General features: G+C 41.1%; 4 protein-coding genes across 7 annotated transcripts; 2 read left to right on the top strand and 2 right to left on the bottom strand.

The window, feature by feature from the left end:
- The first annotated feature begins 9729 nt into the window (after positions 1–9729).
- Positions 9730–18922, top strand: LOC309388005 (GTP cyclohydrolase 1-like). Its single transcript, XM_081944972.1, has 6 exons — positions 9730–10345; positions 13569–13678; positions 14045–14100; positions 15137–15168; positions 15800–15884; positions 17733–18922. Exons 1-6 carry the CDS (start codon positions 10033–10035, stop codon positions 17857–17859), a joined length of 723 nt encoding a protein of 240 aa, XP_081801098.1. The 5' UTR covers positions 9730–10032; the 3' UTR covers positions 17860–18922.
- Positions 18923–24226: 5304 nt separating this feature from the next.
- On the bottom strand, positions 24227–31334 carry CRIPT (CXXC repeat containing interactor of PDZ3 domain). Its single transcript, XM_081940782.1, has 5 exons — positions 31197–31334; positions 28527–28592; positions 27309–27363; positions 26533–26636; positions 24227–26418 (listed from the first exon to the last, which is right to left on the bottom strand). The coding sequence occupies exons 1-5, from the start codon at positions 31210–31212 to the stop codon at positions 26354–26356; spliced, it is 306 nt and encodes a 101-aa protein (XP_081796908.1). The 5' UTR covers positions 31213–31334; the 3' UTR covers positions 24227–26353.
- Positions 31311–74439, top strand: PIGF (phosphatidylinositol glycan anchor biosynthesis class F). 2 transcript variants are annotated; one of them, XM_081940774.1, is made up of 6 exons: positions 31311–31440; positions 33678–33928; positions 35413–35504; positions 43820–43936; positions 52466–52574; positions 74301–74439. In XM_081940774.1, the coding sequence occupies exons 2-6, from the start codon at positions 33701–33703 to the stop codon at positions 74412–74414; spliced, it is 660 nt and encodes a 219-aa protein (XP_081796900.1). In that variant the 5' UTR covers positions 31311–31440; positions 33678–33700; the 3' UTR covers positions 74415–74439. The 2 variants fall into 2 exon arrangements, with proteins under 2 accessions (XP_081796900.1, XP_081796899.1); XM_081940773.1 differs by having other exon boundaries at positions 31432–31584.
- On the bottom strand, positions 69735–120048 carry RHOQ (ras homolog family member Q). 3 transcript variants are annotated; one of them, XM_081940777.1, is made up of 5 exons: positions 119388–120047; positions 118319–118377; positions 79882–80046; positions 76934–77029; positions 69735–75003 (listed from the first exon to the last, which is right to left on the bottom strand). In XM_081940777.1, exons 1-5 carry the CDS (start codon positions 119536–119538, stop codon positions 74971–74973), a joined length of 504 nt encoding a protein of 167 aa, XP_081796903.1. In that variant the 5' UTR covers positions 119539–120047; the 3' UTR covers positions 69735–74970. The 3 variants fall into 3 exon arrangements, with proteins under 3 accessions (XP_081796903.1, XP_081796901.1, XP_081796902.1); XM_081940775.1 differs by having other exon boundaries at positions 69735–75007; positions 119388–120040; XM_081940776.1 differs by lacking the exon at positions 69735–75003 and adding an exon at positions 75629–76832 and having other exon boundaries at positions 119388–120048.
- Between the last annotated feature and the right edge of the window lie 4091 nt (positions 120049–124139).

Genomic DNA, 124139 nt, shown 5'->3' with positions numbered 1-124139 from the left:
TTTGGAGAAAAAATAAGACTTTTTGTCTCTTTTGGAGCACATTACTGTTATGTGTTGTTTGATTAAAGTTGGTAGTCATATAAATATTTTTAAATTAAATAAATAAACAATTTGCTTCATTTATTGAGCTTAAACAGATTGACATAAAAATATGGAAGAAAAAAAAGTACAGATTTGACTTTGCTTTATGTAATTCCAAGTACAGAATCCTTCAACTTCTCAATCCTGTCAGGTGACTTTATGCTTAAAATTCTGGCATTCTTTTCTGTTTTCTCAGATGTGTGACATTAATTAAAATTTCATTTATTTCTGTAGTGCTGTATTTACTTTAACAGTTGAAAAAATAAAACTCACCCACAAGACAGACAGGTAGAAAGACAGACCTGCAGGCATCTATAAAAAATAGGAAAAATGGAATGTTTTTATTGGTAGAACAACCTGTAAGGGAATTCTGGGAATAGAACTTCCTTCCTTCCCTGTTGCTAATGGGAGAGTAATGATTGAAGTATATTTCAAGACTAGTGTAGTTATGTCATTCTGAAGGCTTGTAATATAAGATTATAGACTTTCTTCTGGAATGCTCAGAAGGAAAATAAATACCTTGTCCTAATCCAGAAAACTTCTCCCTGTTTATTTATTTGCTTATTTATTTATTTTATTTTATTTTGTTTAGGAACATTTATATGATTACCAACCTTAATCTAATAACTCTGGGCAGCTAACTAAGTATAAAACCAAAATTACATGTTTTTTTTTAAAAAAAACCTTAATAAATGGAAATTTGGGGAGTTGTACTCCAACCACATGGGGAAGGCATCAAATTGGGTGAAGCTGCTATAAGCAATGATGGTTTCTCAGGGTTAATATCATGGGAAGACCTTGTGATTCCTACTCCTCCTGCGATTTCAGAAATATGAAAGGAAATAGCTATAATCCATTCTGTCTGGCCTTGGCCATCTTAAACTGGCTTGGTTTATTTTCCATTAACTGAATAAGGTCAAGTCTGTAAAAAAAAGTGTTTTTTAAATTCATAAGAATCGGTCATATGTAAAAGCATTACATATCTGTGCTTCTCATCCTTGAAATTACAAGAAATAGTATTACATTACTAGAAATAAAGACAAATATTCCCAAAAGATTCATCTGCTATTGTGACTGGTAGGCAATACTATCCTTTATACAATTAAAGCACTTAGACTTAAAAGAACTATCTTGTCCCCCAGATCACCATAAAAACGTGAAAGAATCCTAGCCTTCTCTCACTGTATTTTTCTTGCACATTATACCATCGTATTTGCAATACATGCATTTCTCAACATACGATCACGATTAAGCCCAAAATTTCTGTTGCAAAGCGAGACAGCTGTTAATTGAGCTTTGCCCCATTTTGCAACCTTTCTTTTGCCACAGTGGTTAAGTGAATCACGGCAGTTGTTAAGTTAGTAACACAGTTTTAAATGAACCGGGCTTCCGCATTGACTTTGCTTGTCAGAAGGTTGCCAAAGTTGATCACATAACCCTGGCACACTGCCACCGTCACAAATATGAACCAGTTGTCAAGCCTCTGAATTTTGATCACTTTTTTCAGTGCCGTTATAACTTCAAACAAATGAACAAATTGAGCAAATTGAGGGCTACCTTTATTATGCTTCTGTAATTTGGATGGCATTGATCAGCATGAATTTTCTGTGTTGTTCTTACATCAAGGGTAGGATTAATGGTATTGTTATACTCTTTCAACATCCCCAATGATGAAGCTTCCAGTGGGAAGGTGCCCAAGAACATTGCATCCTTCTGGTGAAGACTCTTTGAAGACACGTTGTCTAAATCTTTGCTGTATTTACAACTTACATACAAGAGTCCAAGTGAGTGGATCTGCTCAAAATGCAGAGATTCCAATAAGATGCAAGTTCCAGCTGGCTTGCAAACAGGCAGGTGGGTAAGTAATACAATAGCAGAGTTGGAAGGGACCTTGGAAGTCTTCTAGTCCAACCTCCTGCCTAGGCAGGAAACCCTATACCGTTTCAGACAAATGGCTATCCAACAGCTTCTTAAAGACTTCCAGTGTTGGGGCATTCACAACTTCTGGTGGCCTTAAGTGGCCATAAGTGAGTTGTGGTGGCACAGTAGTTAGAGTGCAGTACTGCAGGCTACTTCAGCTGACTGCTGGCTGACTGCAATTTGGCAGTTCAAATCCCACCAGGCTCAAGGTTGACTCAGTCTTCCATCTTTCTGAGGTGGGTAAAATGAGGACCCAGTTTATTGGGGGACAATATGCTGACTCTGTGAAACCACTTAGAGAGGGCTATAAAGCACTGTAAAGCGGTATATAAGTCTAAGTGATATTGCTAAGTGCTATTGCTACTGCCAGGCAAAGGAGGATGGTGGGTTGCTGGTATGGTGAACCTGGGGGGTGGCTGCCTGGCAAAGGAAAAATGCAGTTGGCCCACAAGTTATGGTAAGGTGCAGAGAGTCCAGAGGTGGCTGTTGTTGTGTCGGGGAAAGTGCATGGTGGCCTCTAAGGCATGGTGTGAGGCCAGAGGTGGCTTCTGTTGGGTGGGAGAGGGCACATCCGTAGCTGGTCTGGCATGAGCGTAGTGGGGCTGGGGCAACTGTTGCCAGGAGGGAGAAAGTGTGAGCATCTTACCAGAGCAACTTGCAATTTTCTCTGCCAGTTTTGCTGTGTTGAAAGTTAGCAGGAAAGATTGCAAATGGTGATCCCCTGGCCACAAGATACTGCAATCATCGTAAGTGCGAGCTGGCTTCCAAAGGATCATGTAACTGGGGGAGTGCTGGGACAACTGAGACTTCTAACACTAGTTGTAAGTACCACTCGTTCAGTAACAACATATCTTTGAATGGGTGTTGAACGGTGATTAAATGAGAGCTTTCTGTATATTCTCCTTTCTTTGTTATTTGGAATACATGAAAGTGAAAAAGGCCCATATTATGTGCCATTCTATAATTAAACTTTAAATTATTTTGGGAAAAAAATCACAATTTCACAGCCTTTGATTCAATCAATAGGAGTCTTTATAAGTAAGAACATTTATTGACTTGTGATTTGGAGTGTGGGAATTGTATGGAAAGTATGGAATTGTATGGAATGTTTTTAATATGTATGCAGAAGACAAAACATGCTGAACCTGGGGGGAAAAGTCTGGCCCATTTAAAGAAATGCTTAATGTGTTCTGGATGACTCTTTGCACATAAATCAATTTGCTTATTTGCACCATTGCCAGAACCAGTGCATTTGAAGAATAAAGTGAAATCTGGCACACAGAGCTGACTTACATTAGTGTACGCTGCCACAACTTGTGACCTATCAAATAAAATTTTAACTAAGGAATTGTGACTTACCAAATGTTTGGGAAACTCTTTTGTCTTCTCAATAATATTTTTTTTAAAAAAACATCATAATTGGCAAGAAAGAATGGGACAGAGAAAAGAGCTGCTCTGTAAAGTTCCCAAACATTTACCTCTTCCCAAACATTTACCTCTTCCCTCCTGTGTGAAAAGTTCTTTTATCTGTGAGATTCTCCGCAGGTAAATTCATGTCATTACAGCCTTTTTGAGAAAGTAAATAGAAAAACAAGTCTCTTTGCTCTCTGGATAGAGCCCCAGTGGGTATCAGTCATTGCCATGGGTGGCACACCCAATGATTGAGGGCAGATGCATAAGCCACATGAAGACGCATGTGGGGGATTGATGTAGGGTTTTCTGAAAACATAAGTTACTTACTTTACACACATGTACCACATGCTAAAAGGCAGATTCAATATAAAACATTTTCAGACCACATAAATTTATGGAAATATGAACTTACTCTTTTGATCAGTGTGCTACCTATATTATATAATCTTGTAAACACTGTAGTTTGCAGCTCACATTTTGTGTTCAAAGGTGACACAAATCAAAGCATATCCGTTTTGAATGAGAGATACATCAAGTTGGGCCACCTTTAATCTCTCCTTTGTTAAACCATACAGTGATAGTCAGGGGCCCATTATTTAAATGACAAGAGTACTTTAGGATGTAGCAAATCGGAGCCCAGCAGTTCCTTTGCTTAGTCCAAGTCCCACAGTTCTCCATTCTATAACAAAGATAATAATTGGTGCTAAAGCTACGGTAAATAATTTTAAACCCTGAATTGAATAGTGTTTATCCATACCAGTGGTGGGATTCAATTTTTTTTTTACTACCGGTTCTATGGGCGTGGCTTGGTGGGCATGGCAGGGGAAGAATACTGTAAAATCTCCATTCCCACCGCACTCCAGGGGAAGGCTACTGCAAAATCTCCATTTCCTCCCAATCAGCTGGGACTCCGGAAGTAGAGAATAGATGAGGGCGGGGCCAGTCAGAGGTGGTATTTACTGGTTCTCTGAACTACTCAAAATTTCCACTACTGGTTCTCCAGAACTGGTCAGAACCTGCTGAATGCCACTTCTGATCCATACCCTATTTTAGACAGGCACATGCATTGTTTCAGATATGAAACACACTATTACTTTTCTGTTGTCCAACCTACCCTACAATATGAATTCACAGTTAACAGTTGCATTTGAATAACACACACAAACACAGTCACCCACACACTCATCAAAATAACTTAAAGAAGAAACAGAGTACCATTGAGGACAATAGGAAATGAAATGGATAATCTGAAAGAAGACATATTTGTTAAAACTCAGAAGGAGAATGTTGTTCCACATTCTATTTTTTGCAAATAATTATACATTATCTTAATGGAGAGCAGAATATGTTATAAGAGACATTGACTTCTAAGTGGACAGTATTCTTAACCTAACATTTATGTGGATTTGCAATCAAACGTCAAATAAAATAGGGAACATTTTCTTTTTTCGTCTCTTGATGCAAAATGTGTAGCCCGATGGATATTAAATTAATTCAACTGGAAACAATGTTACATGGAAACAATGTAGGCCAGGCAGGACAAAGGACTTCCCAACATATTATAGGAAACTCCAGATCTACCGTCTACCATTTGCTTAAAGAAATTGTAGCCAATTAAATGCATTCCACTCAGGCATTTGCTTAACCAGACTTTATTTCTATATTTCATTGGAAAAACAACACAGTTGGCCATCAGCTAGAAAGCGGGAGATTGTGAGTTCAAGTCCTGCCTTAGTCATGGAAGCCAGCTGGTTGACTCTGGGCCAATCATCCTCTCAGCTCCCAGAGTTGTTGTTGTGAGGAAAAGAGGAGGTGGAAGGTGTGTTGGATACATTCACTGTTTGAGTTATTTGTAAAAATAATAAAGGAGGAACGCAAGCAAGCAAACATATTGAAATGTGGAGCCTTAACAAACAGATAAATGATCTGAACACAAATCTTCCACATGTTTACTAATCTTTGAGCATATCCATCTAAAACAGCCTTTCTGGCCGGGACCATCATTTTCCAAGAGTCTGTCCAACTTGATCTAAAACAGGACTGTCAAACTCCTGGCCCACAGGCTGGATGCGTCATGTCCTGGCCACGCCCATGCCCAGTTTAGCAAAGGGGAAAAATCCTGATACATCACGTGACGCCACCATGACGACGTGAGTTTGACACCCCTGATCTAAGAGATAGGGCATGTTGCAGGTCCTGTTTGCCAAAGAGTGTCGAATGGTGAGAACTAGAAGATGGGCCTTCCCTGATGTACAATAGAATACAATAGCAGAGTTGGAAGGGACCTTGGAGGTCTTCTAGTCCAACCCCCTGCCTAGGCAGGAAACACTATACCATTTCAGACAAATGGTTATCCAACATCTTCTTAAAGACTTCTAGTGTTGGAGCATTCACAACTTCTGGAGCCAACTTCTGTTCCACTGATTAATTGTTCTAATTGTCAGGAAATTTCCTCTCAGTTCTAAGTTGCTTCTCTCGTTGATTAGTTTCCACCCATTGCATCTTGTTCTGCCCTCAGGTGCTTTGGATAATAGTTTGACTTCCTCTTCTTTGTGGCAACCCCTGAGATATTGGAACACTGCTATCATGTCTCCCTTAGTCCTTCTTTGCATTAAACTAGACATACCCAGTTCCTGCAACTGTTCTTCATATGTTTTAGTCTCCAGCCCCCTAATCATCTTTGTTGCTCTTCTCTGCACTCTTTCTAGAGTCTCCACATCTTTTCTACATCATGGTGACCAAAACTGAATGCAGTATTCCAAGTGTGGCCTTACCAAGGCATTATAAAATGGTATTAACACGACGTGATCTTGATTCTATCCCTATGTTTATGCAGCCTTGAACTGTGTTGGCTTTTTTGGCAGCTGCTGCACACTGCTGGCTCATATTTAAATGGTTGTCCACTAGGACTCCAAGATCCCTCTCACAGTTACTACTTATTGAGCAAGGTACCATCTATACTGTACCTGTGCATTTTGGTTTTTCTTGCCTAAATGTAGAACCTTACTCTCTTCACCATTGAATTTCATTTTGTTAGATAGTGTCCAATGTTCAAGTTTGTCAAGATCCGTCTGTATCTTAAACCTATCTTCTGGAGCAGTGGTGGGCAACCCTTTTTTTCAACTGAGCCAAATCTCGCCAAAACCACGATTGAAATTTATTTTGAGAGCCACATTTTTAAAACCGAAAATACATAGGATGGTACACTGTTTTTAGTTTCAATAAGTTTTTATTGAGAATATTCTGCATGCAAGTATCCACATAGGTCGGGAGGATACAAATAACACAACTAATAAAACAAAAACTTTAGAACGATATTATTTATCGATAACGTTAAATTCCGTAAAATTTGCCTTACAATGTAGAGAAAATTACATCCTGACATTGACTGACAAAGTCACAACCACTAATGTGAACATTGGCCTTGCATTTCCTTGGATAGTTTGAGTAAGTCAGGTTTGTATGTTGTTGTTTTTAATTTCATCTCTCTCTCCCACTTTCTTTCTTTTTTTCTTTTTCTTTCTCTCTCTCTCTCTGGCTCTTTGTCTCTCTCTCCCTCCCTCCCCCATCTCTGTCACTCTGTGTGTGTGTGTGTCTGTCTGTCTCTCACTCACTCTGTGTGTGTGTGTGTCTGTCTCTGTCTCTCCCTCTGTCTCTCTCCCCTCCCTTCCTCTCTCTCTGTCACTGTGTATGTGGGTGTGTCTGTCTCTCACTCATTCACTTAATCACTCACTCTGTGTGTGTCTCTCTGTCTGTCTATCTTTCTCTCCCTCCCTCCCCCTCTCTGTCTCTCTCTGTCTGTGTGTGTGTGTCTGTCTGTCTGTCAGTCTCTCTCTGATTCCCTCCCTCACTCCCTCTCTCTGTCTGTCTGTCTCACTCACACACACACACACACACACACACACACACACACACACACACTGTGGTCACCTTATTGAGTGTTCCAATCACATTTGAAACACTCAACAACTGGCCTGCATTTATGGTATTTTGCAGCATTCTGCAGTCATAGGACCAAAATTGGTTGTCACTCGCCCGGGCTTTTGCAGAAGCTTCCCTCCGAAGCCCGAGAGGAGGGAGGGGAGCGGGCACCCGGCACACAGAAGAGCCGCATTAAAGGGTGTAAAGAACCGCATGTGGCTCGCGAGCCGCGGGTTACCCACCACTTTTCTGGAGTGTTGGCTATTCCTGCTATCTTGGTGTCATCTGAGTTCCCCATTTATCCCCTCATCCAGATCATTGATGAAGATGTTGAAGAGTACTGGGCCCAAAACAGTGTAGCCCCTGCCTTGTGGAATATTTTTCTCTTGGAGATTAGAATGATCCTAGCCTTTAGTCTTTCAGAAGGCTCCAAAAATGTGGTTATGTACACAGGCCTGGGGTTTGAAATGTGTTAAGGTTTCCTGTTTCTTGACTTCATTATAAGTTGGTTAACTATCTTGGTTGCGGAATCTATTTATTTTTTTGAATGTTTTAATTGTTTGTCTAACTTTTATACTTTTAGGATTATAAATCACACTGAGTCACTTGGTTGAAATGATAAGTTTGACATTGAATATTTTTTTAAAGGGAATTGTAACACCAATGCTCTTAGGGAACTTTGGGTTGGAAAAGTCACCAATGCCCTTAGAGAACTTTGGGTTGGAAAAGTTGCTCAAAAACACAAACTGAGTTTCCAAAATTACTTTTATAATAACTGTGACTTTTCTAGACAACAGCTCTATTAAAATGGTTATACAAAGTTTAGGAAATAGATGTTCAACCAGAATAACCTCAAGGGACTTTACACTTTAAATGCTGTAGCGGCACATGCTTCGAAATGAATGCAAAAACTGATAAAGGAATGGGTCGTTGGAGAACGCCAGTGATGAAAGCAGAAATATTTATACATAAAAAGACATTGTGATTAAGATGTAGCCATCAGTAACTATTTGAAGGGGGCACAATGGCTCAGCAGTTAAAGATGCTAAGAATGTCAACGTAGCAAGATGACAGTCAGGGTTTGAGACCCGAGCTCTGTGCAATGTATGAGTTCCTGTTATGTGCTTCAGCTCCTGCCAACCTAGCAGTTCAAAGCATGCAAATGCGAGTAGATAAATAGATACCATTTCGGTGGGAAAAGTGTGCTCCTTGGCATATAGTCATGCTGGCCACATGACCACGGAAGTGTATTTGAAAAACGCTGGCTCCCTCAGCTAAAAACAGAGATGAGCACTTCCCCCTAGAGTCAGATCTCACTGCATAGGTGAAACCTTTACCTTTACCTAAGTACTATTCATAAAATGATTAGCTTGGAAATACCTTGATGGTATCTCATCCATACTGAATGCAGAATCCAAGTTACTATAGCATTTCTGATAGCATCTAAACATCTGGCAAATGACTTTTTGTCCTCCACCAAGATATCCAAACAGCTCTTCACTTTAGAAAGATCTCCTAAGCCCTACCTACTTTCTTATAAACTCAATCAGTTAGTTCTAGTCCTTTCCTGTGAAACAATAAACAAGCATAACTTCTACCTTACAGTCCTTCAGATATTTAACTCTAAGTGGACAGAGAAAGAACGGTTTAACACATCAAAAGGCTGACTATTCCCTATGCATTAAACTAAGCCATAATTTCAGTCGGGAGAGAACTGGGAAAAAAACTTCAAAAGAAATCTTGTTGTCGGTGTTTAATTATGTCCATTAAAGATTTCAATTAATATTTTAAAAGTTTGCTTTAGCCCATTCATTTTCAGAATGCAGGCCTGAAGGGCCAAGGCAGCCCCCACCCCAGCTATAGGACTGGACCTAAAACGCTTGTGCGCCACACATTTGTGGTTCAGAGGTCTTTTGCAGTGGACAGCGCCCAAAGCCGAAAACAGGGACCTGAAATTACACCCACGAGCCTCTTCTATCCGCCAAGTAGGTAATGCATGCATCGGACGCGGGCTTCATCCCAGCTTCAAGCACCTTCGATGCGAAGCCTACGACAGGAATTGCTCCTCTGCAAGCCAACGCCATTGCAGGCCGAGCAAGTCAGCACGTTGGAGCTCAGCACTGGAGATAAAAATCTCGAGAGGGAAGGATGGAAGAGCTGTTGTGACGACGGAGGGAAGGAGGGGGAGTGGGGAGACTGCTGGCCGGTAAGGGGCGAAAGATTGCATGGGTCATCCGCGTGCACGGCGTGACTAATATTCGTGACCCAGGCTCGTTTCCTCCGATTAGAGCAAGAAGGATTAGGGGTGACAATGGGCGCCTTAGTCCATCTCGCCCAGCTGACAGTCCCAAGATGATCTCCTCTGACGGAGAAGAGCCGATCAACATGATCGAGGGGCGCAATAAATAGTAGAAGCCTCGGGCTCAGTCACCCCCGTCTGCGAGGAGAGCAGAGAGACAGACAGACAGACAGACAGAGAGACACACACACGCAGCCTTCTCTTCACAAAGCTCACTCCAAACCCCATTGCAACCCTTCTGAATCTCTTCACCTGTCCTAGACGCACGCACGCCACCTCCGACCGGCGCCCGCGGTGGCAAACCCCGAGGCAGCGCCAAACCACGGGTGTCGCTGCCTCCGCCGCTCTTCCCGCCTCGCTCCCGGTCCCTGCCGCAAGTCCGCCGCCAGCGCCGGGCTATGGAACCGCTCAATCTGAACCTGCAGCAGGGCTACCAAAACGGGGACTGGCATCCCAGCTGCCTCTTCGACGTGCCGAGCAGTGGCCAGATGAAGAACGTCTCGAAGTTCCAGCGTCCGGCGCTGGATGAGAAGGGCCACCGGGCTCGAGAAGCGGAAGAACTGGAGCGACTCCCGGTGCTGGAGGCCGCCTACGCCACCATCCTCCAGGGTTTGGGCGAAAACCCCGGGAGGCAAGGGCTGTTGCTGACGCCACGGAGGGCGGCCAAAGCCATGCAGTTTCTCACCAAGGGCTACTATGAAACCGCCGAAGGTGAGTCGCTCCTTTCAGTCCATTCTAGGACAGAGGGCTTCCTTCCAAGGGACGTCGAACAAGTCCCATCTCTCCTCAATACAGGGTCTTGAGAGGGAGTTTTGAAGTGCCCTTTTCAGGCAGGATGAAGGCAAAGTGCTTTTAGCAGGATGGCTTCTAGAAATAGTCTTGGAAAAAGTTCAGGTAGAAATTGATTCTAGATCCTAGTCCCCCCAAATCTTTCGACAGAAATGTGGATTATATGAAGTAGTAAAATGAAAAACCCACTATCCCATGATTTGAAATTGCATTTAAATAAACAACAGCCCAGTTAAGATTGATGCTTTGCTAATCCTACCTATCAAAAAATAAATGTATGTAGTATAAATCAAATGGGTGCATCTCATTTAAGAGAGTGTGCATAAGGTTCCAGCCAATTTTCTACTGAAACACAAAAATTACTTCACATGCCTTGAGGGATAGGTCTCTTCTTATTCAGAAGCCATACTATCATCAAAAGGTTTTTGTTCCTAGAAAAATGGCTAAGTTTGTGCTTCTTTCTAAATCATAATTTGCTTGAGCATGGTTTGCTGAATTGATTATATTTGCCTGGATTCATTCAAGTCACAGACAAATGAGCTGCATTATAACTTTGCACAATTTGTGAATCCAATCAGTGTATTTAAGCTGTAACCTCAGTCTTTCTTGGTAAATGACTGTCTCACCATAATGCTGGGAAAGTGATTGGAGACTTGAGTAATTTTAGTTGTACCTGAAATTTATCTGAGCATTTATATGGGCCAATTTGCACTTCCTGTTTGCCCCTGCATGAAAACCGGCCATCAGTCTTTTGAGAAGGTAGAATGGGCAACATCGTCAGCCAACCCATAGGATGCTGGAGAAATCATCTCCCCTGAATTATCTTGCTTTCCATCAAAAAATAGTTTTTTCCTCCTCCTGCTGTTGTTGGAAAGAAGAGAATCAAGGATCGGGAGAGGAATATAGGAAAAAGAAAGATAATAAAGATGATATTTAATTACCACAAAGCAGCAGTGAGTATGGCCCAGATGTTATTTCATGAAGTAGCTAGTTAGCAACTATGAGACAAACTTTGTCCAGTCCTTGAGAAAAAGTTACATCTTCTGATCAGTTCTAACTCTACTGCTTGGTGCTGAAATTATGACTCTATTTCTCATTAATTTTTGCTTTGAGATCAGCAGCAAATTCTCAGAGGGTGAGAATTGCAGCAATCACATTGATTTTTGAATATTGCCATTCTTGATGACATATTGCATTCAATTTGTGTAGAAATTGGGTAATTTGTCCAGTCAATAGGAGTAAGTTATTACTTATAGATGATGACATATATACCATGTTGAAGGATGGACACGTAAATGTGCCTCTGATGCCAGGGATAAAGTTAATAATGGCAGTAATATTATCAGAATATGGAGGAGGCAGAGCTGAAATCTGGATTCACCACAGCATTTGGTTCCTACATCTTTGTCAGGGTGTAATAGTCAATTGCTGCTGGTTAATAACTCTTTTAGATCAGGCAGCTGCCTGCAAGCAAATATATGGATCATAACAGGAATAGCTGAAGATTGTTTATGATGTACTTGAATGACTTTTATTGGGATAGCAAACTGTGTCCTGCAGTTTTCTATTCTAGGTCTGGCTTTTAGTATATTACTACTTCAGAATCAGTGTGGACCTGATGATTTGTCATTTATACTTAACCAGCTGGATACCCGTTTTTTGCGACGAAACTATGTGATCGCCAATGCAGGAGAAATCCAGTTCATTCCGGTTCAATCCGTTGGCTCAGTGGTGGTTAGTGATTGAAACACATAAGGGAATATTGTTCCCGCTACCTTGAGTCCAGAAGCACCATAGTTGGAAGGCGTAGACCTGTTGGTGAGGTACCGATGTTTAGTACTATAAGGAGCCCAGACTGCTCCTGAGTGAAGGAGGGGAACGTCTGCCAGTTTGAACTGAGGTAATGGAATGTGAGGCAACTGGCATTTGGAACAGAGTTCTTTTCAGGTGGGGAGGGGGAGTAGAACTCCTTAGCATCAGTGGGTGTTAATTACTGTATAAGAAATAATAGTGATCTGATGGTCATTTTGAAAAATCCTTTCTTAGCAAACATGTAGAAGCCAAGAGAAACATACGTGCCAAATTTCAAGTTTTTAGGCTTTATGGTTCTGGAGATTTTGGGATGAGTGAGTGGTATTTGGCTTTTATATAGAGAGATAAGGTAGATATCATAGTTTAAGAAATTATTAATTTTGTTAGATACAACTGAATATAAATCTCCTGATGATTATATACCGTATATGCATAGTCTTCTTATAGGTTTTTTTTGACAATAATTCAAAAGTCCAGGTTCAGCTTGATGATGGGTAAAAGTCAGCAAACTTTGCCATTGCCTCTTTTCCTTTATTTGTTGAACTTTTTTATTACTTCATTTTAATTACTTCTACCTAGTTTACAGTCAAAATACTGGCATACAATATATATATATATAACCTTTATTTTATCAGCATAAATACAACACAAATATAAAAAGGCAACATTAAAAATAAAAATATGGGTTTCTGCCTGGATGGTTTTCTGTGATGAGCCGAAAGGACAGAAAGAGGGAGGAGTGAGCTCCCTCCCATATTTAGGCATACCAGGGGTTGTAACACAAACATATATATATATATATATATATATATATATATATATATATATATATATATATATATATATATATATATATATATATATATATATATATATATATATATATATATATATATATATATATATATAAATAAATAATATTAAGTTGCTGCATCTTCCTTACAACAAAATCTTATATGTACAAAGGCCTTCTGAATTAATCATGTTTTAACAAGTTTTTGGAAGGCTGTAAGAGAAGGACCATTTGCTTTCAGGTGCAAACTATTCCATAAGAGAGGGTCACCCAAATAGAGTCCCACTTGCATTCTTCCTTTTACCAAACATGTTAGTAAATGGGTTACCCTCAGTCATCTTTTCATGCATATTGGGTTCTACCCAGAACAGCCATACTCTGTCTTGAAGTGCCCAAATAAAGTGTTGATAGGAACACGAAAAAATAGTTTGTAAAGAATCTAGCAAGTTGCTATAGAGCAGTTTATTTGCTTAGTTATTCTACAGTAAAGGATAAAATTTAGACTGAGAAATCATGTTCTTCCATTTCTCTCTTTTCCAGAGATACTCAATGATGCTGTTTTTGATGAAGACCATGATGAGATGGTTATCGTAAAGGGCATTGATATGTTTTCTCTTTGTGAACATCACTTGGTTCCTTTCTTTGGCAAGGTAATGACAGTGGAAAGATTGATTCATGTTGAATTCTAGGTCCATAATCTTGAACCATATAATCAGTGGAACAAATTTGTTGCTTGCAGAATAACTGAGTAATAATCCATTTTACTAATTTTCTACAGCAGTATCAGCAACATTTTTCTCTGGATGAAATTAATAGGCTTCAGTTACATATTCAGCTTCTTCTTCACTGTAATGCTGAGAAATTGATTCTAGAGTGCAACAGTAACTGTGGGTAGAAAACTGATCTCAGTTCAACTGAAAAAATATTCATAGCATGAAATAGAGGCAGTCATGGATTGAATATTAATACATTAATGCATATATTAATAATTTTTCATCTTCCTTTAATATCTGCAGGTGCACATTGGGTATTTACCAAGAAAAAAAGTTGTTGGATTAAGCAAACTTGCAAGGTATTTATTACTTTTCTTCTGAGTAATAAATCACTATTCAACAGTAACAGACAGTTTAGATTACGGTATGTGACTGATTTTCTTTATAAGGAATAGCTATTAGATATGACATTTGTTTGAAATATCCATAAAGGTAAATGGGTGTAGATACTGGGGAGGAATAATGTACATCACACAATATTTCGTCACACGCAACTATTTCATAGATGAGCTATGAAATGCACTGTTACCGATGATAGAAGACAGCCATACAATTGCAGGAAAAAAATGTAGCTATTTGAAGGAATAATTGTCAGTTGATATTTGAGCACCCATGTTCTCAGAAGTTCCATTTCTCCTTTGAATTTGAAGAACTTGCACAGCCCAACTGTGCACAGCTTTATTGTTTACGCATTTTCAAGCACTTATTCATTCAGGCAAATGAGCTATAGTGTCATTGTAGGGAATTTAAGGCATTGAAACCGCAGCTATCAGCTGGCAGGAGCCAGGAGAAATATTGATGAGTTTTAACGCTGCACTCAGAAAACATGATTGGGTATATATTTCACACTGAGATATCACCAAGGTAAAAATAATTGATGACTATCATCTGAGATGATAGAAATTTCCTGACAGTTAGAACAATTAATCAGCGGAACAACCTGCCTCCAGAAGTTGTGAAGTTTTTAAGATGTTGGATAACCATTTGTCTGAAGTGGTGTAGGGCTTTCTGCTTAGGCAGGGGGTTGGACTAGAAGACATCCAAGGTCCCTTCCAACTCTATTCTAGTCTTATTCTTAAACTGCTCTGTCATCTACTTGATTTCTTTGTTATGATCATGTTTAGTCAGAATGTTTTCAAAATATAACTTAACTTCCACTTTAAATGACTACATTTACATAGTAGCCTAAAAATCATAATGATGCTGGAGTAACAAATTTCCTTTCCATTGACTGATAGAGATCAAGTATAAACAAACGTAATCACTTTCTGATTTGCATTTCCATCAATGCCATCTCCCTCTCTCATTAATGCATCTTTTTTCTCCTTTTTCCAGAATTGTTGAAATGTTTAGCAGAAGGCTCCAAGGTTAGTACTTTTTCTGGCACTGTGCTCGGCTTAATACACTCTTCAATTCATAAATCAGGATGGGCTAGAGGCAGACCAGGACCCAGGGGAGGTTCTCTGGAAAAGATCATCAACTTTATCTGACCAGGAGAAATTCTCCAATTAGCCTGTTTGTAGGAAAATCCAGAAGTGGATCTGTGTGCAAAGAAACTGAAAACATTCCAAAAACAAATAACTTAGGCAGGACATAAACTTGTGTTAACCCATGGCAGAGGTTCCAGGGATATTTAATTTTTGTATTGATTTCATTGCTTGTGTTTTATTATTGTTAGCCATACAGATATGTATGCCACAGGCTGGGAGATCCATATAAATTGTTTAAATAAATACTTACTTTTATTGAAAAACTCAAAATTTGTGATAGCAACTGAAATAGTTGAACTTTGTTTCCACCGACAAAATGTGCAAGAAGGGAAGTCTCTCCCTTCCCTCACAGTTTTCTCTTTTATTGGATTAAAAGTTCTTTTTGAAGAATTTTTGACCCGACTTAGTTCAGTGTGAACTGTATGCCTTATCCTTAATGAACAATTTCGTGTTTACTTTTTCAATTCATTCTAACATAATTTTTCATAAAGCACTAATTGATTTTTAGTCCAGGAGCGACTTACGAAACAGATTGCTTTAGCAATTACTGAGGTTCTGAAACCTGTTGGAGTGGCTGTGGTGATAGAAGCCTCGTAAGTTCATCATTACTTATTTGGTTTTGTTGAATTTGTAATTCTTTCCCTCTGCTGTCAATTATTTATTCTCCTTTCCATTTCCTTTTCAGTACTATTGAAAAGTAACGCAATAGCACTTTAAAAGCATAGAAGTACAGGAATAGAAATATATTTACAGTTAACACTGTGTGTATTCAGTGAGTTCAGTTTTGTGTCAAAGTTTGTAGCCTGGTATTAGCATGCAATCTAGATGTTCCTGAACTGCAAATCTCAACATTTTCACAATTGATCCTCCTTCATCTGGTGTTCCTTCACTGAAGCAATAGCAATAGCACTTATATACCACATCCCAGTATTTTTACAGCCCTCTGTAAGCGGTTTAAAGAATCAGCATATTGCCCCCAACAATCTGGATCCTCATTTTACCCACCTCAGAAGGTTGGAAGGCTGAGTCAACCTTGAGCAGGTGAGATTTGAACTGCTGAGTCAGCTAGCAGTCAGCTGAAGTAACCTGCAGTACTGCACTCTAATCACTGGGCCACCTCGGCTCCTCCTGAAGGAAAACACTTTAATCCAGAATAGGCTTCTGTTGTGGTCCAGCAGGATCGGGTTGAGCTGCTGATGGACTCGGTTAGCGAGGAACCATATGAGCCTGCCCTGGACGATGTGGAGGACCCTGTGCAGGGTTCAGACTCAAGAGCAGGGACCAGAGAGGCTGGTTGGCCACCAGGAGGCGCCTGAGGCATGGAGCAGTGGGGAGGATCAAAGGCAGTTTGTCCCTGATGCTAGATTGAGAAGGGCTGAGAAATGGAAGCAGCAACTCCGTAGGGAGACTCACAGAAGATGATTAAGCACAGGTGGTTGTGGATTGGCCCCTCCCAAGAGAGATTATAGGTGAGGCATTGGGAAGGGACATTTGCAGGAAACAACCATTCGAATTAGTAGTTAAGAAAATCTGTGTATTCTAGCTGTGTCTGCTCGTTTGGACTATCTGCATTGCTTTATTTGAATTATCTGGGTTGCTCTATTGAACGTGAGTTGTCTGGGCCCTCAGCCAAAGGATTCGTTATCTCAGTAATTAAACAGTGGCAAACAGCCAAGCCTGTGTTCTGGTTTATTCACAGGCATGGAGAGGGGCGTCAGAACAGGCTTCTATCATGGAAACAAGAGTATTGGGGCAATTATCCATTCTTTATTATTATATCTGATAATAAGAAAATATGTCATCTGACAATGACTTCCATTGAACTCTGTCAAACTCACTTTTGTTTTTAAGTAGTCCTACATATGAACTGTAGCATCACCAAGATAATGGCGATTTCCTAGGATACATGGATTTTTTAAAAATGAGGGATCATTGATGCGCTCTAAGCTTGTTTGTTTTCCTGCAGATGTTTCATTACCAAAACTAGGTAACATCATTGGTGTTAGTCAGTGCTAGTTTGAATAATGCAGGGATGTCCAAACTTGGCAACTTTAAGACTTGTGGACTCCAACTCCCAGAATTCTGGGAGTTGAAGTCCCCAAGTCTTAAAGTTGCCAAGTTTGGACACCCCTGGAGTAATGAAAAGTCTGCAAGAAAACAAGCAAGCTCAGAGAGCATCAAGGACCCTTCATGTCAACCCTGAGCTACAAATATTTTCCTTTACTTTTTTTTTTTTTGAAGTGTTTTATATTAGGAAGACAATTAAAATAAATGCATGCTTCTACATTCTGGGATAATGTAGTCCTAGAATTTATATTTAAGTTTGCTCTTGGTTTTATTATTGTTTTGAAATCAGACTTGTATCAAGGGCTTGAGGCTTGAATGCTGTTTTGAGTGTTTGCTAATGTTCTAAAAATGCTTCTTTTAATGTTTTTTGACAGACACATGTGCATGATCATGAGGGGGGTTCAGAAAATGAACAGCACAACAATCACCAGCACTATGTTCGGCATCCTCCAGGAAGATTCAAAAGCAAGGGAGGAATTTCTTGCCTTGATCAAGAATTAAACAGCAGCAGCAGCAGCTTGTGGTTATATTAATGGTTTGCAGCATACACAATTGATGATTATAATTGCCTGGGTAATTAAAAAAAGAGAGACAACAGAGTTCATACTTATATCACAGTTTTGTTCCCATTTTTGCATAACACCCTTAATAGCCTTCTGCAATTGGCTCCCTTGGGAATGGCAGTCCTAGCACTTCTGAGGAGTGTAAGTCTGAGGAAAGACGCTCAAGAATGTGTGTTGAAATATTACTCAAGCAATACAGATACCAATAAATTGGTTTTATTCATATGGCAGCATATATGATGTGGTCACACAGATCTCCTTGCATCTTTTGATATATGCAAATGAGAATAAATTACGAGACCTAACTCGCTCCCCAAATGAAAATTATATAAGATCTGCTTTCCAAACCTGAAGCCCATCAGAGATACTAGACTTTAAATCCCATATTGTTTTAGGATTAAGAGAGTTAATCCAAGCATCTGGAGGATACTAGGTTGGGGAAGGCTGGTTTTGGTACTCTCAGTTTGAAAGTTTGGATGGTGAGGTTAGGGGAGACTTATGGCTGCAGTGGTGTCATTCTGAAAACAAAGCCATGGAGAGAAAAATAAATGATGATTGCAACATAGTAAAACTAAAAAACATAAATCTCATGCAGGGCATTTCTCTGCTGTTATAATTCCTTAAGTTTCACAGAGCTACCTCTAGCTTGCAGTTATGGCTACTTCTCTTTTTTAGAGAAAACCACAAGAATGTTGGTGTCTTAACAAGTTCCACTTTCTTAGGGGATGAAGGGCAAGATGTTTATTCTTGGCAATTATAATCTAGAAAGAGGTATTGTATAGTAAAGCCAATTTATTTCGAAGCCATCTAGTTAAAAAAGAAAAGCTATTATTTAACATTTCGTGCAAAGAATGAAACTGAGTAGGCAGGATCCAGTATTTCTCTGGCTAAACAGAACCATATGCTAATATGATGCCTTTGTTATTAAAACAAAACAAAAGCAGTCAAATACCTACTAAAGTGGGAAGAAAAAAAACCTAGAACCTAAAATCTAGAATACTGATTTAAGTGTGGTTTGATTTTTTTCCTGAATAAAAAGATTAATCATGCCAAGTCTCCAAAAAAAGGGGGTATTTGGATTGCTGAGATATCTATGACTGATAAAACGTTTATATATATATATATATATATATATATATATATATATATATATATATATATATATATATATATATATATATATATATATATATATATATATATATATATATATATATATATATATATATATATAAATTAATTAGATGATCAGTCCATTTCCTCACTATGATAGGACTGATTTTAAAAAGGCCTTTAAGACCTTAATATAATGACTTCAAATATGAAAAAGAGAGTGGGACAATACATTTCTTTTGTAAGTAAATCATCCCAAGTGGAACATGTTCAGTGTAAACATCAGATCCTGGTTTCTGGGTGTTATGTGAATTTCATTGTATGTGTAAACTGTGTATATATGTACAATGATAATAAAATAAAGATATTAGGCTGGAAGCATTTTCTCTGTTTGAGACTGGAAAGGTGTTATAATACATAGTATTTGACTAGATGGATAATAATCTGCCTTGAGTAAGGAAACTTCCCAGATACCAGCCTTCCTCATCTTGGTGACTTCCAGACATACTGATTATTATACCTATTATCAGCCTTATTGGTCTGATGGGTGTTAGGGTCCAAGTTGTTATATACGTTCTTCCAATACTAAGGTGTTTCTATACTGATGGACAAGCAGATCTTTGGTCTAATTCAAGGCAGCTGTTTTACATTGTGGTTTCTTTTATTCACAGTTCCACATATTTTGACCGACCTCTGCAATTAGTTATTATTTATAGTCTTCTCTGTATGAAGATTTTAAGGGTAGGTTTGTTCTGGAACTTCAGACCATGCATTGGTTCTAGGTTTGATGTTCCAGTTTAAAGGCCTGGCTTGTGGCAAAGGAGTGTATGGGAATCTAAATAAATGTATACTTTGTAAAATGAGAGATTGGCCATATATAGTGGCATACATACTACCCTTATTGATGTCAAAAGAATACATCTGCCTTTCACTGATTTTTTTTATTAGCAGCTTAAACTACTGATTTAGGATTAAGAAACCTTGGGAATGATAGGAGGAGAAAGATATTAAGAATTGTAGAAAGAGTGAATGACGTCAGCACATTTTAAAAAATTCTTTTGAATCTACCAATATATATTTTGAGTTATGCTGCATTGTCAGTTCAAATCTAGGTCACTCTAAGTCACCCAGTGACACCCACTACAGTGTTTATGTTAGGAATGTAAGAATCAGATTGAATCAGATTTTAAAAAAACAGTTGTGTCCAGCTTTTCTTTCCCACAATAGCCATCCAAATATATCTGTAGAGGTCATCAGCGGAACATGAATGCAATAGCATCCTCTCACGTTATTGAACAAGTATTGGGAAGGATGTTCCTTCATGGTTGAAACTAAGATATGTGCTATGCTGCTGTGCTAATCCAGAATGACTAATGGTTAGCAGTCCTGAGCACTTTTAATCTAAGGCCGTGATGGCGAACCTATGGCATGCTGCCACAGGTGGCACTCAAAGCCCTTTCTGTGGGCAAGCCAGCTGTTGCCCCAACCCAGATCCACTGTGCATGTGTGCATGCCTCTCGCTGGCTAGCTGGTCTTCGGGTCTCTGCTGTGCATGCGTGGGAAAGTGGGGCATGCGCATTGCATTATGGGTGATGTGCGTGTGCGTGCTGGCATGCATGCACGCGCTTTCAGCACACAAATACAAAAAAGTTAGCTATCACTGATCTAGGGGATAAATTTGGGAAGCAGATTGTGCTAGTTAATATATAGTCTTATGCTGAGAACAGGCAGAAGGAAACCTATCAGACTGTGTCTCTTAGAGGACACAGATGTTCTCTAAGACCTATTGGAGGGTGCTGAATATCGATTCTTGGTTTGAAAAGTTTTCAATTGCAGTTACTTTTTGCATAATGGCATTTAAAAACAACAACAGTAGGAACAAAAAAGAGTAAGGATTTTTGCTACCCCCATTTTCACCTTTGGATCTTTGTGCTATAAATTGCTGTAAACATTACTGTATTATCCTCAGAAAAACTGTCATACAACTTGAAATGTGCCTTAATAATGTGCCTCCAATAACTTGAAGATGCAAAAAATGTTGACATTTCTTAAATGCAAAACTGTATTGTCTGTGGGAAGGGGAGGGTTCTCAATATATAATTATATATTTACAATATACTCACTAGAGGGAAAAAGGGCCAGTTATGATTTTTTAAGAGTGTCTGCCTGCATAGCTACACACCGGGAACTGCGTATGTTAGCAGCAGAAACATTTGTCCTATTCATAAATGTGAGGCCCTCTTTTTTTCCTGTTAGCTACCAAGTTCTTTAAAGTAGTTTTATTAATATGATTGCGTCAAAGTGATGCTAAAATACAGTTTTAGATCATCATATTCTGCATGTATAAAATGTTTGTAACACAAAACCTATTTTACATTTCTGCTTGATTTATCATCTTTAAAACTATAGTTTATTAAGCAGTGTCACTGTATTCAAATGATTTAAAAAATCTCATTGCATATTGCTGTTTCCTTGATTATTTTTAACTGTATTAATTATTACATTAAATCAGCATAAGATCAATCAGTTAAGTGCAATTTTATTGCAGGATGTTTCTGTACAATTTGTTCAGACTAAACAAATTAGTCTGCAAAGATCACTAGACCATGGCATATGGCAGATAGAACCTTGGTGCCATCTTGCACCTGTAATATTTCCTTTCTCAATGGCTTTTTATATATACAATACAATACAATACAATTCAATAGTAGAGTTGAAAGGGACCTTGGAGGTCTTCTAGTCCAACCCCCTGCCTAGGCAGGAAACCCTATACCATTTCAGACAAATAGCTATCCAACAACTTCTTAAAGACTTCCAGTGTTGGGGCATTCACAACTTCTGGAGGCAAGCTGTTCCACTGATTAATTGTTCTAACTGTCAGGAAATTTCTCCTCAGTTCTAAGTTGCTTCTCTCCTTGATTAGTTTCCACCCATTGCTTCTTGTTCTACCCTCAAGTGCCTTGGAGAATAGTTTGACTCCCTCTTCTTTGTGGCAACCCCTGAGATATTGGAACACTGCTATCATGTCTCCCCTAATCCTTCTTTCTCTTAAGCTAAACATACCTAGTTCCTGCAACTGTTCTTCATATGTTTTAGTCTCCAGTCCCCTAATCATCTTTGTTGCTCTTCTCTGCACTCTTTCTAGAGTCTCCACATCTTTTCTACATCGTGGCGACCAGAACTGAATGCAGTATTCCAAGTGTGGCCTTACCACATCTTAATGTCTTAAGATTTATTTTTTTGCCAACCTGAAAAGCAGGTCCAAGACTTTCTAAATCTTAAATGAATAACTTAATTATTTTATTAGGTGTTTTTAAATGTTATTTTATTTTATCCAGCAGAATGTGTATTATTTCCTTCTCCCTTTCAATCTCAGAACAACCTGAGGTAGATTAGTTTGCAAAATGGCTGAGTTATATCTGAATGAGGACATAACTCTGCCCATTACCAAACCACCTCTCCACTCTGACCATTAGATTGCGCTCTTGTTATTTCTCTCTTCCCAATTCATATTAAAATTGCTTCAAGCAAGCAATGCAAATATTAAAAACTGAACATGTCCTGTTGTTACAGTAAACATTATTTGCAGTGAATCTAAAATTGTATTACACAAACTGGAATATAGTTTTGAAATGTAATATATCCTGGACTAAGGTTGTTTTGACTGAATGTTTACTAACGAGGAAACTAAGATATTTTAAAAATATAAATGTTGTAAGAAAAATAGTGAGCAGTATGTGATCTGTTGTGAGAAATGTTTGTCTAAAGCAGTGGTTCTCAACCTGTGGTCCGAAAACCCCTGGGGGCCTGTGATGTCACAGACGGTCCACAAAGGCTGGTTGAAATGTTATGATTTAAACCTTGAGTTAAGTCTTGGGGGCTCATGCCCACAAAAGGCATTTAAAGAGGAGTCTGTGGTGAAGAAAAGGTTGAGAACCACTGGTCTAAAGAAATAAACACAATAATAGCATTTGGACACCCTTTCATTCCTTTTTATACGGAAGCAAAACCTGGATATGTCATATTAACATCAAATAAATTGAATAGAATGGGAAAAGAATAGGTTAGAGGGATATGTTGCAAAACAAGGAGAGAGAGAATGTGGACTGAATATGAAAGATGTATTGGTATGTTGAGATGCTTTCCTTATAAGGGGATTGAATAAGGATTAAATTACAAAACAAATTAATAAAACTGCATAGGTCAAGAGGAAAGGGAAATAAGACAATTTTGGTTGGATGAAGTTGATAAGATCATGTAAAGGAGGTGAGAAGTTCAAAGGCAATATGATATGAAATTGAAAAATTAATATTGTAGAAGCAAGAATTGTTTCCAAGAACAGAAGAGCCCGGGATAGTATAAGGTAGAGCTTCAAACTTTTTCAGGCTATAAAACCTGTAACTTAATTTTTAAAATCCCAGGATTCCTGATCAAAGAGCAGCACTTTGTGATAGAAAATTGGCTGTATTCAACTGAAATGTATTTGGCTCTTAATGTCCCACAGAACCTCATTAAGATCTTGCAGAATCCCAGAATTCTGCAGAACACATTTTCAAAAAAACCCTGATACCTGGAATTGATGTGAACTAGATCTGACTCATGTTCCTTTAGCTTTTTAAATTATTACTTCTTTTCTATGATTTGCATAATATTGCTTACGTCAAAGGAATAAAACAATGGTTATATGTGGCTAAAATAATAAGCCTGCATATCATACCTGGAAAAGCAACCTGTTTTTCCCAAAACAAATTTTTCCTTTTTGGTTGCTGAATTCTACATTAGAAGATGCTGCTCCTTAAGTCTCAAAGTAAGCTATTTGTTCAAAGTGAGTGCACAACAGAGCCTCTGATTTTAAAATACAAGGAAAATGCATACATGACACACGTTCAAAACGAAAAGATGACTACCAACCATACAGGTGTAAGATAGCCATTTTAATTAAATTAGTTAAGCTGAGCAGATCATGTCTTAAATATAACTGTACTGAACGTTATGTTTCATTAAAGTTCAAATTCATGAGGGCCCAGGTTGTTGGGGGCAATATGCCGACTCTGTAAACCGCTTAGAGAGGGCTGAAAAGCACTATGAAGCGGTATATAAGTCTAAGTGCTATTGCTATGTTAACCCTAATAAATACATATGTATAGGTGCTGTTGCCAAAACCAGGCTCACTTAAAGTAACCAAATCATACTGAAGATACAATATAAATTTATTAGCATAAAAACAGTAAAATAATATACATTGGACTCATGTCCCAGTTGGGCAGTCTTGAGCAAAAGCAGAACCATAGCCTATATCTGTGATGCCAAACCTATAGCACGCATGCCACAGGTAGTACGCAGAGCTATCTCTGGGCACGTGTGCTGTGCCCCAGCTCAGCTTTCCGTGGCATTTCTTTTGTGAGCTGCTGTTTCCCTGCAAATGATGAAACAGAAGCTCACAAAAGAAAAAGATCTCACCTCTGGTAGAGCTTCCAGTGTTGGGATGCCTCGCCTTACACCAGCCAGCTGCTCTTAGGGTCTCTGCTAGGCATGCATGGATGTGTGCGCATGTTTGCGAGTGCATGTTCGCACGAGAGTGAATTTTTGCAAGCGCATGTTCACACATGCATGCAGTTAGGGCACTCGGTGCCTAAAAGATTCACCATCACTGGCCTATGTGCTTTTGGCTTCTTACATTTCAAAGACAAGAAAAACTGAAAAAGGCACAGGATAAATTGGGTAGGTGACTTTGGGCCAGGCATGTTTTCTCAACCAACAAACCTCACAGAGTGGCTGCTGTGGGGAAAATAGGAGAAGGGAGGTGTGTTGGATATGTTCTCCACCTTGAGTTATTTCTAAAATAAATAATAAAGGCAGGATACAAATAAATAAATAAAATGATCCTGGAATGTTTTTGATGAACCCATCTTTGTAACATTTATCACTTCTTACTAAGTTGGTATGCTGGTTATACTATTTTTGAAATATGGTCTGTAAAAATAAACAATTTGGTTTACTGTCTGATTCTTCCCCCTATTGCTATTCAGAGTCAATTCTGCTTGCTGTAAATATTTTCTTACAATGTATTGATTGGGGATGAGGCAATCCCATAGATTTGGTATTAAATGCAGCTCATGTGAGTGTGCGGACGGACATATTTTATCACCACATTACGATTAATCAACAATTATATCCCATCATTCAGTTATTGGGATCAAAGTTAAATACAGTATTCATGTGGCTTATCCATTTTTAAGATACTCAACTAAAGTAGCATTTTGTTGGCCTCAGAGCCATTGCTGTTTGTGAAAATTAAAAGCCAATGATATGGGCACTAGGATAGAGCCTCCAAACAATCAAACTGAATACTAGCACAATAAATTTTTAAACTTCATAAAAGTTATTAATTAAACATGATTGGAATTATGTTGATTTCCCCTTTCTAATCATTTCTTTAAAATTCTGGCATTACACCTACAATTTGGCAGAATCAAACCAATACAACTGTATCCAGTTCAGTCATGTAGTCCAATATAATTCCCTTTCCAATTAAAAACTGTTGCCTTTTTTTGCAACACAGATAAAAATGCACAAACAACATATTAACCATCAAATATTGTAGAAATGCATATAAGAGACTCTAATAAAATAAAATCCAAAATATGAGTGCAACTAATTAGGAACTCTGCATTCTTTCTCTTTAACAATACCTCTATAGTAATTGTACAATCAAGCTAAATATTTATTTTAAAAATATTAATGCTATCTTAAATTTAAGCCACAAGTTTAACATTAAAAATGACGTCCATTTAAGTAAAAACAGTTATCAACCAAGATACAGTATTTATGTGCAACCAATTCAACAGAATGACATTCAATGCTCATGTACTGTTATTTGCCAGATGCTTTGAAAGCCTTTGTTGCAAGCAATTCTAAGTATATAACACAAATAAATTGAATAACTGCCTATTGCTGTAGTTGGATTGCCAAAATTACATAGTATTATATTTAAATGTTCAATTATCCTATAAATCATCATATGCCAATTTGATTGTGAGTTTGCTGGTATGTTCAGCAATCCTTATTCTTGAATGTAAGAGTAGCTTAGTTGTTGGGAAAGCTAAATTATATGCTACACTTTTAAGTTTTTCTAAAATAATTATGGTGAACAAATATTTCTTACTCCAAATAAACATAGCCATTAATGCAGATTAAAGCTTAGATCTAAGATAGCACAATTATGCAAGTTCTCTAGAAGTCTGTCATTGTATTATCAGTAATGATGTTTAGCAATTGCTTCAAAGTTCAAAGTGGGTCAATTAAAAAAATCACAATAATTAAACTGATGTTTGCTTGTAGTTTTTTGTATCCAAGACTTTCTTTCCACACATTGCACAGATACCTGTTAATAAAAAGCACAGGAATACTGAAATTACTTTTGATCATCCAGCATCCAACTTATTTCTCAGTAACCAAATACACAGAGAAGAAACTGGGTTTACGGCAAATATCTCACCTTTTTTGTATGCACATCCCTGGCAGTAATGAGAGCCTGGCTGATGAACTGAACTTTTACAAATCCGGCATATTGCAAATTTGTTTTTGCCGTAAGGATCAAATCTAAGAAGATAAAAACGAGTGAATTTACAGTTTATCAAAATAACTTTTGTTTACTTTCATATATTTGCAGTAAATGGGGGCAGAGGAAGGTGGACACAAATCCCCCAAGAAAGCTAATAAATGACCCAAGAGCATTTATGTGTTGCAGTTGCATGAAATGATCAAAATGTAATTTGCCATTTTGAACTATGACTATATATATATATAAATTATTCATGTGTCCCATGTTTTTTCCTCATGCCTTTTCTCTTCTACCTAGGCTAAATCAGAGCACATGACATGTGCATGATAATTTCCCAATCTTTTATTTACTTGTCCAGTGCCTTACAAAATTACCATGATCTACTCCACTGTTTTTAAATTTGGCAATTTTAAGATGGGCTTCAGGGAATTCTGAGAGTTGAAGTCCACACATCTGAAAGTTGCCAAGTTTGAAAAACACTGTTTTAGCCATTGCTCTTCAGGATGCAGTGATATTGGTAAAGAGTTACAGGTGCTAATAGTACAGTGCAGTGGGAAAAAAAAACTTCTATGCCAATTCTAGGCTGGAGAAAGTAGGCATGACTATATATGAAAATATGAAAGAGGCTAAAATTCAGAAGAATGAATAAGCAAGTTAATAATTTTTCCAGCATTTGACTCATTTGGTAAGTGAATTAAGATTTTAATTACCTTGCTTTTTTTGATGTCAATGCCTTGTTTTCATTTAATTTTCTCCCACCACTTTCTAAAAAATAAAAAGATATAATTTTGAAACATCTTCAAATTAAAATTGAAGCCATTAAAAAGAAAAATGAATGCCCAGAATACCCAGAAATAAACATGAAAATGAGCAGTTTAACAAGACATTCTGAGAATACTGAATACTTTTTTCCCAACCACAACTTTATCATGTCCCTTTCATTTTTTTACTACCATCTACTGTAACTACTTGTGAGACCCATCTAACAACAGTTAAGTAGACTTCTACACATACAATGGGATTTTGCCTTTCTTCTGCATCCACATTAGTCCACAAATCTTCTCTCCTAAGTTTTAAGAATGCATATGGACTGAAGGAATTTGGTTTTGATTCCACTTTGTGACATATCACTGGATACATTTTGCATTTGTCTTCCTTCCACAATTTAATAATTTCTGTGATTGATTTTTCTCTGCTAATCTCAGTAGATCCCATTCTCTTTAGCAATCTGAACAGCCAAAACAGAAAGTGTACATTGCTAAAGATCAAAACAGAACTGTAGGAGGAGTCACATTCCTTTAAAAACTACTTCAAAACAGGAGAATACTTAACTAAAATTAGGACATTGTGTATCTGTTGGATAGATATTCAAAAGGTTTCCCTAATCCAAGATGATTAAGAATGTCTGCATAATAGGACATGTAATATTGCTATCAATACTTAAGTATTTGTACAACCACTTAAATCGATGATCCAATTAGAAACGCTGAGTCTTTTAAACTATATAAAGTTCAGTCATGTTGCAAGTTCAGTTCAACCATATAAAGTTCAGTCATGTTGAAATTGTCAAGTTATAAAGGTTTTTAGCATCGGTACTTATTTTCAAGGAAGATTGATTTACAAAGGTGCCGTAATATTCACATGCTAGAAAGAAAACCAGCTTATTTATTACACATGGCAGTTCCAGGTTTAGATTGCTTACTGCTCAATAATAATTGGACTATCAAGTTATTTCAGAATTTTAGTTTTATGAACAAAGGTAAGAGAAATGTGATTATTGAGGTGTAGGATTATAGACATTAAGGAACATATGGCTTGACATGAAAATCTGCAGGTCTTTTTCTACTCGCATTTCCTACCCACTTTCTTGCTCAAGAAATGAGAAATAATCAAAAATAAATAGCAGTTTTTGTGATATCTAAGAATACCTGTTGTGTTTCTTGCACCATCTTTCCAGGTATCAGGTGTAATTACTGTACCAAGTTTTCTTTCACCTATGGAGTAGCATTGAAAAGACAGAATAAAAATTATGATAATATAATAGATTACAATAGCACAGTACATTCAGGTCATATCATTTCAAAGAACTGATAATAATAAAAAATAATAATACGAAGTGCCGCATTCCATGTAGCTTATAACTATGACCTAGGAAAATTGGAAACCATTGAAGATACATGGAATCTATAAAATCTATCCTCTGACTCTAGAAATTGCCCTTTGGGATTTAGTGAGTTTTAATGCCAATGCATTTTTTTAAAGTTGTGAGGTATTGATCTTCTAAACACAGTAGGGATTACATATCAATAACTATAAACAGCTGTCTGGCACATGTTGCAACTACAAGAAAGTATGATTAAGAGAAAGCAGGACATAAATATAAAAATAACAAATATAAATGCAAACAAATAGTAGTTTGCAGATTTTGAGGCATACTTGTATATAGCAAATTGATTGAGATAGCAGATAAACTCCACAAGTCTAGGAAAGATTAGGATTGCTCTCATGAATGAAACCTCTATCATAATACAATAGGCCAGTCCTAGATTTTGGGCAATTTACCAGTTGATAATTTTGGAAAGTGAACATTTTAAAAAAAAATAACCTTGTTTCTGGTTTCATACATAGCTATGTTGTCAGTGTAGCACCTTTTGCAGAGAAATCCATGTAAGGCTGTAATCTTATAATCACTGAAATTATTACTGCTTTCTAAATTGACATTCATGTGATTATGCTAATTTTATTTCCAGTACTTTGCTTTATTGAAAGTGTGCAAGTGATATGTATATCACTGAACTATATCAAATTAACAGTAATTATCTATTTACTACTAAAACTTTCATGTTTGCATCAAAGGATGTCAATTTTTGAAGCAAGATACCACAAAGCAGCTACAGTAACTTACAAAATGGATCCAAAATCTAGAACCCATGACTCTCATGGAATTGAAATTTGGTAAATTTTATTAAACATTTTTAATGGGGTCAACTTCTAATGCTTGGCTGTGTTATATAATTCGACATAGGCTATTTTCAAGGCAACTACATCTCTGAATAGTCTCTGAATTTGTAAGTATTTTTCCTGTGAAGGTAGGACATTAGAAGCTCTCCCATTGTTGTAAGGCACCGAGGATTCTAGAAAGGCAATATTTCTGAAAAGATGACTCAACAGGTTGTGGCTTATCTAGTGTATATGCAAACAACAACTGTTTGGGATCTAGATCTTTTTATGCAAATCTTATTATATTAATAACATTAATATTTAAAAAATTGAGAAAACAATCTTATAGTCACTACAGTATAATTATTTAGCTACCATAACCTTTGTGTAATCAAGTTGTAAGGATGGTAAAACTGTAAACCCTATACACCACTACACAATCTGACAAAAAACTATGGCATAACAAACCTCTCCTACTGTTGTACCGGATCAATACATTCTAGGCATTTTCTTACCATGATTTTCAGAGCAAACAGGCATCATTGCTAGGATTTACTGAAAATTTTACAGTAGTCACTATTTGGGGGATCAAAGCATCAAATAAACAGCGACCTCTAGATACTTCCTCCTTTAAATCACTTTTAAATGCTCTGAACTCTTATTCAGTGTATTCATAATAATACCGGTATAACACCCAATTCAATACCTCCAAACACAATGATCTGAGGCCCATGTACTCTCAGATCCAAATTCCATTAAATGCACTCAGGACAGCATCCTAAAGCAGCAGTCCCCAAATTTCTGTTTTACACCTTTATCACATAAAGAAATAAACCCTTGGCTTTTAGAGCAGGCAGCCCTCCGATTTTGCTTGTGGCACTAATCTGAGTCTCTGTGTTAGATAAGTGTCATCGACGCCATGAACCTGAATTTGGGCAAACCCCGGGAGAAAGTGGAGGACTCCCCCCCCCCATCTGTGTGTTGCTTTGGTCCATAGGATCGCGAAGAGTCAGATACAACTTAAAGCAGAGGTTCCCAAACTTGGCAACTTTAACACTTGTGGACTTCAACTCCCAGAATTCTCCAGCCAGCTCTTAAAGTTGCCAAGTTTGAAGACCTCTGACTTAGATACTGAACAACAACAACTTATCTGAGAACGCTAGGTCCCGACTTCTTCAGACATACAACTAGACTTCCCTACCGGGGGAGGGGGGAGAGTAACCGTTCCTTGGAGGACAATCCCGGGACCAAAAATACTCTCTCAGGAACCGACCTTCGCTCCTTCCGTATGAAGCTGAAAACCTACCTGTTTCGCCTAGCTGACCTGGCATAATTCTACAACCTCTCCAGCCCAGGGCATTTTTAATTGGTAATTTTAGTTTTTAAGGGTTAATTTCACTGGGGTTTTAACTTTTTTAAGTATTGTAACTTATTTATTTATTCTTACCTCCTCTGTACGCTATATAATACTTTTGTACGTCGCCCCGAGTCCCTGTGGGGAGAGGGGGCGACTAATAAGTTCAAGTAATAAATAAATAAATAATAAATAGGAAGAGCCTGCCCCCCCCAGCCCATCCCCCAAACCCCGCTGAACTTCAGTTGAGCCTTCTCACTTTACACCGCGCGTTCTCCCACCCTCACCCATCCCTTCCACTTACATTTCTCGCACACCATGGCGAAGGGCTAAAACCCCCAACCGAAACCGGCGGGGGGGAGGGGAAAAAAACCGTCAGCCAGCCGAGAGAGGCTCGAGCCTCCCCACCAACACCACAACACCAACAGCGTTCCACGGCCGAACCTCCGTGAGAATCCACATTTCCGCTTCCGGTTTCCTCGTGACGTCTAGGGCGTGAGAGCCTTCGCGAACCGGCCGATGGATTGCTGTACGGAAATAGTCGTGACGTAAGAGCACGCCGGGGGCAGGGAGGGGGCGGAGTGGATTGAGTGCGGGCCGGTCGCGCTATAGAAGCGCGGGGGTCGTTTCTAAGGGTGTTTGTGTGTGACGTATTTGCGAAGCTTCCCCTGATAGCATCTGGGAAACGGCAGGTAAGCTGGATCGGCGCTGTTGCCTCGGAAGCCTTATCTCCCTGCCTGTCCTATAGGGGCCACCCAGCCACCACCTGCCTCGATGTTTTCCCGGATAGCAGCCTCCTAAAAAGCCTGCACGCAGGTGGTGAATGAAGGGAAACCGGGAAAGCCTTTATGCCCTTAGTGGTCTTCTGTTGATTACGAGTCCCTTGCACATTTTGTATTTGTATTTATTAGTTTGCCTAACACAGGGCTGTCCAAACTTGGCAACTTTAAGACTTGTGGACTTCAACTCCCAGAAGCAGAGCTGGCTGGGGAATTCTGGGAGTTGAAGTCCACAAGTCTTAAAGTTGCCAAGTTTGGACACCCCTGGGTAACATGTACAAGATAGCAGGTATAAATATAAACATGGATATGAACGAAAGAAATGAATACAAATAAATGGGGTTGTTAGGACAGGGACATGCACACCCCCTTTATGAACCTGAGGTCCATGGTAGACAGTTTAAGGAGGCGGTGTGAGAATGTGACAATGGAGTCAGGCAATGGTGGGTTCGGGATCCTGTTGCAACCTTTATGGTTGCAATGGGGCCCGGCGTCCTCCACATGAACGCATGTGCGTGCATGCATCTTACCATCTAGTGACGCCTCCGCAAGCTTCCACAATGCTCCAGCTTCTCGATGGAGCGTTGCGCAGGCGCTGTATGCACCGTGCGTGTGTGCGGAAGCCCCGAAGAGTTTAAATACAGGTAAGGAGGGCAGGTGGGCCCTCCAGAGCACTGTACCGGAACGGTACTCGGAGCTCCGGGAAGGCTCTGATAATGCCCGTACCGGGGTATACCGCCTGCAACCCACCATTGGAGTCAGGTAGAGCATTCCAGGCGTTGACCACTCTGTTGCTGAAGTCCTATTTTCTGCAATCAAGTTTGGAGGGTTTTATTTTATTTATTTAGCTTGTCACTCATGTACAAGATAACAGGAATAAGAATAAACATGAATAAGAACACTGGAACAAATAAGTGGGGACAGTTAGGCACGCTGGTGTGCTTATGCATGCCCCTAACTATATATTTCACCCTATTCTATCGATGGTAGGAAAAATAGCTTATTTAAACTTGGTTTGTTTAAACAACTTAAACAAACCTTGCAAAGCCTGACCTGAAGGGTGCTTCATTGTGAATAAAAACCTGCACAGGTAGTTCTCAACGTTACAACCACAGTTGAGCTCAAAGTTTATGTTGCTAAATGAGAAATTTCTTAAGTGAGCTCTGCCCCGTTTTATGACTTCCTATGCCACATTTGATAAGTGAATCACTGAAGTTGTTAAATTAGTTGTTAAGTGAATCTGATGCCCCCATGGGCTTTGCTTATCAGAGGGTTGCCAAAGGTGATCATGGGTCTACGGGACACTGCAACCGTTGTAAATGTGAATCAATTGTCAAGCATCCAAATGTAAATCATGTGGCAACGGAGATGTTGCGACTGTCATAAGTGTGAAAAATGGTCATCAGTCACTTTTTTCAGGTCACTAAGTGAACTGTTATAACTGTTGCCGAGGTCTACATGTATCTATGGGTGTATCTGTTAGGCTCCATTCTTCACTGATGCAGGTTGCTTGGAAAGAGATCAGATCTGAACAGTGATTCAGACAGAGAGAGATACATTCTTTTTCTGAAGGTAAACCCTAACCGTTACTTCCAGTTCTCTTCATTTGGAATTGAGGTGTTTGCAACTAAACCAACCTAGTGCATAGGAGAAATTGGAAAGCCCCGGAGTCATTACTTTGGAATAGTTTCTTAATAAATGGAAGTATGTTGAAGGTGTTAAAAGCCATTTTTATCAACTATTTTGAATATTTTTATTTTCTTTCATACAACAAATTATCACTTTGGAGATTGCTTGTTTTTTCATGTCCCTAAAAGTTACTGTAGGAACATTTTATTTATTTATTTAGTTAGTTTGTCAAACATGTAAAATGTTTGTAAACATGTAAAAACATTGTTTTGTTCTAAATCCATTTCATTTCTGTAGGAATGCATTATCTTTTGTACAAAGGAGAATTGTCTTCACTACCAATATTGATATAAATGCCTTAATTTGCTTCTCCACAGGTGGAAATTAAAAATAAGACACCATGAAAGATACAGAAATAAAGAGGCTGCTGACTGCTAATGTCATCTGTATCTTTTCTGTTATTGTAACTACTATTGTTCCTTCTTTGTTCTTGAAGAATTTCTCAATCCTGGACACACACTTGACATGGCTATGCATCTGTTCAGCTAGTGTTGGTATTATAAATATAATTGCACATATGATTTTTAAGCCATATTTATCTACAAGAAGATATTCTCTTGTTCACAAGGTATGTCATGTTTGATAAAATTTAACTGATGGTATGAGGCATGAATATCTTTTTTATTTGACATTTTTTGATTCTCAATAATGTTCTATTTGTTCCAATGCTACATGGAAGATCATGTGAAAGAGTAAAATTGAATGAATGATTGCATGCTTTTAGCTCTTTAGGAACTTTATGGTTGCAATCACAATAAAACTCAAAGCTCCAAGTCTTCAGCATTATTCCATACCATTTCTCTCTCAACTAAAACTCTAAAATATTCTGTAAGTAATTAAATACTCTCTTAATATTTCTGCTATAAGGAAGCTGATTTTCCCCCTCTGAATAAAGAGATATAACTTGCTATTATTTAAATATATATTTCAGTATTTTGACTATAGGACAAAATAACTTTATTTTATGAAAGTCCATGTTAGATTGCATTTAAATTTTTAAAAGAATCCAATCATATCAAGCAAAATTGCATGTCAAATGAAATTGCATTTTTAGTGTTAAAACAGCTCCAGTCATATCTCCCAAAGAATGGCAACAAATCAAGAGAGAAGTGGTGGCCCTTTATAAATAGGTTAGGTAGTTTTCCTGGCATTGTGTCTTTTTCTGGGAGCTGTTATAGTGCACTCTTGTGGAAAAATTTCCAAGCCCACATGTGTAACCTTGTCCATTGTATAGCTTGTTTGTAGATGTATCTTGCAAAAGTATAGTAATCAGAATATTGTTGTGGAGCTTACAAAAACCAAAACTAAACATAAGAGCTTTTTAGAAGTTATGATTAACAACTGTCATAAAACTGATTAGGACACTGACTGATTTTGTGAAATATGCTTGCACAAGTATTCTTTGCTTGTAAGTCTTATTCAGACATATTAAATCAGCTGTGAAAGTGCAATACAATAGCTCCTACAGGAGCATCTTCCTAACTTTGAGAGTATCAAAATATTCAATATGGTATAAAACTAATTCAGATTATAGCATTTAAATTTTACCAGTTTCAACAAGAGATTGAAACACATTATCAAACCTCTGCCATGAAAATAAATGTGACTTAAAAAGGTTTCAATCTGGGCATTTCATTTCAGCTGAACATGTTTAAACAAGCATTTTACTTTAATATTAAAACTTGATTTTAAAACAATTTATAGCCCAACAATGAGCAACCACTTGCGCTTTGCAACTCAGCCTTGTTTTAAAAGCCTTGCTAGAAATCAGATTGGATTTGTCGCAATAGATACATTTTCCTGCAGGATGAGGATGGGAGGATTGAGCAGAAAGGGCGAAGAGGATATAATAGTCATTGTCAATTTTGGTTCTTTTATCGAGATTGTAAGAACCTAAAAATTAGTTCAGTGTTAATGATCTAGAAAAGGTTTACAAGGGTTTTAATTTAATCTAAGTATAACTAATCATGTACTTTATGGTACAAGAGATTATCTTTTATAAAATATGATGCATATTGATGGCATTATATATATTTTCATTCTCTTTAAAAGGCAACAAGATTTGTAAAATGCTGTGTATACTTCTTCATATCTTGTATCCTCTTCCATGGAATTATTGTTCTTTATGGAGCACCATTACTAGAGTAAGTATGTCTCTTACAATTCCACCTGGTATACCATAAAGTTAAATTTTAGAAATTTGCATTATGGATCAATCTGGATTTACAGTGTCCCACATGATCCTCTAATGGAAAAAGAAGAAGCTAGGAGAATGGAAGAAAAGAAGAAAATTAATAAGAAGTGGAATCTTTGAGAGACCAAGAGAAAATGGTTAGAGGAGGAGGAAGGGAAAGAAGGGATATATTATTGGATTAAAGGGAATTGTATTAACATTGTTAATGGTATGTAGTCAATTAAGATATAAGGGAATTAAAGTAACATTGTTAATTGTGGATAATTAAGTTAAAGGTTCTCTGTGTAAAAACTGAATTTGAGGATGTATGTTGCTTACAATAAAATAGACCAATAGATGAAATATGAAATGATAATTTGGTTTAACTTTGAAGGGGCAATTAGTGATATTGTTTATGTACTAAGAAGAAAATAAGTTTAAGATGAAAAATATGGAAAGAGAATAATATGGCTGAATTTGGAAACAGAACTATGATGTAAAATGGATTATGTACAGGAGAGAATGTAAAAGAAAAGACCTGGACAACACTTCATTTATAAAGTATGTCAAAATTTGTAATAAAAAATAAAAACATTGGAAAAAAAAGACCCTCTAGTGGGAAAAGGTAATGTGGGTTTGCTTTTAGATATGCAGTTCCGGGATAATATTAAATATTAATAATGAAGTCAAATATGATATGACCAATCTGCTTAGTGAACTTAGAGTTGATGATAAAAAAAAAGTCAGTGACAATTTTGTTTTCCTAGCCTCAAGAATAAATAAAGATGATAGTGAACTAGTTTACTGCTGAAGTAAAGAGGGCAGTAATTCTAAGAAAGAATGTGCAGTCGAAGTTAGACAAGATAATGAGAAAGAGGATAAATTATGGATCAGATGACATTTAGTAAGATTACCATGGATCGCAAATAGCAGCAGCCAATCAATTCTGGCCCAAATAGGTTGACCATACAGGCATGTCGGATAAGGAACTGATGGGCTACAAAAAAGTATATTTAGCGAAGTTGAGAGAAATCAGAGAAGTAGAAACAAATAACCTGGATAGATGTGATCAAAAAGATGTGGCAATGGTGAAATGAAATAAATTATAACAGTGGTACTGGAGAAACACCTACTCATTGGTTCTATGTGTCCAGAGTCACAGGGCCATTGTCTCTCTGAGTAGGAAATCTTCCTACATTGGCCTTTTAAGGACAGCTGAGGGGAATGTCCTCCGGTGGTTAGGTACTTTGAGTAACACATAATTATTATTCATTATATTTACATCTCACAATGCCATAGGAATTCAAAATAATTTATACTGGAGTCTCCCCTAATTTTATTTCCAACAATAGCCACCCTGTAAGTCGGCTTACACTATGAGTGAGTACTTGGCTCTGAGTTGAATTGAATTTGACTTTGACTCCTTTGATCAAAATGACATATTGGTAAAAATATTATTTTTTTTATGAACCTGGCTTATTTTAATATATTATTGTCAAGTTCTTAATGGTGTACTAAATTGTAATTCAGTTGTAGGTAGGTCATTCCATCACAGGTTCTACATTTTACTGCTATAAATCCACCATAATCCATTGTAGCATAAAGTTTAATTGGCAAAATATACAAAGAACCCAGAGACTGTTGGCCTTAGCAAATCAAACAAAAGTTTTAGATTGTTTTTACCCCATCTTTATTATTTTTATAAACAACTCAGGGTTGCGAACATATGCATATACTACTTGAAAGATAAGCAAGTGAAAACGGTTTAAGCTCATGATGCAACAGGATACATACGTATTAAATTATAAAATATGTAAAGTGTACATATGCAGCTGAACAATTATGTGTCATTTTAATCTCATTTTAGAGAATATTTTAAAAGTTGATGCAAAAAGCAAACAAAAGTGTTATTGAGACCTGATCATAATGAAAACTAGGTAGGCTTAAGGTGAATTTAATCATCCCAAATTCCACTTCTGAAGGTTGCTCTGTCTCAAAATAAGTAAATACACACTAGCATTGCAAGAAAGACTGATACGACAGGGGAAACACTAGACATGAATTCCCCCCTCCCTTCCCCTAAGTTTCAAGTTGTCTTTGTAGAATATGTATTTATTTGTTTATTTGATTACTTATTTTGTCTAGAGGAGCATTAAATGTTTCTTTCAGCATGCGGTCTGCAAAGCAGAACTAGCCAAAACTAGAAATTTGTTTCTGAGTAAATGTGGGATGTTTTTAGATTTTTTAAAATCCCATCTTTTATTATTTTCATAAAATAACTCAAGGTTGCAAAGATACCTAATATTCCTTCCTCCTCCTATTTTCTCCAGCAACAGCAACTCTGTGAGGTGAGTTGGGCTGAGAGAGAGTGATTGGCTCAAAGTCACCCAATTGTTTTTCATGTCTAAGATGAAACTAAACTCAGTTTCCTTATTTCTAGCCTAGTCCTTAATCACTGAAAACTATGTATTGCAGTAAAAATAACAACAACATTAAACTATTTTAAATAAGAAAAAAATCAGGGTTGTGGGGTAATTTTTTTCATACATGATCATCCAAATGTCAGTATTACATCAAAGATCTTAATTTTTGATGGGTTCTGAGGCAAAGTATTCCAAAGGTCTTCCTTCTTCAAATCGCTACTGATAATCACAGTATTATAGCAAACTAATAAAATCAGAAAAGCGCTTCTGAGATGTGTGACAATCACTATGTGGAAGTTTTGAGTTTCAGAATTGCAAAAACTCAGTTTTTATATAAGAGGTATAAACTGCTTCAAAATCAGACACTCTCTGTGTTTGGATGTCACATTAAACATTAATCACACATGCCCCAGATTATGAATTCAGAAGAAGATCAGAGGCATTTGCTCTTATTTTGAATTCATTATATCCTTCTATGGTATTCAAATTTGGTAAACATGGATAAATCTCTACTGAGATTTGTTCAGATCTTCATTTTGGGTGACAGCGATACCTAACTTTTTCTAGGCCAAATGCCACAGTTGAATTAAATGGGATGTTAGGGACTACTTTCTAAAAGCTAAAAGCGTGAATAAATCCCAAGTATGATTTTAATGAACTACTTTAATAATTAAACAATTTCCCTATAATGTTGTTTATGTCTGTTAAAATGTTATTTCTAAAGCATGTCATTCACCAGATCAAGTTACGAGTCAATAGCACCTCATTTTTTTCTGTTGTCAACAGAGAAAATATATCAATCTTTTCAAATCATTCACAGTTCAGTAAACGTGAACTAAGATTTTTTTTTAAAATTCTTTTAGGGGTTCAGGGGTTGGGGGGGTGGGGGGGTCAGATCAGGAGCGATGACAGAGCCAGGTCACCAGGTGGGGTCTTGAGCAGAAGGAGCAGAGAGGAGGAGGGGGGAGAGGATATCATTCCTATAAAGGGCTCCTTGATTCCAACAGTCGTAGGGAGGGGCAGATACGAGGACAGATTAACAACTCGCAGTCGGTTGGGAGACCGTGGGTGCTGGTTACACCCGGTCGCTTGTACCAACCCCCGCGTTCTAGGTGGTCAGGATCTGCAGGCCCAGGGCCTGAGGCTGTTGTTATGCAATGCGAGGTCCGTTGTCAATAAGGCCCCCCTCATTCATGATCTAATTTTGGAGGGGGAGCCGGACCTCGCGGGAATAACGGAAACCTGGTTGGGCCACGAGGGAGGGTTACCCCTCGTGGAAATGTGCCCACCAGGTTACCAAGCATTCCACCAGCCCCGGGCCCAGGGAAGGGGCGGTGGGGTAGCAGTGATTATCCGGGAGGACTTAGAGCCGAGGGAGTCCACTGTGCCACAGACGTCCGGATGTGAATCCCTTGTTGTGAAATGGGGCCCTGGGAGGCAGTTGGGCCTGCTGATAGTATACCTGGCTCCCCGCCATACATCAGCGACCCTGCCTGAGCTCCTCGAGCTGATCTCATCGGTGGCGGTTGAGACCCCCAAACTTTTAGTGATGGGGGATTTTAACCTGCCGTCGGTGGGAGAAGCATCAGAGGGGGTTCGGGAGTTCATGGCTTCCATGATAGCCATGGACCTGACTCAAATGATTCAGGGCCCGACACACGAGGGAGGTCACACCTTGGACCTTGTTTTTGTCTCTCGCCAGTGGTTGAGTGATCTGGGAGGAGTGAATTTAACCATCACTCCTCTGTCATGGTCAGATCACTCACTCCTCCGACTTGACTTCCCTGGTGCTACCCCTCGCTGCGGGGAGGCGGAACCGGAAAACACTAGATGGTTCCGCCCCAGGCGCTTGATGGAACCAGACAGGTTCCAGACGGAGCTTGGGCCACCTCCTGCAGCCCTGACCCGCCCTCGGGTAGAGGACCTGGTGGCCGCGTGGAATAATGCGGCTACCGGGGCCTTGAACCGGGTGGCGCCTTTGCGGCCTCTCCGGCGGCAACGATCCACCCTGGCTCCTTGGTTCACCGAGGAGCTAAGGGTGATGAAGCGCCGCAAGAGATGCCTAGAGAGTCGTTGGAGATCCTCCCGATCCGAATTTGACCGAGCACAGGTACGAGCCCATTTAAGGACGTACCTAGTGGCATTGAGAATGGCCAAACGTCAATATTGTGCCGCTCTCATTGCATCCGCAGAGAACCGCCCTGCCGCCCTGTTTCGGGTGTCCCGCTCCCTTCTGTTTCAGAGGCCGCGAGAGGCCCCTCTACAGGGTAGGGCAGAGGAGTTTGGGAAATATCTGCAGGATAAAGTCGCTCAAATCCGGAAGGATTGGGTCCCCTTCAGTGGCCCAGTCGAGACGCCAGTGGCGAGTCTTGAGAAACCTTTTTGGGAGGAGTTTGACTTGGTTGTCATCGAGGATTTGGACAGATTGCGTGGACGACTGCGACCTACCACATGTTTGCTGGACCTGTGTCCCTCCTGGCTTGTACTGGCTTCCTGGGAGGTTACACGCGACTGGCTCCTGGGCCTAGTGAACGCTTCGTTGGGTGAGGGGTCTCTCCCGGCCGCCTTGAAAGAGGCGGTGGTGAGACCCTTGCTCAAGAAGCCTTCCCTGGACCCTACGGAGCTGGCCAATTATCGTCCTGTCTCCAACCTTCCCTTTTTGGCGAAGGTTGTAGAGAGTGTGGTGGCTTCTCAGTTTCCACGACATCTGGAGGAGAATGATTATCTAGACCCGCGCCAGTCCGGCTTTCGCCCTGGGCACAGCACAGAGACGGCCTTGGTCGCGTTGGTAGATGATCTCTGGAGGGCCAGAGATAGGGGTTGTTCCTCTATCCTGGTCCTATTAGACCTCTCGGCGGCTTTTGATACCATCGACCATGGTATCCTGTTGCACCGACTGGAGGGGTTGGGGGTCCGGGGCACCGTTTTGCGGTGGTTCGGCTCCTACCTCTCCGGCCGGACGCAACGTGTGTTGCAGAGGTCGACCCTAAGCCCCCTTACTTGTGGGGTGCCACAGGGGTCGGTCCTCTCGCCACTCCTGTTCAACACATACATGAAGCCGCTGGGTGAGATCATCCGTGGTTTCGGGGTGGGATATCATCTGTACGCTGATGATACTCAGCTGTACATCTCCACCCCGAACCACCCCAACGAGGCCGTCGAAGTGATGTCCCGGTGTGTGGAAGCCGTACAGGTCTGGATGGATGACAACCGACTCAGGCTCAACCCTTCCAAGACGGAGTGGCTGTGGGTTCCGGCTCCCCGGTTCAACCAGATAATCCCATCTCTGGCCATTGGGGGCATTCAACTCGCCCCCGTGGAGCGGGCGCGCAATTTGGGCGTCCTCCTGGATGCCAGGCTGTCCATGGATGAACATGTGACAGCCGTGGCCAGGGGGGCGTTCCACCAGGTTCGCCTGGTGCGCCAATTGCGCCCCCTATTGGACCGGGACGCCTTACGCACAGTCACCCATGCGCTGGTGACGTCTCGCCTGGACTACTGTAACGCTCTCTACATGGGGCTTCCCTTGAAATGCACTCGGAGACTGCAGTTGGTCCAGAATGCGGCCGCGCGGGTGATTATGGGGAGTACTAAGTACTCCCATGTGACACCTCTCCTGCGCGAGCTGCACTGGCTTCCTGTGGTCTATCGAGTGCGTTTCAAGGTCTTGATTACGATCTTTAAAGCGCTCCATGGCTCAGGACCTAGTTACCTGCGGGATCGTATTCTGCCCCATACATCCCTACGACCCATCCGCTCGCACAGAGAGGGACTTCTCCAGGTGCCGTCCACCAGACAGTGCCATGGGGTGGCGCCTAGGAGCAGAGCCTTCTCTGTGGCGGGCCCAGCCCTGTGGAATGACCTCCCCCCGGATATTAGGACCACTACAGACCTCCGCTCCTTCCGTGTCAAGCTCAAGACCCACCTTTTCCAAATAGCTGGCCTGGCTCAACCATAACTTCGTAACGCTCCTGATGGGTTTTTTTTAATTTAGTAATTTTATTTAAGGGGATTTTAAATTGTGTTTTAAATTGTCTTTCACTTATAAGTCAACTCTCCTCCATGCACATATGTATATGTCTCTGTTTTTTGTATATATGTTTGTCTTATGTGTATTTTTATCCGTTTTGATTGTACGCCGCCCCGAGTCCTTCGGGAGAGGGTTGCGGCTAATCAAATAAAATTCTTCTTATTATTATTATTCTTTGATAACTCAATTAAATTTTACATCCACTAAAACAAATTTTACATTTTTAAAATAATAGATGTTCCAGTTCTTTAATCTGCAAACCACAATACCCTTAATGTGAACTTTTAAAATATTCTCTCATTTTTAGAATAAAAATTGTATTTTAAACATCAAATCCATCAAGTATATATTTTTTGTTTCTCAGACATAGCCAAAACATCTGGTCCACATTGATATGTTAAAATATGCTTGAGTTGATAGTTATCACTCTTGTGAATTAGGGAGAAGTCAAGAAGAATGTTTAATCATTACAAAGTAATTGTATTCCAGAGTTTTCCCACAGCTTCCAATAGAACATTTTGCCTCTAATTGGCATATAATTTTAATTAGAATTTAATCTGATTAATATACTATCCAGTCATTTTTCGTAATTTCCCATCCCCACTTCTCTCATTATGCTTAAGTTATCATTAGCTACAAATTTTAGAAATGTCTGGAGCAATCCTGTGGCTCAGAGCTCTTAGGCTATTAAAGGCTTTCATTTATGCAACTGGCTGATTTCAGAAAAGCAGAATGAATGTTAATTACTGTTTAAGCATAATAGTATGTTGTGATTAACTGAACTTCAAGCAAAGTTGAAGTTGTTTGATAACCTTTCCAGAGGAAGTAAATGAGTTTGGAAACCCAGAGAAAGGCTAAGTTCATTTGTCTATGGCAGGGATGTCCAAACTTGGGAACTTTTAAGACTTGTGGACTTCAACTCTCAGAATTCCCCAGCCAGCCATGCTGGCTGGGGAATTCTGGGAGTTGAAGTCCACAAGTCTTAAAGTTCCCAAGTTTGGACACCCCTGGTCTATGGAGATTCTCAGTGATCCAGGTCATGGTTGTCCCAAGGGTGCTTTTTCAGGAGGCAATTGGACTTTCTTGTTTTTTTCTTCAGCTCTGACTGGATGATGGGGAATGGAAGGATTTATACTCCTTGCAGACAGCTGGCCATTTGCATTCTCTTAGCGAGTCATTGAGACCACTTGGAGGTTTACCTGTGATCTCAGGGTCTCCTGAGTCGTGCAGTTAGATATGGAGTCTTCATGGTTGCAGGATTTTTTTTGTCCTGTGTCCCTTCACTGTTGAAGACAGGCACAGGCTGTTGGGGATGCATCTGTGTTGCCTGCATCGCAGACTGAAGTGCAAATGGTTCCTGTAGTCTGCAATTTTTCTGGAAATCCATTCATACTCCCACACCATTTGAAGGGTGTTTATCCCAAAGTGCATAGCTAAAAGTCTATGGAGTTTCTCAGTCATCCAGGTCATGGTTGTCCCAATGGCTTCATACCCATCTGCACTACTCAGGTGTCCCCGAGGTCACAGATGGTGGCCTTGACAACTGTTTAAAACAATGCAAATGACCAGCTTTCTGCAAGGAATATAAATCCTTCCACTCTCCACCATTCAGTCAGAGCTGAAGAAGCTTCTTGGATGAGAAGTGAAATGTCGTCAAAAGCAAGAAAGTCCAGTTGCCTCCTGAAAAAACACCTTAGGGATGGCTAGGTTCATTCCTACTGTAACCACTGTCCACATGGTGTCTGAACACAAAAACGTTACAGTTTATAGTTTTTACCTTTTCAATGTATTTATCAAGATAGGCCTTTAAAATAGCTTCAATTTTTTTTCCAGATCAGTCTGGGAGACCTTCTTATTTGCGGTTCTTTTATCCACCTTTACAACTTTGCCATGCTTATGTTTGCTGGGACCAAACTTTCAAATATGGCTGAGAGTGTTCAGTAAAAATGGGTAAGTTGCACGTGGTTGGAATTTGCAGTGCCATTAGTGCTGTTGGGGTTAGGCATTTCTTTAATAGTTTAATCATAGTGAAATAATGGTCATATTCTTATCTGAGACAAGGCATAAAAAGCTGCTACATTCTGGATTAGCAGATCCAAGTAGTAATCTACTAATGCAGAACTGCTCAATGGCTACTTCTTCTGCCACCAGAAGTAGTTACAATTGTGATTTCTCTTCTCCATCATTTATTTGAAGTAAAATCCGCACATTTTAAAAAATCTTAGCAAGCCAGAGTTTATTGCTTGGTTCCAACTTCCAGGTATGAGTTTTTAAAAAACAAACTAGTGGTTAGGTTCACATATCATACTATATAGATACGGTACTTCTCTGATTTGTGTAAGTTGTTCTACCAATAGGAGGCACCAAACTGCAGAATTCAGCTTAGTGGGGTGTTTGAATTAGGCTTTAGCATTCAAACCCTAAATTGTAATGCAAGAACAAATCTGCATCATAATTTTGGATATGAAGCTGGCTTCTTATTTATTAACCACATGCAAGATTAACTGATTAATATGTCCAATCACATAGTCTTATGTGGTGACTCAGTGGCTAAGACACCGAGCTTGTCGATCAGAAAGGTCGGCAGTTTGGCGGTTCGAATCCCTAGTGCTGTGTAACACAACTCCCGTTACTTGTCCCAGCTTCTGCCAACCTAGCAGTTTGAAAGCACGTAAAAATGTAAGTAGAAAAAGAAGAACTACCTTTGGCAGGAAGGTCACAGCGTTCCGTGTGCCTTTGGTATTTAGTCATGCCAGCCACATGACCACGGAGACATCTTCGGACAGCGCTGGCTCTTTGGCTTTGAAACAGAGATGAGCACCACCCCCTAGAGTCAGGAACAACTAGCACATATGTGTAAGGGGAACCTTTACCTTTGGTCATACTAGATAGCTGGAGTCCAAAACCTGAGGGTTTCTCCATCATTTCTTAATAATGCTAAACATTCTTATTCAAGACACTGGCTCATAATAAAACAGTCTAAATAGGTTTATATTATGCTAGTTAATTCTAATATGTACTCATTGTTTATTTAATATGTTTTGCTTTACTTGTAAAAAAAAATCCACTCTGAAAAAACGTTCCTAAGAATTTGGGTTTGTATCTTGTATCCTTTCGATAACAACACCTGCCTTTGGGGAGGAAATTATTTTAATAATTTTTTTGCATATTTTGTAAATTTCCTGTTAAAGATAAAGATGCAAAGTTAGGTATGTGCTGAAGTATCTCAAAAGCTGCTTGTTCTTAGCAACTTGACATTCTGTTGAAAAGGTCAGATCTTGATGTAGAAACAATGTGGTTAAATGAGCCCTGAAATTTAACTTGTTGGATCTTCTCTGATAATGTCTTTCATGTGCTGAACCCATTTATCTTAAGGCAGCCCAATTGCTCCTCCCAATTCACATGTTTAAAATTTTAAGATTTCCTTATAAGCGTATGCTCTTACTTGATAGATGCCTTTGATGGCTATGCCTTCCACACTTAGCCAGCTAGATTGGAGGTGCTGTGCAGGTAGCTCTTGAGTTATGATGTCACGTGTCTGCATCATTTAGCGACAGCAGTCCTTTTGTGCACCCGCCATTTTCAGGACATGTTACTGTATGCTGTAAAGTGGCACTGCAGTGATTTTTTAAAGTTACTTTTCATCCAGAAGGCATTCAGTCATGTCAACTGTACAAGACTTAATTAGTCTCAGTTATTGGGTATGCTTCTTCAGCCATTGCAAAATGATAACTTACCCTATAAAATGCTTCAGTGGGTTTTTCATTTCTGATTTGAAAAGCTGTAAAAAACAATAGTTGGCTTCTGAAAAGCTCATAACATTTACTTTTTAAATACTTGATTTATTTGTCTTTAACTCTGAAAGTTTGGACTGAAATGATATGTTTAACTGGCACTATAATACTATTAAGAAATGTTCTGTTGCATAACAATGAATGATTAGCATCTTTACAGCTCAGGTAGCGATAGTTTTTATCATATTTTTGTTTCTCATTTGCATTTTCCCCAGTTTCCGTGAAACTTCATTCCATGAGTCAGAGAACTCCGTGATGTGTCAGTGTCATTTTTTTTCAGCATCGACACAGACGATGCAGATGTGGGTTGAGAAAGCAAGTTGTATAATCTTCTTTGCCTTAAGCCAAGTCAATCCTTAAGTATAAGAAAAATATAGATGCATTTTCTTTTACAAAATAATATTAAATTCTAAAACAATTTCAACTTTAAATAAAATGTAAATATCTAGATTTTTTAAAAATATTGCAAATAGGACAACAAAGTGCACTTCTTGTATTTCTGAATAGGCACAAAAAAGCTGTGGGATTTCAAAGTAATATTGATTGGGTGATAATGATACTATAAAGATTATAGTAGGTATAACCAGACAGCTAGTAAAACCACAATAAAACAGGGGTGGGTTCTGGCTGCTGCTACTGCGGGTTTGCTCAGTGACATGCTGTGCGTGCATGCACAGTACTTTAAAAAAACAAGATGGCAGCACCTACGGTGCCGCCGAGAGAACCGGTTCGGGGGGGGGGTGGCAGGCCGAGTTACCACCTATGTGGACAAACCGGGCTGAACCAGTAGGAACTCACCTCTGCAATAGAAGTACTAAGATGAACTGAATTAATTTCTGAAAACACATGTTTTCCTTTAAACCTGTAGCTTAGAAGAATCTAAAAATACAAGATTACATAAGCAGACATTCCATTAGTTATCACATGATGGCATGACATGTATGTAGCATCTCAAAAAAAAAAACCTATGCATTTGTCAGAGAATGATAGTGAAAAAGGCAAATGACATTTTAGTTTTATTAGGCAAATAGTTTTGGCATCATGGATCTTCTGAAAGGTCTTGGGGAGTCGCAGGGGTCTGGAGACCACATTTTGAGAACCACTCCAGTGAAGTGTCAACGCATCTCTTTTCTGTATCAACTAAGTATCATCATGATAGTTTTGTTTATCACATACACAAATTGAATTAAAACACCTGCAGTGTTTAAGGACAAAATTATTGGTGCCTGACTCAGTCATCCCAAAGGTGCTTTTTCAAGAGGCAAGTGGACTTTCTTGTTTTTCTTTGAAGGTGTTTCGCTTCTCATCCAAGAAGTTTCTTCTGCTCTGAAGTCCTTGTATGTTATATGGATTTGGTCATCTAATTTCTGAAAGTGATAAACCACCTACCAAAAGCAAAACAAAAGTGAAAAATAATCTATATAATCATTTCAGTGAAAAGAGTTAAAAAAATAATCATGCTTTGAAATTTCTTGGAACCAGTGACGTGCGGTGAGGTTTATGACTGGTGAGGCACTGACACAGTGCTGGGTTTCAAATATTTTTAGACTTGTGGACTTCAACTCCCAGAATTCCACAGCCAGGCATGCTCAGTTCCAATTTAAAGCGACAGCATTTGTTTTTCTCCTTTGCTCCTTCTTTCTTTTTCTTTTTCTTCTCCTTCCCCTCCTTCCTCCCTCTCTCCCTTCCTCCCCCTCTCTCAAACACACACACACACACACACACACACACAGAAGTTGGATTGGACTATCTCTCCTACCCCTTCCCTCTCTCACTCACTCTCAAACAAACCCCCCCACACACAAAAGTTGGATTGGATATCTTTTCCAGTGGCTTGAAAGCAGCTCCTCTGCCATCCCCCCCCCCCATTCCCCTGCTGCCTTTCCCAAACACCTCCACCATTGCAAATGCAGCCTGCTGTCTGGGTGGGAAATGCCTGGAACACAATAAAGCCCACCCACCACCTCCTGCTGGCAGGCTGGGGTGAGAGGAGAGGCAGAGAAGCCGGAGGGGAGCCGAGCCAAGCCTTCCAAAAGAAAGAGGCTGGGGGGAAGTGTGTGTACTACAGCATGGCTCTTTGCCTGGCTTCCTGCCTCCTCCTGTGGTCTCCTCAGTGCTTGCTTGTGCTCTCCCTCCCCAAGTGTTGTTTGATTGCAGGTGGAGCCACGTTGCCTTTTCAAACTTGTAATCAGTGAAGCTGGGCTAGATTTTTATATAGTTTTATCCAGCTGTGTGTGTGTGAGAGAGAAATGAATGGGGGCCTGGGGAGGAAGTCACTACACTTGGGGTGTCAGGCCTGTAATTCTGTTCCTTTTAGGATCTTTGGCCTGCCACATAATTAAAACATACATATTATGCTGTTTTATTGGTATAGTAGTTGGGAGGGGGGAATAGAAAGGAGTAGGATTGTGGAATGTATTGTTATGGATTTCTTAGAAGCTCAAGGTCGTCTTTTGTCTCCGCACCTCGACACCTGGCCGGAAGAAGAGGGGTGTACATGCCAGAGTGGAAGATGAAGATTGGACCATGTGATGAATTATGGGGTGTGGGGATAGATGATGAACTTTTAACTTGGGGAATTCACCGGATGTACCTTAGAGTTGAAATTTCACCAGCTTAATGCCAACATGCCTGTCTTATTAAATTGGAGTTTTAAGGACTACTTTGCCTTGGACAATGATTTAATTCTGCATGATATTTGGAACGCTGACATGGGGAGGGAGAGCACCAGTGAGGTTAAGCAGAGTCATCCACGGTGAGGCAGCAACTAGCTCAGCTTTTTCCTTTTACTTTTTTTTTCATGATGAGAGTGGTGAGGCTGTGCCTCACTTGCCTCACCTGACTGCATGTCACTGCTTGGAACACTAGTAGACATGATCTCCAGATCTTCTTGGAGCTGGGAGTTCCACTGCTTTGGTATTGCAGCAAGACAGAGTCCTTCGTATACTCCATCATGAGCACCTCAATAGAAGATGTGCACAAGAGTCTTTCTAGTTAATTGAAGAGAAAGAAAGCCTTATGAATCATAGGCAGATCGTATCATTTTATATTAATATAGAGAAGAGTGTACTCAATACTTGTACATGTGTATTTTGTAATGCCTGTGCTGGCTCCAGAAACTCAGCTTATATAAGGTAGAGATTGATTCTCCTCTTTTATGCTGGAGGCATAGAGTTACCAAAGTTTCTTCCTGCCCACCCAATATGTTTTCCTAACCAGCTATTTTCTCTGGAAGGGGTGGAATGAAACTCAACCAATTTTAATTAAAACCCAACGGCTGCTATTTAATAAGCAGAAATACCCTCAGACGTGAGCAGGGAGACATCTGGCTTCACTTGCAGAAAGCAACAGCTCTGTTGATTTTTCACATAAGTGCTATTCACAGTTTCCATAACCATCTGACAAGAATATAGATTTCACCTGTGTAAAAAGTTAGTGATTTTAATTGAATTATTTCTCAGTTGTGAATTTAAATTCTCAGCTTATGAGCCTTTTGTTCCCAGCTGAATGTAATTGCTACCATAATGAAGAAATTGCGGTGTATTCCAAGGGCCTCACAACCAAATCTAAAATTAATTAGTGAATCTTGCTATGCATGTGGAATCCCTAAATTGCATCAGTGCCTCTGAGGATGGGATTCTCGTCCAGTTGAGATTCTGTTCCATTAGTTTTGCTGAACAGAAAATATGTTCCAGTATATATGATGCAGCATTTTTGCAACGTGGTTTTCAACAAAGGCACATTTTTGACTATATTTTTTTCTCAGAATTATAAATGATGAATATAAAATTTTGTCTCATCTTGTGATCTATTTTGTCTGCTATCAAGTCGATGTTGACTCTTAGCGACCACATATATTTTCTCCATTTGTCAATCATTTTATATATCCTACCCTTGCAGTTTTCTTGGTTAAAATACAGGGATGGCTTTTTATTGCCTTCTCCCACGCAGTATGAATTGATGTCTTTGTTCTGATGATCCTCCGCCTCCAGCATCTTCCTATGTGGTTGACCTGGTAACTTGGTTATGATTAGTGTTGCTGCTTTTATCTCAGCTCATTTTTTTAAAAAAAATTGTTTTGCTGTGATGTTTTGAATCTCATTTTTATTATACAATACAATACAATAGCAGAGTTGGAAGGGACCTTGGAGGTCTTCTAGTCCAACACCCTGCCTAGGCAGGAAACTGCCGTTTCAGACAAATGGCTATCCAACGTCTTCTTAAAGACTTCCAGTGTTGGGGCATTCACAACTTCTGGAGGCAAGCTGTTCCACTGATTAATTGTTCTAACTGTCAGGAAATTTCTCCTCAGTTCTAAGTTGCTTCTCTCCTTGATTAATTTCCACCCATTGCTTCTTGCTCTACACTCAAGTACCCTGGAGAATAGTTTGACTCCCTCTTCTTTGTGGCAACCCCTGAGATATTGGAACACTGCTATCATGTCTCCCCTAGTCCTTCTTTTCATTAAACTAGACATATCCAGTTCCTGCAACCGTTCTTCATATGTTTTAGTCTCCAGTCCCCTGCTTTTTTGGCAGCTGCTGCACACTCCTGGCTCATATTTAAATGGTTGTCCACTAGGACTCCAGGATCCCTCTCAACAGTTACTACTATTGAGCAAGGTACCACCTATACTGTACCTGTGCATTTCGTTTTTCTTGCCTAAATGTAGAACCTTACTCTGTTCACCATTGAATTTCATTTTGTTAGCTAGTCCCAATGTTCAAGTTTGTCAAGATCCTTCTGTATCTTAAGCCTATCTTCTGGAGTGTTGGCTATTCCTGCTATCTTGGTGTCATCTGCAAATTTGATGAGTTCCCCATTTATCCCCTCATCCAGATCATTGATGAAGATGTTGAAGAGTACTGGGCCTAAAACAGAGCCTTGGGATACTCCACTGCATACTTCCCTTCATGTAGATGCAGTTCCATTGAGGACTACACGTTGAGTGCGGTTGGTCAGCCAGTTACGAATCCATCTGGTGGTGATGCTGTCTAACCACATTCTTCTACTTTATCTAGTAGTAGGTTATCAAATGCCTTACCGAAGTCCAAGTAAACTATATCGACGGCATTCCTCTGGTCCACTAATTTTGTCACTTTGTCAAAGAATGCAATAAGATTAGTCTGGCATGATCTGTTTTTGACAAACCCATGTTGGCTTTTGGCTATTACTTTGTTTACTTCTAGGTGTTCACTAATTTGCTGCTTGATTATCTTTTCCAGAATCTTTCCTGGTATTGAAATCAGGCTGATAGGTCTATAGTTAACCAACCAGAGTCATAAGTTTGAGATGAGCAGCCATATGAAATGAATGGATGAACAAACGAACGAACAAATTAATTAATAAACAAATGAATAAATAATCTTTGCTACCCCAAATAAGTGCCTGTTTGCTCTAACTTCGCAGTTAGCATGACCTTCACGCTTTGAGTGTCCCTGCTGGCAATATATACTCTTGGATTACGTTCCTGACTTCCTTTCCTCACCCGCCACAAGACCACCATCATAATAAGACAGCACAGTTGGGGGCAGGGTGTTGCCTGGTTTATGGCTTGGTGCATTGTACAAACCCAAATAAAAGTTGCTTTTATTCAGTTAACCATGCATTAATTATTGAGCTCACTTAGCCATAAGGCTAACCAAAATTTCACCCTTCAAGGCGCAATCTCTGGAAGAATTTTCTGTAAAGTAGTACAACCATTACATCAAACCAAGATTTAGTATATGGCTCCTATATTGTCTCTTTTTCCCCAAGTGACAGTTCCTTCCCTTTTTTCCTGCCTATACACTTCAACAAAATGCCAGACTTGCCTTAGAGCTTGCCTTAAGCCAAGAAGAAAGAAGATGGGAACATGTAGGAGGCACAGAAGGATTATTTTAATGATCAGCAGTGTAGAAGTACTTTAGCAATAAAATGATATGCTTCTTAACTGCATCATATTTCCTACAGGAGGATCCAATAAAACAGCAGGTGCATGTGGAAAATTTTTATTTTAAAAAAATCAAATTTTTTACCATTTTATCCTTTCTTAGAAAATAATGAGCCACTTTGCATACATAGAAAATATTGTTTAAATAGTTATGTTTTCAGTATGAAAAAAAACATACCTAGATTTCATAACTACCACTTGACGCCCTTGCTAGCAGTTTCATTATCTTATTATCAGCATAGAATTAAATTGATTCAGAGTTAGTAGGAAAAAAGGCATATTGCAGAAATTATCCTAATTGAGGGAGATACAAAGTTTTCATGCCGCAGGAGGAAAAAACCATTTCCATAATCAGCAGAAATAGAAGAACTGCTCCTTAAAAGCACTCCAGAATAGAAACTTTGCCAGGGTGGTAGTTTATATTGTGACAAAACAGTTACAGCCTGTCACGGGTTCTTAAATATACTATATTTATTATAAGGAGCATTAAAAAGTAAAACTATTTTTTGAAATTATAGTTCAATCTGGAAGCATATGAAGACTTAAATGTTTTCCACGAAGTCTGTGTTTTCCAGATTATCCTGACTGATGAATCCATCTAAAAAGCATCCCATTAGAGACTGGTGGTGGTAGAATATTAAAATCTAATTTTGAAGTACAATAATAGTAATAAAGTATTGCATATGGTGAGTAAACAAATCAAGCAATTGAGGACACACAGTTTTAAAGATTAACCTTCTTCCACTTTTATAGGGCTATGTCTGTCTGGGATAACAATCTCCAGATTACCACAATATGCAGTGTGGTGGGAGCCTGGCTTGGAGCATTTCCTATTCCACTGGATTGGGACCGTCCATGGCAGGTTGGTTGCTCTATTTTATATGAAGTACGTAAAACTGATCAGACCATCTCCATCCAGTCCCGTATTTATTTATTTATTTATTTATTATTTGAACTTATTAGTCGCCCCCTCTCCCCACAGGGACTCGGGGCGACGTACAAAAGTATTATATAGCGTACAGAGGAGGTAAAAATAAATAAATAAGTTACAATACAATTTAGTTTATAATTACCTGGCTAAAACTCCTTTATAAAAGCTTACAAGCAAAGTACTAAGGGTCTTTTCTACTTTGCCTTACAGCATTTCCTGTTCATATAGACTGGTGATCTTTAAGATTTAATTGTAATTCCATTGTAAAGACTGTTGAAAGCAACATGGTAGAATATTTTCTCTAACAAGCTGGAAGTGGATGAAGCTACTTCCTCAATGTGAGTTACATGGTTGTCAGAATACTTTCAGATGTACTCAGTGCAAACAAGGCCTTGCTGCTTGTTTGCACTGAGTTAATTAATGTACAGTTAATGACATTTCTCAAGTTCAAGCCGTAGCCAGTCAGCATCCAGCCCATTAATGTCATGGAGGCCCGACACCTCTTATGCCATCTGAGAACGTGGCCAGTGGTGTGCTGCTAACTTCCATTAAAAGCACTTAACAAAATGCATTTGAAATGGCTTCAGAGTGATCTTTGAAGCAGCCTTAGCTGAGCCATCCTGTGCCGAAAACATGTTTTGTAGTTTTCCAACAAACCCTTAAGCATTCTGCTGCTTGTAGGAAAAACGAGAAGCTGGCAGGATTGCAGGACAACTGTACATTCATCTGCCAACATTATTGTTGGGGAAGGGAGGAGAGAATAAAGTGATCTGCTAATAATGTAAAGTGGATTAAAATGTTCTCAAAGCAAATATACCCACAAACAGTGGATAAGGGTATTTGGCATTAAGCATTCTGAATCTTGCTAGATTGAACAGAATGTCTGATGTAAATGAATGTAGTCCAGTTTTAATTACTATTCTTGCACCCTTTTTGCCTCATATTAAATGCAAATGAACTATATAATTCAGAAATAATAATGTACCGTATTTGTTGGAGCATAAGACGGACCTTTTTCCCTCAAAAAAGAGGCTGAAAATCTGGGTGCTTCTTATACACTGAATACAGCATTTTTTGTCTCCTGAAGCCCCGCCCCCTTCACCAAAATGGGCGTGTATAGCTTGTAGGAAGCTTTTAGAGAGCTCCTGGGGGCTGGGAGGGCAGAAATGAACAAAAATACAGCCCATTTTTTGCTCATTTACACCCCCCCCCCTCCAGCCTCCAGGAGCACCCTATAAGTTCCTAAAGGCTATCCATGCCCTTTTTTTGTTATAAGAAACGGGCCTGTTTTTGTAAAAAATGGGTCATTTTTTGGCTCGTTTTCCCCCCTCCCCCGGAGCACTCTGCAAGCCCCCTAAAGGCTATTCAGGTTTTCACAAAAAACGGTCCGTTTTTGGGAGGTTTGCAGAGTTTTTTTAATTTGCCTCTTCAAAACCTTGGTGCCTTATACTCCGGTGCGTCTTATACTCCGAAAAATATGGTAAATTTGGGACATTGGTTTCTCCCTTTTAAAAAAAGCATACATCTAATTATATTCTCACATATTTTTGCACTTATGATATATCTATCATAAATAACATGTATCAAAATATAAATGGAGGACAAACCCTCCCAAACCCAAGATATTAATCCAATTTAGTGTAGTGTAGATATTAGTGTCCAGTTTCCAAACATGCCCTGGCTACAGGAGGGAGGGGAGAATCCCAAGATACAGGATGAAGTAGCGTTCCCCTTAAGGGGCAAGGCTGCCTCCCTCCTCCTTTTTCAGAGGAAACCTTTAAAAGCTGCCTTCACCACCTTTGTGTACCCAGAAGCTCAGAGCTAATCTCCCATCAGCAGAATGCTTGATGGGAAGAGGATCCTGTTGCGCAAGAAGCCTTTGATCAGACTTACTGGGATATATCACTTCTCAATAAGGTGGGGATAACCTCCATGCATGGGTTAACACTGTCCGTTCTCTGATTGGACTGAGTCTGATTAATAATTAATTAATCCCCTTTATAACCTGCCCTCATGGGTAGCTCCACCCAGCTTTTGACTCAGTCCACTCTGAGGACGGCTGCGTTATCCTAGGCTATTGTTATTCAAATTATTCTAGCTCCGGTTTTTCTCTAATTCACTGAATTTGCATTGGATCGTTTTGTGAGTAGACGACTGTATATTGGCAAAAGTATTCGCTCACCCATACAAATAATCAGAATCAGGTGTTCCAATCACTTCCATGGCCACAGGTGTATAAAATCAAGTACCTAGGCATGCAGACTGTTTTTACAAACATGAATGGGTCCCTCTCAGGAGCTGAGTGAATTCCAGCGTGGAACTGTGATAGGATGCCACCTGTGCAACAAATCCAGTCGTGAAATTTCCTCGCTCCTAAATATTCCACAGTCAACTGTCAGCTGTAGTATAAGAACGTGGAAGTGTTTGGGAACGACAGCAACTCAGCCACGAAGTGGTAGGACACGTAAACTGACTGAGCGGGGTCAGCGGATGCTGAGGCGCATAGTGTGAAGAGGTCGCCAACTTTCTGCAGAGTCAATCGCTACAGACCTCCAAACGTCATGTGGCCTTCCGATTAGCTCCAGAATAGTGCGCAGAGAGCTTCATGGAATGGGTTTTCATAGCCGAGCAACTGCATCCAAGCCATACATCACCAAGTGCAATGCAAAGCGTCAGATGCAATGGTGTAAAGCACACCGCCACTGGACTCTAGAGCAGTGGAGATGCATTCTCTGGAGTGACGAATTGCTCTTCTCCATCTGGCAATCTGATGGATGAGTCTGGGTTTGGCGGTTGCCAGGAGAACGGTACTTGTCTGACTGCATTGTGCCATGTGTAAAGTTTGGTGGAGGGGGGATTATGGTGTGGGGTTGTTTTTCAGGAGCTGGACTTGGCCCCTTAGTTCCAGTGAAAAGAACTCTGAATGCTTCAGCATAGCAAGACATTTTAGACAATTCCATGCTCCCAACTTTGTGGGAACAGTTTGGAGCTGGCCCCTTCCTCTTCCAACACGACTGTGCACCAGTGCACAAAGCAAGGTCCATAAAGACATGGATGACAGAGTCTGGTGTGGATGAACTTGACTGGCCTGCACAGAGTCCTGACCTCAACCCGATAGACCACCTTTGGGATGAATTAGAGCGGAGACTGAGAGCCAGGCCTTCTCGTCCAACATCAGTGTGTGACCTCACAAATGCGCTTCTGGAAGAATGGTAAAAAATTCCCATAAGCAGACTCCTAAACCTTGTAAACAGCCTTCCCAGAAGAGTTGAAGCTGTTATAGCTGCAAAGGGTGGACCGACGTCATACTGAACCTTATGGATTAGGAATGGGATGTCACTTACAGAAGGTTCATATACGAGTAAAGGCAGGTGAGCAAATACTTTTGGCAATATAGTGTATGTATGTAGGCATCGTGTTTTGGGCCTAAGAGGTGGAGGACAGTGGAACTTTGCAACCTGAAGTGGTCACTTTCATTCTAGCTTGACTGCCCCCCCCCCGCCTCTTAAACAGCCTCCTAATCTGCCACTGTGCTGTGAGGCTCACCAGGCATCCATCCCTAATTTCTCGACGAGGAGAAAAGCACGAGGGATTCCATCAGAAGCCTGCCGATTGAGCTGCCAAGCCACGGCTTATCTTTCCAATCGCGGCAAGCAAGGGTGAGATCGCTGCATGCGGCGCCTAAGCTAGACGGTGCGTCCGCGCAGCTCTGAGCCTTCTGTAGACGGGAAGCAATTAAAAGGCAATTTCTCACTGCAAAGGACAGCAGGAGTATCAGGGCCGCCAATTGCTCCCTGAGCTCGGGAATGCAGCTTCAGCAGCTAGCTGGCGCAAATCGCCATTTTGAACTTCGACTGTAAGACAGCGAAGTGCGGACGCCATTTTGGGGGCTGATTAACCATCTGAGGATATCGCAAATGGCAGACAGCAGCATGCCAGGGCCTTTTCCCGACGCAGTCAGGGCTGGCCGGGAGGTGGCCCCAGGACCCCTGGATGCTCCACAGGCTCCCATTTCTCCAGCAGGACCCTCTACATCCCAAAATGGAGAGGGAGCCAGATCCCACGCTAAGCCTTCTAAGGCCAACAAGCCCTCGAAGTCCAAGAAGGGCCTGCTGAGATCAAACACACCAACAGTGACCAGCAGCGCCACTCCTCTTCTTCCATGCACGAACGAGGCCAGCAGACAGCACCCAGACTGGATCACAGATCTTCAACCAGCCTAGACTTGGACTCAGAGCCGTTCAGCCCAATGTTACACATTGATATGGCCAGCTTTTGGGGCCGTGGTCCGACGGCTTCCCCCCCAAGTTCCAGGGCACATGGCACAGTTCCAGAGGCCTTCGTGGCCCTGCCTATTCCCTCCCCACTGCAGGACTGGCGCTTGCTGGCCATGCCCGGCTGTTCCTCTATGCCACCTGCCAGGTTCAATTTTCAAGACATTATCTCAGAGGCCATTAAGCAGGGCATTGCGGCCGGTCTTCAAGAGTGTAACCAGGCATCTTCTGGACACTCGCGCCCACACCTGCCTAGAGATGCCCCACCAGCAGGGGTGGAGGACCCCCATCCAACTGGGTCTCCCCACAGCCCATCCCCAGTCTCTGAGGAGGGGGAAATCAGGGAGGCAGACCTTTCCGAAGAGGAAGGCACCACTGTTGACAAACCTCAGATTATGGGGCTGTTCCCACCTGGCCTCTTCAAACCCTTACTTGCCAAAGTCGCATCTGACCTGGGAACTCAAGGTGACGCTCCCTCAACACAAGCACCAGCCATGTCAGCCAACGTGTGGTTCACAGAACAGAAGTGGGAGGCTGACATTATACCTGCCCCACAGTTATTCATGGATAAAGTCCAGAGACAGTGGTCTGCGCTCACAGCTGGTTCGGTGCTCTCCACGGCTGACAGGAGATACTATAATGTGGCTGAGGGCCTGGATAAACTGCTCCAATGGCCCTCGGTGCATGCCCCGATTGCTGCTCTGCATTCTAGCACCACATTGCCTGGATCCCAAGAAGAGGTCCTCAAGCCTGAGGACAAGAGGGCTGACCAGACACTCCAATGGGGGCACCAGACTGCATGGGCAGTCCAGGCATCAACGGCAGCTTCCTTTTTTTCTAGATCTAGCCTCTGCTGTCTCCAGCAACTCCAAGAGAGGATCCCGGCCGGTGATTCCAGGGTGCACCAGGACTTAAACAAGATCGTCCCCATAGTGCAGTTCTCATTGGATGCCACCCTTAGCACCACGCGGTTTGCCTCTCAGGCCATGGCCTCTGCAGTCGCATCTTGCCAGCTCCTTTGGCTAAGACAGTGGCAGACGGACATGAGGCACAAGTGGCAGCTGACGGCAGAACCTTACAAGGGGGGACACTTGTTTGGGGATGCCCTCACACTGTTGCTTGTGTAAGGGAAAGACAAGCGTAAGATTTTAACATCGAATGTTAAGAAAGGTTTCCCCCGTCTTGGCCCCTATCCCAGGAGGCAGCAATATAGGCAGCAGGAGTATGGGGGTTCATTCCGGGGATATGATTACAACCCTCCAGGGTTCTGCCCGTAGGGCAACTTTGGCCAATGCCAGCAGCCTTATAGGCAACAGAGGGGCAATCAAAGCAGGCGGCCCTTTCGAGGAGGGGGGAACCTGTACAATTGCAAGCCATGAGCAACTACAGGATCGGTTCCCCATTGGTGCACGTTTGCTCCACTTTGCTGATAATGGGATTCCACTACCTCTGATGGTTGGGTTAGATCCATGGTTAGGGCTGGTTTGGCCCTGGAGTTCATCTCCTACCCTCCCCGGTTTTTTATCTGTTCCCCTGTGTCCAACAACCCACAGAGGCAACTCCTGATGTGCATGGCTATCTGGCACCTGTTGGATATCGAGACCATCCAAGAGGTGCCCGAAGACCAACGTCATTAGGGGTTCTACTCCATCCTATTTGTCATACACAAATCATCGGGTAGATGGAGGACCTGAAAAGAATCAATAGGTATCTAAAGTTTAAAAAGTTCAAAATGCATTCTTTGCAGACTATTGTGGAATGTTTTAAGACGGAGGGATTTTCTTACCTCTGTAGACCTCACAGAGGGGTACTTGCATGTACTTAACCTCCAGGGGCATCGCCAATATTTGCGTTTCTGTTATGCCAATGTTCACTATCAATATAGGACCTTGCCCTTTGGTCTTTCTTTGGTTCCTCGGGCCTTTACTAAGATTTTAGCGACCCTGGCCGCACATCTTTTTTTTTTTAAACAAAGTTTTATTGGTTTTTTTAAGAATTTACAAGGAAAAAGGTAGTGGAAAGGTGTACAAATTTTGGCAGTTGCAAAGTGTGGTAGGCGCCCCCTCCCTCCAAACTCATAGTATACATCTGAGTATAAATCATTAATACATAGTCATATATAATCAGCATATTAGTTCTATTGGTACTTTCAATCAGTTTAATACATAGTAATATATGATCCACATGTTAATTCCATTACTACTTTCGGTCAGTTTATATCAACGAGATTTTCTTATTCATTTTTGTGATCTGAGCTTTCTTGGTATTGCCCCTTCTCCCCCCGCTGGCAGAGCTCCGGCCCCTCCCGTGTCCTGCATATCCGTTGTAGGATCTTCTGTTTTTTCTAGGTGTATTTTGTTTTTTTCCATAAAGGCCTGTGCCTCTATGGGTGTGTTAATTCTAATTCTTGTCTCCTCCCAGAATATCAATATACCTTCAGGCATCAACCATCTAAACCACACCCCCTTCTGGTATAATTTATTCGCTAATTGCGAATAATTTTTCCTTTTTTCCCTAATTTTCTTGGGGATCTGCTTCAAGATAGTTATTTCCCTATCGTGGTATGTCAGGGCCTGCCCCCTTTGTAGTCCCAGAATTTCGTCTCTTGTGCTTTTTCTAAGAAATTTAATATGTACCTCCCTGGGTACATTGTGTGTTCTGGCATAGGCTGAATTCACTCTATAAACCAAATCTATCTCCCATTCCATCTGTTGTTTTTCTTTGTGTGTATATTCAGCCAAAATGTTTATCATGATGTCCCTTATGTTTTCATCATCTGCTTCCATCACGTTTTGAAATCTAAGGTAAAAGGACATTCTCTCAAATTCTGTTTTCATTTGTTGGGTATCAAGTTCTTTGTTTCCCTTCTGCACCGCCTCTACCCCCCCCCCCACCTCCGTCACCCCACCCTCCACAAGGTCCAGTCTCTGTGAGTTCTTATAAATTTGGACCTGGTTCTCTTTCATTTCTTCTTTCATTTCCTTTAATTGTTTCTTAATTTCCTCTTGTCCCTGTATGAGTTGCTGAAGCATTTGTTGCAAATCCATCTCTGTACTTTTAGGTTACATCAGGTCTGTAATTTTTGATTGTGTAGCAGGACTGGATGTTGCTGATGTCGGGGCAGAGGTAGCAAAGCCAGGCTTTCCAGGAGGTGGTCTTTTAGGAGACATAGTTTATAGGATAAAGAGTTCAGTCAGTGTAGAGAATGGACAGCTGGAGCGGCAGAGCAGCCAGATGAGACCAGGAGGCAGAAGGTCCAAGCAGGAGAGAATTTCTCTAGTCAGTCTGGCAATAGAGTAAAATTTTTCACCCCAGAGAGTTCAAAGAATAACAATCCACAAGAGATTCTTCTGGGTGGCACGGAGACAAAGACCGGAAGCCTGAATTTTTAAAGGTGGAGTCAGTTTTCACAGTTCATGAAGACAACGGAAGTGGGCCATCTTGCCCTGCCAGCTTTGGGCTCAGAGGCATAACAAAGTTTTCAAAGTTCCCAAAGTCCTCAGATCATCAGTAAATTAGGGAGTTAAATTCAATGAAAGTCACTTTAAACAAGGGTGTGGCATCATTGGTTGGCTCTTCCCCCTCCTCCTTCCCCTGGGGCTGAGAGCAAAATTGTTCCAAGCCGCCCGTCCGAGGGGGGGGGGAATCCCCCTCCCTCCAACCACGCCTCCAAAGTTAGCCGAAAGTGAAAGTTTTAAAGTGCTGAAAAGTTCTTCAAATCAACAAAGGGAGTGAAGGGGGGTATGCGCCTCACCACACCGCCGCTGCTTCCTTCTGCTTTTTCATTCTCCGATCAGCCTGTTGCGAAGACGCTTTACGCGCCCTCCGATACTGCTCCCCGGTGCCTGGAGCGAGGCGGGGGGCCCCCCACCAGCTGCCGCCGATGCAGGGATCCCCTGTGATGCCGCCCCTCCGGCAGGACGCCTCTTCGGGGCGTCCTGTGCCCCCCAAGGAGTGGGGAAGCCCACCGGGGAGCCGGAGCGAGCAAACGAGTTGCCCGTCGCCGTCAGCCGCTGGAACCGGAAGTCCCCTGGCCGCACATCTGAGGACCATTCCCATCTGGGTGCACTGTTATCTCAATGACATCTTGGTACAATCAGTCTCGAGAGATAGGGCCAATTTCGACCTTGCACTCACAATACAGACCCTACAATCACATGGGTTTTCTATTAATGAAGCGAAGAGTCACCTTATCCCCACGACCAGAATCCTGCATCTGGCCTGGATTGACACACAGGCAGAGCAGGTAGTCCTTTCTGAAGAGCGTCAGGTAGATCTGCGACAACTGGTAACACAGGTGATGGGAGACAGCAGAGTCTCATTAGCTAGGCTCTCGAAATTGCTGGGGAAAATGGTTTCTACAATCGCAATTATACCCTGGGCTAGGTTACACTCCAGAGACCTCCAGTGGTTCCTTTTGCCCTTCCAAAAGCGAACAAGTACATCTCTATATAAGGTATCTATGACAAGAGAGGTATGCAAATCCCTTCACTGGTGGAGGTCCCCAGCCATTGAACAAGGGTGCCACTTTAGGGTGGGCCACCATCACCACCGCTGCTAGTCTCACGGGCTGGGGTGCGCACCTTGATGCGCGGATGGCACAGGGTCAGTGGAGCCCGGAGGAGGCTGCCCAGAGCATTAACTTACTAGAGCTCAGAGCCATTTGTCTGGCACTCCAACGCTTCGCCCCCCCCCCATCATGGGCTGACACGTCTTGGTTCTAACCGATAACATGACAGCCAAGGCTCATCTCAATAGGAAGGGGGACACAAGATCGAAACAGCTCATAAGGGAGGCCAGTCAACTGGGAGGCTGGGCAGAGGCTCACATCCTATCCATCTCGACCGACCATATCTCAGGGATGGAGAATGTTCAGGCCGATTGGCTCAGTCGTACCACGGTCGACCAGGCAAATGGCGGCTACACCCTTCTCTCTTTCAGATCACACAACGCTTCGGGGTTCTGGTCATGGACCTGTTTGCGTCCCCGGCAAATGCACAGGTGCCCGGGTTCCGCTCGCCGGGTGCAGAGGGAATGGATTCCCTTCATCATCCCTGTGTCAGGCCTGTAGTTATGTTCTTTTTAGGATCTTTGGCCTGCCACACTTTCTTATAATTTTCTATGCTGTTTCAATAGTGTAGTAGTTGGGAGGGGGGAATAGAAAGGAGTAGGATTGTAGAATGGATTGTTGACATTCTTTTGTAGAAGCCAAGGTCATCTTTTGTCTCAGCACCTCGACACCTGGCCGGAAGAAGATGGGTGTACATGCCAGCGTGGAAGATGATGATTGGAACATGTGATGGATTTGTGGGTGTGGGGAGAGATCATGAACTTTCAACTGGTTGAACTTAGAGAATGTACTTCCAGAGTTGAAATTTCCATAGCAGTACTAACATGCCTGCGGAATAAATCGCACCTTAAAGGATGTTTTGCCTTGGACAATGATTTATTTCTGCATGGTATTTAGAACCCTAACATTATTTCAACTCTCTACTTTAAAAATATTTCACTAGCTCCCTCCCCCTATCAAGGGGGAAGGGCTGGTGATGGAAGATCTGGTGATGTGGGTCTCGGCATCCCCAATGCTGACCGGGACAGCGTAAATATCAGCGAAGAATAAATGAGAAGCTTTTGGTGATAAGAAGAGGAGTACGGAACTTCAAAGGCAATGGAATGCTGTTTCCAGTTTAATTGCATCTGGAGGAATGCAGGAGGAGACGCGACAAGACGAAGGAAATCTCAGACGGACTTCTTCAGCAAAATTGTGAGTGCATGCTCCCCCTCCTTCCCCCCCAGCTTAGAAGCAAGATTGGAAAAAAAAAAACACCCTTAGAACGGAGGTTTGGGCTCCTTCCAGACGGCAATAATTAAAATGGCTTATCACCATGCAACTAGCTGGAAGAAAGATTCCCTTTCAAAATGGGAATTTCAAAGGAGGCAGGAAGAAGGAATTTTTCCAGCATCTGTTACTTGCAAGCCACCACAATTGGGGCTGCAACCAGTAAATGAAGCAAATTGGGCAGTAAATTGGGCTTTCCTCCCAGGACTTGGATGGAAGAGATGCTACTTACAAACTCCTTTGCCATCAGCATGGGGAAATGCTCCAAGCCAGCAGAGGGCACCTACTTGGCCCATAACTCATCCAAGCCAGCAAAGGGCACCTACTTGGCCCATAACTCCTCCAAGCCAGCAGGAGGGTCCTTGGCACGTAAAACCCCCTAGCCAGCCATCATTGGTTGAGCTGCAACCTGTGAAGCAGGCAACCCCGGGATGGGTCTTAACCCCAGGTCATGGATGGGAGGGATGCCAGTGGGCACCTGCCCTCCCTCAGCAGATGGCACCATGGCAGAAAGCTGGGCAGTGGCCAACCGAGGGATTGACCTCCCCACCGGTTCCAGTCTCCCCTGCAAGGCCCCAAAAGGTTCTTACCAGACCTTCCTACAGAGAAGAAATCTCCATGGAAGAAGGTATTATCAAAGGGAGGCCTGCGGGATGGATGGCAGGAAATTGTGCGCCTGTAAGGCCCCAAGTGGTTCTTACCCCACCTTCCTACAGGGTAGCAATTACCAACATGGAAGAAGGGATTACCAAAGCCAGGCCTGCAAGATGGGAAGCGGGACAAGGTGCATCTGCAATGCCCCAAAAGGTTCTTACTCCACCTTCCTACAGAGAAGCAATCTCCACCATGGAAGAAGGGTTTACCAAGGGGGCAGCTGCAAGTTGGAGAGCAAGGCAGTGTGATGAAACGGTTCCTGAGTTTAGAGATGTAACTAGGTTCCATTCCTCGTGGGGCCCAATTAAATGCCACCATTGTTGTCAACTTGGCCACAGAGCATCAGAGTGCTTGGCTCCAGCCCCAATGCCACAAACGTGCGCACCAACCACCACGGCGGTAAAGAGAGGGTCCCAGATGCCACCACAGAAGAGTCATCTGGGCCAACAACCTCTGGAAGAGGACCCCCAACTTAAGGTGAGGAAGTGTCCTACCAAGGGGGAGGCCTCGGAAGAGGAAAAGGGCAGACAATCTCCGGAGGAGGATCCCCAACTTAAGGTGACAAAGAGTCCAACTAAGGGGGAGGCCTCGGAGGGGGAAAAGCCTAAACGACCTCTGGAAGAGGATCCCCAATTTCAGGTGACAAAGAGTCCTACCAAGGGGGAGGCCTCGGAGGAGGGAATTGCCGAAGAACAAACGTGTGTACCAATTGCCACGGTGGTTAAGAGAGGGCCCCAGATGCCTGCACAGAAAAGTCATCTGGCCCAACAACCTCTGGAAGAGGATCCCCAACTTAAAGTGACGAAGTGTCCTACCAAGAGGGAGGCCTTGGAAGAGGAAAAGGGCAAACAATCTCCGGAGGAGGATCCCCAACTTAAGGTGACAAAGAGTCCTACCAAGGGGGAGGCCTCGGAGGAGGAACAAGGCCAGCCGTGGTTGAATGGATCCAAGAGCCCAGAACCTACAGCACCTGCAGCAGAGAGCCCGAAACGGCAATGGGAAGAGGTCGCAATGGACTACATCATGGAACTCCCAGACAGCAGTGGGCATAAAGTAATTTGGACTGTTATTGATTTGTTTTCTAAGCAGGCACACTTCATTGCTTGCTCAGGATTGCCATCCGCAAACGAATTAGCGAAAATGTTTGTGAAACACATTTATCGCCTGCATGGAGTACCCAAGAGGATCATTTCAGACCGCGGAGTCCAGTTCACTGCCAAGTTCTGGAGAGAGGTCCTGAGATCTATTGGGTCCACACAAGAACTGAGCTCAGAGGTTCATCCCAGCATGAACGGCGCAGCAGAGGGAGCCAATGCGGTGGTGGAACAATACATCAGGTGTTTTGTGGACTATCAGCGAGACAACTGGTCGGACTTGCTACCCTTCGCCGAAGTGGCGTACAACAATGCGGTCCACAGCAGCAGAGGATTAGCGGGTTTCCAGATTACCAGTGGCATGGAAGTTGTTGCCATGCCTGAGTTGCCTAGAGAACCTCCTTCTTTCATGTCTTTGAATGAATGGATGGACATGCTAAAGAAAGGATGGGAGAATACGAAGAAGGCTCTAGCATTTGCGGCAGAAGCCTACCAGAAGCAAGATGATCAACATCGCTCGCTCCAAAACCCCTACCGTGTGGGGGACAATGTTTTTGTATCTACCAAATACATAAGATTAGAAATGCTTAGCGAGGAATTGGGTCCAAAATTTCTAGGTCCATTCCCAATAGTGAAGATAGTTAACTCAGTTACAGTTCAACTCAGTCTACCCAGAAGTCTAGGGGAAATTGACCCAGAATTTCATTGTAGCTTGTTGAAACCAGTAATTGGGTCTAACAGAAGAGCATCCACCCAAGCTCAATCTCCTCCTGTAGTGATGGAAGGGGAAACACAATCTGAGGTGGAAAAAATTGTAGATTTCAGGCTGAATAGGGGTTGCTTACAGTACTTAGTGCATTGGAAGGGTTACCCTTGGTCTGAAGCTAATTGGGTAAACAGTGGGAACCTGAAAGTGGAGAAGTTAGTAAAGCAATTCAATGGGAAGTTTCCCGAGAAGTCAAGGGGTTCCCCTGGGTGGAGAAAAGGTGGTTAATTTTGTTATGTTAACTTTTATGTTATTCTCTTTGCAGGAAACGTTTTTCTTTTGAGGAGAGGCCGCCTGTCAGGCCTGTAGTTATGTTCTTTTTAGGATCTTTGGCCTGCCACACTTTCTTATAATTTTCTATGCTGTTTCAATAGTGTAGTAGTTGGGAGGGGGGAATAGAAAGGAGTAGGATTGTAGAATGGATTGTTGACATTCTTTTGTAGAAGCCAAGGTCATCTTTTGTCTCAGCACCTCGACACCTGGCCGGAAGAAGATGGGTGTACATGCCAGCGTGGAAGATGATGATTGGAACATGTGATGGATTTGTGGGTGTGGGGAGAGATCATGAACTTTCAACTGGTTGAACTTAGAGAATGTACTTCCAGAGTTGAAATTTCCATAGCAGTACTAACATGCCTGCGGAATAAATCGCACCTTAAAGGATGTTTTGCCTTGGACAATGATTTATTTCTGCATGGTATTTAGAACCCTAACACCCTGGCCTTGTGGGCTCCTCTACGTCTTCCCGCCAACCCCGTTGATAGCCAGGGTCATAGGGAAGATCATCTACAGCAAGGTCATCCTCGTGGCCCCGCAGTGGCCACGTCGCCCATGGTTTGCGGACCTCCGGGCCTTGTCTGTGGAAAGACCGTGGAGGGTTCCGCCAGACAGGGTGTCCCTCAGCCAGAGGTGCTGGAGCACCCACAGTGACTTCATCTGACTGCCTGGCGGTTGAGCGGGGCGCTCTGATGCAAAATAGGTTCTCCATCAGGGTCATAGAAACCATTCAGGCCTCTAGAAGTTTGTCCATGGTCCGTATCTACAACGTGACCTGGCATATCTTCTGTATGTGGTGTTCCAGCAGGAGGATCATTCCTACCTTGTCATCTGTCCCTCAGGTTCATCAGAAGGCAGGTGGCTGTTCTTGCTACCATCTTAACCAGAATGGGGGCCTGCCCATATCGCAACTCCCAACGATAAGGTGGTTCCTGAGGGGGGCTTCCAATCTCAGACCGCCAGCAGTTCATAGGTACCCTACGTGAGACTTACCAAAACTACTCTCAGCCCTTACCAAGGCACCATTTGAGCCCCTTCGCACAGTCTCCATACAATTCCTCACTCTGAAGGTGGTCTTCCTGATGGCCGTTACCTCCGCCAGGAGGATTTCGGAGTTGCAGGCCCTATTGGTTAGGGATGACCTGTGTTCCTTACATGAGGACAGGGTGGTGCTCAGGCTGGACCCCTCCTTTACACCCAAGGTCGGCTCCTGGTTTCACAGGGTGCGGGAGGTGGTCCTGCTGAATTTTTGCCCTGCACTTACCTGGCCTTTGGACAGGTTATGGCACAAACTTGATGTGAGATGTGCCCTAAAAATCTACATTTGCAGGATTTCAGAGTTCCGACGCTCAGAGTCCCTCTTTATTTCATTTCAAGCTGCGTCGTTGGGACATAAGATATCAATACCGACAATAGGTAGATGGGTCAGAAAGTGCATAGCTACTGCTTACCAGTCTGCTCAGGAACCGGTCCCCCAGGAGGGTCACCACTCATTCGACTAGGAGTGTGGCGACGACAGCTGCTTGGGCAGCTCAAGCGTCCTTGGAGGAAGTCTGCAGGACAGCCGCATGGACATCACCTTCACCCTTTATACAACATTATAAGCTGGATAAGTTCACATCCGCGGATGCTGCATTTGGTCATCGTGTCTTGCAATCCGTGCACTCTGACAGATAGGTCATACGATAGGTTGTCCCTCCCATATGGACAGCCCGGCTTGGATAAGTCCCATGCATGGATGCTATCACCACCTTATTGAGAAAGAGCATTGGTACTTACCTGATACACCTCTTCTAATAAAGTGGGGATAGCATCCAACCCCACCCTGACCAACGACTGGTCGTATTCTGGTGTTGGAAGCTTTATAGGGATCATTTGGAGTTTGCATTTTGTCTGGTTGTTGAGTTTCTTGCATTAGTAAAGGTTTATTTCTGTCCTGGATAACACATTGAGTCTGTGTGTTTTCTTTGCCGAAAGCTGGGTGGAGCTACCCATGAGGGCGGATTATAAAGGGGATTAATTAATTATTAATCAGACTCAGTCCAATCAGAGAAGGGACAGTGTTAACCCATGCATGGATGCTATCCCTACCTTATTAGAAGAGGCGTATCAGGTAAGTACCAACGCTCTTTTTCATGCATTAGAGCTAAATTTGTGGATGAAACAGGTTTTAGTTTATTAAATCTACATAATGATATCTTAAGATGCCTCAAGGTTCCTGGAAGTTTTAGAAAGCATCCTGTCCGCAATATTTTGTTTCACCATAATTTCTCCTTTCAGAACATAGCAACAGATGTAATTACAGGTATTGGCGAGCTTTCAAATTCGCTACCAGGCTTTATTTTCTCACCCTCTTAATAAGGGACATTGAATAAAAGTGTGTGCGTGTGTGTGTGTTCATGCATATATTAATGTACAATCTGTAACTCGAGTGTAGGATGAGGGCGAAGGTTTGTTCTCTGAGCTTGGGGGTTGGTTTCCGAACGTTTCGTTACCAGGCTGGGTAACATCTTCAGAGAACAAACCTTCACCTTCATATATTAATGTTGCAAAAGCAATTTATAAATGAGCCTTTACCTCAAAACTGTAAATTGTATCAAGATGAATCACCAGGATTGTGCTGGAGAAACAAGGCTCAGGAAACAATCAGCTGGGTCATTTATATTGTTTTAAGAACAAAGTTTGTAAAAAAAAAAAAAAGAGAGAGAATTGACTTATAGAAAAGGGAATAATTTTATGAATGAAAGGTCTACCATTGCAACAGCAAATCCTCTGCAGAAACGTGCAAGACCTATACAGAGGAATTCACGTACTTCATGCTTCCTCTTGGCATTGGTTATAAACGAAGGTAAAATGATCCTCTTGATATGCACTTTTGACAGCTTCTGAAGCCTTGAAAACTGCAGCTCCTGGATTACATAATATATATTATTTATATATTTATTATTTATATTGAAGTAACTCATTTCTAAAGGGATGCGGTGGCTCAGTGGCTAAGATGCTGAGCTTGTCAATCAGAAAGGTCATCAGGTCGGCGGTTTGAATTTCTAGCACAGCATAATGGAGGGAGCTCCCGTTACTTGTCCCAGCTTCTGCCAACCTAGCAGTTCGAAAGCACAGAAAAAATGCAAATAGAAAAATAGGGACCACTTTGGTGGGAAGGTAACAGCGTTCTGTGCGCCTTCGGCGTTTAGTCATGCAGGCCACATGACCACAGAGACGTCTTTGGACAGCTCTGGCTCTTCGGCTTTGATACGGAGATGAGCACCGCCCCCTAGGGTCAGGAACGCTTAGCACATACGTGCAAGGGAAACCTTTACCTTTTAAACCCTTTTCTAGTTCTTTGGATTTGCCTTAAGCAGGTGTAGTATTAAAGTCTGTTACATTTTTTTGTCTCGGCTTATTTCGAGATCATACCGCCAGTCCTCTAAAACCCATTTCTGCAATAGCCACGAGAGTAGTGGACTCTCTAGCTCTTACAATGCCTCCGACATGTTTAATAAAGAAAATGTGTGGGAGAATGGAAAAATGATATGACTGCACAGTATGAGAAGCAGAAGAATGCTTACAGAGGGAGTGAGTTATTTTTGTGTTCTTAGTTTGGAAAATTTTTGTAGCAGAGGGATTTGGCATGATAGAGTTTAAAAAGAATTAGAGTTGGAATAGCAATTTTTGGAGTTAATCCAAAATTAATTCCCATGCAGTTTGTCTCTGTACTGATAAATGTTAACTTGCAGCCTTATATCTTATGTGACGGAAAATGAGCCATCACTATGAACCCCTCTTTTTCCATGACCATAATCTCTTTCCTGATCTAACTGGGGGCGGGGGGGGGGGGACGACGACACCCTGAGCCAAATCGGCTTGTTTCCAATTTAACTAGGCTTTGGTCCCCAAAGAATCCTGGTTATGCAAGGAACAAGAAATAGCCTTTAACAGTATTAATCTCATTAAGTCTGTTTGTGTGAACCTATTTGCCTTGGCTTCTTTCTGAGTTTTGTCAGGAAATCTGGTCTGTACCTTTATGATAGACTTTGGAGAAGGAAGATGTAATCAGCGTGATAGCTAGGAACTTAGCAAACCAATTACCTTTTTTAATAGTAGTTGATCAGATTCAATTATGTTGGGAGATAAGAGGAATGAATGATACAGGTTTTGCATACAAAGACTAATACACCATTGCCTAGATTATTATTTTTTATTATTATTGTTTAATGTCTGGTTAATTCCTGAAGACATTGAATTTATTTTGAAAGAAAATGTCCATTAGAAATCCAGCCTTCACCAGACCAAACAACGCAGTATGTTAGTACTGAAATATACACTATTTAACATTCTGCAGAAAATATGCAATGTCATGTTACAGAACATGAAGAAGCAAATCTTTGGTTTGAAAAAGCAGGCATGACAAATTGAAATGGTGACCTTTCTCAGGCTGTAAATACAAGGCTGAAGCAAGGTCAGTAAGAGTCCCAAGGCACCTCATGAACATATTATTATTATTTAGTGATATGAAGATTAAGCACAAAAGATCAAAATCAAAACAAGATTACAAACAACTAAGGAGCTGGTTTGATGCATTCCAGTTAGTCCACCATTGGTTTAGCAACTGTTCAAAGTTACGAGCGCTGAAAAAAAGTGACTTACAACCAGTCCTCACACTTATGACTATTGCAGCATCCCAAAAGTCATATGATTGCGATTCGGGCATTTGGCAACCGGCATGTATTTACAATGGTTGCAGTGATCTGGAGTCATGCCATGATAATTTGTGACCTTCCCAGCTGGCTTCCAACAAGCAAAGTCAATGGAGACGTCGGCAGGGAAGGTTGCAAATTGTGATACCATGCTTAACAACCGTGGCCAAAAAAAAAAGTTGCAAAATTGGGTGCAGTCACTATTTACTTAACAACCCTACCACTTAACGAGGAATTTCCTTGTTCCACTTTGTGGTTGTAAATTGAGGACTACCTGCGAAATATGATGGAAAATCTAACAGCTGGGAGAACATATGGAATAAATTGACTCTTTTTCCTGCCTGTTCTTTTCAGAACTGAAATAGCTTTCATCAACCTGGAGCCTCCCCAGGTAAAATAGGACAATATCTCAAACATCTGTCAATTGTGTTTCCAAAACAATAGAAAGATATTCAAGAATGTGTTGGTCTGCGTGCATATTGGAAAAGCTGGAGACAGGAGCAAAATGCCACACACATACAGACTGTTTTGCATTATATTGCCTGGATTACATTACATTTGTAGTCAGGAGATGAATAAAAAATAAGATGAAGGACAAAGAATTGTAAATTGTGCCTTTTATAAGGGTTAAGGAAATACAGTGTGTACCTGTACCTTAGCATAGCAAAAGGCACTGTAATAATGGCCTGGACCTTCAGCATTCTACAACAGAGGAGAGATAAATTGCAACATAGTGTTTTTCTTCATTTAAATTAAAAATGACCTCAATTGTGCTATTTGGGCAAACAGGTTTTGGAACCGAAGTCAATTTATTAATCAAATAATTTAACCTTTAATTTTCCTTAAATGTTTAAAAGTATTTATCAAAATAAACCATCAGTGTTATTAAGGTTAAAGTTCATGGATCTGGGTAGCAGTTCTCTGGTTTGTCTAACTGGGCATTGCCTTACACACATATATAAAATAAATTTTAGTAAATAGTTGTATGAACCCCCAGCAGGTAGATCAGTTTTCAAGCTTAGATATACAATTCTTTGGATGTTCTTGATTTCAAGAGTCAAATTCCTAATCATAATGGCTGAGAATGTAATCATAGGGTATTATATGAAAATAGCTGAAAGAAGTCTACAGGTCAGTCCACTGATGTACTAAGGCAGGGGTCTCCAAACTTGGCAATTTTAAGACTTATGGACTTCAACTTCCAGAATCTCCCAACCAACCATGCTGGCTAGGGAATTCTGGGAGTCGAAGTCCACAAATCTTAAAGTTGCCAAGTTTGGAGATCGCTGTACTAAGGGGTCCCACTGACACTGCAATGATTGTTGTAAATATCTGTGCATACTTTTAATACCATAGAAATGGTATGGATCACTATAGATCATATTAAGAACACACAGTAATAACTTTTAGATTGGAGCAGGTAACTATGATTGCTGCAGTGTTATACCTGCAACTCTAAAAGTGAGAGCAAGACATTCCCAGTTCTTCAGGCCAGATTATTTATACTACGTGCAGTGTTTGCACAAAGTTGGGTTTTGGCCACAAGTTCATCGTTCTAAGAATCGTTTTAGAGTAGGTAGCTTAGAGCAGAATGTGAATCATGCCAAGGAAGGCTATTGTGCCAGCAGTTTGCGTTCATAGGTTAAGAGACCCTTTGCTAAGAGACTGAGCAAACTCAGTAGAGTGGAAATAAATGTAGCTTTGGTTAAGCAAGACATACCCCTTTTCAGTGGCTCTCATGTAGGGGTGTGTGTGTGTGTGCGTAGATGGGATGAACAAACCCTTCCTATCCTGTTTTCACTACCTTCTATATGTGAAGGGCAGCTGTACAGTAAGACTCCTTTCTGGGTTACAGAATCTTTGAACAATTGATTTCAATGTGGAGAAGCAAGAAGAGCATGAAAGAATAGTAGAACTAGCTAGTTCCCATTCCTCCTTTTTTCTCACATATAGAGCTCAGGCAAAATACCTATTAGCCAATGCCTCTTAATGTGCTTTCATGTTACTTACGTTTATGGAAATATTCCTGTCTGCAATTTTTATCTTTTATAACAAAATGGGGGCAAGTAGCTCGCTCGAAACTAATGTTCTTTAAAATATTCACTGAAATGTCTTTATTTTATATTTATAGCTTGTAAATTTCAAATCTGAAAGCTCCTTAATAAACTGCTAACCATTTTTAAAAATTTAAATCATTTTCAATATGCTTTAAGAATGAATTTGCAGCTGCAGGACACATTCATAATTATAAAAATGTAGTCCTGTTGAACCTCAACTTATCCATTCCCTCTGTGCCAGCAGCCCCTTCCTCCTGTCATTGTTGAGCAGCAAAAATGAAAGAGGAAAGCGCCTCCTTAGAGTTATGTATAAAAATTATCTTTTTATAATTCCATCTATTCTTAAGCAGCAAATATTTCCTTTCTTGCCCAAATAAATCCAGCTTGGATTGGATTTCATTTCAAGAGAGAAAAACGATCAAAATGATGTCCTGTTTAATTAAGGAACTCAATTGATTGCATAGCCATTGGAATTTAAAGCAGCATTCATCTGCAATGCATTCATTTTTATTACACTGGGACATTTAGTGAGTTAATCAGTAAAACCAATCAAAACTGTTTTATTGCTAAAAAGGTACCCTGCATAACTGACCAACTGATGTTATTAATATTATTTTTAAATAACAAAGATGCTTTTTTGTGTAAAGTTATTTTGTTCCATTCAGACTCCATTTCAGTTGATCAATTTAGCTGGCTGCTTTAATTATGACTTTGACTGATTGATAGCCCGAGTCCTTACATACAAGTAGAATAATATATTTATTTTGTTCTGGGTGGATCTGGCTAGCTACTTCTGATTTCACCCATCACAAACAGATCTTGGAGTACAGTTTTAAGGCTTAAATTCAGTTAGTGCTGCATATATGGGGGATTTTGCTGCCATGTTTATATCTTCAACTATGTAATACTGACTAGGGAATTCTACATAAATATCTGGCACTGCTCCCAGAATTTTCATCCTTACATGTTTCAAATCTTGACTAAATTCAGAGAAATATTGAGATATTAACTGCAGCTCCACATCTACCCAACTGGGAATTCCAAGTGCATGTATAGCACACAAGCAGCAAAAATATTTCAGGAATTCATTATGCCAATTAATTTCATTTGAGAACAGCACTGAGAGGTAGGAAGAGTTAAAAAAGAGAGAGCAACTGTTTTTAACGATAGCTGGATCTAGTTCTAACCATGGGAGCATTCCCTGAACCAACTTCTGCTCAGATTTCTCTTGCTGGTGTAATGGGGGCATTTCGGTATAGAACCCAGTTTTATTCCCCTAATATTGTGGACCATAAGCAGCTTCAAAAAACCGCAGGAAAAGCAGTGAATTGGGAAAGACAAACAGTTCTCCCATTTTATTACAGGGATTCTTCTCTTGGATCAGAAGTCACCAGTGATGGAGAATCTTCTATCCATAGAAGATAGATGCTCAGATCTAATTTCTAGCATGATAGCAGAACTTCGTCTTGCAAATATTCATTGCTATTGCAATGAAAACTCATTGCATGAAGCAGTCATTATGATGTGTGCCCCTGCCCTTCCCTTTGATTTATGGTCTCCTTTAATATGTTTCATTCCATTGTGCTTCAATGTCAAATCTGTTACCCAGCTACCTAGGACTGAAAGAATGCAGTAGGGAAGGGAGAAGGAGCAGCTTAAACACAAACAAGCAAATTAACTGGAAAATAAGAATACATCAACTGCTCTGACCACAGATACACCACATATTTCTTACCTGGTTCTGATCAAGCATCATATGCAATAGCCGCCAGCTAGTTATGCTTTAATGCACTTTAAAAACTGTACAATTGTTCATATTCCTAACACATGCTTGATGGCTATTACCCCGCTTGTTTTTTTTTTAACCATTCTGGTAAAAGCATGTCAAGCTTTGCAAAGGATTCTGTACCCCGTTCTGGTGTCTTTTCAGTCATACCAAAAACTTGTGCTCATTGAAGTTCATCCTTTTCGTCTTCTAATGCAGCATTTTCCTTTTTCAGGTGTGGCCCATTTCCTGTTCACTTGGAGCCACCTTTGGCTACGTGGCCGGTCTCCTTATTGCATCTTTGTGGATATATTGGAATAGGAAGCAGCTTACATACAAAAGCAGATAACTGGCGCAAGGAGGAAAGGCATTTTGATTGTGAGATCCTATGAAGATTGCACAGGGCTATGGTCAAAGCAAAAAGGCTTTCCAAATCTTTTCAGAGCATTGTTGGGCTTTACTCTTCTTCTCCTTTTTTCCCCCAGCATGGTCAACATGCACTGGCAATGTGATCATACATTTGTTGTATGTCCTAAACTACATTACCCCTGAGAGATTGTACATTCCTTCCCATATGAATAAAATCTTCACAGTAGATGATGCTTGCTTCTTCTCATACTTGTGATTTTCTCCCTCCCCCTTTGGGTTTCACCAAATGCCAGTTCCTAAAATCCGCTTCCCTGTCAATTAGTGGATTTCTGAATAAGGTGTGGTTGTCTTGAAGTGTATATTTGCACAGTGTCACAAGTTTCACGGTACGTGTGGCCATTGTCCCACCAGCAGCTCTCATGTGATCAGGCAGCAATTAATGCATCTTGAACCTATTCTCTTTTTCATCGTGTGTTTCTTTGGAGTTAGAATGGCTATAATGGCTTCATCAAAAACAGTCTTCAATCCTTTCTGCGTTAAAGCTGAGCATTCCACATAGCAATAGGCTCCTATCTGTCAAGAAAACAAATGCATTTAATAGCAACATAGACAGTCTGAATCTTCCCCAAACTCTATTAGTGAACTCAGGGGGATTTCATTTTTATTGAAACATCAATGTTTGTTTTTTGATTTGTCTTTGCCCTGAGAAAAACATTCCAGCCCTCTGCCTTCCAGAAAAAGAAGTTTGTCTTTTGGTGACAGATATAGAATTCTTTTCATTACATTCACGGTTAGGGGAAAAAACATTAAATACACTGGTGTTTTCAGTTTGTTTTCCTTTCGGCAGTATATTTGTATCTGAGTCATTTTAGGAAGGTATAAAGAACAGATGAAGTGTACCAATATTTAATGCACAAACAGGGATTACCATCAATCAGAAAATTTCTACGGCTAAATACATTATCACTCCTGATATAAATATTATACTTTGGAGACTCTTCAAATTCAGATGACTATTTTAATTTTCTCAAATGTATTCTCACTGTGTTCCATTGCCTTTTATTGAAGTAGGTTATCTTTCAATTATTGAAAAATACTACATGAACTCTTACTTAATAGTATTTAATACTATATATTATTCACAAACAAAACAGCTGTATTAACAGATAAGATTATGGACTGCTTAATTCTTACACAGCTGCCTTTAAATGTAGTATAAAAATCTGAATCCTTGCTGCTCCTTCTCACTGAAAGAGAAAGAAATATGAAAATAACTTGCTTATTGTTTTCAGTGGCACTGGTACATTTGAAAAACATAGAAATGCTAGAAGTTTATTCCCTGACATTGTGGGCACATGCTTCCTATGCCAAACAATACTGGCAGCTGGCAATACAGGAAGTCTGGAAAGAAGTCCATATGGAGGAAAATGTGGAGCAAAGCAGTATTACATTTTAGGGATAACTAAATGTAAGAAAAGTTAAGGCAGAACCAACCTGCAGAAAAATCTCTCTGTTTGTAATTAGTCTAAATGCAAATCCTCCACATTAGCTTCCTTATGGCCCTTGTCCACACTAATTGATGTGATACATAGTATAACATATCATCAGGAGGGCATTAGGTTAGGGAAGTATGATTATACACTTTATCTGGAAATAATTGAACTTAAGGGCAATTGTTCCTCCCTTTGAGTCTTTATCTTTTTTTTTACTGAAAATGCTATACTAATGTCTGCTGGTTTTATATCTTTGTTTACTTTATTCAGAGTTATGTCCTCTATGAGGGTGAAGGTTTGTTCTCTGAGCTTGTGGGTTAGTTTCCGAATGTTTCGTTATGTCCTCTATATCCAAGGATTCAAAGGGATTTGCATGGAGATACACTTCCTTGTTGCCATGAAACAGCAACTTTCAAAGTACAGGTAGACCTTGAGTTATGATGGCATTCCTAGCAGCCATTGCAACCTCAGGATGTTTGGATTGTTAAGCAGGGTGCACAATGTAGTGGATAGGACCTATGACATGTGGATGTGCTACGGACTGTAAGTAGGAACTTGTACTCTTTTGTCAGCTCCTCAGGAGTAAAAACAGCAGGAGTAACTTACTGGGCTGACATGCAACCTTCCCTGGCAGCTTCCACATTGTCTTTGCTTGTGGGAAGATGATAGGGAAGGTTGCAAATGAAAATCATGTAACGTGGCACACTATGACACTGTAATTGTAGCTGAGCACCTGAGCATCCGGATTGCAGTCACATGACCATAGGAATGCTGCAACGGTTGGAACTTTGAGGACTGGTCATAAGTCCATTTCTTCAGCACCGCTGTAACTCTGAGCAGTTGCTGAATGAATAGATTTGAGTCAAGGATTACCTGTAGGTTGGGCTGATCCTTTTGTATGGATGCTGCAAGTTTTTTCATACAGAAAGATAAAATCAAGGTAGAGGAAATATAATACACATACGGTAATACCAAGAAGATTTGAGCTCTTAAATCTCCAGCTTACCTCTTTTGCTAATTTAACGCCCTGCTCCATACATATTGGTTTTTCTTTCATGTCATTTAGCCTTGCTAATGTTTTAGGATCATCACGAAGGTCAATCTGTTAGAAAATTTACAGAAGATATGTACACTTCCTTCTACATGTTACGAATCAAACTTTACAGACTTTATCAAAAAAGAAAATTGAAGTGGCTCCAATACAAGGTAGTAATGCTGATGTCTCACAGAACAGCTTGGGGTTTAAATTAGGCATGATTAATATTGAACGTGGTGAAATTTAACCATGCTAACTCAGGCTAATTCAATCTATAACTTTTGCTTTAACTGGAATCTCAAGCCTATTTCCATAAGGTACATTGTGGTTCAAATGAACTATGTGCAAATTAAAAGGACCTATGACATTTCCAGAGAATGCCCTCAAAAGGCATTTAGCCCAAAATTTTAGCTCAACATGCAAAAAGCCAAGAGCACAGAATAATCAATAATTTGAATATGAGAGGCAGGGATTCTTTTATTTTCCTACTTATTTTCCTTCTTCTGTTTATTCGGAGACCAAAGATTAATTAAGGAAAAAGTTTGGAGGAAATGTGCAGAAGAAAATTGGTAGCTGGAAGAAAGGCTAAATGTTCCTCAGGTCATTTGTAATTATATATTTGTTCATTGATTTATTTCACTTAGGCACCACCAACTACTGAAAACACAACAGACGTACAAATTATATTAAAAAAAAAGTAAACATAATGGCAAATCCAGCCAAAGGCACAAAACATATATCATGCACCCAGCAAGGGGCTTCATCCATCTCAGCCAGAACCTGAGAAAAAAGCCAGGTTTTCAAGGCATCATCTGAAAGGGAACTTGAAAGTAGCCTTGCATAACTACTGGTAAACTGGTGCTTGTGAAACGGTTATTTCATAGACACAACTACTCTCTTCAGCTTCAGAATAAATTACGGACCTTTGTGGTTTCAGGGATACAGATGTGGAGAGGCAATTTATTTTTGGCTCAACTGTGGCATATTTGAAGCCATAGTAAAACTTGCCTTTTAGAATTGCTGCATGCTCTATAGAGCTAGCTTGTTTCTATATTTGTGAGTTCCCTACTGCTGATTCAAGCAGGTCTTTCAAGGTAAGAGTGAGCTGATGGATTTGCAGCCAACTCATTCAAAGAAATCAGTTAAGATATGTTGCATAGAGATAAGCGGATAGGTGGGGGTGGGGAATACAAGCATTTTTAAATTTTCCTTGGTGCAGAAAAGGAATTCGGGAATTTCCAGTTTCCAGTGACAGGGCAGTAAATACATAAAAATATTTGCTCATTTTTTTCAGTGCATGAAGTCTACCTGCTTTTCAGGAATTAGGGAGTAGGATTACCGATGATATGCCCTCAGCGTGTAGCTCTATCTTGAAATTTGGAATTAATTTCATGGTTAACTTTTCAAGATGAAAAAAAGAGGGAAATGGTAAGATGCACACATTGTGAATAAAAACTGGGAGGGGGAAAAAGCAGGGTCTGCTTTTGAAGTAATATATACCTGAAACCATATATGGGGTGGTTGAAAAGGAGGATGGTCTTTCTTACCAACAGGGTACCCCCCACATTTCTATTTGGAAAGCCAGTGGTGGGCACTGAGCCCACAGACTGCCAATGTCACATGAGTAAAAAAAAAAAGTGAACCAATTCTTCTTACCCAAAGGGTACACAGTGATGTGTATCTATGTATACATTTATCAGCAAAGGAGACCACAAGACTTCACTCCATCCAACTGCAGCATGTGATACCCACACTTGTCTGAATCAGCTGCTTGGCTCCCATAATTGCTGCTTTATTGTTTGTGAGCAAACACCCTTTTTGTTCATCGGCAGAGCACATCAAAACATAGAGCTTTGTGCTTTCAATTTACATGCTGAAAGAAGTTTTAAAAATCCATAAAGAGGACAAAAGGGATGGAGGTGTTCTCAAAGGACTTGGTGTCCTAACAAGACCCACCTATTCCAAGCAGCTGGCCTGGCTCAACTTTGATCTAACCATATCGCTCCTGACGGGTTTTTAACTGGGTATTTTAATTATATTTAATTTCTAGGGGGTTTTAAATACTGTATTTTAATTGTTTTTTATCAGCCGACCTCCTCCTTGTGTATGTTTCAGTGTATGTCTTTGTTATATGTTTGTTTTGTTCACATATTTATTTCGTATGTTTCATTGTACGCCGCCCCGAGTCCTTCGGGAGAGGGTGCGGCTAAGAAATAAATATATTATTATTTATTATTATTATTATTAAGAGCAACAAAGGTAGATTAAGATGCAGTTTTGTTCTCTCTCTTCATTGGGGGAGTTTCTCCATTCCATAGTTAATCTTTCAAGCTCTGTTTACAACTAATGGTGTTAATCACAGAAGGACTAGAGGGCTCCAGTTGTCACTTCTGGCTCTAAAATTAGATTGCTTTGGATGCATTTCTTGTTATTTTAGTTGCAAACTAGAAATGCAAGCCTACATGCTTGGAGAGTGCAAGGGGTGAGGATACTGTTGCTTGGTCTGGAAAGAGGGAGAACCTACATTTGTGTGACAAAGAGGAAATTATAGGTATTTGAACTTCTTCTGAATTGTAAGTGGTTAAGGCAAAGATTTCATGGGAAAGGATGGATTTGAAAAGAATATTCAGGAAAAAATAAAAATGGCACTATACTGAGAAGGGCATTGTGACACAAGAAACAATTAGAATGGGCACTTGAAGAACTTAGGAATCTGTTTAACAGCTGATACTAGTAGAGTTGGAGAGGTAAAGATCACAGGAAGGAACATGTCAGTAATCTTTTGCAAAAATGTGCAATGTATGTACTTTTGTAAAGGAAGAAGAAAATATCTTGCTACTTTGGATGGATGGACAGGTAGATAGGTAGGTAGGTAGAGATAGAGTTAGATAGAGAGACAGGTATTTTGAGCCACGTACCTGTGTTCCAACCAATAAATAAGGTACATTTGGTGCATATTCTTTAAGTTCTGGTACCCATTCCTCCTTCACATTCTGGAAAGAAGCTGGATTTACCACAGAGAAACAGATGAGGAAAACATCAGTCATGGGGTATGACAGCGGTCTGAGGCGATCATAGTCTTCCTGAAGACAGACAGATACATATACATATATTACTTTTCATTAAAAATTTGAATTTTGATCACAATCATTTCTAATGGATACACATGCTGATGTTTCTAAGCAATTGCTACTCTCAGTATTCCATGCTAAATAAACTGAGAGTTAAATACCCTTTCCAATGTATTGCAGATTATACTTTCCTCCTACTTTTGGTCCATTTGGGTGAAGTACTACTATAAAAATCAGACAGTTACCTTCCCTGTCGGCTTCTACAATATATGGAATAATGGATATATTTTTAAGAATTATTTCACACACAGCAAACAGAAAAAACATCTTATTTTTCAAGACATTAAGCCAAGCTGTGGATATTACTTGATTTTAATATTTTTGAGGAGTGTATAAAAGGACAACAACAACCACAAAAACCCTGAATTGAACTGCTTGTTTATTGGGTGAGGTCCTCACCAAAATAAATTAATAGCATTTTTTTGGGGGGGATCAAATCAAACTTTTAGGAATAGATTATCCACAATGGCCAATGAGATGCCAATAAAAGTCCCCCCAAAGGGCTCAAGCACAATGGGTGCCTGTCCTGATATTCTTAACATTTGATATGCTGCCTCTCATCCTGGAAATAGCCTAAAACAGCTGTCACAACCAATTGATGTACTTTATCTAATTCCTCTTTGAAGTAATTCATGTTAGTAGGCACAACATCTTGTGATAATTGTTTGAATTTCTGATATCATATATCTGTCATATCATATATCTGTCTTGAACGTTTCATTATGCAGCTTCCTTGCAAGGGATTGGATATTCTTATTATATGGGATAAAAACTAATTCCCGTCCCCTTTCTCAGCTCCATTCATAAACATTTCAATCACATGGTATCTCTTTGGCTTCATTTCTTTCACATGTTGCTTCGATTATGGCCTCTCTGCCACACTAGAGAAGTAATAAAAATATGTTGTAAGATGTATTGCTACCTTCCATAAGGATGGAATTTCCTTTTTACACAGTACTGTGCTATCTGAGATGCAGACATTTCATTATCCAACTAGGTAACATCATCAGTGTGATGTTACTTAGTTGAATAATGAAATGGGCTTTTTAAGCAAACAACCAAGCTCAGAAGCACCAAGACCACCACAGTTCAATCCTGAGTTATATATATTCTCTTCTGTTGGAACCTTTCAATCTTATCCAACTCCTGTTTGGTCACTTGCAGTTCTGACTTTAATAGCATATACTGTATGTGAAGTTAACGTTTTTTGTCTTAATATTTATCACTCACACTGGTTTCCCTCCCAGTGGTTTCTGGCCAGAATGGTGGACAAGGCAGCAACCTGACGCCGGAGCATGGCGGACACTAGACCTTTGTCCAATCCCTCCTGGAGGAAGTCCATCAATTGTGGTATGGACGCTTAAACATCTACAATGTCCCGCTGCTTGCACCAAGTAGAAAATGCAGACCAGGTCGCCTCATATATGCGAGTCGTGGCTGGTCGTCTGGATGACTTTGTCCGAGAGGCGTTGCTTTCTCAGGAGCAGCCCCTCAAGCGCCAGACGGCTAGCTGGAGCCACTGGGGCTCTGGATGACTGATGGCCCCCTGGATCAGGACCACCTTCTCCAGGGGGATTCTCCATGGCCTCTCCACGGATAGATTGACCAGATCCGCGAACCAGGACCGTCTAGGCCAATGTGGGGCTACCAGAATGAGCTCCGTCTCTTCTACCAGGAGCTTGTTGATCACCCGCAGAATGAGTAGGAGGGGCGGGAACACGTACAGAAGTCCCGGAGGCCACCTGGCCCTTAGAGTGTCCGTCCCCTCCGCCTGCGTCGATTGGTAACACGAGAAAAATCGCGGGAGTTGAATGTTGGTCGCCGTAGCGAACAGGTCGACTTGCGGAGGTCCGAAACGTCTCACAATCTGACTGAATAGGTCTGGATGCAGCCTCCACTCTGAGTTGTCGATCGACTGTCAACTCAACCAATCTGCGCTCACATTGCTGGTGCTGGAGATGTGATCTGCCCTCAATGACGCTAAGTGGATCTCTGCCCAATGGCCCAAGTCTTCCACCTCTGTCATGAGCTGCCTGGAATGGGTGCCACCCTGCCGGTTCACATGGGCCTTTGTGGCTATATTGTCCGTAAGCAGCAGAACGTGACGACCCGCCAGTTGGCTCGAGAATTGTCGCAGGGCGAGTCGGGCTGCTCTCAGCTCCAGCCAATTGATGTTTCAGGCTGCTTCCGCGCGTGCCCACCTGCCCTGCGCCAACCGACCTTGGCAATGCGCGCCCCAACCGTAGAGACTGGCGTCTGACATCACTACAATCCTGTCGGGCTCCTTGAACAGGCAATCCTTCTCCACCACCTTCGACTGACACGAACTCAGGGAACGGGACACCTTCGGTGGAAGCTGTACCCTCCTGGGGGAGTTGCTTGCTTTCGCCCTCTGCATCGGCAGCAGGAACCATTGCAATTCCCTGGCATGAAGACGAGCCCAGGGAACCACGTTGAAGCAGGATATCATGACGCCTAGTAGTTGGGACAGTTGGACGATCGGCAAGGAGGTGGCCTGACAGCACTGTCGCATCTTGCTCCTGAGATTGCGGAGCCTGTCCAGAGACAGGAACACTTGGTACGAGACAGAGTCTATTATGGTGCCCAGGTGTTGGATGCGCGTAGCTGGGTCGAGGTGGCTTTTCTCCATGTTTACTGAGAATCCGTGCTCCTGCAAGGTGCGAATGGTGATCCGTACATCTCTCACCGCCTGTAGACGATCTGTCGAGTGAATGATGATGTCGTCTAGGTAACATTCCAGATGGATGGGGAGAGTATGCAGATGAGCCGCCACAGCTGCAAAGAGCTTGGTAAAGGTTCTGGGGGCGGACGAGAATCCGAATGGCAGGGTCCTGTATTGATAATGTCCTCCATTGTAGCACAGCCATAGAAACTTCCTGTGGGCCGGATGGATGGGCACATGCAGGTACACCTCCTTGACATCGATGGAAGTGAGCAGATCGCCTCTCCTTATGCAGCTTAGGATGGATTGGAGGGACTGCATCTTGAAGCGCTTGTAGGCCAGATGTTGGTTCAGGCGCTTCAGATCTAGTATGGCCCTCTACCCCCCTAAGTTCTTGGGGATCAGGAAGAGAATGGAGTAGAATCCCTTCCCTTCCTGTTCCGGGGGAACTGGCTCTAGTGCGTGTATTTGCAGAAGATGTTCGATTTCTGCTTGCATGAGGGATCTTTTTATAGGGTTCTTGGCCAGGGAGCAACGAACAAATGTCCGTGGTGGAAATGATAGAAATTCCAGTGTCAGCCCCCTCCTGATGGTATTTAGGATCCACGAGTCCATGGTGATTCCCTCCCATTGGTCTGCATAAAGCTGCAGGTGGCCCCCGATGGGAGGGGGACTCTGGCGGTCACTTGCCGCATCTGAACTGTCGGTTGTGGGAACCCCCTCGAAAGGGCTTTCGAAAGGAACCCTGGTTGTGCTGTCTGCCCCTGGGGTTAAAGTTGTTCCGGTCTTGAGACCTGTCATTAGACTGGTTGTAAGACCTCTGATAGGGGTAGGATGAAGTGGAGGCCTGGGTGTTGTCCTGTGCCTGAAAGGTCTGTTTCCTGAAGGAACCAGAACCCTTCTTCTCATTCTTCTTGAAGGTAGATGGAAGACTCTTCCGTTTATCCTTCATCTCAATCAAAATTTTCTCTAAGGAGTCCCCAAAGAGAAAGCCCCCCTTGAACGGAGCTGAAGCCAGCTTCCATTTGGCCTTCATGTCCACCTGCCAGTGCCTAAGCCACAGCAAGCGACGTGAGGTCACGTTGGAAGCCAGAGCCCTGCATGCGAACTTTGCTGCATTCAGGGAGGCATCCGCCGAGTATTCTACAGCTGTAATGATCTTGTTAAGATCGTGTCGCCAACGAGACGCCTCTGAAGGAGGCTGAGATCTCAGCTGGTGCAGCCATAGCAGGAAGGTCCTCGTTAAAAACGAGGCGGAGGTGGATGCCTTAATCGCCCAGGCGGCCGCCTGATGCGTTTTGTGACAGGCCTTTTCAGACCACTTATCCTCTGCCTTTAAGCCCTCTAATAGATCAGCTGGGAGAGTCGAGTTGGAGGTCAATGAGACCACTGGAGCATCCACCTCGGGCATCTTAAGCACATCCTCTAATTTCGGTTCCAGAGGATGTAAGGGCTTGTCCGCACCACTGGGGTTGGCCAAGGTACCTGGTTGCGCCCATTGGCGCTGTACCACGTCCATGAACAAGTCAGTGAACGGTATGAGCTCTGGGTCTGGGGTAGTTCACTAAACAGCCCCACCTTAAGATCCTGAGAAGTAGAAGGAATGACCTTATCCTTAGGTTTAGTTCCGAGCTCCGTTGAAGCCCTGGCCTTGTGCAAGATAGCCTTAAACAAGGAGGGCTTGAACAGGCTGGTGAATGCCGGCTTATTGGGAGGCATGTCCTCATCCTCCGAAAGCTCAAACTCATCAGCAGCCTCCTCTTTCCACGCAGACACCTCCGTGGTAACAATCAAAGTTGTTGGTCCTATCCACCACGGGGGTGCGAGAAGCTTTAGAGGCCTTGTTACCTATACCTTCCTTTTGTCGCATGGCCTCCACCACTCCCTGGGAGATAGCCTGAGCAATGACCTCCCTCATCTCAGCAGACAGAGCTGGGCCTTCGTCCTCTACAGGCCTGGGCCTGGCAGAGGGATGTCCTCTCTCACTCCTAACAGGAACCCTGGAGTCCTCCGCATGGAAGCAACTGTGGAATGGTTCCAACTCCTCTCTTACTGAAGAGCTAGGAGAGACTGGGTAACCCAGAGAGGCTGCCGGGGAACCTGACAAAGAATCTCTGGGTGGAGGGGATTTCGGCCCAGCCTCGGTCAGAGGAGGCAGAGGAGCCTGGGGCTTAACAGGCCTCTCTTTAGGAGTTTCCTGCCCCTTGTCCCCAAGGTGTTTGGGGCCCCTGTTCCCAAAAGAGCTATGGGAAGCCTTCCCCCCTGTGCCCTTATTTCCCTTTCTCCTTGGCCCGAGGGATCTGGCCTGCTGCGCTTTGCAGATGGTCCTGCCAGCTCCTCCCGTTGCTCCAAACCTTCATCTGCCATAGTCAGAGGTGTTGGTCCGGGTAGAGGAAGAAGCAGCTACACAAAGGGCACTGGACACTGGCCAGACGGCTCCAAAGCGTCCGCAGATCAAACTGAGGCTGGAGGCTGGATACAGGCACCAGGACACTCCCTGCCGTCCCCCCTGGGGTGGGGGTCGCTGAGAGGGAAGATTGAGTGTGCCAGCGCTCTGGACAGGCCCTCACAACCCTTGGCAGCGATCTGTGAAGAGGCGGAGAGGCGCGAGAGTCTGCTGCTGTCGGCTGCAAAGTTGGTTGAAAAAAATGGCCGCCGCGGTTTTCGCACCCTTAGAGAGGGGCCCGGGATGCAGCTGGCTCCCAATGGGTGGCCGCTAGAAAGCGCGCCAACGCATCACTTTCAAAATGGCCGGCGCGCCCTCCCGATCGCACAGAAATGCCGCTAGAGAAAGGATCTCCTTAATTCCTTCCTCTGGAGTGGCCGGAGACACGCGGAAAGCCGCTACCGTCTCCGTGCTTGCCAGCAGATGCCGGACCAGTGGTCTCACTCGTCCCTCCCACTGTGAGCTAAATACAGCAGGAGAAACCCGATCGTCGCCTCAGAAGACTGTAACCAATTTGAAGTACTTACAAGCAAAAATTAAAACTCAAATAAATAAAACAAAAATAAAACAAAAGGGAAAAATCCTAATAACTTCTAAACTAATTGTTACTACTAAGATATTCCTGGAGAGCGCAGCCTATCTATCCAATGACTGAGAGCTCCCCAAACTAGTCCTATCGGGCGGACTGAGTTTTTAAAACTGAACTAAGGAGGCAAAGGAGGCGTGACCAGGGGAAAAATCAACTCAGTCCTTGGACAGATAGGCTGTGTTAATCCTTCCTTGGACTCTCCAAGCAGAGCACTGGAGAACTGCTAGGTTGGCAGAAGCTGGAACTAGTAACGAGAGCTCACTCCGTTACGCAGCACTAGGGATTCTGCCGAACTGCCGACCTTTCTGATCGATAAACTCAGCGTCTTAGCCACTGAGCCACCATGGCCCTTATTTTCCAATGAAACAGTTAATTAAAACATATTCCAAACAAAGCAAAAAACCATACAACACAGTCAACCTATAAAATGTACTGTTACTGGATGTACTGAAAGCTGGTAGCACTTTAAACATCCATTATATCATTTCATGGAGACTACTAGCCATGAACAACCAAAAAACCCACAACTTTAATGTATGAAAGACAGTTAACCTCTGATGTGACAAAGCCACCTGGGACATTGTAATCTTTATGGTTTTAAGACTTAGCTTTCTGTTTTGTTGTCATATCCGGGAAAGCATGGTCTTTTCTTGAGGGAAACCACAGCAAAATCTGAAAGTAACTCCATAATTGCAAATCAAATCTGTTTTCAGAGTGTACTTCTTCAAACTGTTGCTAGATTGAAGATAAAGTCATGTTTAAGGAACTGAAAGTCTTATAAAGAGGACCTCATTTCTCAAGATACACACTAAGGCTGCCTTCTCTCATGTATTGGAATTCAATTCCAATAATACACAGAGCACCAGGGTTATGCTGGGGTTAGTTCAACACACCTAGACAACAGAAGGTTGATGAAGGCTGATATGTAGACTTTACAATATTTTATCACTTTATCAATTATTCAAAAATCTAATATCGACACAAGTTAAAGGGATACCTTGACAGGTAAATAGAAACATGACAAAACTGATCCCCTTTAAATATGCATTTATTCTTTGAAAAATATGATTGAATAGCTACTTTAAACTAAATCATAATGTGATTTGTTTAAGCTTTGCTTTGGCATGATAAGCACATGGGTTTAGTGAATAAACCATTGCTTGTTTTAGGGCAGCAAGCCTCAGACTAAAGTCAGTTTATTACTGACTTGTTAAATGCACCATAATTTTAAGTGAGCTCTGAATAAGGATGCAGGGCACTTTTTTCGTAGTTTCTTACCGTATTTCTAGTTGGCTTTTGTTACTGATAGCACTGCAACATTTAAAAAAGTATGGATTTCAATGTTAAGGGCAATGTGTTCGCAGCACAGATGCCAATTCGTATTTCCACATTCTGGAAATAAGAAATGGCATCTGTTAAAAGTGCAAGGTGTTTCAAATAGGTATCTCCTGTATCTCTAACTAAGAAAGAAGAACTCTGGGCTCTTTCAAATGTTCTACTGGAGATCTGAATAGCGTGGAACACACACATTCTCCTTCCTATCAGCTCATGATTAAAGATATGAAGAGACAGAACTGGTATAATTACAATTACAATCCAACAATTTTAGCAAGATAAACTACCAAAACTGTAGATGCATTACTGAATTCATTAAAAATAATAATTTATGGACTAAGAATACTATTTAACAAACAGTATCCAGACTTAGTTGTCATCCTATGCACCTACTGCGAACAATTTCTTATTGTCTAATTAAGATTAATCATTCTGGCCAGCCCCAAAAGACTTTATGTAGCATTTGGGCCTTAAATTGAATTGTCAAATACTCCTACAATAGAAAAGAGGCTGAAAGCTATTCATCTATTGTTCAAGTTGACATGATGTTTACTGGAACCATCTGGAGATTAGTTCATTTACCAGTGAAAAAAGACAATGCCAGCAGCAGACATACTCTTGTTGAGAATAAGCTAAGCTATCTATGTAACAGGATATGCATTGGAGCCCCTCTACATGTACATTTCATCATTTTAAAAATGGCTCCATTTGTACTAAATTGACTGGTTGTATTGCTTCAGAAAGCATGGAAGAATTGGTATACTTCCATGGAGATCATACAAAATCTTTATGTCGTGCAAAAAATTAATATGCCAGGGAGAGAAAATGGCTTCTTGTCTGACATATTAATTTTCAACAAATGCAAAGTATTTTGTTATATATGGTCTATTCAAACAAAACCATCTTCACCTTCATGTGACGTATATTTCCATATTCATTCTAATTTTTTCCATTTTATAACATGCTTTGAAAAGTAGATTGAGTCAGTATATTTTTCCCTGTCTTAAAAAGTCATTCCAAAAGCAGAGGAGGAAAAAAAAGAATTAAACCAAAAAGATATCAAAGCCAACAATCGGTTTTTGGTTGGACAGCGGAATGCTTACGGGTATGGCAAGAACGTCTCATCTATTTACTCATTTTATTATTATTATTATTATTATTATTATTATTATTATTATTATTATTATTATTATTATTATTATTATTATTTCTTAGCGCTTATAGACCGCCCCCTCTCCCGAAAGGGACTCGGGGCGGTGTACAGTCCATATCAAAATACATCATAAATAACTAGAAAATTTAAACAATTAAAATTATTAAGTAGATAGATACATAAATAAGAGGAGGATAAAAAGACATACAGAACTGTACTGCTAAGTAAATAATTTAAAATGTACAGAATTTAAAACCCCAATATCCTATAAAATTAAGTTTAAAAGAACAATCCCCCTAAAAAACCAGTAAATATGTATGCCAGGAGGTAGACGTTAAAATTATGCCAGGCCAGCCACTCGGAACAGGTGTGTCTTCAATTTCTGTCGGAAGGAGCGGAAGTCAGTGGTGGTTCTAATGTTGGGGGGGAGGTCATTCCAGAGGGTTGGGCCCATCACAGAGAAGGCCCTACTCCTTGGTGTCGCCCGTTGGCATTGCCTAGTGGATGGCACCAGGAGAAGCCCCTCCCTATGAGAGCGAATTGGCCGCAGGGATGTGTGTGGGAGGATGCGATCCCGCAGGTAGCTAGGCCCTATGCCATGGAGCGCTTTAAAGATGGTGGTCAGAACCTTGAAACGCACCCGAAAGACCACAGGTAGCCAGTGCAGCTCGCGCAGGAGCAGTGTTACGTGGGAGTACCTGGTACTCCCCATGACTGCCCACGCGGCTGCGTTCTGGACTAGCTGCAGTCTTCAGGCGCGTCCCAAGGGAAGCCCCATGTAGAGAGCATTACAGTAGTCCAGGCGAGACGTCACCAGTGCATGAGTGACCGTGCGTAGGGCATCCCAGTCCAGAAGGAGGCGCAATTAGTGCACCAGGCGAACCTGGTGGAACGCCCCCCTTGCCACGGCTGCCACATGGTCGTCCATTGACAGCCGGGCATCTAGGAGGACGCCCAAATTGCGCGCCCGTTCCACAGGGGGCAGTTGTTCGCCCCCTATGGCCAGCGTTGGAGTCAGCTGACTGAACCGAGGTGCCGGTAGCCACAGCCACTCAGTCTTGGAGGGGTTGAGTTTGAGTCTGTTGTCCCCCATCCAGACCCCGACGGCTTCCAAACACCGGGACATCACTTCGACAGCCTCGCTGGGGTGGTTTGGGGTTGAAACGTACAGCTGAGTATCATCAGCGTACAGATGGTATTCAACCCCAAAACCACGGATGATCTCCCCCAGTGGCTTCACATATGCGTTGAACAGGAGGGGCGAGAGGACCGACCCCTGCGGCACCCCGCAAGTGAGTGGCCTCAGGGTCGACACACATTGTGACCAGTCGGAGAGGTAGGAGCTGAACCACTATAAAACGGTGCCTCCGACTCCCATCCCCTCCAGCCGGCGCAATAGGATACCATGGTCGATGGTATCAAAAGCCGCTGAGAGGTCTAATAGGACCAGGATAGAGGAACAACCTCTATCTCTGGCCCTCCAGAGATCATCAACCAACGCGACCAAGGCTGTCTCTGTGCTGTGCCCGGGTCGGAAGCCGGACTGGCGTGGGTCTAGATATTCGGATTCGTCAAGGTGTCGTGGAAATTGCTGTGCCACCACATTCTCAACAACCTTCGCTAAAAAGGGAAGGTTGGAGACTGGACGATAATTAGCCAGCTCCATTGGGTCCAGTGAAGGCCTCTTGAGTAAGGGCCTCACCACCGCCTCTTTCAAGGCAGTTGGTAAGGATCCCTCACCCAATGAGTATCAAATTTGATACTCACAGGTCCATGGCTTCTGCTCAACAGAATTTTGATTTAGCTGTCAATAGCTACTAATATACAGTATCTATTCCTCTTATATTGATCATCTTCTTTTTAAAAAGTGATCTGTTAGTCATTCAAAATATGGCAAACTATATTAGGCAATGCAGTGTCTATACCTGATTTTTTAAAATATATGTGTATCTCTCACTAAATAATAAATTTGTGCATTGATTCGACAGGAAGTTCTCCAGCTGGACAGACGTGGGAGATGTGGGCTCCAAAGAGCCTCATATGAACCCTGTCTGACAAACCATCTACGAAGATTCTTTTGAATCAGAACCTCCACTGGAGGTGGGGGTGAAGAAGGGCAGCGTTTCATTAGACTCTGAGAGAAGCAACAGATCTCTCATGGGTTAGAGATTTGCCTATGAATCGGAGTCGGGGCAGCAGCCTTCATGGCTGACAAGATGCTGGCCTTTTTGTCAAAATAAGTTTGGAACAGGCGGAGACCGGGAGAGATAAAAGACCTGGTAAGAGAATTTAACTAACCCACAATTATAAATTAAACCTGGAAAAGGCAAAGAGAACGTAAATAATACTGATGGTCAGATTGGGACTTTTTTTTTCCTAAAAGAAAAAGAACAAAGGAAGGTGGAGCGTTGTAACACCAGCCCCCCCCCCCCCGGAAGTTCTTTGTCTGCGCTTTCGAACAGAAGAACAGAAAGCAGAGCAGTTACAAACCCACATAATTATAACGTTAAATTTGGTTTTGGATCTTAAACAGAAACCAATATTTTTACTTTGTTTGAATTCCTTCCAGCTAAAATAATCAAGAAAAAAACATGTTTTTCTTCTGAACCCACTCAATATAAACTCTAATTTGGTCTCGGATATCAAATAGAAACCAAATATTTTGATCTCTTTTTCTCTGATAATGGATAATGTAACCTTGACTGTGTGGGAAGTTTTAATTAACCAACTACCATAAATCAGAAGTTGCAAGAGCAGGAGGCAAAAGAGACATGTACTTGAATCTAGCTCTTTATAAGCTTGTTCTAATTGATATATTTTAAGCAGCTGTGGCTGATCGGAGACGAAGGTGACAGGGGGAAGAATTATTACAGAGATAAGAACTGGAAAATCCTATGGTTTTTTTTTCTTCCCTCCTTCGCCTTTTTATTTTACTGCAAAAGATTAAGATGGCCCTGGCTTCACTTCCTGTCCCACAGTAGCTAAAACTTAAGGTGGACCACAACCGCAAAATAAGATTTTGTATAACTAACTGCAATCTTGGAACTGGATATTAAGGATATCTAGAGAAGAATTCAAAGAAGAAGGGAGGCAAGATAATGAAGGGGTAGAAACGGAGAGAAACAAAAGGCAGACAAAAGAGGTTGAGGCTGTTAGTGGCATAAGGGAAATTGAAGGGGGAGGTTTTGCCCCAACAAAGAGAAACAAAAAACATCCTTTTGATGGTGACCTGGGGAAAGTTGGGGAGAGTGGATGTGCCGAAGCAAAGAGAAGGGAGAGGGCAGGAACAGAGAAGAGGGACAAAAGACTTACTAGGAAAAAAATCAGACAACCAGAAATTTTTATGTGGGAGAATATAAAACTAAGATAAAGGTTTTATTTCTAAATATGACAATAAAATGGAGTTGCTAATTGACTGAATGTAATAATGGAAAGATAATTAAGCAAAGGTTGAAATATATGGGATATGGATAAATATGATATTGATATTGATGTGGGGACGTTGTGAAAAACATGACAATAAAATGGAGTTGCTAACTGGTTGAATATAAGAATGGAAAGACAACTAAACAAAGGCCAAAATATATGGAATGTGGATAAGTGACTGACATGGGGAGGTTGTAAAGCAGAGGTTTGCCATTCACTTTTATACATGATAATTAAACTGAGTAGCAAATTGACTGGAAACGACAGCAGAAGGACAACTAAGCATGGGTTAAAATATATGAAACATGGATATACATAGAACTTTTAAGATAATGAAATAAAGCGAGAGGTTTACCGTTTGTTATTCTATACAATAGATTAAGGGAATTGAAATGAATATTGAATAGCGAGGTTTGCTACTTATAGACAATTAAAGGTAATGTAATCCAAGACATGAAAAAATTGAAGAGGGAACATGAAATACACTTATAATGGGAAACTATTGAGACTTAAAGACAGAATCACAAATTGGGGGCGCGTAAGGATGTATAATTATATAAAGATAATGATGAGAATAGTTGGGAATTGTAACCAGGTCTACATCTCGACCAAAATTAGGCTGGGTGGTGGTGGTTAAAAGTACACTGACTATACTGTATATGTATACTTTTTTGTTCTATTTTTCTTTTTTTTTCTAAAAGGAGGAGAATATATGTTTAAAATTAAATATGTATATATTGAAAAGGAGCTATAAATACCATCAACATAAAATGGAGCTTGCTCAGAAGCTGAAATACACCAAGCAAATGAGATGAAGAGTGGGAAGAAAAGGAGAGAGATAAGGGAAGCAGAGAGGGATAGGAGAAAGGGTAGGAGGGGGAAGAGGATGAGAGAAATGACGAGTGGAATTGGGAGAGAGGAGTAGGAGAGAGGAAGGGGAAGTAGAGAAGGGAAGGACAGAGGGCAGAAAGGAGGTAGGGAGGGGGATGAGAGAGGGAGAAGAAAGTGAACGCACAAATATAGTGTATGGAGAAGAGAAGAGCCAATATCTGGGTTTTTTTTTCCTATGGGGAGTTGATGGTAAGATGAATTGATGTAAACATTTAATAATACAATACGATGTTGGCTATGTAATAGTATACATGTGATTATATGTTATGAAAATGTGAAAATGTGAAAATATGAAATAAAAAAGTTTACAAAAATAAATAAATGTGTGCATTGTTTTCTATTAAGCAAAAACTTTAGAACCAAAGAAATAAGTTACCACTGACAAAAATGCTTGGGAGTTGGGAATTTTGTACTGGACAACACAGAACATTACCCATGGCATGGCAAAGTATACCTTTTTATGGGAGCTGTTAACTACATGGGAGAACATAAATTCTGCAAAGAGAGAATTCTATTTTCAGTACTCAAACTAGGTCTGGGGGAACTTCTGCAGAGCTGAACACTATGCCAGATGTTTTTTTTTAACCAAGGCACAGAGGCCTAATTACACACAAGGCATAATGGATTGATCTGCACATGAGGTTAATAATCCAAGAGTTTGGGCAAAAAAGCTATCATACAATCTTCTGCAAATGCATGGTCGCCTTAAATCCCATGAAACCAGAGTCTTGTAAGTCTGTGCACATACTCCTGAGATCACAGACAAGCTTTTTACAGTCCACAATAATACAAATTAACGATCTTTATCAAACGTACTAAAGAAGATTATATTAATCTTTCTCCTTTTGCATTATTTATTCTTTCCTGCCTTTCCCTCTCTTCCTTAAACCATTTCACATCATTTATTATGGCTTTATTCATGAGAGGGCGGATAGTCAAATCTTTATTGAGGCTACAATACTTAAGAGAACTGTATGCAACTCCACTTACTGAATGTCTAAAAGGATATTTGAGAACTGGAAAGGATGGTGAAAAAGAGCAACCAAAGTAATTCTGCTGATGGAGCCGCTCTTCTGCAAGGAAAAGGGGATGCAGGTAGTCCTCAACGGACAACAATTCATTTAGTCATTGTTCAAAGTTACAAAAGCACTGAAAAAAGTGACTTATGACCATTTTTCACATTTACGACCTTTTGCAGCATCCCCGTGGTCACGAAACCTGATCAGAATTCAGATGCCTGGCAACTGATTGATATTTATGATGGCTGCAATGCCCTGGATCCATGGGATCACGCTTTGCGACCTGACAAGCAAACTCAATGGAGAAGACAGATTCCCTCTGCAACTGTGTTACTAACTTAACGACAGTGGTGATTCATTTAACAACTGTGGCAAGAAAGGTGATTAAATGGGAAAAACTCATTTAACAACTGACTCACTGAGCAACAGAAACCTTGGGCTCAATTGTGGTCCTATGTCGAGGACTGCCAGTACTAAAATAAGAGGAAAGGAAAATGAAAGTGCTGCATGAGAAGTTATTCAAGCCTCTAGTTCAAGAATATACTCAAGTCCAACTGTGAGAAACCAATCCTGACCACTGATTAAATATAAAAGCAGAATATCCACAACATAGTATGTACCAGGATTATGTACCGTATTTTTCAGACTATAAGACGCACTGGTGTATAAGATGCACCAAGATTACGAAGAGGTAAGTAAGAAAAAAATTTTTTTGCCTTGCCCCAGCCCTGCTGAAGCCTGCAGAGTGCTGCTGGGGGCTGAGGGAAGGCAAAAAACCCTCCATTTTTGTGAAAAATGGCTCATTTTTTGCCTGTTTTTTTTGCAAAAACAAGGGCGTTTTTGCCTTGCCCCAGCCCCGCTGAAGCCTGCCGAGTGCTGCTGGGGGCTGAGGGAAGGCTAAAAAGCCTCTGTTTTTATGAAAAACGGCCCATTTTTCATACGTTTTTCACAAAAGTAGGATGCGGGGCTTCTGGAGGCCAAAATGGCTGTATTCGGTGTATAAGATGCACCAACATTTCCATGCTCTTTTGGGGGGGGAGGTGCATCTTATACTCCCAAAAATACGGCATATATTGTCAAATTCTTCTGCTGATAAAATACTCATGCAAGTTTTGGGGAAACTTTGAAGACTGGCTTTCACCTGGATAAACCAGCATCCATTTCTATCACTGCAGCTACACTGTCTTCCAAGTATGACTCCCTAGAAAATCAACCTCAACCAGAAACACTACAATCAATAACCGAGAGCCAAAGAGAACCTACAGAAAGGATGACAAATCTATACCCCTGTTCTTTCTCAGGGAAAAAAAATAAACTCTGCTCCAATATAGGGAAGTTTTAAAAATCAAATGGATTAATCAGTTGTCTCAGTCACAATTCTGGAAATCAGCGTGTAGCCTGATTTGTACTGAATTTTCTCAATGGCATTGGATATCTAAAAGCATAATTCTATGGAACAATTTAGTAATTCTGTGGAGGAAGTATGGCAATCCAAAACTGGCAAAGAACTGTGATACTGTGCGTGCTTTGAAGTAGAAAGTTCCATTCTAATCCACAGCATTATCAACTTTTTTTTAATAAAATCACACATGAAAAAAAAAACATCATTGCTTAACTCCCTCTAGTCCAACCACTACAACCCAAGTCTAACATCACATTGCAGTCTTATGTTGGACTGTTTGAAGATGAAGCATTTACAGTTCATTCATCCTGTATCAAACCCAAAAGCATGGTATTTCTCTGTTGGAACCCACCCTCCCATATTCCCCCATGCTTAATTCATCTGTTTTCCCAGAATAAATTCATAAAAGAAAGATCATAAACTACTCCATTCCGTTCTAAGTAGAACTATAAGTATTCCAAAGGGAAGCACCTGTAGAATATATTAGCTCCAACCTATGTTATCTAATCTTCCTCTGTACTTTCTGAGGAAAATTACCGTATTTTTCAGACTGTAAGACGCACCAAGGTTTTGAAGAGGCAATTTTAAAAAAAACGTAGGTAGGTAAATAGAGGGATAGAGAGGGAGGGAAAGAGAGAAATACAGTAGGTAGGTAGAGAGAGTGTAGATAGGTAGGTAGAGGGATAGAGAGAGAGAAATAGAAAGATAGAGAGAAATACAGTAGATAGGTAGGGATAGAGAGAGAATAGGTAGGTTGATTGGTAGGTAGAGGGATAGATAGAGAGAAAATAGAGAGAGAGAGATAAATACAGTAGATGGGTAGGGAGAGAGAGTAGTTAGATAGGTAAGTAGGTAGATAAAGGGATAGGAGAGAGAAATACAGTAGGTAGACAAGGAGAGTGTGTGTAGGTAGGTAGGTAGGTAGGTAGGTAGGCAGGTAGGTAGAGGGATAGAGAGAGAGAAATAGAGAGGGAGAGAGAGAAATACAGTAGATAGGTAGGGAGAGAGAGAGTAGTTAGGTAGGTAGGTAGATAAAGGGATAGAGAGAGACAAATCGAGAGAGAGAAATCAGTTACGTAGGTAGGTAGGTAGAGGGATAGAGAGAGAGAAATAGAGAGAAAAAAACAGTAGATAGGTAGGTGTTTCTGCTGGCACAGTACTTGATCAATGTAATTCTCATCAATCAGTTAAAGAGCTTTCCAAAAGGAAAAAAAAAAGTTTTGCACTCTGCAAACCTCTCAAAAACAGCCCGTTTTTCACGAAAATGGCCCCATTTTTCATGAAAACAGACCCCTTTTTTCCCCCCAAAAAAGGCATGAATAGCCTTGGGGGGCTTGCAGAGTGCTCCTGAGGGGAGTGGGGAGGGGGGCAAAAATGAGCAAAAAATGGCCCGTTTTTCACGAAAATGGGCCCATTTTTTGTCAAAAAAATTGCATATATAGCCTTATGGAGGCATATAGAGTGCTGCTGGGGGCTGGGGGGCAAAAACGCTCCATTTTTTGCTCATTTCTGCCCTCCCCAGCCCCCAGGAGCTCTATGAAAGCCTCCATAAGGGTATGCATGGCCATTTTGGTGAAGGGGCGGGGCTTTGGGAGGCAAAAAAAATGCTGTATTCGGTGTATAAGACGCACCCAGATTTTCAGCCTCTTTTTTGAGGAAAAAAGGTGCGTCTTATACTCCGAAAAATATGGTACCTAGAATATGTCGGACCATCCTTAAATGGTGCAGAAGAAAGTAAAAGCTGGAGAATGGGGAAAGGGCTGAGGTCAGTGGGATTCAGCCAGTTTGCACTTATTCGGGAGAACCGATTGTTAACTTTCTAAGCAGTTCGGAGAACCGGTTGTTGGAAGAAATCTCATTTTGTTTTTTTCCACTTTACAGGGCTAATCCTGTAAGGAAGATAGAAAGGAAACATTCTGGTGCTGTTTCTAGCCTAATCTTTATTGCCCTGCTTACAGAAACTGCCTCTCTAGTTAACCCTTATTACATTGTAACAGCTAAGGCGAAACACCCATCGACGTGAGTGACGTTGAATTGGCCATGCCCACCCAGTCACATGACCATCGAGCCACGCCTATCCAGCTGGTCATTAGGGCAGAGAACCAGTTGTTACATTATTTGAATCCCACTGTCAACTTCTAAAGCGTTGCCATGACTATTATCAGGCTGGCATGGAAGGGGAAATTCCATGCATGCCTTCGGCGGGAGTCGGATCTCATGTCTACAGCCTAGTTGGAGAATATGAGTTATGATGCAGGATAGAAGAGAGGGGATTCAGGGTTAAGTTCAAACGCAATTAAGCGAAAGCAGTTTTGGCTCCACAGGAGTCCACGCCAGAATGTCGATCCTAGTAAATGATTGGATTTCTTTTGAACTTTGTCTCGAGGCTCGTAAATTAATTAGGTCATCTTTTGGGAACTTCACACCCACCACTGGCTGAGGTTCATTGCAGACCACCCTGGAGATATGTGGGATAGGTCTCTTTCACTTCATGTGGTCCTGGGATAGTGAAATAAATTCCAGGTATTTTTTCTTCTTATTTTGTGCAAGAAAACAATTTTTTTAGCAATAATATAACTTAAAAGCTACAAAAAGACAAGTAAAACTACTACACTGATATATCATGCAATAATCTCTAAGGGCTGTCATCCGATGGAAACAGGGCTATCCATGCTCTATGTTCATCTTGGTAAAAACAGGACTGAAGCAATTGTCCCCGCTTTCTTTTTATTGTATCTATCAAGTCACAGGAAAACATGCCCACAGCAAAATCCACATAGAAAGGAATAGGAAGCATAAAAGATACTGGAGATAAGGAACTCAAACACAGTTTCTTTCATGTTTTAATTCTTATAATTCAACATCTAGGGTTCGTATTTAAATGGAAACAGGGTAGCGGTTTGGTAACATAAAATGTATTGCCTATACTACCTACGTTATTTCTAAATTTTCAGACAACAGGAAATCTGAAAAACTCAATTATGTGTCCTTCAAGCTGTATTTCTTCTGGCCACTTTACGGACAGTTCTACAGTACATAATTATTTTAACAATAATGCATAGAAGTAATTAGCTATTTCTGACTTCCAGGATGTTTATTTTTACCTATCTTTCCAGTCTGATCAACAGCTCTAGCATACTATAGTTAAAATTCTCTCATCCAAATCCCCTATCCGAACCCTCTTTAGCTATAGTCAGCCAGTTGTTGCTACTTGCTGAGAAGTAAGTAACAAAGAACCCAGGAAATGCTTAGGTTGGAACACCTAATTGTCGTTTAATCTAGATATGCTTTTGCCTTTAAGTACGTACTTCGACATGTTTACTTTTAAAGGCTGCCTTACAACTTTAAATGTTAGCTCAGACAAAAGACACATAGCTATCATAGGGGTTCAAATAAACTTATCAGCCACTAAACACACTAAAGACATTTTTTAAAAAAAGATATAACTCATTAATTTCACTGTATATATCAAGAAAGGGCAAACATTTTATGCTGAGATTCAGAAGAGTTTGCCAGAATATCATGACCATTTGGCAATTAAAAGAGATCCTTTAACCGATGAAGGAGAATATTTGTAGCTCAAGGCTGAAATGAAGGATCCTTGGTAATCTTTGAGTTTGGTTTTTTTCCTTGCAGATGTTTCATTATCCAAAATATTTTGCACTAGTTTGGTGCAAGAAAACATCTGCAAGAAAACAACCAAGCTCAGAGAGCAGCAAGGACCCCTCAGATCCTTTAAACTCCATGCTCTAATAGCTTCATCATAAGACTGGTTTCTGCACCTACTTTAAAAAGTCACATTTTCAAAATGATAGCAACAAACCAGAATAATCCAACATCTGATTATTCTGAAATTCTTCATGGATTTTTTATAATTTTTAAATTTTATTTCAGGAGTTGAACTCATACATGCCATAGAAATGTCTTAAGTACTGCATGTGTGTGTAGAGTCAGTTTGTTTAGTGGTCAAGGCACCAGGCCAGTTGGCTGACCTTGGGCTAGTAACTCCCTCTCTTAGCCCTAGAAAGCAGGCAAACCACTTCTGAAAATCTTGCCAAGAAAACTGCAGCTACTTATCCGGCCAATCACCATGAGCCAACACTACCTTGAAGGCCCCCCACTCACCCCAAAAAACCTTGCATATGTGTGTTTCCCAATAGTTTTCACTGCCCTTGTATCTCTATTTCCAATCTCATTAGACATTTTTCAAAAGGAGACTCCACTGTGTAACATCTAAAGCTATTTGTTCATTTGGGTCACTATAGCAATTAACTTAGCTATGCTTAGATGACTGTGTTATCACTAACTACTACAATGGTAAATAGTTCCTTTATTTTGCAGACATTCAAAACTCTAAATGTATTGTTCCCAATTGAATCTGACTGCTGATTAATGTGAATTTCATTCCCCCCCCCCCCCGGATTTTTTGGGGAAGGTGTCCTTCATTCTTAATATGGAAGGATGAAGATAAAACATAGAAGAAATAATTTCTTAATATTCAAATAGATAGATGAACACACATACACATCCTTTTCCTGAGGTCTTTTAAGAATTCTTAAGTACACTAAAAAAGAATTATGTTGTTTAATGTGGAAAAAAACAACTAAAGGATTTTAAAGACATGCTTCATTGTTAGGTACCAATTCTAGAATTCCAATTTCTTTTGTCTTCCTGTTCTTAGGTTTTTGCTTTTATTTTGTACTGCAGTACTGTAATACAATTCTTAATAATTAGGGTGATTAGGAAAATGTCTGAATGACATTTCTTACACTACTTTCCCCCAATTTTGCAAATTCCAGATGCATTGGAATTATAATTTCCAGAAATTCTGCAGTATGAAATATAGTTCTAGAGGTCCTAAAATATATTTCAGGACAGACAGAATATAAGGAACAGCAAACACAGAGATTACATTAATTTCAGGTTCAGATAGAAATATCTTCCATAAACCTTCTAATTTGCCTATTTAAAAGAGACAACAGACAATCTGTAAAATGGAAAGCATATATATCTAGGATAAACTAGGGATTGACCGTGGCTTCCCTGGAGAGATAGGATTTTTGACAAATGTCTAATTATCCAAAACTTCCCCAGCACAATTCCCCCCCCCCCCAATATTCCAGATTGTACCAATCCACTGACAGATCATTCCATGAGTCATTACAGAATGGTTGGTCATATTCTCTGAAAAGAGTGGGTGGTGATAAAATTAAAAACCTGCCTAAAACAATGAATGAATGGTTACAACCTTGTTCCCATCCCCTTCCAATCCACATCAAATGATAATTCCCCTCCTGTTTATTTCAACGTTCTAAATGTGTTATTTTATACTATGGTAATGTCTTCAAAAAGTCAAAGGATCAACCCATTGCGTTGGGCAAATCTTATCAAATATTACACAAGGCTTCACGCTCTTGAGAAACTTGTCTAGATTTTGTAACTGCTGAACTGCCAACCATCTATTGCTTAGAATTGTAGGAAGCAAAGGTTCTCAATCAGAACCATCTGTTTTTAGAAATAGAACCAAAAATAGCAATTGGTCAAAGCTAGTGAAAAAAGCCAGCCAGGCTATGCTGAAGGGTAGCCATTAGTGCTGCTAAAAATGGTACATGGAAACACTCCTCTATACTCAAGGTTGCCGGCTTAAGAGAGGTACAGTCCCAGTCCTGGATCCACATTATAATCTCTTTCCACAGCACAACTCACTAATGAGGACCTGCAAAATCCTCCAGAAGATGATTCATCCAATTCCTCTCTTTTTATCATATTCTGAAGTCCGGTGCTTTAAGGTTGTTTTTTGATGGTGTTGCAGAAAAGCCAGAGCATGGCTTGCTTTATTATAAAGAGAATAAAGAGTATATAATCTTCTACAGATAAAACACAATGAATGCAAACATTTTAAGGCTGCAACTCAAATAAAGACAAGAGTTGGAGATTATGGTAAGTCTAAAAAAGAAAATGGACTGTAATGATGCCTACAAAAATAACACGTACAACACACCACCATTAAACAATTTGGGACAAAGAAAGCTCTGGATTACGCATTAACATAAATTCATACTAATTTTTAATTATTGGGGGTAATTTATTTTTCTTTTGAGAGCACATGAAGTCTGCAAAGAGCTTGACCAGCCTGTTGCATTCTTTAAATTCATCACTGCCAAATATCACTATTATCAGGAAGGAATCACTACCCCAAAAAAACCTGCAGCTGGACACTTCCAAAACCTCACTGACACCACTACCTCCATCTCTGCTGCTGCTCTGCTAGCCACCAAACAGCTATTCCTTTCCAAACTGCAATTATTTTTAATTTATCAATGCCCTTTTCCCCTCTGTGTGTGTGCATGTCTGCTCTCTAATCTTCTAATAAAAATTAATTCAGGTATCACACCAAAGTCTGGTTTGTATTAGTGGTATTTGATAAATTTTGAGCCATAGTTTGTGCTTCCAAACCACCCTCCTGCATAAGTTAGTCTTAGTCAGCTCAAGAACACTGTGGTCATGTAAGTAATTTATTTCCTAAGAATAGGAGATTCCCTAAACTCACTTCTGTGGTCTGTGTATTGAACACACACGCTTGAGCTAGAGCCCTGTAGAAGTAGCTTACATTCAACTTCCTATAAGTGGCTTTAGAGACTTAATTGTGCCACCACTGTTATTACATCTTCAAATGCACTAAATAATTCCTGATTAATCTTTTCCAGTTTACAAATTGTCCTTCTTGGTCACTTGCTTTACCTTTAAGGAACCCAAAATTTCCTAGAGCAGATCACACAAGTTTATTTCTTATTGATACGTTGTCACCCTCTGTAATGAAAATATAATCTATTTTTTTAAAATAATTTTTATTGAATGTTTTAATCTTTAAAAACAGTAGACACAACGAGAAAAAAAAACAAAGTAAAACAAACATACATAACAATATACAGTAATTTTACAGCTTTCTATATCGGCTTTCCTGCTTAGCTTTTATAATTCTCCCTTCTGCATTGCCTTCCTATTATTATAACCTTGTCCTATAATGTAGCAAACATAATATTAACACTTATAATATTCATTATTTGTATCACCATATGTTTGTATTCTCTATTTTCTGTTTGGCTTCTGATTTCTAGCCACTTGTATATTTTATTCCATACTTTATAGAAGTCCGATTCTTCTCTTTCTTTTAGTTCTATTCTCATTTTATCCATTTCTGCGCATTCGAGTATTTTCTTGATTGTAGTTTCATCTGAGGGTATATTGATTTTTTTCCAATTTTGAGCGAAAGCAATCCTGGCTGCAGTGAGTATGTGTATGATTATGTATTGAGATTGTTTGTCCATTTTCTAAGAATGCTTCTGGTTTGAGTTCTATTTTTCACTCAGTAATTTCTTCCAACCATTTCTGGATTTTGCACCAGTAGTTCCTTGTGATGGGGCACGTCCACCACATGTGATAGAATGTTCCAGGCTTGTGGCTGCATCTCCAACATTTGGGGGTTAACTTTGGGTACATTTTGGGCAATCTCGCTGGAAGCAAATGCCATCTATTAAACATTTTATAGAGATTTTCTTTGTAAACTACTGCCGTCGTAAATTTTTAATTTCTTTCCCATAATTTATCCCATTTTTCTAACTCTATATTATGGCCAAAATTTCTTCCCCAGCTAATCATTGTCTCCTTTACCGTCTCTTCCTCCATTTTATATTTTAAAAGAAAATGGGAGTTGGTCCTTACCTGATACACTCATTTTCTGGTAGAGTAGAGACAGCAGCCAGACTGGGTATGCTCCGTCCATTAATCAATCGGACTGAGTCTACACTTATGATGTCATCGGGCCCTTTTGGCTCCTCCCGTTTCAGATGAAGGAAAACTGTAGACTCAAGTGAGAATTGTGAGCAAAAAGTGAAAGTCCATAGTCACTCTCTCTCTCTCTCCTCCGCACAAGGAATCCCCTCGCATGACCCATACCAGGGCGGGGCTGGCTGCTGTCTCTACTCTACCAGAAAATGAGTGTATCAGGTAAGGACCAAAACCCATTTTCCTGTTATCGTAGAGACAGCAGCCAGACTGGGACGTACCAAAGACTGGGCTGTCCACTAAAATGGGAAATTGTAAAAAAGGTCCGTTAGGGCACAAGCACTTGTTGCAGCACCCTGCGCCCAAAGGCCGCGTTAGCCGATGCATACTTGTCCAACTTGTAATGACGTATGAAGACTGTGGGAGACGCCCAGGTGGTCGCCCGGCAGACTTCTTCCAAAGTGGCTTGAGTAGACCAAGCCACAGATGTCACAGCGCTGCGTGTAGAGTGAGCTGTAATGTTTGCAGGGAACGGTATGGGGATTGAAGTTCATAAGACAGTTTAATACAGGCTCTTATCCAGCACCCCAGACTAGACAATGAAGCCTTGGTACCCAAGGAGGCCTGGCGAAAGGAGATGAAGAGAGCTTCCGAGTGGCGGAATGAGGTAGTACGGTCAATGTAGATCTTGAGGGCACAACGTATGTCAAGAGTGTGCCACTTGCGCTCCCTCTCGTGACGGATAGATGGACAGAAATCAGGTAAGGTCAACTGCTGACCTCGGTGGAAACAGCTATTGACCTTCGGTATGAATGTCGGGGCCAGTCTTAAGACAACTCGGTCTGGATGGAACACACACAAGTCATGCCTGGCTTAAAGAGTAGCCAAATCAGAAATACATCTGGCTGAGGTTACAGCCACCAAAAACAGCATTTTTAAGGACAACAGTTTCAAAGAAGTGGATCTCATAGGTTCAAAGGGCGCGGAAGTCAAAGCCTCTAGGACACGAGGTAAATCCCAAGTCGGATATCTATGTATGGCAGGGGGACGCAGGTTGGATCTTCCACAGAGAAATCTCCTGATCAAGGGGTGAGACGGTAGATGTTCAGATGCCAGGCCATCCAGAACAGAGGCCAGAGCGGCCACCTGTTGGCGTAGCGTGTTACGGGTAAGTCCCTGATCAAGCCCCCTCTGCAGGAAGTCCAATATCTGCGGAATGGATACCCTAAGTGGGTCAACAGTCTGGTTGGAACACCATAGAACAAAGGTCCACCACGTGGTGGCATAAATGTGATTAGTAGAGCTTCTGCGTGATGCCTGAATGGTAGCAATGACGTTGAGGGAGATGTTATTGGCTGTTAAGGCTTGCCGCTCAATCGCCATGCAGTTAATTGCAGTCACTGGGGGTCGGGATGACAAACTGGCCCTTGGTGTAGAGACAAGAGAGACCGTGGGATGTGCCGTGGGGTGGAGATTGACAGAGTCACTAGGTTGGCATACCAAGGCCGGCGTGGCCAATTCGGCGCTAGCAGCAACAATTCTGCCTCCTGCTCCAGCATTTTTTGAATTACCCTCTGAATGAGGGGAAGGGGAGGAAATGTGTACAGGAGACCTCTGGGCCACTGGCACCCGAGAGCATCTACTCCTTCTGCCATGGGGTCCATGAACCTCGAGTAATACCTGAGTACCTGGTTGTTGTCTGCCGTCGCGAACAGGTCTAGGACTGGGAGGCCGAACCATAGTGTCAATCGATGGAAGAGGTTCGGATGGATGCTCCACTCTGCTGATCTATAGTTGTCCTGCTCAGCCAGTCTGCTTGGACATTGGAGACCCCTGAGATGTGTTCTGCCCTGAGAGATGACAGGTGAGATTCCGCCCACTGGCACAACAGGTTGGACTCCTGCATCAGGGACCAGGAACGAGTTCCCCCCTGTCTGTTTATGTGAGCCTTGGTCGTGGTATTGTCCGTGAGGACTAACTTGTGTCAGGCCTGAACTCTGTGATGAAAATGTCTGAGGGTGAGGCGAGCTGCCTGCAATTCTAGCCAATTTATGCTGTTTTGGATCTCTTTGAGGGACCACTGACCCTGAGCCACTAGGTCCTGCATGTGTGCCCCCATCCTGTCAGACTTGCATCCGTCATAAGTGTGAGATGGCATGGCTCTCTGAACAAGGTCCTTGCAAAATCGCCGGGGATTGCCACCATTTGAGAGTGTGTAATACCTGTCTGGAAAGGGGGGCCCTGAGAGGAGAACTGCCCCTGTAGGCCTTTTGATGTGGAAGCATGAAACATTGAAGACTCCTGCTGTGAAACCTGGCCTATGGAACAATCCCGAAGTAGGATACCATCTTGCCCAAGACTTGGGAGAGAAGAAGAAGGGATGCCTTGCGTAGACATAGCACCTTCCTGACAAGTTCCCTCAGACTGAGAATGCAGTCGTTGGATAGAAACACCCTCTCCGCCATGGTGTCTATCAAGACCCCAAGGTGGAGAACGCGAGTGCTGGGAATGAAGTGACTCTTTTTGAGATTCACCCCGAACCCGTGATTCCACAAGGTGTGAATGGTGAGGGCGAGATCTCTTTCTCTGTGAACCGGAGACCTGAACAACAAGAGGATGTCATCCAGGTAGCAGAGAATCCAAACTGGGGATGACCTGATGTGGGCGGCCAGTGCTTCCAGTACTTTTGTGAATACCCTGGGGGCAGAGGATAGACTGAACGGAAGACCTCGGTACTGGAAGCCTCCCCCCATAGGAGAAGCAGAGATATTTTCAGTGGTCTATGAAGATGGGGATATGAAGGTAAGCTTCGGTCAAGTCTACTGATGTGAGGGAATCGCCTTTCCTGACCGCCTGGAGGATGGTGTGCAGAGAATGCATTTTGAATCGCCGATAGACAATGTGGCGGTTCAATGTTTTTAGATCTAAAATTGTTCTCTATCCCCCAGAATACTTCGGTACCACAAACAGACGGGAATAAAAACCCTGCCCTTCCTGATGGGGAGGAACCGGTTGGATGGTCTGGATCTCCAACAGGTGCTGAATGGCCTGTTCCATCAGTGCCCTCTTGCGAGGACACCGAGAGACTGGGCATGGCACGAAATGTTCCTGGGGGATGGAGAGGAATTCTAGCATGAGACCTAATTTGAGTTTTGAGTACCCAATTGTCTGATGTGGTCTCCTCCCAGCGGTGGGCAAAGAACGCCAGGCGGCCTCCGATTGGAAGAGAGTCCAGATAGTCATTTCCTATGTGAAAAATGGCGGTTGCCTCCTCCACAGTACGATTTCTTGGAGGGGAAACGCTGTGTGTTTCTATTGGACCTGTCCTGGTGAGATCCCTGTCTGGGAGTGTAGGATTGGCGTTGTGGATGGGGGAAGGAAGGTCCCCCATCTGCTTTCGAAAGGGCGACCTCCTATAGAAGGGAGCAGGCAGACAGTCCTGTTTCTTGTAGATGGATGAAAGGACCTTGCGCTTGTCTTTAGATTCCGTGAGGTACGGGTGTAAGGGATTACCAAATAATTGGGTGCCACTGAATGGGGAGGCTGCTAGGCACCACTTGGTATGGACATCTGCCTGCCATGGCTTGAGCCAAAGCAGACGCCTGGCCGTGACCGAAGAGGCCATGCTTTAGAAGCGAATCTAGCAGCATTAAGCAAAGAATCAAATTCAACCGCTGCCCTGATCTTGTTGAGATCCCTATATGATCTAGTGTCAGTAGGAGCGATGCGCTCCTGAAGCTGTTCAATCCAAACCAGGGCAGCCCTGGAGAAAAAGGAAGTGGCCGTAGAGGCTCTAACAGCCCAGGCTCCAGCCTGATAATTTTTGACTAAGGTTTGATCTGACCTTTTCTCCTCAGGCTTGAGAACCTCCTCAGGGGCTCCAGAGACCACAGTAGGTGAAGACAGGGCTGCAACCGGTGCGTCCGCTGGGGGAGTCTCGAAGAACTTGGTGAGGTCCAGTGCAATGTTGTACAGGCATTTGTCAAGGTTGGTCGGCTGTGGGCCCATACCTGGAGACTCCTAGTGCTTCTGGATGGCGTTCAGGAATATCTTGGGAACAGGGATCACCTCTTTTTCCACCGTGGGTTCGGTGAATGGAGTACTGGGACCCTCAGTTGGAGCCGGTTCTGTCAGTTTATCCTGTGAAGTAGAAGCTGAAGCAGAAGATGGTAAGTTAGCAGCTTTAAAAGCCTTAAGTAGAAGGGACTTGAAACGATTATTCAGTTTTGAATAATCCGGTAAAGGCAGGGGTATCTGGGGTGACCACCTCGTCATCAGACAGGTCTGAGTCCCGCAGGTTATCTTGCTCCCCGCCTATTGAGAAGTAGAGGCAGAGGAATCAGATTGCTGAGCCGCAGCAGAAGATTTATGCTTATGGCCATCTGATGGAGCAGGTTGAAATTGTTGTTGTAGGCCAGCAGCCATGACCTGTTTAATGGTTTCAGCAATGATGGTTGCCATATCAGCAGGAGAGGTGTACATGGTGTGGGGCGCCATAGAACTATGTGTAACCGGGAGGGAAGCCTGTTCAAAGGTGTGCTCCCTATTGAGAGGGACATCAAAGAAATTGCCTCTGTTGTCAGGTTCCATCGAAGATGAGGACTCCGAAGAAGACAATTCCCCTTCTGAATAGGCCAGGGGGGGGGGGGGTCAGGGCCCATGGGAGGCAAGACAGGTGGAGCTGGGGATGCCACTTGGTGATTCTCGAAGGGAGGGAAAGAGGGCTGGGCAGTTAGACTATGTTGTTGTTTTGGGGCCCTCTGAAATTCTTTCTCAAGGGCCTTCTGTCTGTGCTCTTCTGCCGTGGTAGTCACTTTAGACACCTTGGGGTTTACTCCTGAGGAAGGGGCCTCTTCCTGCTGCTCTTAGCCCCTAATGGCCCTGCCTCCTCTAGTCCTGCATTTGTATCTATAGCTGGATAAACCATTTCCCCAAACATAAATCAAAACCCCAATAAGATAGGCAACGGTCTCACTTGTTTGCTGGCCAGGTGCTCCTGATGTGGTCCACCTGGGGTGATCCTGCGTTGCTGGGCACTCCAAACGGCTGTATAGTTCGCGCCTTTTTTAAAGCGTCCAAAATCGCTGACTTTTTTCTCTGAGGCTTTTCCGACCCGCAAAATGGCCGCCAATACTAAGTGTGGCCAGGCAATCTGCAGAATGGCCACCGGACTTGCCTGGAACTGCTGCGCACGAAACGGCCGGTCGCGCATCCGTCCGAGTGCCCAGAATCAAGGAGCGCCGTGGGGAAACAGCCGTGGAACCGTACCTCATGAGCTGGCCGATCTGATTGCAAGGCAAGCTTCCTGAGCGAACTCATGGCCGCAGGCAATCAGACGGCTGAGGAGAGGCAGCCAGAGATCAGTTTCGAATTTCCCTCCAATTTGTAGAATAAAGGATTATTTAAGGAACCAATTTAAAGGAACAAAATTTTTGGGAAACTTTCACCAATTAAAAATATAATTAAATAATTTGGAGATCAATTCTCACAGCCAGCCCAGGTTGGACTGAGTCTGAAACAGGGGAGGAGCCACAAGGGCCCGATGACATCATAAGTGTAGACTCAGTCCTATTGGTTAATGGACGGAGCATACCCAGTCTGGCTGCTGTCTCTACGATAACAGGAAAATTATATGATGTAGTGATCATTTTTCCTCCCGTTCCTACTAATATTTTATCTAATTCCATTTGTTTCTCGTATATTCTGTATTGTTCCCAATCTTTTTTAAATCTTGTTTTAATTTGTAGATAAGGCCACATTCCATATTTATTCCTTGTGTTTTCAAATCTTTTACTGATTTTAGTTCTCCTTTTTCATCCAAGAGCTCTGCATATCTGACCATTTTACTGAGATCTATAGTATGGATATGTCATTGCCTCCATGGTTGATAACCAGATTGGGATTTTCAGGTAGTGATTTTTTTTTAATTTTTTCTCAGACCCCAAGCAAGGCATCCCTTACTATATGTCTCTGAAAGTAGGAATGAGATTCATTCTTTCCCTCCCAGAGGAAGTCGTGCCAGCCTAGTTGGAGATCGTGTCCTTCTAGCATAAGGATTCTTTTATTTTTTAGTTGGATCCAGTCCTTTAGCCATGTTAGGGCTGCCGCCTGATAATAAAGCTCCCAATTTGGGAGACCAAAGCCCCCTTTGTTTCTACTATCTTGTAGAAGTTTGTATTTAATATGCGTTTTTTTCCCTGACCAGATAAATTTGGATACCATTTTATTTAGTTGTTCGAAATTTTTTGCTCTAATTTAATCGGTATTGTTTGAAAAAGATAGAGTAATTTGGGTAGTATATTTATTTTGATTGTTGAGATTCTGCCAATTAGCGATATCTGTAATTTAGTACAATTATCCAAATCTTTTTGTATCTGTTGTAGCAATTTGTTGTAATTTATCTTCTTTTATTGTAATACATTTTGCCGATAGCAAAATTTCCAAATATTTAATTTTCTTGGCCCTCGAAATTCCCAGTTTCTCCTCCAGTTCTTCATTTTGTCTTTTGGTTAAATTCTTAGTTAATATTTTAGTTTTCTCTTTATTTATTTTAAGCCCTGCCACTTTACCGAATTATATCTTATAATAGTTTTAGTCCAGTTTCTAGAGTTTCCTCTATGATAAATGCTAGATCGTCTGCAAAGGCCTGCACTTCATATTCCTGTGTTCTAATTTTCAGTCCCTTCATGTCCTTATTTTGCCTAATTTGTAACATCAATGTCTCTAATGAGAGGATAAATAACAGGGGGGATAGAGGGCATCCCTGTCTTCCCCCTTTGGTTATGCTGAAATCTTCTGTTGCTTCCCCGTTTAGTATTATTTTTGCCCTCTGACTCGAATATATTGCTCTGATCATCCCAATAAATTTCTCTCCAAAGTTCATTACTGCTAATTGATTTATAAGAAAATCCCAAGTCAGGTTATCGAATGTTTTTTGTGCATCAATAAAAATGCTACTTGTTTTCCTGAATGTATCTCGTAGTATTTTAATATGTCCATTATTGTTCGTATATTGTTTTTTACGTGTCTGTTGGGTAAAAATCCATTTTGGTCTGGGTGTATGATTCCGTTTAATATATTTTTAATTCTTTCCGCCATTATTGTCATAAATATTTTATAATCAGCATTTAGCAGCGAGATTGGCCTATAATTTTGGATCTTTTGTTTATGAAAACATACTCTAATCTACCTTGCTGATGTACGTCTTTAAAAAATCCACGTTTTCCACTGACTTCATGTTGACAACTCTTTTAAGTGTTTCTGATTTTATAGCTTATCAAGAAAACGCTTTTCAAATTATGAAAACAATACGACTAGCAGAAGTGAGTTGACCGATTCCTGGTTCCAGGACATTTTTAAATGGGAGTTTTCCTAACCCACAAGTACTCAAGATATTTTGCACAGTTATTTTCTTTTTTCCACTAACAGATTTTTCTGCAAAAAAAATATCAAGGAGGAGGAGTGGACAAGCATTTAAGACAAATGGAAGCTGACCATAACCCAAATTATAAAATTTCAGGAAAGTGACAGGGTAATTGCACAATAAAACCTTATCTGAAAGCATTTCTAAAAATGTGAACACAACCTCCTAGAAATGCATCTGTCAGGGCTCCAAGTAATAGATCTATTTGATGCTGCCTTGGTTGGGCCATGTGACTGCATCAGTCTGCAATCTCCAATCTGAATTTGAGATGCAATCTAAAGTATAGACCTCACAACCACAACATCTGGCTCAATCCTTGCATATTTTTATTTTCCTCCCTGCTTTTCCTCCCTTCTCTCTATACTTGTTGAGTATTAAGTGGCACAGTGGTTAGAAATGCAGTACTGCAGGCTATTTCTGTTGAGTGTCGGCTGCTATCAGTTCAAATCTCACAGGTTCAAGGTTGACTCAGCCTTCAATCAAGATCACGTGAAGTGTTAATACCACTTTATAATGCCTTGGTGAGGCCACACTTGGAATACTGCATTCAGTTCTGGTCGCCACGATGTAAAAAAGATGTGGAGACTCTAGAAAGAGTGCAGAGAAGAGCAACAAAGATGATTAGGGGACTGGAGACTAAAACATATGAAGAACGGTTGCAGGAACTGGATATGTTTAGCTTAAGAGAAAGAAGGACTAGGGGTGACATGATAGCAGTGTTCCAATATCTCAGGGGTTGCCACAAAGAAGAAGGAGTCAAACTATTCTCCAAGGCACCTGAGGGTAGAACAAGAAGCAATGGGTGGAAACTAATCAAGGAGAGAAGCAACTTAGAACTGAGGAGAAATTTCCTGACAGTTAGAACAATTAATCAGTGGAACAGCTTGCCTCCAGAAGTTGTGAATGCCCCAACACTGGAAGTCTTTAAGAAGATGTTGGATAGCTATTTGTCTGAAACGGTATAGGGTTTTCTGCCTAGGCAGGGGGTTGGACTAGAAGACCTCCAAGGTCCCTTCCAACTTTACTATTGTATTGTATTGTATTGTATTGTATTGTATTGTATTGTATTGTATTGTATTATTCCATCTTTCCAAGGTTGGTAAAATGAGGACCCAGATTGTTGGGAGCAATATGCTGGCTCTGTAAACTGCTTAGAGAGGGCTGTAAAGTGGTATATAAGTCCAAGTCTTATTGCTATCAACTACCCTGCTGAAGAATTTTAGAAAACCATTTTGTTCATTAGTTTGTGGCATATTGCTTGGTTTCCAAAAAAGTATCACCCAACTATAGTTTTGAAGTTTTTTTCCCCCTGTGGACCACTGCAGACTTTTAATTTTTTTCTACCATCTCCAAATATATTACCACATTTCCTTATACAATCAAGAAAGGCTAAAAAAAATCCTTAATTCTACTCTATTTTGTTACTAGAAAGAAAAACTGCCTTTGCTAGAAACTGATGGCAGAATTTAATATCTGCTAAAGAGTGGCATTTTCCACCCACTTCCTAGAAATAGGAGCTAGTCAGCTGCAGAATGAAATAAGGATTCCTTGACCGGCAAGTGTATGTGCAAGTGGCTATTTTTTGCTCCACAAAGCCTTGAATATTTCAACCCATAAGGCGGCTGAGCTAGCAACAAAATGAACTTTTCTGCGTACATGTGTATGCATGCACATATTTATCCACCCACTCACATTTCATTCACAGCCTCAAACTTCTGCATCCAAAACTTTTGACAAAAAGCTGGTCAGTGGTATGAATTTATATTCTTACATCTTTTCATAACATCTTCTAAACTAATATTACAACAATATTTACAAAGCAAACAAAGCATGAAAGACGTGATTTCTCCTGCTTGTTTTAAAAGTTTTCTGCAAATCGGTCGTAAAGCATTTTACAAAGTTCAACCTAAACAGAACACATTACAGATGCACAATTGAGCAAAGTTGGATAGCCGCAAACACAATTCTTTCCATTGATAATATATACTAGTCATTATTTGATTTCATTAAACATTAAAAAGCCTCAAAAAAATGTTAAGACCTAAGAGAAACCTATTTGGGAGACTATGGGTGTTTTTCTTCCTATCCACCCGTCCTTGAATCCCCTTTCTATTCTATTCCAGTAGAAGATCCCTCTGCTTTCAAAGGTGCTTTTTCAAGAGGCAACTGGACTTTTTCTTTGAAGACATTTCACTCCTCATCTAAAAAGTTTCTTCACTTCATCTAAGAAGTGAAACTTCGTCAAAGAAAAACAAGAAAGTCCAGTTGCCTCTTTAAAAAGCACTTTTGGGACAACTATGATTTGGATGACTGAGAATCTCCATAGACATCGCTCTTCTTTCAGAATATGGAATAATATCCTCAAGATAGTATCTCAAATAATTGTGTTAATATAAGTTTATTCCTTAAAATATGTTTTGTAATTATGCAAGAAAGAATTCTACAGAATTAGGAAATCACACTCCTTATTCAAAACCAATTCTTCTCTCTTCTAGAGAGACGTTATTTCTTTTTATGATAGTTTTTATTTAAAAAAACAAGCTAGGTTCTTATAAAGTCCGCTGTTATCTAGTTGTCCTTGCACATTTTTTTCTTCTAGATTTTGTTTCAATATTCAAATAAGCAAAGGTACATTTCATTTGCTACAACATTAATAATTGCAGTTTCATTCTTTTTTATTTTCTAGTTTTCTTCAGTCTAAAAAATTAGAATCTTGGGGGCATTTTACAGTCAATAGTGTGCTGTTTTTGGATGTGCATTTGTATAAGGGTGTGCTCACACACAGAAACACTATTCTTTCAATGTACCTGCTAAATCACCCATAACCTATTGTGTGTGCTTAAAAAAGCAGTGGAAGGGTTTCATTCTTCAGAGTTTATCCGTAGATGGGAGCATCATCTGATAGTGGAATAGATCTCACCTCTCTTCTTCAGCACCTTCCCTAAATCCACTCTAAGGAATTATGGATTCCTCTAAAGAAATATATGAGATCCAACATCATGGAAAAGAAGGGGCAGCCCTATTGAATCAATATATACAATCAGAAGCAAACATGACTCAAGATATGAATCTGTTGAATTACAATTTTTAAACAATTGAAACAGTACCTTCCGTTCATTGGACAAAGATATCAACAGCTTGGGGAAACCAGAAAACTATCAAAAGACATAACATAGAGAACTTCTACAAATGAGGTTGGAGGGACAGAACATTCCAAAGAGGACTTAACATAACTCAATTGCCACATTCCATTGTCAGATGGTAAAAAGAAAATGATGGGAAACTACAAAAATATTTCTCAGCATCAAAGATAATAGAAAACATTGTTCTAAATTACCACACAAAAACTGAAAGTCTACACCAATTCAAGAAGAGTTACTCTGAATAAATTTTGTTTGCTCTCAATAACCAGATGGGGTTCATTATATGACACACACATACAGCCCTCACTGGTTAAGCTTTACATGTCAGCAGTCCATGAAATATATCTTCAATTGATCATGTTGACATCAGTGATCAGGAATCACTGTACAGCAATTAAAATATTATTTCACTGTGAAATTCATGATATCTGACGAGATAAACAATACATAAACAGCAGGGCAGAAAACGTCAATACCATGAATGGTTTATATACTAAAGAATGTACTCTTTTGAAAGCATTGTTTTTATTTGAAAATTAGGAAGACCATATTTACTACTGATTCCTAATTTAAACATCAGATAATGAGTTTTGCTTACCGTAGATAAGGCCAGATACTCATTTCAACTTAAAGCATTGATGAAAGCAATCTGTGGCCAATTTCCAACATCCCATGTCAGTGTGGCCAATAGAGAGAGATACTGGGATTGTAGCTGTAAAACATTTGCAGTATCTTAAACTACACTAAGCCAAAATCAAATAACATTACATTAAGGCACACTTTGATATATGCATCTTCCTTCAGAAACTGTTCTGATTCCTGTTTATTATGCACACTCATGCAAAGAAATATTTATTACTGAAAGGCCATATATCCTCAACATCTACCTTAAGCATTAACATGTATCCTGTCTTGGACAAACAGCATATTCGACATGTTAGGAATCCTTCTCCTTACAGGCTTCCTCAATATGTAGTCTATGGCCTCCAGTGGTCATCAGACTGAGAAGTCTGGCATCATATATGTCCCAAAGTAGCTTTAGCAGAAGGTCTCATGAAGTTTGATATGATACCCTAAAACAATTACTTTTCTGAGGTATGCAAATAGTGCAGATGTTTCTATCTTCCCACTACATGAGTTGATACTGAGAAATCCCTAGTTTTGTCATGAAAACAAGCAGAGTTAGGAAGAGATGTCCATCAGGCTATGAAAATGTCATCTGGCCTCAAGCCAAAAAAACCTTATGACAAATCAGTGGCTGGGCGCTTTTGAGCTGTAGTCTAGAACTGTACAGGAAGTCTTGGTCATCAAAAGACTAACTTGTGATGTTACAGATCACAGTGTTTGACCTCAGTGGTTTAAATTTCCTCTCTTTTGCAAGACAGCCAACTTACAATATACTTTTTCTTAGCAGCAGAATTGCTCCTGACAACTGCTCTGCTACTATGCATGCAACTCCTAGAGCGCATATGCTAAGGACATAGGAGTTGCCTGTATAATAACAGACCATTATGGTGAAATGTTTCATAATTTTCTAGTTCAACTTTCTGGCCTGGGTTCAGCGTTGGTGCATTTTACAAGCAATATTTTCTCTGTTCCCATTTGTAATGTAGAACTAGTCCGTCTGGTTTATTTTACGGGTATGCTGTAACTGCTTCAGAATTCAAAGACTTGGACTACAAAGATAAGTACTATATACTATGCTACTACATGGCTATTGGCAATGCTGCCTGAGAATTCTCCCAATACATCTAGAGGGCACGATGTTGAAGAGGGTTGCCCTGTGGGATACCCACTTATAATTATTTCACTCTCTCCAAATATTACATACCAAAAAACTGACCAAAAAACCCTTCGCAATGTACTTATGAAACAACATTGAATAAGATCATTATTAATAACTTGGTAATGCTCTGGCTAGCAGCACCTGTGATTTTTGACCTTTAAAACCTTTTGTAGCTTTGGGCTACCATGTGAGAAGGAATGCCTCTTAAGAGAAGTGCCTAATCAACTTCTAGAATCAGGGCTATCGTTCCTCAGGAACAGGCCTCTTCTGTGGCAGTCTCCCAACTCTGGAATGTCTCAACTGTAGAGAGAGCCACCAAATGCCTACTTTGTAGGACTATTTCAGTTTAGATTTTAAAAGTAAAATTTAGAATAAACTATCATCCAGGTGGGTTTATTTTTTCAGCCCTCTGGAGATATTTGTCACATTTCATGTATAATTTCTGAAACATCAATTAACATGTTAGTCATTGCAACAAAATGAAACTTGCAGCAATTTTAAGACTAAGAGATTTATTATAGCATCAAATTTCCTCATTACATGCTATAGTAACAAAGGAAAATAGAGATGCCTTCTAGTCAAGCTTAACTCCTTGTCTCTACGTGGATATATAGATGAAATTTCCTTGGCACAAATACAATTTTTTTCTTCCAGGACATTGGGTGTTTTTTGTTTTTATTTCCAGTATGCCTATAGGCTTAGGATTCTTTGGGATTCTCCCATTAAAGTATTAACCAGACCCAAACCTGTTTAGTTTCTGAACCCAAACAAGATGAGCCAGTTGCTCCCACCTGCTGAAATCTATCACAGCGAAAGCCTTTGTTTTTAAGATGCTATAGGAATCTTTATTGCTTTTTATGACTGCCACCAAGTATGCCAACTACTTGAACCCTGTATGAAATCCTAAATCAATAGCTATTGCAATTGCAAGCATTTCAGATAAATAGGGCACTATTGCATTGTATCACTTTCTTGAGCCACTTGGCCCCAAAGAGCACCAAAACCAAACACAAATCTAGCACTGCAAATCTCTTAATTGGCATTTGGGATGTTTTATGTGGATTACTAAGACTCTGCTGCCTTTCTTGTAAAAAGGAGAGAATTTGAAAGGCTTGATATAAGTCGAATTATAGAATTTACTATATTTAATTCTAATTAAAGTCTGGGTCCTTGACATTTTATCAAGGTCCCTGCTATTGTTTTAGACATTTCATTAATGCTTTAGAGCAGGGGTGTCCAAACTTGGGAACTTTAAGACTTGTGGACTTCAACTCCTAGAATTCCCCAGCCAGCCATGCTGGCTGGGGAATTCTGGGAGTTGAAGTCCACAAGTCTTAAAGTTCCCAAGTTTGGACACCCCTGCTTTAGAGGTTAAAACAAAGCCTTTGGAGTCAGAATGGTTCTAGAGAAAGGTTGATAGTATGATTGCAACATGTGATAAAGAACTTTAAATAACAGATTGAATTGACAGATTAATATGGAGCTACCAGCCAAATGTCCAGTTCTAAATGTGTCAATACCTTGATTCTCTATGACTTTAAGAAAAAAATGTATTACCCAAACCATAAATTGTCACAATTCATGTAGTAGTTCTCCACATAAATCTTTGAAGCACAAAAGTTCAGATTACAAGCTTAATTATATGTATTCAAACATTATCAAACTATTTACTGGAAATACAATGAATCAATTTGCATACAGCATAGGAGGTTCTGCCAATCCCCCCCCCCCCCCGCTCCCCATATGGAACCCATCAAGTGGCTGGTCTGATTATTATCACCAGGATATGGGGATGTATTGTTTTTTTGTTTACTGGGGTTTTATCTTCACGAGCTCACTGTAAATAAATTGGGTGTCCACCTAAATTTTCTAAATTAATAAACAAGCCTCCACTTCAGGAAGAGAGGAGGACCCTGACTTAAATGGCTTTAAAAAAGGAATAAGCTTCTCAATGTTTACTGGACATTTAACCAGAAACATCTTGCCTTTTAGTACCAATCTATGGGAAATATGGGTAGAATGGGACTAAATGCTTAAATACTGCTTTCGACTGGCCACTGTGAGACAAAAAGTAAAGGTTTGTTTTAGCCCTTTCACAGTCAATATTTTCTAAAGCAATGGAGCCTCAACATTTATTGTTATGCTGCCTAGGGAACTATGGAAGTTGGGGATTTAATAGACCCACCCAGATTAGAGAAGGCAGAATAAGACAGACTTTGTATATGATGAGGCAGAATTCTTTTTAATGAATTGTATTTGATGCTTCTCAGATGTGCAGTCATTAAGGAAATGAGTCATGGGCTGCATAACCGTTTCCCAAGTATACTTTGGCTAAATCTTTTTTGATCCTAGTAGCATCATGAATGTGAATGCCTTCATTTAAAGCATTCTGACACAATAAATACTAGGTTAATTCTCTGAGTGATATCACTTAGGGGCCCATAGCATTACATACATACAAACTGCAAGGATCAGTGGCAATTCAAAGTTCTGGATGCAAAAGCAATACTTTAGGATTCCCTTGTTTTGCTTCCCTTGCCTCCACATAGATGTGTCCCAAGGAGGGGAGGAGACACATTCTTCCTAGTCTCCTATGCTCTCATTCAGTCATTCTTTGCAAATGTTTCAGTTGAAAGGACTTATTTCAAGGCAGAAAGCAATGGTCTGCAATAAACAGACAGGATGCCTTCCTACCAAACTAGATGATGCCATTATTCACCAATCAGAGGCAGCAGTTCTGGTTGCCGATTCACCAATGAGAACTAACAGGCAACTCAAAAGTCAGCCCAGGCATCGGGCAGTGCAAACAGCTACGTTTTTCCCCACTGTAAGGCCAGAGTTGGACGATCATATTAACAGAGCTGCTTGCAATGTCTTTTAGCTGTGCAGAGAAAACAAGAGGGGAAGGAAGCAGGTTCATTCTGAAAGCTCCATAGCAAGACAGCAAATGAGGCGATTAGTGGAAGCTGCTGTAGTGAGACTTCTCAACAAACAACCTTTGAATAATTCAACATGCGCAAGTGAGCATAAAAACAACTAAAGCTTTAAACTGGATTTATTTTTAAGTCCACACTCTAAGATGAACTTATTTTTCCCCTTCAATACAACCCTTGTCTGGTTCTATTGATCAGAAAGGTACTTACCTGTCCAGCAGTGTCATAAAGCCCAAGAAGGTATTGCTTGCCTTCAACTGTCACACTGACTGCAAAAAGAAAGAGAGGATGAAGTGGGGAAGGGGGGATCGGCATATTTGGTCTCTTCTCTTTAGAAGAGGACAGGCAAAGGATCAATTTCAATCACTCACCACAATTTGGTCGGAAAAGGGGGGGAGAGGATGGAATCAGGCACTGAAAATACAAAAATACACACACACTGCTGGTTTTTTGATAGCATGAAAGACTATATTAACACCTTTTCAATGCCACAGCATCATCAGTAAAGACGTCCAGTGCATGTTTCTCAGCCCCCATTAACAAGCATGTGTTCAAACAAGATCAAACTACTGCAACTAATCAAAGTGCTTCTAAAGAAATATTTATCCTAGAGGTTTTTGTCGTTATATGCCGGGTCCCACTTAGTACGACTAAATATCTTTTCTGCTAAGAAAAATAACGTTTACCACATTGCTCTCTCTTCCAGGGGCTTTGTTATTGGGGAGGGTGCATGAGGGATACTTCTGGTTCATAACAAACCAGAGTACAGTTGAGAGATCCCATCACTTTCCCCTTTCCCACCTGCCATAGCCAACACCGTGATGCAGAGGAAGGAAGCCCTCCAAGGGAGGTGGGGGGTTGGGGAGGCTGTAAACAAGCCATTTTGAGGAGCTGCCACAAGCTGCCCCAGGAGCAAAAGACAATTCAAGCCATTATAAATTCCAGCTTGACGTTCCCTAACTCCGCGCACCCTCAGCTATTCTCCAAACTCGTTTGACATCTGGAAGACTCCCCAGCCGGGGGAGGCTGACTCGGGTTTTTGTTGAAGGACGGCAGATGGGAAGAAATGAGAAGAGAAAGGGAGAGAGGAAGACGCGGAGGGGGAGAGCAAAGTTTTTGCTGAAGTTCCTGCTTTGCTGCTTTTCCTGCTAAGGGGCGGGAGAGAGCGGCCGAGACAGCCGGGGAGAAGCAATGGGCGGCGGGTGGAGTTTCGGGAAAAGGTGATAGGAAGACACTTACTCAGCACTTGCAAACAAGACACAATCCGTCTCCCCTTTACCTGCGTAATGGTCAAAGACGGTAGGCACGTACTCCTCCGGGAAGGCGTCGTTGGCATAGCTCATGAGCAGGCAAGTTTTGCCCACCGCTCCGTCGCCGATCACCACGCACTTCAGCATGACTGTCGCCGCCGCCCCCGTCCCGTTGGCCATGATGAGGTTTCCGAGCCGATCGTCATTTTAGAGGGAGGGAGAGCCGAGCAGGGAAAAGGCGGGGAGGGGCTTGGGGGTGGGGGAGAGAGAAGAAGAGGACGCGGTGGGGAGGGGGGAAGGCTGTTCACGCGCCGAGCCGGGAAAGGCGCCGCTCCTTCGGTGGCATTTCCAGCTCAGCCACTCCGGAGTTGGGCAGCCTTAGCAAGCAGGGCTTGGCTGGCTCGCCCGTTTCAGCAAGCGCCACAAATCACCGAAGGTGGCATTTCTTCTGTCCCTGGTTGAAGTCCTCCTCCTCCTCCTCCTCCTCCACCGGTGCCAAATTTGGCTGACAGGGATTTTCCTCCCCTGCTCTCGCCCCAGTTAGGCGCGATGACACAGGCTTTCATAAGACCAGCACCAGCAGCGGGCTTGGAAGAGGAACTTAAGAGCAGCAAAACCCGCACCGAGATGGGCACCACTTTCGTCCAGCTCCTCCTCCTCTCCTCTTTCCCCCTCCTCTTCGAACCCAAACTGCTTCGCATGTGCTGGGTAAGCCCTCCTCCTCCCGCCCTGCCTCCCTCCGTCGTTTTTCCGAAGGGAGGAGGAAGAGAGGAAGGCCCAGGCTCCCTTCCAGAGCGAGGGTTGGGAGTGGGATCCTGCTTTACTTTCCTTCTGCTCCCTTCCCCCTCTCTTCCCCTCCCTTGGCTTCAGGCACCACTTTTCCAACGCGCGCAAAAGAGCAGGGAAATAGCGAGGCGGCCCCCGTCGCCTCCGCCTCGCTTGGGAGGAGAAAGGAGGAGCGAAGCCAAATACTGTACTGTAGCTACAGGAGAGTCGAGGGCTCCTCTCCAAAGAGCCCGCGGCGCCGAGAAACGTCGACGGCTCTTGCAAAAGTGCCCGCCTGGTTTGAGCGATGATGTCAATAATCAAGACATACTAACACTTGGAAGTATTCAGGATGCCCTTCCCCCGCCCCCAATTCCCACAACAGAGTATTATTTTTTTGCATTTTTCTATTGGTAAAAATGTTTCAGAAATCGTTCTTGATTGCGAGTGATGAACTGCTAAAATTCTTTCTTCCTATTGGTTAAGTGCGGGAGGGGAGGCGGGGTGTCATGTATATTTATATGAATTTGGAAGCCCTTTTTAAAAATTGAACGCTGGGTTATAAACTGTACGATCGGGAAAATATCTATCAATGTCAATTTAAAATCCTTCAGCTAGCAACATCAGCAAAATGGAATTGATGTTAGCAAAGTTGTTCTATTTTTGTATACTGTATTAACTTTTTATCTTTTATGCCAACTCAAACATATTTATTTTCATAACAGCACTGTGATAAAATCAGTCTGTGAGGTAGGTCACTGAGGAATCTTTATGGCTGAGGAAAAAAAAATCTAACCCAGCTTTCTTCCAAAGTGATACCATCTAAGGTAGCAGGCAAGGGTGATAATAGTAACTGAACACATCAATGTATAGGTATAGTATAGTAAACTACAGGTAGTCCTCTACTTACAACAGTTCATTTAGTGACTGTTTAAAGTTACAATGGCACTGAAAAGAGAGACTTACAACCATTTTTCATACGACCTACTGTGATCAAAATTTAGATGCTTGGCAATTGACTCATATTTATAATGGTTGCAGTGTCCCAAGATCATGTAATAACTTTTTGTTACCTACTTCCAAGCAAAGTCAATGGGGAAGCCAGATTCACATAACAACTGTGTTACTAACTTAACAGCTTCAGTGATTCATTTAACAACTGACATAAGGGGTTGTAAAATGGACCAAAACTCAGTTAACAAATATTTCACTTAGCAACACTTTTTGGTGCAATTGTGGTCATAAGTCAAGGACTACCTGTATAGTATAACTAATACAATATATTAATTTTACATTGCCCCATCAGACAACAGAGAACTCTAGGCTATTAATGGAAGAATCCTAGATAGCAAACTCCCAGAGAATAATTCAAAACAGTAATGGGAGCAGACTAAAATAAATGCAGAAGGTCACCATTCATATGTACTAGAGATGCAAAGTTGCCAAAAGACTGCTTAAAAAGAAAAGTTTTTTGAAAGCCAGAAGTAAGAAGGCTGAATCTGGAATCAGTGTAAAAAACTGCCTTATCTTACCTTGTGTGGGATTGAGATCCTAAGCAGGTCTTCTCTAGATAGCCTGACAGAATGGCAGAACCCTTACAGTACACACAAGACGATGGTAACACAAAGTAACACATCTGGGAGCCCTTGGGTTGGGAAAGGCTATTTTAATCCAAATCTCTAAGATAAGTTTCATCATTCAGCCCACCATTTAAAAAAAATTAAGTTAGATCCAACCTTTATATCAGAGATCTCCCAACTGCCAGGCTATAAAATGATCAACCTAGCATCAACTTGTCATCTTCATGGCTAAGAAGGAGATGGGTCTTTAATCTAGTAGTCTTTTCCAATCTTGATAAGTTCCAAATAAGTTGACTTAACCTCCAAGAATTTCCCCAGACAGCATGGCTATTGCAAAAGGTTCTGGGAGTTAAAAGTCCATGCATCTGAACTTTGCTAAGATTAGGAAAAAACATTTCAAGACCATATTTAATCCCATTCAGGTCTACTTTAACAACATTCACCTGTAGCACATTCCAAAACAAAAAGAAAATGATTGTAAACATGTTTTCCCAATGTAACTCATAGATTGGTTCACCAGGCCCAAATTTTTGGTTAGTATCATAGTAAAGTTTTGGTTAGTATCATGGTAAATTAAGAATGCTGTCTCTAAATGTACATATAGAAGAAGGAAAGGTCTCTGGCCATTTTTTTCTGAATGTTGATGGCATGAGATAGTGCAGTGACTAAATTTAACATACTGCAATAATATTTCTAACATCTTCTTAGGGCCGAGTCCACAAATCCCTCAACTCCTTGATTTGTCCACAAATCCCTCAACTCCTTGACTTGAAGAAAATTGAAAATAGTGGCATTCATTAAAACATGGGTTCAAGGATGGCATCAGAAATCATGACTGTGAGCATGTGCTCTTAGCTGTTTTAGCAAAAAGAAAAACCCTTGGGCTAATTACAGTAGCATCAGACCTCTTCTTAGAAATGCTAAGACCTCATGGAAGCAAATACACTCCTAAAAAGAATAATAATAAACAACCTGCCTTGCTTTAAGTTCCTAAAAAAGAACTACAAAAAATGGCTTCACTTTTAACTAACTTATCTCAATACTTTCTTTGCTACATTCAGCCTTTCTAAAATTATCTCTTTCCTGCCCCTTTATTAACCCAACAGTGTCATTCCCCATCCCAAAGGCATAGAAAAGAGTTTTTAAGCCATTAAGGAACATTAATATTCTTTGTTTAATCCCTGACCATCCATTAGTTGCCTAGCGATAGACTGTTTCACAGTAATCAAGATGACCAAACTCCTAACAGTATTATGAGCAAACTCATGGGGGTAAAATGGATATAGTTTGCATAGTGAAGAACTGAAGTTTGTTGACTAAACTATTATATAGTTTAAATGTTGCAATGTTTACATTTACAGTAACATTTAAATAATAATGAAGCAGAAGTAGAGAATATAACAACATACCACTAAAAAATTAACAAGTGCAAAAGAATTAAAAGTTTTAAAAGCTAAGGAAAATCAGAGAAGTAACTGGCATTGAAATTGAGTTACTTGAGTTACAACTGGTCATTTTGTGACTGTTCGAAATTATAATAGACCCACCCCCTCCGAAAGCTACTTATGACCTGATTTTGAAGTTACAATGGCCATCCCTACACTTGTGGTCATATGATTGAATTTTGACAACCAATTCACATTTATGGCTGCCTGCATTGCCCTACAATCACATGATTGCAATTTTTAATGCTTTTTTTTAATGGTTTCTGGCATTTACTTCCAGTCTCGTTGGGTAAAATGAATTAGCTTAACAACCACAGCAAACAAATATCATAAAATCAGCTCCAGTCACATAATGACTGGCTTAATGACTGCAACGATGACTGTAACTTCATACTCATTTCCAGTCATAAATGAAGAACTACCTGTAAAACAGAACATTTTGCATGGATGCCAAGCTGAAAATTGCTTGCTAAATGCAATAAAAGCACCATATGATGGAAGTGAAGCATGCATGAAATAAATGGAATGCTTAACAAATAAGAGAAAGTTTTAGTTGGATAGAATCAGTGAGAAACAAAAAAAAAAAAGGGGGGGGGGAGAGAATTTTAATATTCAAAGGCGATATAGAAAGCAATGTATGGATGAAGTGGAAGAACGGATAGTTTACAAAGATAGAAAGGTATGGTGAAATATAGAGAATGGTGTTGGGGTAAACAATTTTGATGATGTTTCCTTTTCTTTTATTGTGTCATGCTTTAATTCCATTCGTTACTTTTTTGCATAATGTTCCTTACCCTGACAAGTAAACAATATGATGATGATATGCATGTATGTATGTATAATTATATATATGCACCAAGCAAGCCTCCTGGGTAGGTAATTCAACTTTGCAGATCAGAGTGCTTTTGAGCAGAAATATTACTAGAATGTGACAGTTTTATCAGAATAAAGAAAACTAATGTTATTATGAAAACTCCATTTCTTCCATACA

The sequence above is a fragment of the Natrix helvetica genome (assembly GCF_964273705.1).
Source record: "Natrix helvetica genome assembly, chromosome: 2".
NCBI lineage: Eukaryota > Metazoa > Chordata > Lepidosauria > Squamata > Natricidae > Natrix > Natrix helvetica.
Note: the sequence above shows the minus strand (reverse complement) of the source record. Positions and strands in the feature narration are given on the sequence as shown.

Excerpts from the sequence above, each read along its gene's own strand:
- LOC309388005 (XM_081944972.1), top strand. The coding sequence starts at position 10,033 with ATGGAACCGCTCAATCTGAACCTGCAGCAGGGCTACCAAAACGGGGAC. Across the intron at positions 10,346-13,568 it reads CTACTATGAAACCGCCGAAG|AGATACTCAATGATGCTGTT; the intron begins GTGAGTCGCTCC and ends TCTCTTTTCCAG. Across the intron at positions 15,885-17,732 it reads GCTGTGGTGATAGAAGCCTC|ACACATGTGCATGATCATGA; the intron begins GTAAGTTCATCA and ends GTTTTTTGACAG.
- CRIPT (XM_081940782.1), bottom strand. Across the intron at positions 27,364-28,526 it reads TGGTGCAAGAAACACAACAG|AAAGTGGTGGGAGAAAATTA; the intron begins GTATTCTTAGAT and ends TTTATTTTTTAG. Across the intron at positions 26,419-26,532 it reads GGGATGTGCATACAAAAAAG|GTATCTGTGCAATGTGTGGA; the intron begins GTGAGATATTTG and ends TTTTATTAACAG.
- PIGF (XM_081940774.1), top strand. The coding sequence starts at position 33,701 with ATGAAAGATACAGAAATAAAGAGGCTGCTGACTGCTAATGTCATCTGT. Across the intron at positions 33,929-35,412 it reads GATATTCTCTTGTTCACAAG|GCAACAAGATTTGTAAAATG; the intron begins GTATGTCATGTT and ends TCTCTTTAAAAG. Across the intron at positions 35,505-43,819 it reads TATGGAGCACCATTACTAGA|ATCAGTCTGGGAGACCTTCT; the intron begins GTAAGTATGTCT and ends TTTTTTTTCCAG.
- RHOQ (XM_081940775.1), bottom strand. The coding sequence starts at position 119,538 with ATGGCCAACGGGACGGGGGCGGCGGCGACAGTCATGCTGAAGTGCGTG. Across the intron at positions 80,047-118,318 it reads TTTATGACACTGCTGGACAG|GAAGACTATGATCGCCTCAG; the intron begins GTAAGTACCTTT and ends GTCTGTCTTCAG. Across the intron at positions 75,008-76,933 it reads GCGTTAAATTAGCAAAAGAG|ATAGGAGCCTATTGCTATGT; the intron begins GTAAGCTGGAGA and ends TTTTCTTGACAG.